Here is a 144,179-nt window from a genome sequence, read left to right as displayed (position 1 = left end):
CTGTGTGATTACTGACTTACCTTTCTAAGATAATTAACTTCAGGAAAAGGTAAATATCAATGTGCAATTTGTCTTGAATTTTTGTTCAACTAACATAATTAACCAGTGAGGTGTTAAAAGTTGCTGGAAGATAGATTTTTAAAACAGAAATTAAGCTATTTTAAAAGCTAATTTGATGCCTTGTAAAAACAATTAATACCTAAGTTTGTGGTAGAAGAAAAAAATGAGATTCTTTATTATGGGAAGTATAAAAACCAAGGAGCCAATTTCTGAAGTTTTATTCAGTGAACTGCGTACATGCAATAGCCGTAAGCAATTATTCCTGTGTGGTAGGGTCACCTGTAATGTTGGCAAACTGATTTTTATTAGCTGACCTCCAGACCTTTAACATAAATTTGATAACTTCATTTTACTGTTAGGAAAAGGATAGTGTGATTACACTAGAATTAGAACATATTTGTTGTTGCTAACATAAAACAGTGAAGAAGTCAGTAGCAGTTACTAAATTTTTATACTTTGTAAGAAACATGAGTTCTGAGCTCGGCCTTGGGTAGTTTTCACAAAGTAAAATTAAACAATGGATACTGTGGTTTTCAGACTGGAAAGCTGTACTGATTGATGAGACACTCCAAGTATTTGGGAGAAAATTGAATGTCCTGATGGTTTTAATCTAAAATATCAGTTCAGAGTCTCTACCTCTGATTCCAAACCCTTTTTATTCCCCCAAAGCCTTCTCCTTTCCACCAATAAATGTTTCTGCTTGGAATTACTAGATTCTCATGTGGCAGTGAAGACTCCGGATGAGAATAAATGGAGAAATCCTATTATGTTTCAGATTTCAGCTGTTGAGTTTCCCGGGAAATTGCGTTCCAGGTGTTTTTGAATTCCCTTCTTTTAGTTTTGATAATTGACTATAGTTTTAGCAATCTACTACAACAAAATATTATTTAAAATGTATGTTAATGTGTGTAAATTTGCATTGTTATGAAATGGCTATATTTTCCTATCTATCCCTTTTCTCTTCCTGGCTTTGTGTTTCTTATGTGACAGGAATGGCTCCCTTCAAGATATAATTGTTTAACCAGACGACGTCATTATTAATTTTGAAAAAGATTGTTATAAGAACCTGAACATTTTAGGCTTTAGTGGCAGGTATACAGGTATAGGAGTTAGTTACATTTTAAAACAATAGATTCTTCTTTCAAAGCTCCGGATGGAAACAAAGACATATATGTATGGTTTTAAATTTTTGTTATACGTTATATCCTAAACAAAAGACACTTCTCTCCTTTTAAAAATGTCATTTTTTTTCTTGAACTTCTAAAAGTTAATATGTGTATTATAGTAAAACTGAGACACATAAGAAACAAAGAACACAAAATCATCCATAAACGTAAGGAGTTTAAAGTTTGACGTGTCTTTGTGAGTCCTTGTGTATGTTCATACACGTAACTGAACATACATTTTTATGTGGTTGAGCTTGTCTAGTGTGTATTATGCTTTTGCACATTATGAATATTTACTAATTAAGCCCCAAACCTATGAGAATTTTGATAACTGAGAATGCACTTCACCAAGTCAGTCAAAAAAAAAAAAAAATGTAATCCTCTCTTTTACAGAAACAAAATTTCGTAAAGACGAAAATGGCAACAGGCCTCTGGATAAAGATGTTGGTAGAATTACATTAAAATACTGCATTCCCTTAATACTCAATTTAAAATGTAATGTAAAACAATAGAGTACAATAGGTATAATCCTTCTGAGAGAATTCATTATCAGATCTAGATTATTAAAATATTAGCAAGAAAGGGTTTCCATCAAATTAGTTAAAAGTGTATTACAACCATAAAAGATACATTCATGCATCAGTGGATGTAATCAAATTATAAATGTGAACACAACTGCATAACCCCTTTCCTTGTACTTCTAGCCCTCTGCTGCCAGCCCGGTTAATAAGCCCTGAAGTATGTACTGAGCTGGTTTAACAATTCTTGGTTCAAGATGCTTCTTTTTCTATATAACAGTATTACAACTATAACAAAAGATATCTAGAAACTGGTTAATCCACAAACTCTGTTTCTTGTTCATTGTCACCTTAAGAAATCTAAAAATCTTAGATGAAAGTAAGGACTGCACATCGTCCACAACAAACATAGGTACTTTAGAAGATACCCGTATAAAGGACTATGGTCTGTACTGTCTTATAGATATGGATATGCTAACAAAGAGCTATTCCCTTCACCTTTCTTCTTCCTCCTTCACTATCCGAATGACTTAGTATAGAAATATGTCCAGCTCCAAGACGTTGATTAACAAAGAGTATTTCCAAAAAACAATCTTTTCTGTCAATGAACAAAATATATTTATAGAAGGGTTATTTCACTACCTTTACTTTTGGTCACTTAGGACTTGTCTATCCTAAAAATACATAACAATATTAACTAAAATACACATGAAGAATATGTTTAGATATCTGATCTTGTCAAACAACTCCTGAGCATGCAACTCTTCCCTCCTCACTTCTTTCTCTTCCTTTGCCCCTGCCATGCAGTGAACAGTCACTGTGCTGTTCTAAGAGATCAAATTCAATGGTCCCTTTCCCAAAAGATAATCATCCTGTCGATCCATAAGGGAAAAAAATGTGTTATTTTATATCCTCGACTTTTAGCATATGTTGTGCACTTCTAAGCAGCTAGAAAGACTAGATATTTAAGTAGGACTTAAGTTTGTCCACTACACATATTGTAGCATTGAATAAGTTGTACACATGCAATAAAGACTATAATACTAAAACATCTGGTAAATAGGAATATTCTGACCTAGATCCCTTCCTCTTCTTGCCCCTATCAATCCACCGCACAAGTGTAACCATCTGTAATACTTAGAGGTGATTTTAATAATTTCACTTCTACAAGTTAATTTCAAAAAAAAAAATGAATTTTAACATGAAATGTATTCATTTACTTTTGTTATTTGGTGGCAAACTCTTAAACATCTAGAAAGACCAGATGTAAAATTAGGTCTCATTTTTCTGTTACATCTGCTATGTATACAGCAAGTACACAGGCATATGGGACAGTGGTTAATCTTTCCTCCTGGGAACATAGTGGCATAGAGCCTTTTGCACTCCGTTCTCCTCCCACTCCCCTGAAACCCATGCACAAACACAGTGTACTTCACACAGGTGGTTGGACCACTCCTTTTCCAAAAGATAGTATTTCACATGGATTTTAAAAGAGTATTTATAAAATGTGCTATGTTACTATCTCAACTTTTAATGTAATCTGTGTACTTCTAAACATCTAGAAAGACTATATGTTTCAAATAATTACTTACAAATGTAGTTATTCAGCACTACAATATGCCTGGTCGTGTTGAAGCAACTACACATATGTGATTATATTTATATCTGAAAGTGTCTTCTAAACAGGAACATTCTAGTCTAGTGCCCTTCACTTCAATTCTTTCATTCACCCACCAACCCAGTGGTAGAGTACAGGCACACATGTCACATAAATGTGGTTTTACAATTTTATTTCTAAAAGTCATTTTCAGAAGACAGCCTTTTTGTGAGTTTTAATACAAAGTTATAGAATGTGTTAGTTTACCAACTCTACTTCTGTCTTACATTGGCCACCTCTTTAATACCTAGAGAATACATACTATAAATTTAAGACTCATTTGTCTAGTGCATACATAATATATACAGTACAGGAAAGTTAAAAAATCATATAATTTATATGACATTGGATCATATACTAGAAAAAGAACTTCTGCAATTTCTTCCCTCCCACCTCTTCGAACCTAATGAACAAGTAGAGACAATATACTGCTCAAAGAGGTAGTTAACAATTCCACTTCCAAAGACAATTACTCATCAATTATAAAAAGCTACTTACAAAGTGTTGTTATTTTACCACCTTTACATTTATTTATTAAAAAATTTTTATTGAAGTATAGTTGATGTACAAGACTGTATAAGTTGCAGGTGTACGACATAGTGATTCACAGTTTTACAGGTTATACTTCATTTATAGTTATTATAAAATATTGGCTATATTCCCCATGTTGTACAGTATATCCTGATAGTATATTTTATATATAATAGTTTTTACTGCTTAATCCCCTATCCCTATATTGCCCCTCCCCCTTCCCTCTCCTCACTGTAACCATTAGTTCTCTACATCTATGAGTCTGTTTTTTTTTTTTTTTGTTATATTCACTAGTTTGTTGAGTTTCTTTGGATTCCACATAAAGTGGTATCATACAGTGTTCTCTATTTGACCTATTTCACTTAATGTAATACCCTCCAAGTCCATCCATGTTGCTGTGAATGGCAAAATTTCAAAATTTCATTCTTTCTTATGACTGAGTAGTATTCCATTGTATGTATGTATGTGTGTATATAAACACACATAAAGATGTGTGTGTGCATATGTATGCATGTGTGCATGTGTGTGTGTATATATATATATGTATATACCATTAATATATATATACCATCAATATATATATACCATCATCTGCTGATGGACACTTAGGTTGCTTCCATGTCTTGGCAATTATAAATAATGCTGCTATGGACATTGGGGTGCATGTATCTTTTCGAATTAGTGTTTTTGTTTCTTTTGGATATATAGCCAGTAGTGGAATTGTTGGGTCATATGGTAGTTCTATTTTCAGTTTTTTGAGAAAGCTCTATACTGTTTTCCACAGTGGCTGTACCAATTTACATTCCCACCAACAGTGTACAAGGGTTCCCTTTTTTCCACACCCTCTCCAGCATTTGTTATTTGTGGTCTTTTTGATGATAGCCATTCTGACAGGTGTGAGGTGGTATCTCATTGTGGTTTTGATTTGCATTTCCCTGATTATTAGCAATGTTGAGGATCTTTTCATGTGTCTGTTGTACCTTGACTTTTAAATACATTTTGCACTTCTAAACATCTGGAAAAATTAGATATTTCAAATAGGAACTTGTTACTATCTAAACAGTACTATTAAATAGAACTACATACATAGCAATGGTTCTAATCTGCCAGGTCTTTTAAATATTCCCTCACTTCCTTCTCTCGACCACCAACACAGTAAACAAGTACAGACATCTGTAATGCTTAGAGGTAATTGAGCAAATTCATTTCCAAAAGTCATTTATAGGAGGTAAGCTTTCCAATAAAGTTCAAAACAAAGTGTACAATATATGTTCATTTTTTACTAAATCTACTTTGTCATACATCAGCAACTTTTTTAACATCTAGTTGCCACATGTTGCAAAACTAGGACTCATTTGTCCATTATACACACTACACAGCAAAACAAGATGCACATAACATACAGAAAAATGGCTTATTTGAAACTGTCTATAAACACACTAGCAAATTATCTTTTGTAATTCTTTTCCTCTCACTCCAAACCATTGAACAATATCAATAGTAGCATATGGCTTGTATAAGTGGTTTAGCAATTCCATTTCCAAAAGACAATATTTTCTATAAATTTTGGCAAAAAAAAAAATTTATAGTGATACTTTACTACGTCTGTTTTTAACATAGACTAGCTATTTCAACTAAGAATTTAGTTTGATATATATATTATAGTTTTGAATAAACTGCACAAATTAATAATCGTTATAATCTGCAAGTGTCCTTTAAATGTGAATGTTCCAGCTTAGAACCCTTCCCTTCTCTCACTCTTCTACCAATCCAATGGATTATATGGCTTAAATTTTCAGAAAACCGTCTTTCCTATGAATTTTAACACAGAATGTACTAGTTTTCCAATTCTCCTTTTGTCATATGCTGGCAAACCCTTAACCATCCAGAAGGACCAGATACTGTACAATTAGGACTCCCCTGTCCATTACACATACTATGTAAGCAGCCGGGTAGAATACAGCACAAAGATACATGGGACGACAGTTCACTCTGAACACACAGGTGTGGAGCCCTTCACGCCTCATTTTCCTTCCTCCTCCCTGGAGAGCTGTGCCCACATACAATGTGTACTGCTCGAAGAGGGGGTTTGGCCATTCAGCTTAACAGCAGTATGTCAAAGAACTTTAACAAAAAACACTTTTAAAGTGTTTATTTCACTACATGCTTCTGATATACATTTTAGAGCATCTAGAAAAACTAGCTATTTCAAAAAAGTACTTTGCACCGCTAACTACATATACAGTAGTGAGGAACAAAATGCACCACGGAAAGATGGTTATAATATAAATATGACTTCTAAATACAAGCAGTCTGGCATAGGAACCTTTTCCTCTTCATAGCAGAATCATCTCTGAAGAGTCTCATTTCATTTATGTCTTTGTGTTAATACCGGGATATATATTTTTCTTTTCTGGTGTTTATAGTTATATAGATTTTTATGAACCTAGGTATTATACTAGCTTTTAGCTCTCTCATATATGAATTGAGTATACTAGGCATTCTTTCTCCTAAGTCAACATATACCAATTATAGATGAAGAATGCCTTCAATTTTCTAATCAGCCTCTTCACGGCCTTCTGCTTTAACCCATTGATCAAATGTGGAAGTGTCACTTATGGAGATGGCCTAACAATTCCATTTCCAAAAGTTATTCCCAGGAGGTATTCTTTTTCTGTGATTAAATTTTTCTTTTCTTTTTTTCCTTTTACAAAAGAGTGTTTACAAGCCAGGTGATTTTTAACTCTGCTTTATTGTGTGTAGTTGACTTTACATCTATAAGGCCTAGATGTAGAGAAATAAGTTGAATTTTAGAAGGTTGGCAGGTAAAGTTGAGAGGAGCTTTTTTCATATGATATACACAAGCCTTCTATAAAGAGCAGTGAATCTTCCGAAGTGGTGGTGTGCACTTTCTGTTGGCCAAACATAGCCCATTATTCTTTCCTGTCTGTCTTCTAATACCAAGGTCTAGCTGACCATTCCCCGACTGCCAATCGTCTTTCAGGGCTCCACACACTTGCTGGGCCACAAAGCCTTTGCCTATCCTTGTCAAGATGCAGTTGCATCTCCCCCAGGTGGGACAAAGGTCCCCAGGTCTGGGAGGATCCTGGCCTGAGGCAGCCAAACTCTCCTTCATGCTAACTGACTTTTTTGGCCCGAGATGCCCCAGGCTTTCAGGGGCTGCTGTTCTTCTTACTTCGCTATCGGGTTGCCATCTGGTCCCAGAAACGGTATCCATGGCTGCTTGGGAGAGGCCACTGATGGCTGTGGAAGGCTTGAGTCTAGCCTCTACTCACCCACTCGGGGTGGGAGGCATGGGTTAGGGCTGCTTCTTACCTCAGTCTCTTACTGAATTTGGCTTCCTTTTTTTGTTGTTGAAGTTTCTTTCTTTTGCCCCCAGCTTTATTGAGGTATAAGTGACAAATAAAAATTGTATACATATATGATGTATAGTGTGATGGTTTGATATATGTATAAACGGTGAAATGATTACTACAATCAAGTTAATTCACACATTCATCACCTCACATAGTTACCTTTTTGAAGGGGGATTGTGGTGAGAACACTTAAGATCTAGTCTCAGCAAATTTCAAGTATACAATAGAGTATTTTTATTTTTTTCAGCTTTATTGAGGTATAACTGACAAAATTGTAAGATATTTAAGTGTGTGATTTGACATTGATATTCATTGTGAAAGGATTCTACCTACTCCTCTGAATTAATTAACACATCTATCACCTCACATATTTCTTTTTTTGTGAGAGCATTTAAGTTCTACTTTCTCAGCAAATTTCAGTTATATAATAGTGTTCTTGACTACAGTCATCACATTATACATTAGGTCCTCAGACCTTATTCATCTTATAACTGAAAGTTTGTACATTTTTATCAACCTCTCTCTATTTTCCCACCACTCAGGCCCTGGCAACCACTTTTCTATTCTCTGTTTCTATGAGTTTGACTTTTTTTTGTTTTTTAAAGATTCCACATAGTATAAATAAATGGTGCAGTATTTGTTTTTCTCTCTCGGGCTTATTTCATTTAGCATAGTGCCCTCCAGGTTCATTAGGTTGTCACAAGTAATAGGATTTCCTTCTTTTTGTGGTTGAATAATATTCCTTGTATGTGTCTGTCTGTATTTGTATGTGTGTATGTGTGTGCATACACACACACACACACACATTTTCTTGATCCATTCATTCGTTGACTTAGGTTGTTGCCATACCTTGACTATGGTCAATAATGCTACAGTTAACATGGGAGTGCAGACATCTCTTCGAAATAATGACTTCTTTTGCTGTGAATACATACTCAGAAGTGCAATTGCTGGATTATGTTATAATTCTCTTTTTAAATTTTTGAGGAACCTCCATACTGTTTTCCATAGTGGCTGCACCAATTTATATTCCCATTAACAACATACAAGGATTCCTTTTCTCCACATCCTCACCAACATTTGTTATCTCTTGTTTTTTTTGATAATAGCCATCATAACAGATGTGAGGTATCTCATTGTGGTTTTGATTTTCATTGCCCTGATGATTAGTGATGTTGAACACCTTTTCCTGTACATGTTGGTCTTTGTATGTCTTCTTTAGAAAAATGTCTTTTCAGGTCCTTTGTTCATTTTTTTAATCAGGTTATTGATTTTTCTGCTACTGAGTTAGATGAGTTCCTCATATATTTTTTGATATTAACCCCCTATGGGATATATGGATTGCAAATAATTTTTCCCATTCCATAGGTTGCCTTTTCATTTGGTTGTTTCGTTTGCTGCGCTATCTTCCCTTTTAAATAAATATGTTAGGCATGCAGATATATATTTAGTAAAGTTCTCCAAATAATAGATACATTAAAATTGATATTGCTTTAAAAAGCCTAAGCCTTTTTATGATTTTCTACTTATTCACAATCTTATGTTAATATTATAAGTCTGAAGAAATTGCTTAAAGCCTTGGAGAATTGCATGAGAACTATTCATTTAGACAATTCATTAATAAAATATGCATCAGAAAAATATGATAAAATATTTTGAGCTTGAACATAATAACCTTTTGGTATTATGTAAAGTAAAACTTAGGGTCTCTAAACATGTGTGATTCAATAATATATCCAGGGGCTTCCCTGGTGGCGCTGGGGTTGAGAATCTGCCTGCTAATGCAGGGGACACGGGTTCGAGCCCTGGTCTGGGAAGATCCCACATGCCACGGAGCAGCTAGGCCCGTGAGCCACAACTACTGAGCCTGCGCGTCTGGAGCCTGTGCTCCGCAACAAGAGAGGCCGCGATAGTGAGAGGCCCGCGCACCGCGATGAGGAGTGGTCCCCGCTCGCTGCAACTAGAGAAAGCCCTCGCACAGAAACGAAGACCCAACACAGCCAAAAATAAAAATAAAAATAAATAAATTTAAAAAAAAAAAGATTACTGCCTAAAATATATAAGGCATTCCACAAATATTCAGTGAATTAAATGAAACGAGTCTTTAATTCAGAGCTGTTCAATTTACAAAAAGCCAGCTTTAATATGTTCAAAATTCAACAGTGTATTAAAAAAAAATATATATATATCCAGATGACTTAATTTCTTTATAGTTCCAGTTTAAGTAAACCAAGTTTGTATGACATCAGTTAAGCTAGATGATCAATGTACCTTAGAGGTTAGACATAAGAGTCTACAGTACAGTGTTTAAAGTTTCATTATTAAGATTTTTGAAAATATTTATATACTAGTGACATTTGAAGTATCTATAAATTTGTCTTCAACAATGGGACAGCATCAATTGTTCTGCCAGCCATCTATCAATTATTCCAAAGAACTTAATCAACAGAAAGTGCAGAGATTCTTCAGTCCTTGAGTAAAATGTAAGTTGCCACCTTAGTAGCAAACTCTTATTTAATGGCAACTTAGAATATTTATTTCATTACAGTGGAATACAATGAAGATAGTATTGGTGTGGGTTGGGGGGATGGGGATAGAGAAAATTAGTTCATTTTGTGCTGAAGATAGTTTGGAAATAATAAAAATAAAAAAATAATAATGATAGATGGAGTAAATATTGGATGCACAGAGAAGCAGCAGCCAAATCTCATAGGGAACAATTTTGTATCCTGCAACTTTACCTAATGTGTTGATGAGCTCTAGTAGTTTTCTGGTAGCATCTTTAGGGTTTTCTATGTATAGTATCATGTCATCTGTAAACAGTGATGGTTTTACTTCTTCTTTTCCAATTTGGATTCCTCTTATTTCTTTTTCTTCTCTGATAGCCATGGCTAGAATTTCCAAAACTATGTTGAATAAAAGTGGCAGGAGTGGACATCCTTGTCTTGTTCCAGATCCTAGAGGAAATGCTTTCAGCTTTTCACCATTGAGTATGATGTTAGCCGTGGGTTTGTCATATATGGCCTTTATCATGTTGAGGTAGATTCCCTCTGTGCCCACTCTCTGGAGAGTTTTTATCATAAATGGGTGCTGAATTTTATTAAAAGCTTTTTTCTGCATCTATTGAGATGATCATATGTTTTTTATTCTTCAGTTTGTTAATGTGGTGTATCACACTGATTGGTTTGTATATACTGAAAAATCCTTGCATCCCTGGGATAAATCCCACTTGGTTATGGTGGATGATCCTTTTAATGGATTGTTGGATTCGGTTTGCTAGTATTTTGTTGAGGATCTTTTGCATCTATATGTTCATCAATGATATTGACCTGTAATTTTCTTTTTTTGTGGTATCTTTGTCTGGTTTTGGTATCAGGGTGATGGTGACCTCAAAAGGACTGCTTTCCAGAATGGGTGCTTCCTGCCACAGCAAGATTTCAAGATGGGTAGGAGATGGCTTGACTAAAAAGAGGATAAATTCCTAAAGAATAGGGCAGTTTGAGAAAGGTTAGAGTGTGGGAAACAATTCCAGGAACAGTAATATGTCTTGAGAGGCTAGAAAGAAGGATTTGTATTGGGATTTACCTAAAAAAAAAGTGTGATTTTTGTGTTAATGAAGTATAAAATAAATTCAGTTTGAAATGATAGAGAAGTATTAATTAAATGAGAATATAAAAGCTTCATTTTTTAAAGCTGTGATTGAAGCTCTAAAGGAAGCATTCCCATTTTGAGGTGCTATAAAATATAAAGCAATTGCAGTCACAAGCCCTGGATGTCAAAAGTTTTAAGGGCAAGAGGTGGACATCAGGACCCTCCTGGCAGCTCTGCACACCACAATTCAGCTTCCACTTAGAATGGGCCCTGTAGTGCTACTCTGGAAATCCCAAGGCACGTCTTTTCATGTTCTGAAAAGATCTCATGGCTGTCTCCTATATAATGGGAGAAAGCTCCCAAGGGATTCAGAGACCTCATTGATATTCTGCACATTACAAGCTAATAATATGAGACTGTAGTTTGCTTTTACTGTTTTAAAACATAAGGGAGTACTGGCTGAAATGAAATTTTTTGCTCATGTGGTCTTAGAGCACAGAGAGACAGGTATTATATTGTTTAAAATTTATGGCTTATATATTATATTTGTAAATTAAAAATACTTCCATATAAATGTTGTTAGCTCTGTGTGAGTGTGTGTGTAAGGTGGAGGTGGTGACTTAGTATTTGAAGTATCATAATCAGGCATTAATACTGTAGAAGTAACAATTTCATAAATACTTCAAATATGTAACCAAAACCTATGCAAAGAGAAGATTAACATATTTTTTATTGGTGAAATAAGCAGTGCTCAGGGTACATGATTGGCTACGACTCCTGCCTTAATAAAATGTAAGTATCACACAAGCTCCATAGCCCAGTGGGACTCATTCTCAAGTTCTAGAACTTCATTTGTTCCTGTATTCTCACATTTAATGGAAAACTCTGTCCTCTCATTCGACTTAGAATGTTGACTGGTCCTGACATCAAAATATCTTTGTTTCCATGGAGGGTGAGGGTGTTAGAGTCACAATATCACATAATCTCATTGGCTAAAATTCTCTCTTAGCACAGTTCATATTGAAAGTTTTATGCTTCTAGGACCTGCTTTTTCATATTTTTGTCCTATTGCTTACTAATGAAATTCTAATTATTTTCCTAAGATTTTACATCATCTTACTTGCTGATGAAAACAAATATCTCAAACCGAAAATTAGGTGGTATACTCTTTTCCTCTATAGCTACATAAAAGCAGATACTTTTTGGTAACCCCAAAGTAATTCTCACAAAATGGTGAAGTGGTAATGTCACAAAAGTATTAATCTTACTCCCCTATTCATTGTGGAAACTTGCATGAAAATGAATCATCAACTTTCTTTTCTGTTTTGTTTTGTTAATAAAATTATCCTTGCAAGTCTAATTTGTAAAAAGAAATATGTGAAGATTTCAGAGTTGTCGCTATGTCCTCTGAAATATAACCGATAACTTCAGAAAGTGTGATCGGTGATTTCATTATTTTTTTTTTAAGAATGTTTAAATTGACATCTTGGTGTTCTAGATGATGTCAGGTATAGGTAATTGTGAGGTTCATTTTTAAATCCAAAATAAATTCTTTGGAATTTATTTTTCATTTATGCAAAAACCGTAATAATTTCCACTCTTGGATTCTTTATTCAAAAAATGAGTTTTAGAATATTTCACTCACTTAACTAACTAGAGCAAATCTTTTATGCAAAGACCTGTTGCAGTACCTGAGGACAGATAGTGAAGACTTCCTTAATCTTACAAAAATAAGTTGTCTGACTATGTATTTGGCAGAATGTGATCTGAGTTTTATATATTTTGAAGCAATGAATGGCAGGTTGTGGAAGGGTCATATGAATAGGGTGGTCACATTTTTTTCCTGGGACAATTCTGGCTTATATTTTTGTGCCAGCATGATTATTAATAATACCCTTTTTTCTGTCTCAGAAATGTCTCCTTCTTTAGATGGTAAATTACATGGTGTATGTATAGTTCTCCTCTCTACTCTCCTTTACCCTCATTCTTCTGATCTCCTGAAGCTTCCCAGTGTTTAAGAAGAAAACCTGATAAGAGTTGAGTAGCCAAATTTGTTTAGGTCTGTTCACAGCAATGGTAGTCCAGACATTTGAGGAATACAATAATCAAGGAAAAAGATGTTTCTTCTTACTTTTAAATGCAGCTTTCAGTTTACCTTGGCCGTCCTTCTGTCAGGGTGGTACCTCAAGTTTGAAAAGTTTTTGTCTTTGCTTCCAATTGGAAATAGTATATTATCCTTTGAAGATTAAATTCCTTAACCATCACCCAGTCTCAGTGTCCAGTCATGCACTCCACACTATACAAAAGGATGACTTTTCTAAGAGGCAGATATAACTGTGCCACTGTCTTGCTTAATAATATTTCAATGTCTCCCCATCACCTTTAGAATTAAGCCTAAACTACTGAATATTATCATTTAAATTATTTAAATCTCTAAGGTTCCATCTCCTTTACCTTCAAATGTTCAAGTGTCTCTTCAATATCTCATTTGTATTCATCCCACAGATACCTCAGTACAGAATGTGCCAAACTGATCTGTCATCTTTTCCCATAGACCTGTTTTTCCATCTGTGTTATTTCAGATGTCGGCACCCTATTAATCCATATTCAAGTATCTGGTTGTTTTCCTTTATGGTCATTTCCCAAGTTAATCCTACCGTGACAACAAGCTTGGAGTGTGTACAGGCATACCTCAGAGATACTGCAGATTTGGTTTCAGACCACCACCGTAAAGCAAATATTGCAATAAAGCGAGTCACACACATTACTGGCTTCCCAGTGCATACAAAAGTTATGTTTATACTATACTGTAGTCTATTAAGTGTGCAAATAGCATTATGTCTATAAAAACAATGTTAGTACGTAATTAAAAAATACTGTATTACTAAAAAATGCTAACCATCACCTGAGATTTCAGTGAGTAGTAATCTTTTTGCAATATTAATATCAAAGATCACTGATCACAGATTACCATAACAAATATAATAATAATGAAAATTTTTGAAATATCATGAGGATGCCCAAAATGTGATACAGAGACATGACGTGAGCAAACGCCATTGGAAAATTGGTGCCAATAGACTTGCTAGATGCAGGTTTGCCACAAAACTTTGATTTGTAAAAAAACACAATTTCTGCGAAGCACAGTAAAGGGAAGCACAATAAAATGAGGTATGCCTGTAGTCACTCAAACATAATAGAAGTTGGTTTCCCATTCAATGTAAAGTCTTAAATGGTGTTACATACAGGCAGGGCCATCCCTTCTAAGAGGCGATTTAGAAACCAGTCATTTTCCATCTCAGCGTTTCATTATCTTCCATTACCGGGGGTGGGGGGGGGGTGGGGGGATGGGGGGGTGGGGGGGAGAACATGGAGGCAGGCATGGTGGGAGTGGCCTGGACTAGGACAGATTTTAGTAACACGTTTACACCAAAGTCGTGCAGTCCAGCTGAGTGCCTAGGACAAAGAGGAAATAGGTTTGGCGAAGAGCTGGCTCATAGTCTTTGCCATATTTCTTTATAATCACCACGCTGCCCATTCAAACTTCTACTGACATCAATTTCATTTCTTAAGTATTTGTTGATTCTGCCTGTCTGTAGTCTTACCACTGCTGCCTATCATCATCTCTCCACAGTACTGGAACAACAGTCTTCTAAATCAAATGTTTTTGTGATGTAATATATATATAGTATTGTATTTAAAATGTTTGTATGGTCATCCTCCTTACTGCACTATGAAATCTTAAAGGAGATGGATTTTTTTTTTTTTAAATTTAGTGTCTTCAGTGCCTTGTATAATTTTTGAATAGATAATATACAGTGCTTATTTTAATGGAGAAGGAATGGGTTGTTCTGCTAACATTACTGCTCCTGGGAAGGATGAAAAAATAAATGGTTTCCGGATGTTAACTTGAATTCTGAGTAAATTCTTCAGTTCTTATCTTTCGTCTTCTGTCTCTGGTCTAACTGGTCTTAGTCCTTTTTCAAACATTCTCTGGCTTTCTCCCTTACCTACCAACCCAAAGAATCTTTTCTCATCTCCAAGAAAGAAACTTTGTCCTTACTTATGATATTTTTCTTCATTGTCTCTACTCAAGTCATTACCAGGCCCTTATTCCTGAGTGATATGATGTCTATGATTTTCTGTGAAATATTTCAACGTGAATGTTCTGTTCTGAGGTATGTGCTAGCCACCTTAAGTTAGTTTTTAAGGGCATTCAGTTGGACTCATCTAAATATACAACCTAGAAGTAATCAGCTAATCTTTAATCAGACCCAGAGACCATCCTATAAGTGCTTCAGCAGTCCTTACCTCCCATCATCATCAGAGATGTATTCATTTTCATAATGAATGTTAGAAATAGGTTTTCACTGGTGTAAGAAATGACTCATTAATTAGCAGAATGGTTACTGGAAATGAGTTTTTATTGATGAAGTTAGTAGATTGGCTACAGTATTGTAAGGGGTAGGTACACTTCTTTTCTTGCATAAGAAGAGTATAAAATCTGTCATCTATTCTGAAGCCTATATCTTTTAGAATGGATCTCTAGGGGTAATCTGTAAATTGTCCTATAATCCTGCTCTTAATGGGAAGGTTTCTTGATCTCCTACTTTGTAATCCACTACATCTGATACTAGAATATTGTCACATTTGTCTCAGATAAAGGTAGTTTTAGAGCACACAGAGGGACACGAAGCTGAGACATCTTCAAGAGTTCAGTGTATGACTTTGTGTGTGTGTGTGTGCGCGCGCGTGCGTGTGTGCGTGCTCCAGGTTGCCGATAGACAGTGGCATATGTGTTAAAATTTAGGCTGAGATTTGCTTCTCTTATGGGAGAGTAGCCAATTCTTAACTATTTCTATTACAAGCCCCCCAAATTGAAGAGTATGTATATTCAAATTGAACTAGACCAGTTTACAACACTAGGCATTTGAAATTCTAAACCCAAGAATTGATCCTTTTTTTGTTTCTTCTTTGTCAACCTTTACTTACGGCAATTAATGAGAATTTCTAGCCCCTTAAGTGGGGAAGAAGTAGAGAATATAAGGAAATACCAAGAACACAAACTATTGCTTAATAATTTAAAGCTATAACCCCAATACAAATGTTTGCTGATTTAAATCTTATAAAGACAACCCCCTATGTTATCTATTTGCCATGTAAAATCATTTTAAATATTTTTTATGAGAATAATTTAAAAGGCACAATAACTTATTCCAATTCTCAAACTCTCCCAATTCTTATTCTTAATGCTTGGATTTCTAAATGTCTCTAATAGGCACTTTTAAAATCAGAAAATATATTTCTGAGGAATTCTCTCATTTATTTCCTCAACATTCTGAGAAATGTATGATATATGGGTGCTCTCACACCTATGGTTCAGGTTATGCCCTGCAAGCATTATGGCAAATACTGTTTTATACTTGGCCTCCTTTACACGTTCACATTGCCTGCTTGGTCCCTGTAGACATTTGAATTAGCATACTTGCTCAGGAAAGTTACCAGGCATTTCAAATATATTGCAATCATTTTAATTGTGAATTATTATTCATTTTTAATTTAAAATAAATGTACTACACAAGAGCTGAGACTGGGAAGTCATTAACTTTAGGTACATATACATCTATTGCAGGGAATTCTTTTAAATACTATTTTCAGAACTGAAGAAATTCTTCCCATATTGAACTTCCCAGCTGGGAATCCCATACACCCCACCAAGCAACACAAACTTTTTTTCATCATTATAGTTTTAATCTTGTGTTCAGTATCCTGGTAGGTAATATTAGTGGTTCTTTCCTAATTTAGCAGAAGGTCATAGTTTGTGTTATTCCCTTAAACATTTAATATATAAACTGAGCAACCTCCTACTACTGTTGGCATCGATTTAGATATTTTCATGCTTATTTCCGGTACGTGTGCTGCTAATGCACAAGGGATGAGAATAGATTCAATTTCCTCATCTGTAAAATGAGGATGATGGTATTAGGTGCTCTCTAAGGTCCCTTCAAACACTAAAATTTTATGGTTCTAATAATGTAAGTTTAAACCACATTAGTAAGAGTAATAGCTTTTCTTAGCTTAGTCTGTGGCACAGTTTTCTTAAATGGCCTACTTTACTTAGAAACAATCCACTAAGCTTCTTTTCTTACCCAGATTAAAGTGTGTTAGTCTAACTCTCCAGCCCTGAGATTCCAATGTTTTGTAGAATATTGAAAATATTATTTATATGTGTAGCCGATACCCGCCCCGACCCCAGTGAATAAGCCCCTTGAAAGATAATTTGTCTAATTTACTTTCAGTTTTTATAGGATATTTTCTTGTCCCTAGGAGATGTTTAATAAAGCCTGTTAATGAATGAATGAACATATAACTTTTGTATCTCACCATATAGTGTACAAAGTGTTCTCATTGTCCATTATCTAATATCATGGAAGTATGAAATGTTAAAGTTGAAGGGACATTGGGGATAGCTCTAATCCATTGGTTTCCAACTGGGATGATTTTGCTTCTAGTGGACATTTGGCAAAATCTGGAGGCATTTTTGGTTGTCTTAACTGAGGGGTGGGTGTTACTGGCATCTAGTAGGTAGAGACTAAACATCCTATACAATTCATAGTATGGTCTCTACAACAAAGAACTATACATCCAATATGCCAATAATGCTGAGTTTGAAAAAGTGTCCTCATTTTATAAGTGAGGTATGAAATCCTGAGAAGTCAAACAAATTCTTCAAGATAATTTCCTCAATTCCAGTGCTTTTGACTAACGTGTTGATTCAAATCTTGCAAAGGAGATGGGGATATTTTCCCACTTCATAAGTGAGAAAACTGGAGATTTGGGACAGTGATAGTCATTGTCACACAAGTAGCAGGATTGAGAGTTGGGACTAGTGCGTGTCAGCTCTGTATTTAGGAATATAGTAGGTAGGTCCAGTGTGACTCATAATACGGAAAGGAAGAAATTTCACATTATTTTACTTTTTTCTAAAGGTCCTGGTCATCACTTACCGAGCTCAGCCAAATTCAGTATCATTTATTATTAATGATTTGCAATCATCAGACTATAGAAGAACTTCAGGATCTATATAATCCTGGGAAAACTGGGTAGGCAGGTTTGCTTTTAGTACAGAGTGCCTGGTATGTAGAAAGTACTCATTCAATAATTCAGTGACTGATGGTTACATGCTGTTGTTCTTCAGCTTCCAGCTACCGCTCTTGAATGACTGTGCTTTACTACCTTAGGCATTGATTCTCTTGGAAGGCTGAGGTGTGGCTTCTTCCCAGAGCTTCACAGCCCAAATAAGCTCAAGAACGTTCACAGAAATCTTTACTAAATGCCCACGCGTGACATTTAGTGACCAGTTCTTTTGTACACCCATATAGGCTTTTCCATCAGAGGTCTTGCCTCTTCCACAAGAATGTGTCCCAGCAGGGACCTAGTAGGGCAGAACCTATAATCCCTGCTCCGTTTCCAGTCTAAAGGAAACATAACTGCTCAATAACACATGTTTCATTCTCTCTTCATTTTATCTATTCTTGCCTTAACCCTCTCAGATAAATGCTTTTGAAAACAAAAGATTTGTTACCTCTCTCATGGCGCAAGGGAAACCCAGATCTCAAAGACACAACCCTGGTTAACCTCTCGGGACAGACACTAGGGAAAGGGAATTTCCATTATTTTGTAGTGAATCCCAGACCTCCACCCCCCTAAAAAATGATGTGGCCATATCTTTGCCAGGTTATTTTGTCACATTCATCTTTTAATAAATCATGGGAGAAATGAGTTTAAAGAAAAATCTTGTCAATTCAGGTTTTTGCTTGTTTGTATGTTTGTTTTTGTCATACTACTTACATGGTCTACAAGCTTAAACTTGTACTTCTATGTGTGTATAGCCTGACTGTATCATACTTATATTAGAGTCAAAAAATATTATCTGCATATGTAGATATGTACTCTCAGACTGCAAAAGAAAGCTATACGGGTTTTCAAACTGCTTTAATGACAGGAAAGAAAATAGTACAGGAAGAGTGATAAAGTGTGTGAAAAAATATAAAGAAAAATTTTGGAGTAGGTGGTAAAGAAAAACAGGCTATTTCACAAATACTTAGCATTTCTATACACATTGATTTATTAAGAAGCTTATTTTTTTTCTATTAGACTTAAGGAAAATACCATTACAAACAACCTTCCTGAAACTACATTAATGGGATTTCCTTGAACTCTAAAGCATCCTCTGGAGCAAATATATTATATGTACATTTATTTGAGGATAACCATATTTATCCTCAAATATTGAGAAAATATGTCTTTGTAGCCAAAGGTTTTCTTGTGGCTTCATGGTTTTTTTTAGTTTCAATATATAATTTTTATACAAGAAATTATGTAAAAGGTCCAATACTTTACATTATACTAATCAGTTTTATAACCAGAAGTTATTTAATTCTCATAAATTTATTTTAAAAATAATAAATATACAATTTCCCTAAATATGTTTTTTTGTAAATCTTTCTAAGTAAAATATTTTTTCTATGCTTTTGTTCCTGTCTGTTTCTGTAACTCAGGTGTTTTTTGTTTTGTTTTGTTTTTTCCTTCCGGCGCTATATACAGAAAATCTTTTTAAAGTGGGCAGTAAAGAAGAAGAAAATAAGAAAACATAGAAAGCACATTAGAAGTGAATAATGCTCCATTCTGTCAGCAATGTGATTCTTCTAATACTTTTCTAGGGCTAAATTGAAGTATTTAATGGAAGCATAATTATATATTATTACCACTAGAAACAAGTTGGCATTTTTCTCTTAAAATTTTACGGTGGATACAAGTGGAGGGATAGTCAACAATATGATAATACATTTTATTTGTTCACAAATCTCTTAGCTGTGCTTTGGTTGATAAATACCTAGCATCAAGTACAAGATGAGCTTCAAGTAACTATAGATTAAATGACAGGCAGGTGAATTTTTTCTTTCTCTGTTTCTCCCAGGACATATTACTGAAGTATTGATTGCTCAGTACCTACCAAGATATCAGATGTATTGTCTCACAGGCAATATGTTAGAATGCTTTATTTCAAAGGCAGTAAAAATTTTTTCATCAATAATATTACTTTTAATAGTCTTTCTCCTTATGTTCATATCATTAAAAAATTCAGTCTTTCACATGAAATTGAAGATTCCTTAAAAATTGTATTTTATATGCATTATCTTTGAAAAGGCAAGGGCAGCAGAGCTATATTTCCACAATTTTTGTAGGTCCTGTGCATGATCCCGTAAGTTGTAGTTATATGTATCCTTCAGCTTAATTATTTATGATCTACTTTTGTGATATCTTTTTGGTAACAAATAATAACACTACTTTTCCTAATTGAAAATTTCAATTTAATATAACTTAAAAATCATTTAGAATTTGCATTTCAAAACAGTGCAATAAAGTCATTAAGATTTCTCTATCTTTTAGCTATCCCAATTTTAACTAGCAGTTATCTCAACATAGATGCTAAACAGAAGCTCAGACATGCATGTATTAGTGATTCAGTAAGGTTTTTAAAAAAAATTGTTGATATATTGCCCAGCTTTTATCTCCCTGCTCACCCTCACTTTCCTATCTATATTTCCATTTTTTTCAGGCAGTCTCATCCACTCAGTCCAAGTCTCCACTATCCAACGGAAACCCCATTCTCCTTGCCATAGTGCAGGAACCCAGGCCCACACCTATCTGAATGGGGAATTTTCCTCATCTCAAGGTGTTAGTTCAGGAATGGGCACATGTTTCTACATGAGTCAATGAGCTTCAAGGGGACGTTGCTGCATGTCAACCTGAGGGAGCTGAACTTGGGAGCCCACACTGGGGTGGATGCAATCGTTTTAAAGATAAGGCAGGGCTGGCTTCATGGGCATGCAGCCTATAGTGTCTAGAAGAACTCCATACTCGGTTTAATGCTTTGCTGTCATCATCTTGAAATTCTTAATTTTATTTTTTAACAAAAGGGTCCCACGTTTTCATTTTACCCTGAGCCCTGCAAATTATGTTGCAGATTCTGCATGGGTTGCTGCCTAAACTCTGTCATTCTAGGTGGAATACAGATATAAGTCTTGATAGATTGAAATAGGAAGATCTCTATTTTTTCAAAAATGTTTTCAGTTGGGGAATAGCAGGAAATGCTTCCTTGGGATCATGGCTTGAGGAGGAGTGAAGCTTGGCTGATTTAACTACTGATCTCAGTGATAAGATTCTTCATGTTCTTACCATTCAGAGCCCATATTGGGCTCAGAGACTGCGATTGTCTGAGATTAAGATTTTTCTCTGAAAGCCAGAGGAATCCAAGAAGAGAGAATCAAGTAGGTCATTAAAGAATCACTTCGAATGTGTAATTTTGCAGTTTAGGACAATCTACACTGCAGCATGAGAAAAGAACCTAAAAATTGAATCTGTTCTTTAGCTAAATTTTGCCTTGCCAAAGACTCAATTTTTCTAATTAAATGTGTGTGCGCATATCTTAAATTTGTAAACTTATAGTTTTAAATGGGCAAGATCTAAGAGTATACTATTTTTCCCATTAAAAATGTAGTTTTTAATGAGTGTGGGTAGCGGGCCAAATGGTAACCCCAAAGATATGTTCATAACCTAATCCCTAGAACTTGTGAATATTACTCTATATGGCAAAAAAGCGAATATTACCTTACATGGCAAAAGATGAGATTAAAGATCTTGAGAGGAGGTGCTTATTCTGGATTATCCAGGTGGGCCCTAGATGCAGCCACATGTGTTTTTATAAGAAGGAGGCAGAGGCAGTTTTGACACAAACACACAGAGAAGAAGGCAGTGTGAAGATGGAGCAGAGAGATGTTGCCACAGCCAAGGAATGAAGGCATCAGAAGCTGGAAGAGGCAAGAAGCAGATTCTCTGCAGAGTGTAGTCCTGCTGACACCTGGATTTCAACTTGGTGAAACTGATTTTGGGCTTTTGGACGTTTGGCCTGTAGAACTGTGAGAATAAGTTTCTGCTGTTCCAAGCCACCAAATTTGTGATAAATTTATAGCAGCCACAGGAAACTAATACAGTATGCTATTCCTAATGATGCACAATGATGAAATTTAATGTTTTATTTAAAAAGGATAAATTGTTGATAAGGTATGAGACAGGTATGGTAGATGAATGAAAGTTACCATTAAAAGGTCAATACTTAATAAGAAGCCTGAGCACTATTAAAAGCATCCACTTTAAAGTCCAGGACTTATCCTTAGCTTTGCTAAAGGTAAAAAGTACCACATTCTCAGTTGAGGGATCCAGTCCAACACTAGAAACTAATCAAGACTCTTTGGCAATGGCAAAGAACTTATTGGTGTAGTAAATGTTTTCAGGATAGCTCTACAGGAAATTGATAGTTATGAATATTTAATGATTCATTTTATGCTTGGCAGGCTACCTACATGGGTATAGATAAGTTCACCCACAGAATAGTTTTATGCTCTTGAAGATATTTTTATGGTTTTGTATGCGGGTAATGGAATCATTTTTAACCAAAACCTTGGAAGCTCTGACTTTGTTTAGACCTAGCTAGTCTCAAATATTTATATCAGTATCCATTCTTACAACCTCAAATAAACAGACATAATTAATTTTATATTTATATTTCACTTTATTGCATGATAAATTTGAAATGACTAGGAGATATCATAAAATCCAATATATTGTTTTAAACTGGGCATAAAAAGAAATAACTCATAATTGGGAAAATGCAGGATTTATTTTCAACACTATGACAGTTTATATAACACAAATGCCCTAGCCGTTTAGTTGATTTTTCATGCTTGCTTGTACACCTTATCAAATTGTTCAGTTAGTCTATTTGCTATGAAACTAAACTTATTTCTACGTATGTTGCTGTAGTTCTATCGGTATTTCTTTTTTTAATTATAAAAATGGGAATTGAAGATATTCCTAAGATATCAGGGGAAATAATATTCAGGTAGCTAAATGCAAAATAAGACAGTAGGTTCAAATGGATATCTGCTTGGTAATACCTTAAAAGAAAAAAATTAGTAAGTATTTATTAAACATCTAAAGAATGTTGGCAACAGAGATAAAGAAATGAAAAGAAATGAACCAGTCACTGCCCCAAGATTCACAGAGCAGTGAGTGGGTGTGGGAAAGGTGGAGAGGATCAAACAAACCAGTATGGATGCTTGGGTTAACTCTCTGATGTTGTTTCTTACCACACTTCTCTCATATGTCAGCCACACTAACCTCCTTTCTTTTCCTCCAGTGTATCAACTATATTCCTTCTTCCTCATTTCTGTATTTGCCATCTCTATGCCTGGAATGCTTTTTTCCCTTGTCTTAGGTCAGGTTCTCTTAGAGGTACACTCAGAGTCAAGGATTCAAGTACAGTAATGCCTTAGTGGGAAGGAAGGCCCTGGGGAAATATTCTTCCCCCCCTAGAGCATGAATTTCATCTGAGCAAAGGTACTGGACTTTTGTATCCTCACACCATTCAGTAATTGGCTTTGGATACCTGAGGGAGAGGAAAGGGTCAGTAAATATAATCTCACTGGCACTTGCCTCTCTACGTGTATAATCCTCTAAAGAAGGTGTGACAGTGTGATTTATAATAAGAAATATATATTTGGTATTTGTCCATAGTCCTTGTTACTGGCACAGAATTGCTAATACCCTTGGAATTTCCTGAATGATAAGAGTGATAAAGTTGTCTTGATATTCATAACAAACCTCTTTCAACTACATCTGTGTTCACGTTAATGAGGTGACTTTCAGGAAGTAAGACTCGGGGCTGGTCACCAGAGGAACCAACCATATAATTAGAGGGTTATAACTTTCAGTCCTACCAACCTCCAGGGAGGGGAAAGAGGCTGGAGATTGAGTTCAGTCACCAATGGCCAGTGGTTTAATCAATCATGCTTATGTGATGAAGCCTCCCCAAATCCCTGAAAGGTGAATGCGTGGAGATTCAGGGAGAGTGGCTGCCCAGAGACCATGGAAATTCTGAGCCCCTTCCCGCATGCATTTCCTTCTGTACCTCTTCCATCTGGCTGTTCCTGAAATATGTCCTTTAATAATAAACTGGCAATCTAGTAAGTAAAATGTTTCTCTGAGTTCTGTGAGCCACTCCAGCAAATTAATAGAACACAAAGAGGGAGTCATTGGAACACCAATCTATATCCAGTTGGTCAGAAGCACAGGTGACAACCTAGACTACTGACTGGCAGCTAAAGTGACAGTGGGGTGGGGTGGGGAGCAGTAGATAGTATCAGAATTGAGTTAATTGCTTGGTGGTGGGGAAAAAACCATACATTGAAATTGGTGTCAGTCTTGGAGAAAGTCTCTGCTATAAGCCACATATGGTAAAGTGCTAAGAAGCTGGGATCTGGGCCCTGATCCAAGGACACCACACAGGTCTGCAGGGCACACACTCTCACTGCCTCTGGTCTCTTCTCCGCATCTCATAGAGAATTTCTTTTACTCCCCTCCTAAAAGTACCCATTCATACCTTATATTGATCGACCTTGCTTTATGTTTTTACCATAGCACTTGTTGGGGAGGAAGACATTTTCCACTGTCTTTTTAAGGTTCTTCTTCTTTTTTTTAAATATTTATTTATTTGGCTGCACCAGGTCTTAGTTGTGGCACGCGGGATCTTTGTTGCAGCGTGCAGGATATTTTGTTGCGGCATGAGTGATCTTTTAGTTGTGGCATGCGGGATCTTTTAGTTGCGGCATGCAAGATCTAGTTCCCCGACTAGGGATCGAACCAGGGCCCCCTGCACTGGGAGCATGGAGTCTTAACGACTGCCTACGAGGGAAGTCCCTTAAGGTTCTTCTTACTGGTCTAAGATTAAATTGACGTGAGACAGATTAACAGGAGAAAAATCAAACAGAAGTTGAATAACATGTATACATGGGAGAGATGAAGGAAAATTGAGTAACTTGCCAAAATGGCTGAAACCCTCATTATACTATCTTCAGCAGCTAAAGTCAAAGGATGTTGAGGGTAGTGGTTTGGAACTTCGAAGTGGAGGAAGGCAAGTCATATGGAGATAGAAAAGCAAAAGTTTGGCAAACGAATGTTTAGCTAGGCTATGAAGAGACAATAGGACATGGAGAGGAACTGTAACAGATTTTGCTAGGTTTTTCCCTCTCTACCACCCCTAGTTCATACTATAATTATCTATGGTGATAGCTCCCTTCCCGGAATAGGTCCTCTATTTACATTATTTCAAGCAGTTAAGGGGAAGGTCGAAGGTTCTTCTTGAGTCTTTTGGGCCTGAAAAATAACCTAAATTAACCCTCATGCCAAAGAGACATATTTTGGGGTGGCAAATTTTGTTCCCCTACACACTCATATAGTATATAGCATTATATTAAATATTTATTTATTTTCTGTGTCTTCTCTCTCCCCACCCTGTCCCCCCCGAAGTTCCTGACACACACACACTGTAATGTAAGCTCCATGAGGGTGAGGATTTGTTTTGTTGACTGTTGTTTATGTAGTGCCTAGATCAGTCTGTCTAAAAATTGTTCAAAAATAATTGTTGGATGAATAAATAAATGGACTGTTGTGGCACATAGCAGTTTTGAGGGTAGATTCAGTGTTGTTAGAGAAGATTTCCAAGCTTCTTCTGAGTTTAAGAAATCAGAGATGAATAATAAATACAGTAGCATATTTCACTTTAGAGAGAAATAAGAGACCCCACAGAACTACAAGTAGTTTGACATGGGTGGAGTCATCGACTAATCATCCATCAACTAATCATCCATCTTATCAGTAAGTGTATATTGAGTATTCATTCTGTGCCAGATGCTCCTGTACTCAAAGCCAGACATGGTCAGTCCCGGTTCTCTTGAAACTTAACCTATAGCGGAGCAGATATTTTCCACTGATCATTACATCAGTGTAATTTGTAAGACAGTGAGTACTGCATAGGAGGGCTTTTGATGATAATTCAACAGAGAGAACTAAACAGAGACTGGATATGGTGGTGTTTAAGAAAGACTTTCATGAAGAAATGTCATTTAAAATGAGTATTTTCACAAGTGCTGGCAATAAAACAGTAAATAAAAAAGACAAAGGCCCTCTTCTTTTAGGGCTTGCATTCTAGTGTGATGAAGGACATGACACATATATAAGAAAGTATAGCTCTGTAGCATAACAGCTGGTAATAATTACCATGGAAGTATACAAAGCAGAGGAAGTGGGATAGGGAATCCCAGAGGGTGGGTCTTAGCTTGCTTTATCACTTAGTCTTGTAAGAGAATACTCATTGATGAGGTGACATTTGAAGAGAAAATAAAGACATACCCCATGATGGAGGGAACATGATAAAAAACCCAGAGTTGGGATATGCTTAATGTGTTTGAGGGAGCAGCAAGAAGTCCAGTATGGCTGAACTGAGGGAGAAGAGAAAAATCGCAAGAAAATAATTGAGTCAGAGAAGAAGTAGAGGTTTGTGAGCTATTGTCAGGGCTTTAGCTTGTAATCTGAGTGAAATGAAACATTTTGAGTGGAGGAGAGACATGATCTGACTTATTTAAAAACATTTTCAATCTGCTGTATTGAGAATGTTGGGGAAAAGGGTAAGAACAGAGGACTGCTTAGAAGGCTATTGAGACAGTGCAAGAAAATTGATGGACAGGGTCTGGGTAGTGGCAGTTTAAGTGGTGAGTAGAAAATAAATTCTAGAGCCAACAGAAGTTGCTTGCTGATAGATGGTTGCAGAATATGAGAATAAGAGAGGAATCAAGGTTATCTGCAAGTTTTCGGCCTGAGCAACCAGAGGACGAAGTGGCCATTTACTGAGATGAAGAAGGTTAAGGTTTTCAGGGGGAGATCAAGAGTTCCTTTTAGACGTGGTTTAAGTCCAATATTAAGTCTCAAAATTAAGACTAAAAGAATTAATTCTAATCCTTAAACAGAGGTCAGGACTACTAATAACGAAGCTTTGGGAAGAAATCCCAGCTGGGAGCACAATGTATCTCAAGGGCCAATGGGAGAAAGTAATGTAAGTACATTATGTAATTGCTGCTTGTCCTTGTCCCCCAGGAATTAAATGCCCTGAGACAGCCTAGACCTCTAGCAGGGTTCAGTGACTGGCCTAAATGTCATATGTGTAGGGGGTGGGTCATGGTAGGGATTGCCCTTCCTGCATTCCTCCGGCTCTAAGACAGAACTGGTATGGAAATTGGATTGATATTCTTCAGTTTTATCAGAAATACAGAAAATCTAAAGCAGACCAAAAAGAAGCGGATCTAGTTTTAACACATAAACCAGGATTTTTGAAGGCAGTGCAATGGGAGATTTGGTAAAGTGTGAGTGATAGGCATGGAGATATTCATTCTATTATCCTACATAGTTAAAAGTTTTGTAAAAATTATTTTCTAAAAAATACAAAATCCTTTGACTTGAGATGTTTTCAGATACACACACACACACACACACACACACACACACACATCTTTCGTCCTTTGAAAAATAGAGATAAGCAAAATTTCTATAACTGTGCTTTTTCAAATCATAGAATACTGATGAATTATTTTCTTGTCAGTTCTCCACTTTTATTCCTTTTTATTTTAATATGTCTTGGTTGGGTCACTAAAAAATGTACCATGTTTTCTTTTTCTAATATAAAAAAGTCATGTGTTCATGTATAAGCAACAGTCTTCACCCAAGTTTTTCTTTCCAGTGCCAACCATATCTAATTCTCTCAGCTGTTTGCATCTTACAGTTGCCAAAATATCTACATACTAGGACTCTGGCTCATTTATTTATTTGGTCATTAGCTACGTAGAATGAGAATTTGGCTTATTTATATAATACTCCCACTTTCCCTTCCTCTCATTTCCAATATATTTTTATCACTATTTCAGTTTCTCAATTTGTCTATCTTCAAAAAAATATCTGAGTACCTTTATTTTGTGTTGCACTAACTCAAGACAGTGTCTCTTATCTCTTACTCTGCAGTAAGAGGCCATTGACACAGTTATCTTCCGTAAGGACAAATACAGATTAAAAATAAGAAGCTTAATTCACCCTGTTGAAAATAAGGGAAGAGATTTCCTCATTCCCTCCTATTACTCAGATCATTTACTTTAGATCACTGTCAACTGTAGGAACTTTGTCCTCTCTTTGAAATGTATATAAACTCTTTTGAAGACTAGTTAGAATATTACTCAGCCATAAAAAAGGAATGAAATTGGGTCATTTGTAGAGATGTGGGTGGACCTAGAGAGTGTCACACAGAGTGAAGTAAGTCAGAAAGAGAAAAACAAATATCATATATTAACGCATATAAGTGAAATCTAGAAAAATGGTATAGATGATCTTATTTGCAAAGCAGAAATAGAGACACAGATGTTGAGAACAAACATATGGATACCAAGCAGGAGAGAGGGGTGGTGTAAGGAATTGGGAGATTGGGATTGACACATATACACTATTGATATTATGTATAAAATAGATAACTAATGAGAACATAATGTATAGCACAGGGAACTCTACTTAATGCACTGTGGTAGCCTAAATGGGAAGGAAATCCAAAAAAGAGGGGATATATGTCTGTGTATAGCTGATTCATTTTGCTGTACAGTAGAAACTAACACAACATTGTAAAGCAACTACGCTCCAATAAAAATTAATTTAAAAAAAATTGTTAGGTCTTTTGTAAACTTGGGACCTAGGAATGTCTTTCTCAAGGACCTGGAAGCCATCTTTTTGAAATGCAATGATCAGTACCTCTCAGCTTTGTGTCAAGGTAGTAGCCTAACTTCAGTTAGCACCTTGCTCCAAACTGCAAAATGATCTACTACCATCAAGATCTGAGCAGTTTGGTTCCCCCCCGCCTTAAAGCCAATTAGCTAACACAGATGGTCACCAGGTAAAGTCAGGATGAATTATGTGTTACAAGTGGTGTTGTCACATCCTCTCACTTGAGGACAAGTTAATTTTTATCTTGAAAACGTGTATGTAATGGATTGTATCTCCTCAGCTATACAGACGCGTGAGATTTCTTTCTGTTTTTGCAGTCTGTTCATGGATTGCCTGTGGTGTGTGTTACATTCTGGTTTAATACTTAATAACAAAAGTGTGTGTGTTTTTTTTTCCGACTACCTTTGTGGAGAGGTTTCTGGTTTGGGAGAGTATTTTGTTTTTAATTATATTTTTCAAAACTTCCTATTGAGGTTCTCTTCTTTCTCTACTTAATTTCTGTTATGTATGAACTTACCAGCTGCCAGCTGACTGCCAGCTCCACTGCATGGCCCTCAAGCTGGATCATGTCTTTCCTGTTTCCATTTTTCCTCTTTTTGGTTTTCTCTTTCATTTTCACTGGATTTCACCCTTAATATATTCTAAGGAAGCATGTCTGGAAGGCTAATCTCCTGAGTCCTTTCACGTATGAAAATACCTTTATTCTGACCTAATATTTAATTTACATTTTGGTTGCAGGATTCTAGATTAAACACAATTTCTCTTAGATTTTTGGAAGCATTGTCCCATCTTCTTGGAGCATTTCATGTTTCTGCTGGGAGAACCATGCTCCTTTGTAGTTGATCTTTTCTTTTAATTCTTGGGGAAATTTTTAATGTTTCTTTGGGTTTTGAACTCTCCCTTTTGACTGATGAGAAAATGGGCCACATTTCCCCCCATTATTTGCTAGTTTCAGTACAGATTCTTTAATTTTGGAGACTAGTCTATGCTTTTGCTTTGGAAAACATTGTGTGTATGTGTGTATATTTCTATGTGTGTGTTTGACAATTTCCTCCTCTTAATATACTCTCTTATCTCTTTTTAGAACTCATATTATGATGTTACTGAATCTCCTGGGTTGATCTTTTATCTTCATTGTCTCTCATATTGTCCAACATTTTGATGTTTTTTTGTGCTTTCTGGGAGAGGTATTGATTTCCAACCCTTCTGTAGAATTTTTAATTTTGGAAAGTACACTTTTCATTTTTAAGAGCTCAGTCTTAGTCACTGAGTTTCTGTTTTATAGCATCCTTTTCTTGTTATATGACTTTTCTAAATCATCTCTGAGAATACCAGTGTGAAGTTCTAGAAGTCCTATCTTCTCCCTTTGTTTTTGTTTTTGTTTTGTTTTTTCTATCTATCTTGCCTCTTCCATTTTAGAGAATTGCATGAAATTCTGACAGTTCTGATGTCCACTCACAGTTAAGGGTAAGACATTTAAAAATTGTTGAAGTTATCTGGTACAAAGGTGAGACTTGTCAAATAGCAGGTTGCACTTTAGATGGTAGAGTGAAGACCAGCTATTAATATAGACACATCTAAGTTTTTGTGTAGAGAAGGGTCTTTCCTCTGGAGTCTTCAGTTCCCCTAGAGAAGAGCTAGCCTACCCTAGAATTAGGATCTTGTCTGCTCAGTATTATGAATGGTACTGGGGTGTGGGAGTGATTTTTCCATATACAGACTTTCAATTAACACCATTGTTTTTCAGTTCCACATCTGTCTGACATGATATTTATAAAGTGAAAGACTTTGAAACTTGTTCTGGGACCATCTCAATCCACAGCTCAATTATCCTCTTCATGTACAGCATTTGAGTTTGTGGTGTTCTCTGCTCTGCTTTCACTGAGACTTCTCTCTTACCTTTCTGTCTTCTAGATATATATACTGATATATCTTATCAGACTAGGAATAGCCAGTCACCAGTTTTTTTTTCATTATTGTGAGTTTATATCAGTTTTAATTCCTTTATTCTCATTTTAATAGAGTTACAGAAGAAAATAATATAATTTATGTGATCAGAGCTCCATTTTAAACCTGCAGTCCTCCAAATTTCTTGTTTAAATCTTTGACAAAAGCAAAGGTAACAATTTCAATCATCTGTCCATTCAACAAGACAATAATTTATACTTTAAAAACAAACGTAACAGTAAAATAATAAAAATACTTGCTACAAAAACAAAATTGTCAATTTTGTCTATCAAATAAATAGAGTTATGGTTCTGATAGATGACTCAATGGATTTTCAAGGACTTGACAAATAGACCCTCTTTGTACTCACTGCTACAAGATCAATGTAGTTTCCTGCATTTCAAACTTATAATTATTCCCTCCCTTCTAAAAATCAGTACTACTTTGTTTCTTAGGCCACTTTATCCCTTGAGCTACTTGACGAATGGGGCCATGTCATTTCTTTTTCTATCATTAATATCTACCACAGATTCTAGTTCATAGACACATTCAATAAAGTCTGCGTTTCAGTTGCCTACCCCACCACCCTTTGTTTAGTGAAATTAGATCATGGGGAAAAAATGATCCCAATCTGCTGCACCATCATGGCACTTCTCCCTCATTTTAAAGGCATATTGTCTTAGCAGATTTAATTCTAAATTCCTATAAAGGATAATAATCTGATTTATTACATTTAATATATAAAACATGGCAGCACCAAATGTCACTCTTTTTCCCAGTCTCCCTCTGCATATCTATAACTAGATGAGACATTAGGCTCTTTTTAGGTTCAGTATGTAGAATATCTGTAAAACATGGTAGTTCTGGGCAAAGGCAAATAATCCTGCTGGCTCTCAGTGTGTCATCAGAGTAAGCAGGTTATGCACCACATCAATCCCACCAGAAGAAAAGTTTATTTTTCTTATAGCATTTAGGAAGAGAGAGGTTAAAAGTTATAGCATGGCACAGATGAAAAAGGAGTCAATAGAGATGGAGTGTGGAGCTGTGGAAGACAAGACATTGAATTAGTTTGCTAGGGCTGCTGTAACAAAGTACCACCAACCTAGTGACTTAAACAACAGAAATTTATTGTCTCATAGTTCTGGAGGCTAGAAGTCCAGGATCAAGACATTGGCAAGACCACACTGAAGGCACTAAGGAAGGTTGTGTTCCATGCCTGTCTCCTCATTTCTGGTGATTTGTTGACAATCTTTGGCTTATATATACATTGTTCCAATCTCTGCCTTCGTATTCACATGGCATTCCCTCTCTGTGTGTCTGTCTCTAAATTTCACCATCTTATAATGACACCAGTCAGACTGGATTAAGGGCCCACCCTATTCCAATATTACCTCATCTTAACTAATTACATAGACAAAGACCTATTTTCAAATAAGGTAATATTTTGAGGTACTGGGGTTAGGATTTCAATACATGAATTTTGGGAGCTCACAATACAACCTATAACAAGCCTATACAATGAAGAATAAGTTCTAGGAGGATACTGGAGGGGCTATAATCATAAGAACATTTGGAAACTTGGGCCACAACAGGAAGAGGGATACCTTGTTTTAACTCTGCAGGGCCAGGAACAAAAGAATGTTGCAATGTGAAGAATTTTTTTTTTTTTTTTTTGGATTAAAGGAAGTGAGAAATTGAGAGTTCATGCCTGGAATTGTGCAGTGTGAGGATGGAATCTGTTAGGTAGAAGACCATGAAAATAATGGTTAATTCATATCAGAACTTTGGTGCTTCACCTACTTTGAAGAGTTATTAATATAGCAGGTAAACAACAACAAAGTAGATGAAACGGGATACGTTGTCTTCTGTTGCAACAAGTGAGTTTGATTTCAGATTAGACACCAACCCCACCCCCACACCCCCATGGAGGACAGCCATTATGAGGCTATAATTTTTACCACTGGTTTATCAAAATAACTGGCCTGAGGTGTTTTTTTTGTTTGTTTTTTAACATTTTTATTGGAGTATAATTGCTTTACAATGGTGTGTTAGTTTCTGCTTTGTAACAAAGTGAATCAGTTATACATATACATATATCCCCATATCTCTTCCCTCTTGCGTCTCCCTCCCTCCCACCCTCCCTATCCCACCCTTTTAGCTGGTAACAAAGCACCAAGCTGATCTCCCTGTGCTATTCGACTGCTTCCCACTAGCTATCTATTTTACATTTAGTAGTGTATATATGTCCATATATACACTACCACTCTCTCACTTTGTCCCAGCTTACACTTCCCCCTCCCCGTGTCCTTAAGTCCGTTCTCTAGTAGGTCTGCGTCTTTATTCCCATCTTTCCCCTAGGTTCTTCATGACTATTTTTTAGTTTTTTGATTCCATATATATGCATTAGCATAAGGTATTTGTTTTTCTCTTTCTGACTTACTTCACTCTGTATGACAGACTCTAGGTCCATCCACCTCACTACAAATAACTCAATTTCATTTCTTTTTATGGCTGAGTAATATTCCATTGTATATATGTGCCACATCTTCTTTATCCATTCATCTGTCAAAGCAACTGACAAAGGATTAATCTCCAAAATTTACAAGCAGCTCATGTAGCTCAATATCAAAAAAACAAAAAACCCAATCCAAAAATGGGCAGAAGACCTAAATAGACATTTCTCCAAAGAAGATATACAGATTGCCAACAAACACATGAAAGAATGCTCAACATCATTAATCATTAGAGAAATGCAAATCAAAACTACAGTGCGATATCATCTCACACCGATCAGAATGGCCATTATCAAAAAATCTACAAACAATAAATGCTGGAGAGGGTGTGGAGAAAAGAGAGCCCTCTTGCACTGTTGGTGGGAATGTAAATTGATACAGCCACTATGGAGAACAGTATGGAGGTTCCTTAAAAAACTAAAAATAGAACTACCATATGACCCAGCAATCCCACTACTGGGCATATACCCTGAGAAAACCATAATTCAAAAAGAGTCATGTACCACAATGTTCATTGCAGCTGTATTTACAATATCCAGGACATGGAAGCAACCTAAGTGGCCTGAGGTTTTTGTTTGATGACTGGCAGCCTTTTGAGAAAAAGGTACGGATAAATGGCAAGTTAAATGGGGTTAAGCTGACATGCTTTCTGATTGGAACAAAATGCTCCTTCTGTGTGAATGTTTATGTAAATAAACTATAAAAGTCATTGTAACCCATGTGTTGTCCAAGTCTGCAGCTGCAAACAGGGGAGGATACTCTATTTGATTTGCAATTAGTTCTTACCCTTCTTTCTCCTGCAACTGCACATATAACAACCAGTTTATATAATTTTATTTTTTATTTGAATTCTTACTCTGTTTTCTGATTGCTATAGGAGAACCTTGAAGTTTCTAAATTTTTGCTTAAGAAACAGAAAAATCTCTCTTTAAATGGAGTTATATACATGTCCTATTTTTAGTGACACTGTGTGTGTACTATTGGACCAAATCTATTTATAATTGAAAGGAAATAACCCATTGACAACCAAACGGTAATTGGTTGAGAATTTTTTACCTTGCCTTATCAAAGGTGCTCACCAAAATGTCATCTTCCTGCAACTTCCTGCAGCCAAAGGCTTCACTGTCTCAGAAGCCGGACTCTGCACCTGATTTTATTGACTTTTACTTCCTTCCATAATCACACTTCCCTTTGTTCAGTCCACCACCATTTGGTCTTTTCCTTTTGTCATCCTTATTAACAAGAATTGTTCAAAAGCATGTCAATAAACACTAAGTTTACTCTTAACATTCATAATTCTGTTCTTTGAATTTTCTCCAGTGGATCCACCATTTACATTGCCTTTAATCTCCTTCTTTGTTCTTTTCTCTGGTCTACTATATTTGATTTTCAGTCAGTAAGAAGTTATTTATACTCAGGAATTATGGCTTAAGGGAATTAAAGCTAAAACCTTCCTAGTCCTCAAGTCTGGCTATAAGGGTAATAGAGCTATATCTTTTCAAAATATTAAAATCAGATTCATTCTTTTTTTTATCACTTATTTTGAGGTAGTCTAGAAATCAACCCTTAGTGTCAAGATTCAGTGCTTCTAGTAAGAATAGCAGAGTACATGCACTTAATTTCCCTTCCCTGAATCATTTGAAATGGAAAAAAAAAAAACAAAAAATTAGGAAACAGCAGCCTCACTATCCCGTAGATTACAAAGAATATGAAATTTAGACTAAATCACTGCAATGTGGCAAGCACCTCCCACATCCTGCTATACTATGACATTTCTCTGTCTCAAAAAAAAAAAGCAAAACTGTATCCATAAGCATGTAAGTATGCTTGTGTGTACACAGACACTCACACACCACACACACACACACACACACACACACACACACACACACACACAGAGGAAAGAAGAAAAAGCAAGAAAATGAAAAAAGAAATGTAAGGTTCTGGGGGCAGACCACCAGAAAAAAGACAAATAGCTTGAAGTTAACGTAGTGTGGCAGAAGAAGGGACACAGGAATGTGAAGCAGCCATGTGCTGCTGACCACAAGTACCTAAGCAGAAATTTCTTGGAAATTATTAAAAACTAACAAAATCAAAACACATATAGCCACTGAGATCCACACTGGCCTCAAGGGTGTAAGTGCTAAATTCTGAGGTGAGAGCCTTTTGGGACTGCATTCTTCTGAGTACCAAGGAAAATTTAGTGACAAAAGATAAAAAAATAATAAACCTGAATCGGAGCTGCTCAGTTCACTTAGTACATCAACCATTCTGCTGCCCCAAGCAAATAAAAAACCCAAAAATGATCATAAACCAACAATCTCCTCTCCTATGACACAAATTCCAAGGATACAGTTAAAATAGTGCCCAGTCATGAAGTGAGGGATACCAAAGCCTCACTTTTCATGGGAAATAGCCATGCAAATATAAGTAGTAGAAAGTATCCAAATCAAATCTATCTATAAATAATTTTAAGAAAGTGAAGAAAATTTATATAATAAATGAAAGGTAGATCTCAGAAACAGGCATTTGGAAATATATTACTCCAGAAAAATCAAAGAATCCTTTAAATAATAAGAACAATGTTAAGGAAATTAAAAGGATTGTGAACTTTCAGAAACAGGAGATATATTAAGAGATGAAAAAAATAATCAAGGAAGAGATAAGACGGGGAGGTGGAAAAAATTGGCAGAAAAAGAGCAAAGGATTAGAAAAAAGGATATAATTACAGGAATAAAAACTTTTTTAGAAGCCATGAAAAGCAGGATTGTTATAAAAGACAATATTTGGAAAATAAAAGAATTTGGTGGAAAAGAACAAAGATACAAGTTACTCTAGAGAAGTTGACAGATCTAAGAGCCAGAAAAGGACTGATCACCGTAAACATATTTGGCATTTGTGAAGAAGAGTATAGATCAATTGGAACAAGCAAAATAAACACAATTTAGAAGAGAGCTTATTCAAAAGAATTAAATCAGTGCATAGAAAGAAAAGTTGAGGTTATAATATATCCTGAAAAATGACTAAGCTTTAAGGATAAAGAATCCTAAAAGCATTCAGGAAAGATCATTATATCACCTGCAGTGGAAGAAAAATACCATGTTAGTTTACCAACATCATGTTGGTAAAAATATATGGAAGAATCAAATTATTAGGTAAAACATGATTTATACAATAAATCATATAATCATTTATATGATAAATCATGTTTTGCCAAAGGTTAAATATTTAAAGAAAAATGTTGAGTTCCTAATTTACTTTCCTTACCAAAAGATGCATTACAAGTGAATGAAGATTACTTTAAAAAATGAAATTATAAAAGACCTAGAATAAAAAAAATGTTGAGCAATTTTGTAAAATTATTTTTAGAAATTAAATTCTAGAAGACTTAGCATTAAAAAAAATTGAGCGATTTTGTATGTTTTGTGGGGCAATTAAGTGGGGTTCTTTAAAGCATGATGAAATAACCAGAATCTAAAAGTGAAGAAATAGATTAATTTGATGACAGATGAAATATTTAAAAATATTAAAATGATCAAAAGTTCTGTAAACAAATTCAGTAGACCTATAGAAATACTATCTACCTCACAAATGACACAAAGGTATTTTTACTAATAGAAATCTTACAAATAATAATGAAATAGATGAACAGAACAACAGAAAAGCAATATAAATGAGCAAGTCATGGAAGAAGAAATACGCATGACTGGACAACATGAAATTATTTAGTGTCCTGCATCTGGCCAGGAGACTAAAGGATAGAAAACAAGTGAAGAATCTTATGGGAAATTTAGGGACCAGACATGGATGGAACCTATACTGTTTCTGCCAACATGTCCTTTTCCAGAATTGGTCACATGACCCCAACCAGATGCAGTGGAGCTGCAAAGTGTAATCTTTCTGTATGGCCGGAATGAAAATACGTGTTTTACTGGTAATATAACTTTTTTACATGCCCTTTCATTCTAGGGGTTTATTTTTCTAGGGGAAATTCTCCACATGTGAATAAGGAGGTACATAAAGAATGCTAGATACAGAATTTTTCATTTTATCGATTAGAGTAGTTTTTATTAATTAAATAATAAACCTTAATATTCTTAAATCTTGGTACACTATGTGTATAGCAGTTTAAAGGAAGGCAATAGATCTATATTGAATATAGCCAAGATGTATTGTTGAGAAAAAGAACTGCAAAACAATATATGCCACATGATCCCATTAAACTAAGATTATATATAGAGAGATGACTTTCACAAATGTAGAACTTTGTCTTCTTTTTTTCCTTTGCTAACACCTCCTCAATGAAAGCCCTAGTGATTACTTTGTATACAGTATATATGAAAACTAGTCTAATTCATTCTCCTCATTGTTATCATCATCACCATCATGAGTATGATAAGGATAATCTCTTAGCATTTGTAGAGCTATGATTTTGATTATGTAAAGCACCTTTTTTCAGTTCATATAAAATTTGCTGGGAAGAAACAGAAAATATTTTTATAATATATTAAAGGGACACTTTTACATTTGAGAGAAATAAAATGACCTTCCCAAAGTCACGTGGTTGCCAAACGGTGATAATTACCCGGCTTTCTTAGCTGCTAATTTAGGGAGTCTTTGAACAAAGGATAATCGTCAGTCATCTGTTAAGAAGCAGCTCCAAATATCTATTGATTAAAATCTTCAAGTTTTTAGACATTTTTGTAATCAGAAAGTGTAATCCTAAAAAAATGTTAAAACAAGATGAAGACTAAATTCCAAAGTTATGTTCTGATATCTGTATTAATTGTATCTCCAACCCAACCCAACTTCTGGGGAATAGATATATGACATTTTAACTTTTCCAAGAATTGAGTCTTGCTGGCCTTATTTCTTAATTTAAAGTTGTTAGTGTTAGGAATAACATACTAATTATTTTTATGTATTTTCAACTCTACTAACTATACATCTTTTAGGCAAATCAATCACCATTTAGAAATAAAAATCTTGTTATGCCAAGCTCATAGTTTTCTGCTACATTTTAACAACTTCATTTCTGTGCTGGGACCATATGTCAACATCATCATTCTATCACTCAGAGCCTTTTAAGCACCTGTTTGCAAATAGCATTATACTTGGTGCTATTTAGAGTAAGTTAAAACTTAATGGATCTTGCATTTGAGTAAGTTAAAACTTAATGGATCTTGCATTACCCAGACAGAAAGTAAGAATTAGAAACTTAAGAGGGTGACAAATTGTGTTCAAACAAACAAACAAACAAAAAAACTCTTTGCTGTTTACAAAATACAGGTTTTCAGAATATTAGGCTACAGGTCTAATGCTTCAAAGTGGGGGGAAAAGTTTTGAAAACTTCTGTTTCTGAATGTAAGCCAAACTGAACTTGCATGGGATATTTTTTCCTTATGTAACTGTGTCCTAAACTATTTCAATCAGTGGCAGACCTAGACAACTATTCACTAGCTATTCTAAAAACTAGAAAGATTTCTAGAGATATGATTAGTAGGTAGAATGTGCCTATTATGGTCACTGAGAATGTAGATGTAACTCTGGGGAGCCTCACAGCTCCTGAGCTGTGTTTACTTCTTTCAGCTCTGCCAAATTCATCCCTCTCCATGTGATCAGCAAATTGCCACTTGTGCCCTGCTCTGTACTATACTAAATTTGATAATAAGACTATTTCACTTCCAGCTGGGATTTTTATCGATTACTTAAAAATACTATTTCTTCAGAAAATCTCACTATTTTTAACCACACAACTTTTCATACTTGCATAATTAAGAAAAAATATTCAGAGACAATTCTCTTGTATTTTTGCTGCATTTAAAAATGCATTTTGGGCAATTGAATTTTCCCAAGATTGAGTAGAAAAGGCAGAGCTAGTGATTGTTAACTACTTGCCTTTTTTTCCAAATTGTACATTGTACATAGAATATCTTTCTCTAAATAGTAATTCTATTTAGATGTTCATTTCCCAGCAAGATTTTTGGATTATGTTGAATTTAGCCTAGTTTTGTGAAATGATTCGCAGGCTTTCAGACAACTCTGGACCAGGTTATCCATGGATCACCAGTTGCTGTAAAGAAAATGCTGATATGTTGAAGAATGAGGTCAAGGTATCCTGAAATAGAAAAGAATACAAGCACACGTTTTATAATTTGCCAGTCATTAAATATTTTTCCCAAATCACCATTTATATTTTTAGATATCTTTTATTGGCATCTCTGTGAAAGTCAGTGTAGAATTAGAATGAAATGTTTTAGAGGTTTATTATTATTATTACTATATTTTTTCCAATTATATACCAGAGTTTCTGGAATTAATTTTAAGTAAGATTTGAATTTATGACTCAATTATTCATTTTTACATATATTTATTATGTATGTTATTTAATACTAAAAGGATGACTAAGTCTTGAAAAGCCAGATGTTTGGGATATCATCTCCTGGAAATCTGCCTATACAAGGGGTCAGTCTACAGCAGTAGAGCTGATAATGAGGTATTGTTATAGTCTTTTGGACCTGGTGTAATATAAGACATAGATTCCCAATGAGAACAATATCATCCCCAAAGGAATGAAAATTGGTTCTTGGTTGGGAGAGGGGTAAAAAAGAAAGTGTTCTTATTACAACGGTATGTGGCCCTCCAAAGCTCAACTGTACCTACAAAGTTTTATTTCTTAGTATTTAATTTCTCTCATGGGATTTTCTTGGGTATCACAGCAGTGGCACTGATATTGAGTTCTTGGAAGATACATAAAATCTTTGCAAGAATATGCTACAAATTATAGTGAATGGATAGCTGCAATTGGAGGGCTTTCTCCCAATTTTTTGCTCAATCTAGAAGTCCTATCATGAGGGGTGGCCTGCAGGTGCCTATTGGTTGCCACTGTCCTCTGCCTTGTGGAAATGGTGGTTTATTTTTGATTCTCAGTGCTTTTGTGTGTGGTTCGCTCTGGGAATTAAATAAAAATAGGTAAAATAAATAAATAAAAATAGTTTATATGTTATAGTTTATTTCTACAATATTAGTCAATCCAGAATTAGTCATGTAAAGTCCTAAAAACAACAACAAAAAAACCCCAACTCTATAATATCCGAATGACTACCTGACTATCTAGTAGCTAATTGAAAGTTATTTTCTCTTATAAAGCAAAAGTTAAAAGTTAAATTCACTAAAAGTAATTTTAAGCAATTATTCTAGTTTTTATGTTGTTGCTTACTTTTGCTGGAAAAATAAGTTTTGAATTATCAATTTAAAAATCTTTGTTACATTGCTATTATTATTTTGTACCTATATATTCATAATTTCACATATAATTTCATACAATTTCTTTAAGTAAAAGAATTATATTAAAAGTTACTCAGCAAAAACAGTATTAAATTACCAGGCTTTACATTTTAAAATTTTTGCTTGAAAATATTTAGTCATTCTTGACCCTGCATTGAATACAAAGCGGAAGCCTTGTATATTTATTCTTTTTTATGTTTACAACTCAGACAGTGATACATTACATTATCAACAGATAAATGATATATCTATGGTAATAAAATATCGTGGGGGAAAACTAGGAAAAAATGTCCATAAAGGCTCCTAAGAAAGGTGATAACGAAAAAAAAGGCTGGAAAACACAGATGTGGAATCACAGGCATTTGGCATTGGTTCCAGGCACAGAGGTCTTAGGTAACAAGTAGTATGTTAGGTCAAAATAAAAACTGTAACCAAATTCCGTCCTGTGGAAGAGACGAGGTAGGAATTAAGAGTTGAACAAACAAACAAACAAACAAAAACCACTGAATTCCAAGTGAAATAGAAAACAGCAACCTCAAGATAAGGCCAGTAATGGTGAGTAAAACCACATAAAAACAGACAGGGATTTCTGTGTCTGGCTTTAATTTTTCTCTCTATGTTGATGACTCCCAAATATATAGATCTCAGGTTTCTTTCCTAAGCTCCAGACTAATCATAGAGACTTTGATGCCTTAAAGACATTTCAGACTTTGGTACCTCAGGGACGTTTCAGACTTTAAGACTGAACTCTTATGGTCTTTCCTCTAACGCCTTCCTCCCTTGTTTTTCCCTTGACTTTCCCATCTCAGAATTTTGCAGAAATATTCAACCAGTTGCTTAAGCCAAAAGCTGGGTTGTTGAGTCATCTTTGATTCTGTTACTTCATTCCCATATCACAGTCAGCAGCAAATATTTGTGTTGTCATAATACTTAAACAATTTCACCTCTTTTGTGGGTCCCTAAAAGAACCAGATTAGTTTCTCTTTCATTCTCATTCTCTTGCAATCATTTCTTCATTAACAATCAGAATTATCTGAATACAATTTAGGAAAAATTCACTGCTTAAAACTCTTCAATGGTTTCCCATTGCAATGAAAACAAATCCTAATTCCTTACTATGTGTTATAAATTCTTTCATAACCTGGTCCTTGGTATCTCCAAGCTCTTATCTTACCACCTTTTCTTCTTACCTCCAAGTTGCAAACTGTCATTCTTTCAGCTTCTTGCATAAGTCCAGTTCTTTGTTCTTCTATAAGACCTTTTGCTCAGGTTGTTTCCATTGCCTGGAATGTCTTTTCCTGCCACCCTTTCCATGGAAGTATCCAATTTTGTCCTTGAAGTCCCAGCCAGAAAGTCAATTCTTGAATGATACCCTTCCAGACTATCCTCTTGACAAAGATTTCTACCTTCACCCTACTTCCCTCTTATTTTCTGTAGACTAGCATCCAATTTGTTCTTTATATCACTTACCATCATTTGTCATTTTTTCTTTATCGCTGTACTTGTTTTAGTATATCTCCTCCACTAAACTGTGAGCTTTATGAGAGCAGGTTTCTTTTCTTTGGTTCACTTTGCATCACCAGAGCTTAGCTCCCAATATGTTCTATAGTAAGAAACCAATAAGTGTTTATTGAAAAATATCCCTTCCAGACAGCACTGAAGCATTCATATAATGCTACCTCAGGAAATCTTACAGAAAAGGGTTTGTAGGTATGAGGCATCATTGACTTATCAGTTTCTAGAAATTGATGTATTTAAATCAAGCAGTCCTTGAAATTCTACTTAGAATTTATGAAGATATCATGCATGATTGAGACAAAAAAAATATAATGAATATCTCTAGTTTTTTTCTTTTTGGCAAAGTGTATCCACGTAACAGAGGTATTAGTTTACCTGTCACCAAGTTATGTGAATTATGGTTAAATTAATTTTATAAAATTTCAAATCTTAAATTTCAAATTTCTGAAATTGAAGTGATATAAATTAAAATACAGGATGTCTATCATACATAATTAATTTGTTTCCTTGTTGTACCTTAATTATATGAACTGTTGTCCTTAGAACAGCTAAAACCAAGGTATTAAGAGAGGCCCACGTAGCAGCTGGTAGGAGAGATGCAACTGACCAATGAACATACAGTGTGAACAGAGGGGAAAGATGGCTCCAATATGAATGTTACATCAAGAATAATAAAGACAACCAACAGACAAATGAAAAGATGCACAACATCACTAATTATCAGGGAAATGCAAATCAAAACCACAATGAGAAACCCCCTCACATCTGTCAGAATGGCTAGCATCACAAAGACAAGAAATACAGATGACGGGGAGGGTGTGGAGAAAAGGGAATTCTTGTGTGCTGTTGGTGAGACTGTAAACTGGTACAGCCACTATGGAAAACAGTATGATAGAGCCTCTGAAAAGAAAAGATAGAACTACCATATAATCCAGCAATTCCACTTATGGGTATTTATGCAAAGAAAATGAAAATACTAATTTGAAAAGGTATATGCACCCCTATGTTCATTGCAGCATTATTTACAATAACCAAGATATGGAAGCAACCTAAATGCTCATCAATACATTAATGGATAAAAAAGATGTAGTATATATTAATACATACAATGGAATCTTAGCCATAAAAAAGAATGAAATCTTGTCATTTGTGACAACATGGCTCGAACTGTAGGGTATTATATTAAGTGAGATAAGTCAGACAGAGAAAGGCAAATATCATATGATTTCACTTATATGTGGAATCTAAAAAACAAAAACAAAGCAGAAACAGACTCATAGATACAAAGTGGTAGTTACCAGAGGGACTCTCTCCTGGAAGGGGGTTTGGGGTAAAATAGGTAAAGAGGATCAAGATGTACAAGCTTCCAATTGTAAAATAAATAAGTCATGGGGATGTACTGTACAGCATAGGGAATAATATAGTCAAAAATATTGTAATAACTTTGTATGGTAAACAGATGTTTACTAGTCTTGTTATGGTGATCAACTTCTAACACATATAAACATCAAATTACTATGTTGGACACCTGAAACTACTATAATATAGTATATCAACTATATTTCAATTTAAAAGAAAGGAAAAAGGTAGGAATAACAAGGGCAAATGCTCTTAACAGCAGATTTTGATTTGAAATCAAGCTTCTCCTCACATAGACAGGGGTAGCACCACTAGGGTTATTTATTTAATCGTGATTCTGTAGATCACTTCCAGGAGGCCAATTTACTCATAATAAATACTGGAAAAATGTCCAAGTTGATTAGGTGTTTGGGCTTTTATTGTTCTTGTTATTCGCTTTTATGATGGCTATCATTAAAGAGGAACTTTGAGATAATTATATTTATTCTAAAGAAACATGTTTTGCATAGACCCTTGAGAGAATGTTTAACCATATTTAAGTAATATAATCATTTAATTAAGAGAAATAAATATTAGAAATTTTCTTTAAGCTTGAACATTTATGTACTAATTGACTGAATATGTCAGTCCAAAGAAGCGAGCAATCTTTTCTCATAAATACTTTTTTTTTTTTTTAAGATTGATTGATTGATTGATTGCTACGTTGGTTCTTCGTTTCTGTGCGAGGGCTTTCTCTAGTTGCGGCGAGCGGGGGCCACTCTTCATCGCGGTGCGCTGGCCTCTCACTATCGTGGCCTCTCTTGTTGCGGAGCGCAGGCTCAGTAGTTGTGGCTCACGGGCCTAGTTGCTCCGCGGCATGTGGGATCTTCCCAGACCAGGGCTCGAACCCGTGTTCCCTGCATTGGCAGGCAGACTCACAACCACTGTGCCACCAGGGAAGCCCTCTCATAAATACTTTTTAAGAGCCTCTATTGCCTCTATATTTTACAGTACATCCAACAGTTTGTGGTTTAAGCCATGTAATTTGACCTTTGTTTTGTTTTTAAAATATGTAAGATATCTGTAAGTGACAGACAAAGATCTAAGGATAAAATAAAACTATTTTGTTGGATTATTATTACTTAAAAAGTAAAAGGAGGGGGCTTCCCTGGTGGCGCAGTGGTTGAGAATCTGCCTGCCAATGCAGGGGACACGGGTTCGAGCCCTGGCCTGGGAGGATCCCACATGCCGCGGAGCAACTGGGCCCGTGAGCCACAATTACTGAGCCTGCGCTCGGCAACAAGAGAGGCCGCGACGGTGAGAGGCCCGCGCACCGCGATGAAGAGTGGCCCCCACTTGCCGCAACTGGAGAAAGCCCTCGCACAGAAACGGAGACCCAACACAGCCATAAATAAATAAATAAATAAATTAAAAAAAAAAAAAAAAAAGTAAAAGGAAAAATTGTATTGTGGGCTTTTCATAAAAGTTATTTTTTAAAGGCCAGAATTTGAAGGTGGGTTTTATTTAAAGATGTTTTTCCACAATATAAAATTATCAGAGTTTAAATCTCTAAAAAGAAAGTATTTTAACTCTATGATGAATTATTTTATATGTGATCACTATTTTATAAAGCACCTGCACTTACCATTTATAATATAGGTAAGCGTATATATAGATATGAGATTATAGAATTCCCCTAGGATATATTGCATGTAACTGGACATTTCTTAAATCTGCTGGAAACTGAAGAGTCTGCCAGTAAACTGAGAAATTCCGTGGCATAAGAAAGTTGAGCAGATATCTAGTAATTAAATTTACTGGTACGCAGTGGTATAATGTGCATACTATTTCAGCTATTAAAATCCATTTTGTTTTCATTAATGACCTTCTCATTTATATTTGGCTGTAAGCTCATGCCCTTCAACTCATTTTTTTCTAATTCCTGGACCACTACCCTTTCTTAATCTCCCTATTTTATCTTCTAATCTCTTAAAAATCGTATTTTGATTATTTTGCCTTTTGTCTATTTTTATTTTTTTGGTAACTTCTAACAATTTCATGAGTATATTATACTAAATCTTCCAAGAGACTCAATTTATTATTGGATTTTTGATCCAATAATTCTTTAACATCTAATACAATCGTTTATGCAAAATTAAGATGCCATCAGGACTATAAATGACTATTTATTGATACAACCTTGTCATTATAGATATTCCCACTTTAGGGAGGCATTCATTTGTTCATTTCTAACTACTACAAGCATTTTAGTTTTCCATAGGCTCTAACATGACAACTTTTTCCACAACACTAGTTGTTCTAAGCATCAAATACAGACTCATCCCTTTTGCCATTAGAAGTGATTTTTGTTCCTTTCGTAAGGTAAAAAAGATTTTACTCCTCTGTCATCTTCTTGCGTCATCAGCAAAAATGACCTCTAGAAAGGCATCTAGGGTGGAAGGAGATAAAGTGGTTTCCCTGTGATCCATTCCTGTGCCCCTAAATAAGGACCCAGTCCTGAGGAAATAATGCAGGCAGATGTCATGGTCTATGATAATTGAATCTCTGGGCAAATTTTGCCCAAATTTGCCCAGAAATTTGCTAGAAGAGTCTCTTTCAAGGAATTATCTTAGCAGTGTTGTGGCTGATTTAGGGTTGCTTATAGTAAACAAACCTATGGTTCATGGGCATATGAATAAGAACTCCAAGAAGAATATCATACAACTCCATAGAGTTTTAAATGGACATGTTTTATAATCTGAACACTCACAACTCTATTAACATGCCAACCTCATTAAAAATATCTTTAATTCTGGGCCAGAAATTGAGGAACTGTTGCAGGAAGGAAGGACTTGGGGATACACATGGGATATCACGGACCTTTTTATGCTTTGCTTGAACTTCTTAATTGCGGATATGCATAAAATCATTAGTAAAGCTTGATATTTTATAAGACCTCGCATTTGTATGAGTCTGATTGAACAATCAAATCATTTGTATTAGCTCAGTTGGTGTGACGAGGCAGGTTGTCTTTCAGACTCATGAAAAAGAATGGCTAAACCTGTTTTTGGCAAGAAAAAGGAGAAGAGAGAAAATGTGAAAATCTGATGCTTGGATAACTGCTACTCATTCATATTATGAAGTGGAGAAAAAATTGAAGCAAATTACAAGAGAAAAATCTCACCAATAAAATTAGGAGGAAACAGATTTAGAACTGGAGGGACTGGCTAGGTGGATTGACAGAAAGTGACATAGAGTGAAAAGACAGCAAAATTTTTTTTTTTATTTTTGGCTTTTGCTGGCAGCATTGTTGAAAATAAGACCCTTCAATGAACAGAAGCTGATAACTATAGGAAAAGCTTTGAGACTGCATTTTCTTGATATTAGAAGATTCCTTTATGGCTCTCTGGCTACGCCCTTAGATGTCCTATTCATTTACACAACAACACTAGTAAGGCCATTGTTTAACTATAAAACCAAACAGACAGCAGCAGGCTAAGGTCATGTGACTAAAAATTCCAGGGGTAATCTGTTAACTCAGACATTTTACACAGAAATACTAGCCAAAATCTGGTGAATTATTATTGGTACGGATTCTTACAATTAATGATCAAGGAGTATACTGTGTTTGAATACTGTCCCCCAATAACTCATGTCCATCCAAAATCTGTGAATGTGATCTTATTTGAAAATAGAGTCTCCGCGTATGCGATCAAATTAAAATGAGGACAAACTGGATTCATGTGGGCTGTAATCCGATGACTAGTATTCTTATAAGGAGGGGGAGATTTGAACACAGGCACATAGAATAGGCCATGTGAAGATGAAGACAGAGATTGGCATGACACATCAATAAACCAAGAAATGCCAAGGATTGCTGACAAACACCAGAAGCTAGGAAGAAGCAAGGAAGGATCTTCCTTAGAGTCTTAGAGAGAACATGACCTTACCAACACCTTAATTTCAGACTTCTAGCCTCCAGAACTGTGAGGGAGTAAATTTTTGTTGTTTTAAGCCACATAGTTTGAGAAATTTGTTATGTCAGTCCCAGGAAACTAATGCAAGAGCTATGTTAATAATTTTAGATTTTACTAAAGGGAAGGGATTTTTGACAATTGATCTCCAAGTGGTTGTAAACTTCTATAAGCAGATGCTTCTGGATGTTATGGTTAATTTGCTGCAATGTTTTACGGCATGGAGGTGACAGAACTACCCTGAGAGGAGCTTCTGTCCTACCCACTCCCTCATCCATAAATGGAATAATTTTTCCAAAGTAATTGGAATACTACAAGTACATGTGACTTTAACTGCCTTTATCATGACCAGAAAGAGACACCTATTTAAATGACACTCATGCAGATGATGTTAGATACATGATTTGAAGTGCTTTCTAATCTTGGGTGATTTATGTAATCCAGTTGTTGGGAAGTCAAGAGAATATTCAGGGGGAAGTATATGACTGTCAGGTTCAGTGACCACGTATGGGGTGTGTGTGATGGATAAGAGATCCAAGGCACATAAAAGAGCACGAGGAGGAGACGTGAAAATGTGGAGGAGGAAATGACAACTGACTCAACTGGAGGAAACTGTTCAGGTGACTTTAGAAAAACAGTGTACCCACTCTTATGACTTAAAACACCATGGCAATTTTATTCTAGTCTAGAGAAATTATAATCCAGTTATGAGAATTGTGATTGAGAATGAAATATACTTGGATAAGGGGCTGAATTTATACTCAGGCTCTGGACAGGTTGTCTAAGAGGCCAAGATCGGCTTGCAAAACCTGCAGTGAGAGACCCTGGGCCTTTTGCAGTGCTCTGGGGTCTGGTATATAAAATTTCTTAGGATTGCCAAATAAGAGTGCTCAATAAATAGCAGTGGTTCTCAACCTAGAGCAATTTGGCTGTTCAGAACCATTCATTTGGCACTGTCTGGAGACATATCACAGCAGAGTGGTTCCTACTGACAGCTGTTGAGTAGAGGCCAGCGTCGCTGCTAAACATCCTACAATGTACAGAACAGTCCCCCACAACAAAGAATTATCCAGCTGAAAATGCTTCTAGTGCTGAAGTTGAGAAACTTTGATGTTTAGTAATCTCTGTGGGGGATAGAGATGGTGCTCTGAAAGACCTGGATGTGAAAGCAGGAGAGTAGGAAACACCATGGTGGAGGCGTTCAAGATAAGGGTGACATTATGAATTAGAAAGTTTGACCAGACAGATCATCTGATGGTTACGTCACTTTTTTCTAAGTGCATAATTTGGACGGTTATTATACATGAAGGAAGCATGTTGCCTTTTTCTTTATCATGGGGGTTATGCATTAAATTCACTCTTCACTCAGTTTTACCCCAGCCTCACCTATTAATCTGGACTAGAGAGTGCATGTCCCATGTGAGGAGGAAAAACCTAGGGAACCACATGAGGCGTCCAAGTTTCTCTATGCTTTTTCTGCCTCTTCCTTCACTGTATCTTCAAATTACTAGCAAAGCTTGATATGGGTGAGAATTCTGATTTGTGTGAGTCTTATTTGATGATATGATCCTGTGTATTAGCTCAGCAATGAGGATTGTTCATTCTGTAGTGGTACCAACAGTCATCAATATGAGGTTGGTTCTTCATCACTGACATATTAAGATAAAAATAAGTTACTATTAAAGATTGGGATAGTAATGCATGCTTACCCTTCTGAGAGAAGTTAAACATTTAAAAACAGATATTTCATTGTATGTTAATGTATAGGATCCACTGGGGAAAAATACATGCTTCTAAATAGAAAATAGCTTGCATCTAATACCTATACAATGCCTTCACTACTTTGGATACATGGATTTTTTTTTAACAAAAAAACAAGATCAAAAATTACCATTTTAAGATAGTAGCTCTGTCCTGCAATTGTTGATGTTACTTTATGTGAGCATTCACTATGAGACTTTTTGTTTCCATTCTTGTTACTAGATGTTGGGGGGAATAGGGGTGTGAGGACAACATCCTTATGAATGTCTTACTCTCCATGCTTTGCCTTCAACACACCCTGTGAATGAATTGAATAGAAGGGTTTTTTTTGTTATTGTTGTATTGAGAGAAAAAGAAATTTATTTTGTAAGATGGTAGACAGTTACCAAATTCACCCATTTCAGACACACTATGTAAAGTGAAACAATGGAGTCTGATATAAAAGTTATGTTTTCATGGGATTTTTGCAAAACTAGATTTTTTTTTCCAGTGATTACTTCTGGAATATAATTTTAATGATATTTAAAATTTCTATTATGAATAACTGAGATTTAATTAGACTTAATCTAATTAGTACTTATAAGCATAACTTTGATTTACACATTCAGAAGATAGTTTTAAAGTATTGAATTCCCTTTACAGATAGTTGATTAGAATTTAGATTAGGATGATCACATTTTTAATCTGTTCTTATTTTGCAAGTTTTAAAAAGGCATATTTAAGTAATTAGTGATAATCATTTAGGCTTTCTAAAAAGCTCTATTTTATGATTATGCCAATGATCAGAGATTTTAAGGACATAAAAATGATGAATTAAAAAGTGTAAAAATGTCTCATGAGGTGATAAACTCTAGTCGTGTATACATACTGAGCTTTACTTATTTATATCCATGTCGAAAACAAATTTCAGGATTTTTTTTTTTACTCATTATATAAACACAGTAATCTTCTGGTTGTATACTATTCTTTTTAGCTGATGGGGAAAATAAAAACCCTGTTAATTCTTGCTTAATTACAAAATGCTCTTCTTTGGGGGAGGGAAATTACATGTAAAGTACACATTCACCAAAGGCAACCTAAAATGCAAACTGAGTTTTGGGTATAAGACTGGGTTTATTTAAAGTCAAAGAATAAATGATTTCAAGTGAATATTCAGTTATCTTTTATTTTACCCTTATTCTAACCAGTGACGGGTTTAAACTAAGTATTTGCTTGTAAGTTGTCTAGATTATGGGTTGAAAATCAAAATGCCTAGATGGACAAGTTTTGTGACACTAATTAAACAGGGAAAGATATTCTTGAGATCCACAAAAATACATATTTTCTGCCATTTTGGGAAGAAACATTCTGCCCCCCTGACTCATCTTACTATTTTATTTTGACCAAGAACTAAAAACAAAGCGACATTTATCTTTTAAAAAATGAAACAGTGAAAATATAACAATGAATTCAGATGGCAATTAGTCCAGAGTAAGGAAGATGAAAATAAATGAAGGAGATTGTGGCAAAATGGAAAGCACATGTTTTCTTACTAAAGGAGGCAGATATTACCCAGTTCATAGAAATAAGTCCATTGTAAATATTTACTTTATAAACTCTAAAACTGCCAATTTTTCTTCGTTTAACCCTGCAGATCCTTTCTCTACCGTTTTCTGCTCTGCTCTGCCCTGCACTCTGGGAAACTGCCTTCCATAAATTGCACCTGCTGAAATCCCTTTTCCACTGGTTCTGGTTGGGTTAGGCAACAGGAGAGCTGATTGTGGGAGGGAAGAGAGAGCAAAGTAATTTCTTTCCTCTTCCCTTTCCTTGCCAGACTGAGGTTTGTGCAGTGGTTGCTCCTTTTGAGGTGCGCATCAGCTACAGCTACAGTCTTTGCTGGTGTCTGGTCACTCCTTGCCTTTTCCCACCTAGGCCGAGGGATGGTAAGAACTTGCCACTCTTGCTAGTTCCCAGATGCATCACCATCACATACTGGTTCAGTTAACTCTGCTTAGACCTCTGTAAATTGTTTCTTCCTAAAACTTCTTTCACTTAAGCTTTCCAGTGTGCTATCTGTTTCATGGTAGTACTCTGAATGGTACAGTAACTCTACTCAACGTACTTCTATTGAATACAATCTTTAATGTGCAGGATTGAGAGCTCAATTTTCCCATGCCTTCTACACTTTTAAAAAAGCAAGTACATTCAAAATTTTTAACAAACTGAAGAAAGTGCACATATACACATATTCAGCTTTGTGAATTTCTGCAGGCTTTATATACTTGTGTAGTCAGCACCCAGATCAGGGAGCAGAAGATTACCAGATCCCCAAACCCCCCTTTGTGCTTCTTCTAGGTACTACTCTCTCAAGTGTAACCAATATCCTGACTTTGAACAGCATGAATTTTTCTCAACTCTTTCTGAACTTTATATAAAGGGATTTTATTCAGCATGTAGACCACTTTAGTGTCTGGTTTCTTGGCTCAACATTGTTTCTGAGATCAATACATATTGTTAATTATAATTGTAATTCGTTCATTCTCATTGCTGAGTAGTATTTCATTCAAGTACTTTATCTTTTTATTGGAGGGGTGGGGTGATAGACTTTTGGCTTGTTTCCAGTTTGGTGTATGATGAATAAAGCAGCTATGAACATTCCATGCTTATCTTTTTGTGGATATGTATTCTCTTATTCCTTGGATATAAACCTAGGATGGAACTGTTGGGGCACAGGACAGGTATAGACTTAGCTTAAGTAGATACAGACAAAGAATTTTCCAAAGTGGTTGTATCAGCTTACAGTCATGTTAACAAGCTGTGAAAGAGCCATTTACTCTACAGTCTAACCAATATTTGGAATAGTCAGTATTTCTAAATAAGCCCTCCTGTTTTGTGTGAGTTTGATAAAGTCTAATGTCTAAAGATTACCAGGAACACACCTAGAGTCAAAGTAGATGTACTAACTTGTTGTCATAAGGTGACTGCACAAAGGGGAGTAGTAGGTTGTCTCAGTAAATGATAACATGGGTTTATCTTATCCTAGGTGATTTTTTAGAAGGGGTAAGGAAAGAAGAATCTGTTCTGGATTTGGATTTGTCAAGAAATGATGTCAACTTAGTAACGCATACTTTAATAATTTCTAGTCTAGGAGGTAAAATGAAAAAATAGGGTTAGGATTGTCATAATAAAAGAAGCAGTGGTCAGTTATTTGACCAGGAGACAGGGATATTTAGTAATTTCTGTGATTGTGTGGTGTCTTTGTGTTCTGTTTTGTTTCATTACAGTCAGGGAGTAATGGCATCCGATGTTGATATTTTATTAAATTATTTATATTCAGAAGCGAGCACCATGGACTGCTGTTATTTACCAGGCCAGCTACCAGTTGTCAGCTAACAGGGCTATTTTGTTATTTCTCAGCTCACCATCTTGGCCAAAGGTAGTTAAAGTCAGGCTCCATGATATTAATCTGTGGTGTTCAGAACTGCACCATTGCTAAAATTCTATCGACTAGGAGATTGTTTAGAAAATATTATTTGTGATTGGACTAGAGTTACTATCGCCTGCTCTTTTTTGTTTCATTGTGAATTGTTGAATTATCTGATGTGACAATAACTATGAAGATTCATTTAAACTCTGACTAGGATGTATCAGCAAAGTATAATACAGGCAAATATCAGAAATAAGATGATTATTGGTCTTTATAATAGGTCATGAACACAGGGGCCTAGATGATCAAACCCACATTGTAAAAAACATTGTAAGAAACATTGTAAAAGCTAGCTTGTATGTTCTAGAGATTCGTTTTGTATGTTGTAGGAGTCCTTTATCCTTTGAACTTGCAGTAGAGAGGAGTCTAGGAATAGGGATGAAATTCCTAAACACACAGGAAGTTTGAAGAAAATTGATGGTCAATAAAGTATTGGGTAAAAAGGCAAGGCTTTTCAAAATTGAAAAATAATAGTTCCAAGGAAATGCGTATCTCCTCAATCCATCTCTTACTCATTTTTAGCTTATGCTTGACTGAAGACAATTAGTTCAGCTATTTGGGAAGAGAGTGTGAATTTAAACACATGATAGCACAATAAGGTTGGAATTTTTAGTGTCTGTTGCTAAGTGTGAACCATTAGCAGAAAATTATCAAATCAGAATTATCCAAGGTAGTCTTCAAGAGTGTTGTATGAGGCATATATTATTTCCTAAAGGAAGTTATAGTTTTTCCTTTCTGAGAAATGGAAAGGAGAATTGCTGTGTTCAGGATGTTGCAGAAATGGATAGTGATATTTGACGGGGAGTAAAATAATGAGGGCATTGGCAGATCTCCAGAGTATTTATTTATCCCATAAAGTGTATTAATATTGATCCCAACAGAAAAACAATGAGTTAAACCTAAAAACTTAGAGACAAAGTCAGCCTTTGTGCTTAGATATTTCATTAACATGAAACGTATACACTCCTTGAAACGTATTTGTATTAGCATATTTTAGTTACACATAGTTCACTTAAGATGACTGAATTTCCTTTTTGATTTATTTATAACTTTTTATTCTGAGATAATTACAGATACACATGCAATTGTAAGAAAGATTACAGAGAGATCCTGAATATGCTTCAGTTTTCCCCAGTGGTAACATATAACCATAGTACAACATCAAAACCAGGAAATTGACATTGATACAATCCACCGACTTTATTCAGGTTTCACCAGTTTCCCACCCACTCATTCGTGCATGTGTGTATATTTATTTCTATGTAATTTTATCAAACGTGTAGATTTGTATTACCACCACCACAGCTGAAACACAGAAAAGTACTCTTAAAAAAAAAATCTCTTGTGCTACCATTTTATAGTCACAGTCACCTTCTTTCCTACCTTCCCCCATAACCCCTGGCAACTATATAATTATGTAGTATGTAACACTTTTTTCCCCACTCAGCATGATTCCCTTGATATCCATCCTAGTTATTGCATATATCAATAGTTTGTTCCTTTCTATTACTGGGAAGTTTCCATGCTGTGTATATACTAAAAATTGTTTTACCATTCATCCATTGAAGATATTTGGGTTTTTCCCAGGTTTTCGCTATCACTATAAAGGTACAATGATAATTCATGTGTTTGTATAAACATTCACGTGTTTGTATGAACATAAATTTTCATTTTTTTTTCTAGGATAAACACCCAAGAGTACAATGGCTGAGTAATATAGTAAGCACAAGTTTTGGAAGAAACTGTTAATTTGTTTTCCAGAGTATCTGTATGACTTTACATTTACCAGTTACATTTAGCAATTTTTCCAAATCCATACCAACATTTGTTTCTAGCACTATTTTTTTTTTAATTTTAGCAATTCTGATAGGTTTGTATAATATCTTATTATTCATCTGTATTTCCCTAAAGACTAATGATGTTGAACATCTTTACACATAATTATCTTATTTGGCAAGAATTTTGCACATACTTCTTTCTAATATAACTTGTCAATGTCTTTATTGATATACCATAATTTAAAGACTTTTAAAATCATTTCAAAACCTCTGAGTGTCCTGCTTTTCTTCTCATCTTGAAATTTAGTAAACAAGGCAATTATTGAAATTACAGTTTAATTATTCTATTGTTTTCTTTGAATTTTGGCTTTTAGCAGATGGAATTTATAGATAATTAATTTTCCAGTGACCCTTCTTTTTAAACTGTCAACAAATATCAACTTAAAGTCTTCTTAACCTTTGAATTCTTTTAAGGAACATATCAATTGACCATTTAACCTAGTTCTGTTTTTTAATTTCTTGGTCCCACAGAAAGATGGACATATTGGTAGATATCAGGAAAGTCAAAAGGGTATGCACCCAAAAATGATCTGAAATTTTCACTAAAATTTTTCTCTGCATTTCACTTTGAATGTCTTCAAGTTTACCAACCATTTTTTTCTGCAATGCCTAATATGTTGTCAATCCCATCTAGTTTATTTTCCTTCTCATATGTATTTTTTTATCTCTAGAAGTTTAAGTTTAGTTTATAGCTTCTATTTTATCATTATTCATGTTTTCCTCTATCTTCATGACATATAGTTGATATTTGTAACAGCCGATTTTACTTCCTTGCCTGCTAATTCTATAATGTGTCATCTCTCAGTTAGAATCTATTGACTGATTTTTTCCTTAGTATGGGGCACATTTTCTTGTTTCTATGAATGCTTGTTAGATTGTTATGATTTATTAATTATTCGTTTTACCTTGTTAGCTTTTAGCTTTTATCTTTTTCCTATAAAATATTGCGATCAATGTGATCTTTTCAAGATTTGTTTTCAATCTTTGTTAGAATGAGTCCATATTAGTCTTTAGTCTAGTGCTACTTCTTTTTTCACTATTAAGGGAAAACTATTCTGAGCACTTACCCAATGACATCTTCTCTATTAGGTGGGTATTTTACTCTAGCTGGGAGGATCATGAACTGTTCTCAAACGTGCACAGTTCCAGTATTTATACTGCTCACTGTTTATGGTTGTTCTTTGTCTGGCTTTGGGTCATTTTTTTTCACATACATGCACCAAATAGTACTCAGTCAAAGTGCTTGAGGGAACCCTTCTGTAGATCCTGGAGTTAGTCTGTCTGTCTGTCTGTCTCTCTCTCTCTCTCTCTGTAGCTCCCTCCTCTTGAATATTTTGTCTCTCAAGTTCTAGCCAACTTGCCCTCTCAGAACTCCAAACTTTGCCTTTATGATTTACAAAGTCTACTTCCTCTTCTCTGTGCTGTGCCTGGAAGTTCTCTCCAGGCAGTAAGCTGAGTTAATTGTAGATCTCACCTCATTTTTTTTCTCTTCTCTCAGAGATTGCTTTGCTGCCATTGTCCAATGTCTAGAAAATGATTGCTTCAAATATTTTGTCTGGTTTTCTAGTTGTTTAAAGTGAGAGACCTACACTCATACCTACACTCTTACCTACATAAGACTGTTGCTTATTCCATCATGGACCAGAGTGGAATTTCTAATGGTGTAGATTAATGGATAAAAATTTCTAAATTAAATAAATTCCAGGTATTTTTTTTCTTTTACATTCATGTCTTTGTGTCCTGTTTTTTAAAACTTTGTCTAATCCAAGATCATAGAGATATATATTTATTTCTACAAACTGTATTTTTCATATTTAGACTTATGATCTATTTCAAATTAATTTTTGTCTGTGTTAGTCTCTATAGTGATTCCATCTTGGATGATCTTCTTTCAGCCTGAAGAGTTACCTTAAATTAGTAGTTTTACCATTTTATAAACGATGAAAGAACTTGATAACAATTTATTTCCATTTACTTCTCCATGCTGTCCATCAGTAGAAGCCATTAGAAACTTCCACTCTTGGCTATAAAGGAATAAAACAGACTGAATTTGCCCTCCTACTTTAAACATCTAGAAAACTGAGCAAAATGTAAGTCAATCAATTAAATGAAAAAAAAAAAAAGATGGTGTTTATTATCTTGATTCTATTGACTGAAAAAAAAGCACAACATGAGAGTAAAATGAGGACTATATTTGCCGTAAAATGAGGACTATAGCCCGGGAGAGAGCCTCTCAGAGAGCTTTGAGGAACTGCTCCAAAGAGGGAAGAGGGGAACTCAGTATATATGTGATTCTGGTGAAGGGGGCTATGTACAATCAAGCACGCATTTTGGCAGAAGGTCACTGCTAGTTACAGGAATGTTGCTGCTAGTCATGAGGAGCGGATGTCTCCATTAATGATTTTAGTGCTTTCTAGATATGAGAAGGTGCAAGAAATTGGGCTCATAAAATCTTCTCCTACAAATATCTATCTGGAGGCCTGCTCTGCCAGTTTTTCCCAGAGCACAGAGTGCCTCATTCCTGATCTCCACCCTGAACTCCTTTCAGGGTGTGTTGAAGGTCAGGGACTGCAGTGGCTGGTAACCTAATCATTGTAAAGGCAGATGGCAAGTGACAATTTTTAGTTGGCAATTGCATTTCTCTTATACTCTATGTAGGTCTAACAGTCATCTTGATTTAAGTAACTTCCTTACCTTTATTTTACTTTAAGCCAAATCATTTTTTTCCTAAGATATTTAACCAGAATTTTGTTTCACAGTATATTTTGGTAAATCGATCTTCCTAAAGCATTAATTGCTCAAGCAAATCCTATTTATTTTTTTGTCTCTATTAATTTTTGGCATTGCACTTATTGATTTGTAATAACCATATTTCAAAGAAAGTAGTCTCTTGACTCGGATATTAGTTGTAGATAATTTAAAATTTATTATTTATATTTTGACATTGAGGATTTCTAAAATTATTGTAGGAGAAAATTGGAAGTAAATAAAACGATTTGAAAGCAAATGTTAAAACTTCTGAGAAGCGAACACTAGAGCATGAGAAAATGTTTTAAGATAAATTCAAGGGCTTTAGTGTAAGACTTTTCAATCTGGACTCTATCTCTTCTTACTTTTGTGATTTTAGGGAAGTAATAAACTTTTCTTGCTCCAGTTTCCTTTCTATAAAATGGGAAAATAATTATAGGTATCTCATGGGACACCACTTAGAACTGTACCTGGTTCACTGCAAGTGCTGTCTTAACTAGTTATGAATCTTAGAGCAAAAACCTTCTTGCATACAAAAGTTTCACATAGGGGAAAATGTCAGAGAAATAAAGCCTTAGGTTTTAATATTCTTAGAACATCTTTCAGGAGATATTTTTCAGAAGCAAACTATTGACTTCAAATTGAGTCAAGGCTGCAAAAATACTTATTACAAAGGGTATTTTAAAATCTCCCTCAACTGGATCATTGTACAGTCTAATTTAAACGTCTGACTCTTTTACCTGAGGGTTTTATTAGCATAAGAGAGATCTTGATTATCATCACTATCATTATTATTGGCATTGGCCTTATCTGAATAGTCATTCTAGGCTAGTAGAGAGATAAAGAAATACCACTGAGGACTTCATTCTAATTGTAGGCTATTTATAGCTTACTATTAAAAACTGTTTTTCTTGATTTATAATACCCTTTCATACTCAAAATTTTGGAAATTTGAAAATTTAATAATAATATGATATAAACATTTAGTAGCATATAATACCTTTTACTTTACTTTGTATAGTTTTTTGTTTACAACTGTGAATTGCAAAGTATGCTATTTACCAAGCTAAGTGTCAGATGAATCACAAAGACTGGCCTCAGATGCTGATTTATTAATTCATGAATCATTCAATTCTTTCTGTAGTGAATTATTTTATGTTTTTACATGCAGCATTCAAAAACATATTAAAGCAAGAATAACTAAAGAATCATTCTCAGTAATTTCTGCATTAACTTTTGAAATGTTATGAACTAGTTACCATTAATTCAGCCATACTCCTTTCTATTGTGAAAAATACTTGTAATTTTATATTTGGAAGCCTATTATCTTCTTGTTGTCTGCATTTAGTTATTCATTTAAAATCATTTATTATGCATATGCTATATCTCTCATATATATGTTTATGCTGTGAATATATGCATATGTATGTGTATGTCATATGTATATATTTGTATATATATGTACACATGTGTATTATATATATTTGTGTGTATACATATGCACACATATATAATCTCTTGCATATACATAATGAGAGGTTAAAAAGACTAAGCTAAGTGTAACTCATGTCTCCCATTTCTGCTTAAATGTAATTTTTTCAGAGACACCTGTCACTTCACCATTGTGTAGCCTGGAAAACATGGGCTGCATGAATGGCAACAAGGCACGTGAGGTAGGTGTAGCTGTTTACTTTGGTGAAGAAATAACTTTCCTTTTGGTTACAACCATCACTTTATGCCACAAAACCTCCATATAATAAAGTTATTTTCTGTAGGTTTGAGGAAAAAAAACAAATGAGATTATAACACATAAAATGTATTAATCTTAAATTACTGACAAAATATAGAATAGCTTAGAGATCAAAGGGTTGAACACTTCATAGGATTGTCCCCTCAAAGGTATAACCTATTCCAAACCCTACAGCCGCTCTCTCCTGTCTAATGTCTAATGGTTGTATCTTCTAATCTGAGCTGTGAAAATCTCCACTTACCTTCTTGAAAGCCCTACAACCTACTTATGTGAATTGAATTTCCTTCAGGCTCCTTAGTCCACTTCCAACAAAAATACTGCCTTTGGTAAGATAGCAAATGGGCCTCAAGTATCTCTAGATGTAATTTTAGGACTCTGCTGAAATCCACCCCTACACTGACAGACTTATAATAAGGGCTCAGAGCACTCGATCCATGGGCACTTCTATCAGCAGGAAAGAAATGGTACCTGGGAAAAAGAAGATCTTTTACTAATGATAAATGGATACATTCATCCAGAGGACTTAGCAATCCTAAATGTTTATAAATATAATAACAAAGTTTCAAAATATATAAAGCAAAAACTGTTAGAAGTTCAAAGAGAAATAGACAAATCTATAATTACAGTGAGACATTTCACTACTACTCTTCGAATTGAAATAACATGTAGTAGATAGAAAAGCAGTAAGAATAAATTAACCAACAACCTAAAGACATATTTAGAACATCATGTAATAACAGAAAAACATAAATTATTTTCAAAAATAATTATACTACATAAATAATATTTCTCATAAGAGACAATATTCTGGACCATAAGAAAGGCTTCAATGCATTTCAGAAGTATTCAAGTCATGCAAAGTATCATTCATCAATAATACAATGACCATAATGGAATTAAATTAGAAATCAATAATAGCAAGATATCTGAAAATCTCCAAATATTTGTAAGCTAAAAAACAAAACAAAACCACACATATGTCTAAATAACATATGGATCAAAAAACTCACAAAGGAAATACAAAAATATTTTTTATTAAAAATGTTTAAAACAACATATTAAAACTTGTGAGATGATTTATATTTGGATTACCCAGTGATAAAAAAAGAACAATGAATATATGAAAAACATGAATGAATCTTGAAATAATTATAAATGAAAGAAGCCAGAAAAGGAAAGTTTATACAGTATGATTCTAATTGTATAAAATTCTAAAAAGTGCATACTGATTTATAGTGTCAAAAAGCAGACCAGCATTTTGCTTGCAAGGAGAGGGACTGAGAAGAAATAAATTACAAAGGGGCATGAGAAAACTTTCGAGTGTGATGGAAATGTTTGTCATCATGATTGTGGTGCTGATTTCATCGATATGTAATACATCTCTCAAATATAAAATTGAATACTTTAAATATATGCAGTTTTCACATGTCAGGTATATCTCACTAATGCTATTAAATTTTTGTTAGTAGTTTGGAGTTAAAATGTATTTATAAACTCTACAGAAAGTGGACATAAAGGGAACCTACCTCAACATAATAAAAGCCATATATGACAAACCCACAGGAAACATTATTCTCAATGGTGAAAAAACTGAAAGCATTTCCTCTAAGATCAGGAACAAGACAAGGGTGCCCACTCTCACCACTATTATTCAACATAGTTTTGGAAGTTTTAGCCATGGCAATCAGAGAAGAAAAAGAAATAAAAGGAATCCAAATTGGAAAAGAAGAGGTAAAACTGTCATTTTTTGCAGATGACATAATAGTATATGTAGAAAATCCTAAAGATGCCACCAGAAAACTACTAGAGCTAATCAATGAATTTGGTAAAGTAGCAGGATACAAAATTAATGCACAGAAATCTCTTGCATTCCTATACACTAACAATGAAAAATCAGAAAGAGAAATTAAGGAAACACTCCCACTTATTATTGCAACAAAAAGAATAAAATACCTAAGAATAAACCTACCTAAAGAGGCAAAAGACCTGTATGCAGAAAACTATATGACATTGATGAAAGAAATTAAAGATGATACAAACAGATGGAGAGATATACCATGTTCTTGGAGGAATCAACATTGTGAAAATGAGTATACTACCCAAAGCAATCTACAGATTCAATGCAATCCCTATCAAACTACCAATGGCATTTTCCACAGAACTAGAACAAAAAATTTCACAATTTGTATGGAAACACAAAAGACCCCGAATAGCCAAAGCAAACTTGAGAAAGAAAAATGGAGCTGGAGAAATCAGTCTCCCTGACTTCAGACTATATTACAGAACTACAGTAATCAAGACAGTTTGGTACTGGCACCAAAACAGAAATATAGATCAATGGAACAGGATAGAAAGCCCAGAGATAAACCCACACACGTATGGTCACCTTATTTTTGACAAAGGAGGCAAGAATATACAATGGAGAAAAGACAGCCTCTTCAATAAGTGGTGCTGGGAAAACTGGACAGTTACATGTAAAAGAATGAAATTAGAACACTCCCTAACACCATACACAAAAAATAAACTCAAAATGGATTAAAGACCTAAATGTAAGGCCAGACACTATCAAACTCTTAGAGGAAAACATAGGCAGAACACTCTATGACATAAATCACACCAAGATCCTTTTTGATCCACCTCCTAGAGAAATGAGAATAAAAACAAAAATAAACAAATGGGACCTAATGAAACTTAAAAGCTTTTGCACAGCCAAGCAAACCATAAACAAGACAAAAAGACAACCCTGAGAATGGGAGAAAATATTTGCAAACGAAGCAACTGACAAAGGATTAATCTCCAAAATATACAAGCAGTTCATGCAGCTCAATATCAGAAAAACCAACAACCCAATCCAAAAATGGGCAGAAGACCTAAATAGACATTTCTCCAAAGTAGACATAGAGATTGTCAACAAACACATGAAAAGATGCTCAACATCATTAATCATTAGAGAAATGCAAATCAAAACCACAAAGAGGTATCACCTAACACTGGTTAGAATGTCCAACATCAAAAAAATCTAGAAATAAATGCTGGAGAGGGTGTGGAGGAAAAAGGAACCCTCCTGCACTGTTGGTGGGAATGTAAATTGATACAGCCAGTATGGAGGACAATATGGAGGTTCCTTAAGAAAACTAAAAATAGAACTACCATATGACCCAGCAATCCCACTACTGGACATATACCCTGGAAAACCATAATTCAAAAAGACACGTGTACCACAATGTTCATTGTAGCACTATTTACAATAGCCAGGACTTGGAAGCAATCTAAATGTCCATTGATAGATGAATGGATACAGAAGATGTGGCACGTATATACAATGGAATATTACTCAGCCATAAAAAGGAACGAAATTGGGTTATTTGTAATGAGGTGGATGGGACCTAGAGTCTGTCATACAGAGTGAAGTCAGAAAGAGAAAAACAAATACCGTATGCTAACATATATATATGGAATCTAAAAAACTGTACTGATGAACCTAGTGCAGTGCAGGAATAAAGACACAGATGTAGAGAACAGACTTGAGGACGCAGAGGTGGGAGGGGGAAGCTGGGGCCAAGTGAGAGAGTAGCACTGACATATATACACTACTCATGTAAAATGGATGGCTAGTGGGAAGCAGCTGCACAGCACAGGGAGATCAGCTCTATGCTTTGTGACGACCTAGAGGGTTGGGATAGTGAGGGAGGGAGGGAGCCTCAAGAGGGAGGAAATATGGGGATATATGTTTATGTATAGCTGATTCACTTTACTGTACAGCAGGAACTAACAACATTGTAAAACAATTATACTCCAATATAGATATTTAAAAAAATAATAAAATGTATTTATGGATCAATTTGAAGAAAAATGACATCTTTATCATATTAATCTTTCTACAAATAAACATGAGACATTTCATGATTTATTTAGCTTTCCTTAATATCTTGCTGTAAGCTCTAATTTTATTTCATATGGAACACTTTCATAGATTTATTTTTAGAATTCTATTATTTAGAATGAAAGTTAAGCTGCCGCACTAAAGAGACCAACACAACAATGACATAAGGTACAATTACATTTATTTTTCTTACACAGTGTATGTCTGAGTCAGTCATCATGAAAGGTTATTGGAAAGTATAACTTCTATGGGGACTAGTTTAGTGATCAGAAAATTATGTGTGTTTTGCCAAATAGGCTTGCTCCTTCCTCCCTCCCTCCCTCCTTTCCTTCCTTCCTACCCTTCTTCCTTCCTTCCTTTTGTTTCTTTCTTTATCGAAGCAATTCCCTCAAATATTTCATAGTTTTCTAGACTGTTGACCTTTGCTCAGTACCGATTTCTATACCCCTAGTTCTTTTCATGGGTCTTTAGCCTGCTTTGTTTTTTGGCTTTTGTGCTAGACCCATGTCAATGGGCCTTATTTTATTGTTGACTACTGTGCTGGAAAGGGCTAACTCAGCAGGCCTGGTTTGCTCCACCCCTGTGTATTCCCAAGAAAAGCTTATCCTCAGAGCTGGCCCTTGGCCAGACCTTGGGAGATGAGCTCTGTCTGTGACCTGGGAATATTCTGCCTGAGAAGTGTGTTTTTGTAGACCTGAGATTTGAGGCCATGTGGTTCCAGTTTAATCAGATAATTTATACTAACAATGCAATTAATGGTAATTAAAGTTTTTGCTTTGGGGAACTGAAGTCTGAGTAATTAAAGTCACTGGCACAGGTGCTACATGCCTACATGTCTCATCCCAATAAAAATCCTGGACACCTGGGCTTGGGTGCTCTTCCCTGGTTGACAATACTTTGCATGTGTTGTCATTCATCATTACTGGGGAAATTAAATGCATAAGTGCATCTGTGTGACTCTGCTGGGAGGGAACACCTGGAAGCTCACATCTGGTTTCTCCTGGGCTTTGCCCCATGCACCTTTTCCCTTTGCTGATTTGTATCTTTATCTGTAATAAGCAGTAACCACGAGCATAACAGCTTTTCTGAGTCCTATGAGTCCTTCTAGCAAATCATTGAGCCTGAGAGTGGCCTCAAATTATACCAGAAAGCTGCTGACCACTTCTAAGTCCTCTCCTTATATACTACTCTGCACTACCATCATGTCTCTCAACTCAGTAACTCATGATAACTTTCTAACTTGTCTCCTTGCTATTTTTTATTTTGCTACAGTATTCCAACGTGATTCTTAAAAAAAAAAAAAAAGACTTGTTTTCTTCCTTTGTTTACCACATTCAGAAAAAAAAATCTAAATGTGTTATATACACAGTTTATCAGTTCTTTATGATCTGCCCCCACCCCCCAGCTATCTCTCCTTTTCCTTCTCCCCCCTCTCATTCAGGTTCTTGCTGGTCCTCACACTTACCAAGCATTCAACAGCCCCAGGGTCTATGCATTCACTGTTCCCTATGCCTGTTTGACTCATGCCCCAGATATTCACAGGGATCACTCTCCCATTATTTAAGCTATTTTTTATATAGAGATGGAATTCAGTGAGTTATTACCAGTAAAGCCTGCTTAGTAGCATGCAGCAATCTTATCTCCATGAGTAATCAGGGATCTTTCTAACTGGGAAATGATCTTGTCTTAGAGGTTGTTAAATATTTGAATATTGTTACTGCTTACTTGTTACCTTACCTGGGAGGTTCAAGACATGCTACCCCAAAATATGGGGCCTTGGCATAATGAATAATTTAAGCTGAAGGAGTTTCAGAAAAATAGCAGAAGCAGGAAGATCTGACCTTCCCCCTCCCATTTCCCCTGAAACAGATCATAAAACCCTCATGTGAGAGTTGCCCTCCCTATACCAGGAGGAAAGGAGCATCCTTATCTCTGAAAACAAAGGGACACTGAGAAGACTCTGAAGGGGTCTTGCTAAGTTTTCCCAGTTGACTTCACCTATCTCATACTCTAACTTATCATATATCTCCATGACTGTCCATTCTTCATCAAACCTAGCATAAATATACTCATGTCCAACCACTTTTTTGTGTCTTCATTTCCTCTTGAAGGCTCCCGTGTCACGTAAAACTTAAAAAAATTTGTGTGCCTTTCTCCTGTTGATCTCTCTTTGTCAGTTTACTTTTCAGACCCATCCAGGGACCATAAGAGCATTAAGAAAAACACTTTCCTCTTCTCCAGAGGCCTTCTCCATCCATCCTATATAAAATAGCATCTACCCTTACTCTGAAAATATCCTTTTCCATATCCTTTCTCCCTCTCCTTTTTTCTTGATAGCGTAGATATGAAGATATATCTCTCCAAGTAGAATGTAACCTTATGAGTGTAGTGATCTCTACTTTAGTTTTATTTTGAACATAATAGGTCCTCAGTACATATTTGTTGATCAAATGGATGAAGCTCTATCTCCTCCAACCCCAAAGCAAATTTTCCTCAAAATAACTTAGTCACTTTAGAATGATAAACTCCATAGTCACTCCATGGTATTCTTTGGCAGTCTGAGTCCAGTGGAACTATCCAGGGGTGGTCATGAGCTCTACTAGTGTCACCCATCCTTCAACATTTTACCACCTATGGGAGTGATAGATAAGTCTCTATTTTCCCCTTATCCAACACGTGACTGTTATATCAGACATGTTCACATCACATACACTCCTACCCCACAAAGCGATAATTTTCAACAGTAGCACATATAAACTGATAAGGAGGAAGAGAAATCTAGTATTAACAATGGAATTATAACGTTATTTATGAATGTGGAGGAGTTTTAGTTCTCTTTTTCCTTTCCCTCTTCCCACTCTCAAATGATAACTGAAGAGCCTTTCCTCAGTTCTTATGATATACCCCTTATAGGCTGTTGCTATTGGGATCATTTTGCCTTCACATATAGATCCCTTGGGCCTGTTCTTCTAAAGTTGTTTCAAGCTCAACTACTTTCCTTGGTACTCACAGAACTTGCTGGACTAAGTCACTTGAGCGAGGGCTTCTTCCAACATAGGTGTCTCTCTTGGTTTTGAGAATCTGGTCAGCCTCGTGCTTCTATTATAATTTTCAGGAAAAAGTTGGGTGTTAGATTCTGTGTCCTTCAAATTCCAGGTGGCACAGATCAAGTTGTTCTCTGCTCCCCTTGCTTCACTTCTCTAGGATTCATAAATCGGGGGCCACCTACTCAGTAAGCTCTGCATAGAGTATGTAGTGTCTGATGTGGCTAAAGTTAACTATTATTCTAAGTTCACTACTTGAGAGGACAGGAAACTTAAATTTTACATCTCATTTAGATGACAGTAAAGAGCATTTTTAATTTGTAAGCCCCTGGGTAATGACTTAGAAACAAGTTGTCATTTTGTTATAGCACAAAGATGTAGAATTGATTACAACACTCTGGATCTCAGTAATTGAGGGAGCACCAGTTTGTGAAAGATTAATTTCTTTACATTACTCTTTTTAACACATTGTCAATGCCATTAGCTTTTTCGCTTTTAATTTCATCCTGCTTTTCACTAAAGACTGTTGTACCATTTTGATTAATATGATTAGAATATTTTGAAAAGATGGGGATTTCCCTGTTTTCTGGGATATGACTTACATGACTATCCCTTTAAGATGTAGATTCTGTCTGGCAATTTATTACATTGACAAATATTAATAAAAAATTCATCTATCAGTCTTACTATTAATTATTATGCACACTGTTGATGAAAAGTATATTATGAATGTTTGCTGCATAATAGACACTGTATGAGGTACTCAAAAATAGGTAGTAGAAAATCAAAGATATGGTCCAAATAAGCCATATATGAAGGCATCTTACACAAGAGTAAGAGTGGAGCAAAAACAAAGTGTTTTAGTTTTGCAGGGGAGAGTTGAAAGCAGGTAATTTCACTCAGGAAAACATTCGTATCCTAGATATGAGCTTCTATGTGAGTCATGTATAAGGAGAAGGGAAGAAGAGAAGCCAAAAATGTTGTTTACAATTTATCTGCAAGGAATAGACAATAGCTTTGATTCTTTGATGTTGGAGAATGATAAGTGATACGTATTTCTGAGTTGGCTTTATAAAAGATTGATTGTTACAAAACTGTTCTGAATCAAATTTAAATTTTAATGTTCTCTCCTCGGATTGAAGATTAAATTTGTGACAAATGCACACATAGCATATACCTGTCTGATTTCCTCAGCTGTAAAATAGAAGTAATAACACCATCATTAACACTGTGCATTATAATATAGTATTTTCTGCTGCCTAATTTATGATATGGACATTTAAGCATAGTGTCAAAGAGTAAAGTATTATGTTGGTATTTATATTCTTTCTCAAATATTTAGAAAAGGTAAACATAATTTTGCAGCTGGTTTCCATTGACTATTTCCAGCTGAAATTCCATTACTTTCACTTAACTTGCAATGTAATTAATATACCATCGGGGAGTGTTTTCAGACACTATACATTTTAAATACTTCTTAATTCCATAGCTCAGAGAAATTTTAGCATTTTTCTTGCTTTAATTTTTTATGCTAATAAATTCAATTGCATGTCATATTTGAACAATTTGAATGTTTTTCTGATTCTTCTCTGTAGTTGGGATATTAACCTCTGAATCATGATAAAGAAGTAACTATCATTAATTATTCTTAACTAACACTTTTTAAAAGAAATATTTCACCTATGTATTCTAAAATATCCTTAAAGATGAGTTTATATTTTATCTTCAGGGACTCTCCTTTAATTTTAGGACCTTTATTTATTGTTGTGATATATACTAGAACTTTGCTTTTTAAATAGCCATATTTTATTTATTTTTTTATTGAAGTATAGTTGATTTACAATGTTGTGTTACTTTCTGCTGTACAGCAAAGTGATTCATTTATACATACATATACATTCTTTCTTATGTTTTTTCCATTATGGTTTATCAAGGATATTGAAAATAGTTCCCTGTGCTCTACAGTAGGATCTTGTTGTTTATCCATTCTACATGTAATAGTTTGCATCTGCTAACCCCGAACGCCCAATCAATTCCTCCCCCACCCCTCCTCCTCCTTGGCAACCACAGTCTGTTCTCTATGTCTGTGAGTCTGTTTCTGTTTCGTAGATAAGTTCATTTATGTCATATTTTAGATTCCATATATAAGTGATATCATATGGTATTTGTCTTTCTCTTTCTGACTTATTTCACTTAGTATGATAATCTCTAGTTGCATCCATGTTGCTACAAATGACATTATTTCATTCTTTTTATGGTGAATAGCCATATTTTAAATGTAATCTTCATTTCATTGCTTTAAAAGGTCAGGTGATTTAAAGCAGAGAATCATTTTATGAAAATTGATGGATTTCTTTGATTGGTTTCTAATCTATATTCCCATTAGAATCCAACCAGATAAGTTCTTTTTTTAAACATCTTTATTGGAGTATAATTGCTTTACAGTGGTGTGTTAGTCTCTGCTTTATAACAAAGTGAATCAGCTAAACATATACATATAGCAACCAGATAAGTTCTTTAGTAGAAATTAATGAGTAATTCTTTGTCACCAAAACCAAAATTTCTCAAGATTGAAAATAGAGAACCAAATATCAAATCTCTTATTTTGTTTAGAGATTCATATTATTACAGATAACAATTTTTAAGTTTAATAATAATATATAAACATCACATAATGTGTTGTCTAAACACCATCATTGTTATCATTGTTATGTCTTTTTTACTTTGAGTCCTCTGAGCAGCAGATACCAAGACAGTGTAAGGAAGGAAAGATTTTCCCTGTACCATCCTAGGTTCCATACCTGAGTCTGTGAACAGCTGTGAAGAAGTAGATTAACAAGGGAGAATTTATATAAATTTATTTATTTTTAATATTACAAGATGGGGCAGCACAGGAAAAAAAATGAATATTCAGAAAAGCAGTGAGATTTGAGATCTTATATACCATCTGAATAGGGGAAAGGGACTTAAAAGAAAGTAAATGATTTTTAGGAAAGATAAATGGGCCTTATAAGAATAGATGGGAGATATGATAGTTTGTGACAAAGTTTGTCTGAGTATGGTGTTGACTTCTAGTCTCCTCTCCTGTGATAAGAGACAATCTGCCCTGATGGATGAAACTCCTGGGTAGGGGACTTATGACAAATGAGTTCCTTTTGGAAGATATCTTTAGGCAGATAAGGGGAATTTAGAGAAAGCCTTTGCATATTTTAGAGTGGCATATTCTACCATCCTTCAACAGGATTCAGTGTTCAAGAGATGCATTGCAGAAAATTTCTTGGAAGAAAAATGAGGAGAGTTAGAGGAGGAGAAACATATAGATGGCAATGTAGGACAGACACCTGTGAAGGAAATAGGTTAGGAAGGAGGGTTGGGAAGAAGAATCTTTGATTGTAGTGCAATTCTAAGAAAGGTTTTGTGAGGCTGCTGGGGAGTACTCAAAGCCAAAGTTGCTCACAGGAATGGACTTGCCTTAGTACCCCTGCCATACTCAGTTACTGGCTGGGATCATCTCATGAGAAGCATGGCTTCGGCACAAAGATGGGATACATTCATTGGTAGTAGTCAGTCATGCTCCCTGAAGTAAAAACGTGCTCTCTGCAGCACTTTTGCATGGCTAGCACATGACATTTTGTTTGTTAGAGATAATCTTTTTAATCTCTTAGGACATTTCTAGAATTTCTCAAGTATTTTTCCACTCCTGTGGAATAGAATTCAAAACATGGCAAAGCTTCCTGTATCTAAAGACATAACTTGGAAGATATAGTATGAAAACCTATCATCAAACTCATATATTTACTGAAGAAAATAATTGCCAACTTTATAGAAGATAATTCAGCTTGGCATGATATTCTAAGGGCATAAAAATACCTAAGCGGTGGTTATCTTCATAAATAGACCATGCCAGCAATCCACAAGTCAGACAGACCACAGAAATGGGGGATTCAGGAGTAGGAAGTATGTATGGGTTAAGGGAAACATCAGGTAGTAGACTCTCTTCTGCTGGACTAAGATTCAAGGACAGGGTCCAGTCTCTGGGAAGTTAACAGGTTGAGTAAAGGTAGGACAGGGCTTCAATCCTAGAGTATGGAAAATCATTTTCAATGCAAAGATGCAGAGTTTTAGGTACAAGGAACAAAGTTAGATTTCAGTGATTAGAATTGGGGTCAGGATAGACAAAATCCATTAACAAATCAGAAGCCCAGTTATCCAAACAGACCAGTGAGTAAGATTAGCAGCAAGAGTAAGTGGATCATGTGTCCCATCACTTTGGGCTAGAATTTCTTAATGTCTTTGTGCTTAAAGTTATCAGTAGTCTTAGAGACTGGGTCAGAGGTGAACTACATTGGATTTAGAGTTTTCCTAGTCACTATAGAGACTGAAGCTTAGGAATGAGGCAGGAGCAGAGGCCCACTTTTTCTAGTTCAGGCTATTACAACCTTATCATTGCTCTTCCTGCTTCCATCTTGGAGTCTATCACATTGTTGATGAGAAACTTATATAAATTTAAGATAAAGATCTTAAATCTCCTACTCTTCGTATGACCTCATTGAATTGTCTGGATTATTTCCACTAATGTTAATGTTGTAGCATTAATTTTTTTAATTTGTTATTTAATTTTTAAAATTTTAATTACATTTTTATTCTTTTTTAAAAATATTTTTGTTCAGCACTATTGCAATTGTAGCTAATCTGTTCTGCTGAGTGTTACAGAGTGCTATTTATGTTTCATACTTCAGCAGCATTTCATAGGAGGTTTTTTTTTTTTATAAATTTATTTTATTTTATTTATTTTATTTTTGGTTGCATTGGGTCTTCGTTGCTGTGCGCAGGCTTTTCTCTGGTTGTGGCGAGCAGGGGCTACTCTTCGTTGCGGTGCGCCGGCTTCCCATTGTGGTGGCTTCTCTTGTTGCGGAGCATGGGTTCTAGGTGCGTGGGCTTCAGGAGTTGTGGCACGCAGGCTCAGTAGTTGTGGCTCACGGGATTTAGAGCGCAGGCTCAGTAGTTGTGGTGCACGGGCTTAGTTGCTTCGTGGCATGTGGGATCTTCCCAGACCAGGGCTCGAACCCATGTCCCCTGCATTGGCAGGCGGATTCTTAACCACTGAGCCACCAGGGAAGCCCTTCATAGGAGTTTTGTCCAAGCTAATCTCGGAAATTTTCAATTAAGAAGGTCTCACATTTTCCTCATTAGTTATTTAATATCTGTAACTATGAAGCTCAGTGGTTGTACTATGTACTCAGAGCTTTCTAGAAATATTCAGTTTATGTAGCATAATTAGAAAACATTATTTTATTAATCATTTTTGTTGGAGCTTGAACGAAGAAATTCAGCAACTGTAACACTGGAAAGTCATTAGAGAACTGGTTAGCATATGCAATTTTTAATATATTTTCATCATTTCCATTCTAAAAAAATACTAATTTGTTATTACAATAATGAGAAATACATTCTAAGAATCAAACTATTTTATTACTTATAAATATAATTTTTTAAATTTTAGATAATGTGTATATCATGTTTATTATGCCTAAATGTGGCACTGATTTAAATTATCCTCAAAGAACTACATTAATCCTGAAAGTTTCCTCTGATATATTAATTTATTGATGTAAACACATTCAAAAATTTTAATATCAAACACTTGTTTTTTAGTAACTATAATAACATATTTCTTAATTTTTAATATATGAAATATTACTATTATTTCTGAATCAGCTAATAACTACCTTCAGACTTTTAAAAGTGGTGTCTGCTCAAGTGAATAAAACCTGTTTGTTTTATTTTTCAGAATTCTCCTCATTCTATAGGTAGCATAAAGCGTTTTCATCTCTAGAGTAACTTTTTAAGTTTAATACAACCTTCATTCCTGTAAGTAAGTAGAAAATGATTTATATTTTTTCATTTCTAGCTTTACATAAATCACAGAATTCCCCTCAATGAAAACGGATCATTCTGGAAATCTCTCTACTGGAAAATTTCCAGACCAATATCTTTCCCAAAGGGAAAGGTTGTTTAATAATGAGCCCCAATGCCATTATCATACAATCTGTGTTAAGTATTTGCTATCTGAAGATTATCCCATTGGGTGCAATTGATTAGGAGAACGTACTTAGATTGATTTCTGGGCTCTCCATATGGAAGCCTCTGTCTAATGAATATAGTAGATGGACTAAGAGGGAGCTAAAACATAATTTATTAAAGATGATTACTTGAGTTTGAAACTTTTTGGAGAGTGCATTTATTATCTTTTGCCAAATCCCCAGGAAATAAGAATGTCTGACAAGATCTTTTATTATAATGTGTAAAAACCTACTTAAGACTTGCAAGCAGAAAATGAGAAATTAAATAGCTAACTTGTGAATTATTTTCTTTCATAGAGCATTAAACATTAATAAGATAATATTTCTATTTAGAACCAAGAAGCAGTATCTAATTAATATACTAACATATTTATTCATGTGATTCATATAAATGTATTAATAACATTTTTCTTGAGCTCTAAAGAGAACGCTCTATTAGCCATTATTTTCTACAGAAAGTGAAGCATTTCAATTTGTGTAAGCTTATAGTATTTTTTTAAGAAATGTTTTATAAAATATTTTAGTACTGCCACCTTAAGGTCAAGGTGTATATTCTGTTGAGGCCACATTGCAACACCCCCTCATGGTGATGTAAAGATCAGGGAGAGTCACTTGTATACAGCAGGTACTTAGATTGCTGGGAACCAGCCAGTCCTCAGGGCACAAGCCTAGGGGACTTCTGTCTCATTCTGGTCTTAGTGACTCCTATGCATCAATGCTGAGGAGAACAGGTGAGACAACAGAGATAAGTAACTACACGATTTATTGCCTGTGCTGAATTGACCAGTATCAGCAGCCATTAGTCAGCAGTTCAGATGCTCTCTAGAGCAGTGTTTCTCAGACTTTAATGTACATACAAATCCCCTTGAAATCATGTTAAATTGTAGATTCTGATTCAGTAGGTCTGGGATTGGGGGTGGGGCTGAAATTCTGCAGGTCTAACAATCTCTTGAGTGATGACCATACTGTTGATGTATGAGTTGAGTCTACTCCACACTTGGGAGTAGACTGTTCTGGAGCACTGCAGACTCAAAGTTCCTTTACCTGAGGCACAATCACTTCCCTTAACACCTTTCCAAATTTCCCATAATGTGGAGCTAACCAGACCCATTTGATGTGTATTTCCTCATTATAACTCTAATACTGTAGGTGGAAATCTTTTGCAAGAGCAACACAGACACATTTAACTCTGATCAGAGAACCATTTGTTTCTTGGTCAACCCCTACTATTCTACATTTCTTTTTGTTTTTTTGACATCATCTTTATTAGAGATATTTTTCTTTATATTGGTTCTCTTTCTCTGTCTTTTTCTGCCCAAGTTTGTCCAAAGCTCTGATGCTTTTTATTTCTACCTAGCTAATTCTGATGACCTTCCCTTAAGATTCTTCTGCTGATCAATACTCCAAACTCAACTTAATCCATTAAGGATTTGGGAAAAGATGATGTTCATTTTTAATGTAAACCCTAAATGTTTATCTGAATAGAATTTTTTTAAAAATGATAGAAGGGAATAAAACTCCCCCAAACACTTCTAATCTAATATACAGACACAAAACAAGCTTGAGCTGAATATAAAATATAAGTCGTTTTCTTTTTTTATTTTATTTTATTTTATTTATTTATTTTTAAACATCTTTATTGGAGTATAATTGCATTACAATGGTGTGTTAGTTTCTGCTTTATAACAAAGTGAATCAGTTATACATATACATATGTTCCCATATTTCTTTCCTCTTTGTCTCCCTCCTTCCCACCCTCCCTAACCCACCCCTTTAGGTGGTCACAAAGCACTGAGCTGATCTCCCTGTGCTATGCGGCTGCTTCCCACTAGCTATCTATTTTACGTTTGGTAGTGTATGTATGTCCATGCCACTCTCTCACTTTGTCACAGCTTACCCTTCCCCCTCCCCATATCCTCAAGTCCATTCTCTAGTAGGTCTGTGTCTTTATTCATTTTCTAACCCTCTGTACACCTCCAAAGGGACTTCAAGTTTGTTTTGCTATGTATCCCTTTCTAGATGCAGAGATGATAACTTAAATTTGTAGAATGATTTTCATGCCACAAAGAACCTTCCTATAGATTATCTTTTTTATTTGAAGCACTTGATGAGGAAAGTGGGATCTATCATTGCCCAGATAATGTACACTGAATGATGTTGAAAGTTACTCCTTCCTCCATATATTTGTCTTTTCTATTAGACTTGCAATAGTGCCCAAAACGACACTATTGTGTTCTTTTCTGTGAATAAGGCATGTAAGTCTTGAAAGTTATTTAAAGATAAATGTATACTGAAATGGTATCTTGAGAATTTATACAGTTTATTCTAGTTACATTCTCCAGCCAGCGTCTTCTGTATCCCTTCCTTCCTGTTTATATATTCTAGCTCATACATCCTCTAAATGCTGAAATACACCAGGATTCTTTTCTTGATTTTCTCTTTTTCTTTTATTATTCTAGCTATTATTAACACAGTCTCATTTTCTTTGGCTGAAATTTTTTTCAGTTATGAACAGCACACTTGAGACTCTGAATTCTTACTTAGGCTCAGTTAGCTTTCTTGAGCTCCAGAAATATATTTCTACTACCTATTTGCATATATTTACAAAATATTTAAAAAGCTAGATGAGAAATGGGACTTGAGAGTAACTACATTAAAGATGTTAATAGCATGTACATATAACATGTTTAGGTTAATATACTTACTATTTTATATTCTGTATTAAAGTCAGTGATAAGAAACATATTCATTACTAACAACCCCCCTTTGAAGTAGCCTGATAAACTTTTATTATTAATTTCTTCAGAATATTCTTCTCACTAAGAATGGAAAATATGACTCTGAGAAGTTTCTAAAGTATATATACTTCCAAAAAGATAAGTAATTCGTTTTCACATTTATAATCCCTGAACGTCTGAATCCTTAGTTTCTCATACATAAATTATCCTTTTAAAGCAAAAATCTGATGTATGTTTTAAAAGCTATCAGTAAATTAAATTAAAATTCAAAATTGAATAAGTAAATATTCATTTAATCAATAAAACTCTTGCCTGTGTTATGTTATTGTGACATAGCCTGTTTGTAAATATTAATGTCTGTTGTTAAACATAAAACATATTTCTTTGATAGTCTTCAGAAGCTCAGTGAAAATTTTTTTTTATTCTTAGAAAGAATTGGTTTTATTTTGCAGTTGTTAAATGATTACTGCATCTCTCTTAGCAACTTGTTTCCTTTGATATTACAAATACATTTTTTTGGTTTAGCATGATATATACTTATACCCTCACTGTTTAATTATTTACTTTTATATTAATATGTCTAAATTACAGAGCAGGGCTTCTGGAAGCATTGAATTCTTATCCTATAAACCATATCATAATTTAAATAAATAAATTTAATTAAGTAAGTGATTAAAGAAATGTAAGAGCAAAATATTAAATCCCTTTATTGTTTTAACTACTTCAGAAGTTTGGAGTTAATTATGATCTATGAAATCAATACATGCAATAATGTATAGGATGGTAATGAATTAAACATTTCTGAAGTACATGCTGTAAAGCATCAAGGTTATTGGCCCAGCAAATCATGAGAAAATAAGGAATAGTAATTTTATTGACCGCAAAGGTAAAATAGATTTATAGAAATAAAAGAGCACAATTTTTTAAATGTCATATATTAATTAGAAAATTTTACGAATATAATAATAAGAAAATAAGGTTGTTGAGTTTTTAGAAGCTTTGTAGCTTCATGTCAAATTTCCATTTTATATTATAAGATAGGTCCTTCCAATCTGAAACTCAAAATATCCTCTTAATATTTAGTCCAGAAACTAGAAGATGGTTAAAGTTTGGAGGTCAGCTCTATCAGATGTAGCATCTAATATACATCATCATCTAATAGCTGTGAAGCTGTCCTGGCACCTTTCCTAAAAAGTAAACTGAGGTTCCTTAAGGGGATTCTTTTCTAACAGCAACCATAATGTAGGTAATTCTTGCTAATTTAATGACCATCTACAAGCTGCATATGAATATAATAATGAGGATGTGGTGAAGATACCATTGTCATAAAAATAGAGATGTCTGGCTGTGAGACCTTTAATCAAATCTTTATTTTCTGGGAATGGCTTACCAGTTTTCAAATTAGCTATACTAAAAAATAATAATAGTAGATATTAGATTATTGAAAAATAGTAAATTGCTACAAATCAATGAAACTGTTTACATATTAGAAGGTCTTTGTTGTGTGGAACATAGAATAGCTAATGTAATGTCACTTAGTGTTTGTTGCACACCTCCCAACCTCACCTTCACAAGTCTGCTTCATGGTTGGCTTTCCCTTTATTAAGAGCCTTCTCATGGTTAGCTGGACTGTGAAAGCTAAGGTGAGCCCTTGACTACAGAGTTCATTAGTCACAGTCAGCTCTCTGACGGTAGGGGAATCATGTGAAGAACAGAGCTAATAATTTGAAATTTTCCTGATTTATGTCCCAGTCAAATACTTGAAAAACAGAGCTTGGTTCAGTAGTTGCTATTTTAACAGATACTAATCATTTTAAAAAATTTATTTTACTGAAGCATAGTTGATTTACAATCTTGTATTAATTTCTGCTGTACAGCAAAGTGATTCAGATATATATATATATATATATATATATATATATACATATATATATACATTTTTTTTCATATTTTTTTCCATTATGGTTTATCACAGGATACTGAATATAGTTCCCTGTGCTATACAGTAGGACCTTGTTGTTTATCCATTCTATACATAACAGTTTGCATCTGCTAAACCCAAACTCCATCCCTCCCCTACCCCTCATCCCCCTTGGCAACCACAAGTCTGTTCTCTGTCTGTGAATCTGTTTCTGTTTCATAGATAAGTTCATTTATGTCATATTTTAGATTCCACATATAAGTGATATCGTGACATTTGTCTTTCTGTTTCTGACTTATCTTAGTATGGTAATCTCTAGGTCCATTCGTGATGCTACAAATGGCATTATTTCATTCTTTTTTATGGCTGAATAGTGTTCCATTGCATATATGTACCACATCTTCTTTACCCATTCATCTGTTATGAACATTTAGGTTGTTTCCATGTCTTGGCTATTGTGAATAGTGCTGCTATGAACATAGGGGGGTGCATGCACCTTTTTGAATTATAGTTTTATCTGGATATATGCCCAGAAACAGGATTATTGGATCATATGGCAACTCTATTTTTAGTTTTTTGGCGAACCTCCATACTGTTTTCCATCGTGGCTGCACCAATTTACATTCCCACAACAGTGTAGGAGGGTTCCCTCCTCTCCACACCCTCTCCAGCATTCGATATTGGAGACTTTTTAATGACGGCCAGTCTGGCCAGTGTGAGGTGGTCCTCATTGTAGTTTTGATTTGCATTTCTCTAATAATTAGCAATGTTGAACATCTTTTCATGTGCCAATTGGACATCTGCAGATACTAATCATTTGTTTATTTTTCGTTGTAAACTTTATGGGATATTTAGTGTTCTTTCGTACATTGGAAAATAGTGACTTAAATCCACCATCCTGACGCTTTTCATTCTGGTTTTATTGTGTGATATTTTGCCAGAACTCCAAATTATATGGGATATAAACTCTGACTCTGGACATAGCCAGGATCTTGTCTGGGCTTATGCTTATACAATTTGCCTGACATTATATTCTAAATTTAGATTTGATTTGATTTGATCAAACCTATATGCGTTTACTCAGTATTCAGCTGAGAAGAGATAAAAGGAAAAACATGCTACGTAATTCTAATGTGGTTATGAGGGTGTGCCAAAAAACTGTAAAGGGTCTGAGATTTTACCATACTTGTAAACTAACTTGTTAGACTGCCACAGTATTCATGGATGTTGGCAGGAAACATGAGAACCCTGTATCAGAGATGAAGGGTTTATTATTCATGGCTCAATAAGCAGCATGAGCATCAGTATACTTGTGTCCATTCCCCTTTTGCCCAATCCCATGGAGGTGATATAACTGGACTTAGATGGATATCTACACATACAGTGGGTTACACTATAGGGAACCCTGAGATTGGGAGCCGAAATCTTTTATATTATAATAGTCAGTGAGCATTCCTGCATTTGTTCTGGAGGGAGACACTATTTCTATCTTCCAGTACAGAAACTGCACAGAAAAAAAAGACAATTAGTGCCTCACTTACAAAACATGTAGAAATGCAACTCATGGAAAGTTATCTCCCAAAAGGATGAAGAATATGTCATCATTTGCAAGTTACTGAATCTTTGTCCCCCACCTTGTTTATATCACCTTATCTACCTCCTATTCTTCCGTGAACCTCAATTAATAGATTGAAGAAAAATGCACTTTGCAGTATGGATGTTAAAAAGATATATCTAAGATTTTTTAGGAATTTGGAAAAAAAGATAGCAAATTTTATAAAGAGGTGCAAGAAAAATACGGCTATTAGGATGTGAGGAAGTCAAAATATTTTACCTACTCTTGTGATAAAAACTGCTGGCCAGGGATTCTAAAAGATAAACACTTTCAGAGACTTGAATACTTAAAATAGACTACTGCCCAATTGCAAAAATTTATTTTTTAAATTATATTTAATATGAATAGAACTAAATTTATACATTAATGTATATTTAAACAAATATCTTTTAGTAATTTATAATTGTTCTTATATGTTTGATGCCCCGAAACTTTAGTTATGTCAAAATTAGAAATAATGATATGCTCACTTTTTAAGTTTTCATTTGTTTTGTTATGAAAATTACAGAAAGTTAATGAATTGTCTATATTATATAAATAAATAAATAAGCCATTAAGAAAAAATTAAAAGTTGAGTGATTCAGAACTTAACCGAATAATTATTACAAAGTTCTAATTCTAAATCGTTACAAGAAAAAGACTTTTGAATAAGTTACATAGTTCTTAGTAATTTGACCTTTATACTATCATCTTCCTTTTTTTTTCTGGAAAGTGAGGGTTCCTGCTCTTATTGAATAAGAAAAATGATAGTACACCAAATACTCTCATTTTTCTTATTAGATTTCTTTTAAGATTTGAACACTGTAGTGTTAAAATTGGGCGATTATGGATAATCCTGATAAAAATCACAGGAAGATATTATTATACATAATAGTGAATAAATGTTTTGGGTTTCTGCACCTTCTGAACCAATATCAATGAAAGTAATTAGAAATTAAAGGTGTTAGTTGAAGTTGTTAAATAAGTTGGTGTGAAAACACAAGCTGTTAGGAGCTCTAAAATTTGACAGAATATTTTTATACGTTTGAAAGAAAGCAATTGATGTGAAAGTTGGGGCCAAAATGGAATCAAGCATAATATTGATATTATTAGGTTGCCTCTAAAGTATTCCTCATTAACATAAGAAGAAATTACAAAATAATTTTACTTTGTTTCAATCAATGTTCTGCCATTAATAGATATTTTCATTAGTTTGATGTCATTTTTTCTTTCTTTTATCACTTTGGGTTGATATATGAGAAAGAATAGAAGCATGGATATTGAAAGACAGTTCTGCCGTATTTTGGCTCTTAGGTCACTCAGATGCTCATGAACAACCTTCATTCCATGAAAGAGATAAATTAATCCCTTTCTTTAGGGGGACAAACCCAAAGTTCCATCAGAGTATGAAATCTAACTGAAAGATTAAAATTTCTGTGTTTATTGTCCTATCCTTTGGACATGGATTTGGCTATTTTTGGTTTACCAAACTGTAAACTCAAAAGCACATTTCTTCCTTAACACAGTCAGTGCATGAGAGTGAAGTAATAGGTTCACCACCGTAAAAAATCCCATTTGGGAAAGAACATTAAGAAACACATGGGTTTACTGGCACATAACAATTGTCATATCCTATTACCAGAAATAATATAGATCACCTGCTCTGAGAGTGAAGTAAGTTTCTTAATTAGTCTATCTAGCCAATCTTTATTTTGCTTTCTGAAAGAACCCCTTTCTCATTGCCCTCACAATTCTTGGTTCTGAACTTTAAGAGATTCAATATTAGTTATTTTTTTCAATGTCCAAACTGAGGCCACTCCCTATTCAAGATTACCTCATGATCTAAGAAAGCTCTTGGAACTACAGCTATTCACACATTTCACATAAGAAGGAAGAAGGTTGGGAAAGGCAGCAGGAAGTTTTACTTCCTAGTTGCATTAGTCCTGTTTAAGGAGCCATCTAGGTAGCCCAACAAAATGATGGCCACTTCCCTCTCTTGGTCATCCCTAGCTGCCAAATAAGCTGGAAAATAATGTCTTCTAGCCAAGCACATTGCTCATCTGCACACAATTACGATGCTATAAAAGTAAAGCGATGCATGGGTATTGGAAGAGTAAGTAATAATCTGTGCAACAAAGCATAACAGTAAATTCATCCTTTTTCTCTTCCAGTTGAGTTCTTTTCCACTGTTTCCTGTGAGCTGTTTGTAGCGCCATCTGGCCAATGCACAACAGAAATCTGACAGTCATTCTTGACAGCTATTTTTCCCTCTCACTCCATCTCCAAACATGCAAATATTCCCAAGATTCTTAACTCCCTTCAGACACGGGTACTTTATAACTACATGACAATTTAGCTCCAGTTATACTTTTTTCCTTGCATTTTCAATCCAAATCTATTCAAAGTGTATTACATATATCTAATGTTACTTTTTCATTAGTTCCTTGATCCACTGCAGTCTGTTTTCTACTGCTTCCCCTACCTCAAACGCTTCCTAGAAACTTTTCCTTAAGAGGTATTCAAGGAAATCTACTTACCAAATTAAGTAAAACTTCTTGTTTTTTTGTTTTATTCATTCTCATTAAAGCTTTAGGCTCTGTGACCCACTTTCTCCATCTTGAACTTCTCTTATCCCTTAATTTCTTTGGATACACTTTTACCAGCCAATCTTTCCCTCCTCTAACTTTATAGAAACTATTCATTCTCCATTCTAATATCAATCAAATAATCTATAATTAGGATACTATTCATTCTTATTATTTTTGAAACCATAATCACCTTTCTTCTTTATACTTAGCCACTCTATATAGAATGGATTTCTCCCAACAGTATTTAAATATGCCATGTTAGGCAAGATGGCCCTCCAAGACATCCATGCCCTGATCCCTAGACTTTGTGACTGTGTTACGTGACATGAAAGAATTGATTTTTCAGATGTAAGTAAGGTTATGAACCTTAAAATCAGGGGGTTATTATGGTTTATCTGATGGGTTCAATGTAATCACATGAATCCTTAAAAGCAGTGAACTTTCAAAGAGATATTGCAGGAGAGAATGATGGAGAGTTTAGAGGCATGAGAGAGACTTGACCTACCAGACCTGGAGGGACCAAATGGAAAACATGAGAAGGAATATGGGCAGCCTCTAGGAGCAAAGCTGGTTCCCAGCTGACAGTCATAGGGAAATGAGACCCTCAATCCTACAATTGCAGGGAACAAAATTCAGCCAACACCCTGAACTGCTAGGAAGCAGATATTTCTCTCGAGCCTCCAGCAGGGAATGCAACCCTGCCAAAGCCTTGATTTCTGCAGCTCACACTTTTGACCTACAGACACTGTGAGTAAAAAAACTTATGTTGTTTTGAACTGTTTGGTTTGTGGTAATTTGTTAGGGCAACAATAGAAAATTAACACATGTGCTAAATCTTTCCCTGTGAACACAGTAAAGGGAATTCTGGGAATGTGGAGCCTGAACATGGCTCTCCTCCCCTACCCTCCCCAGACAAATCTAGGTTCTTTGCCTCCCCCGAGCCAAGTGGTTGATGACACTTACAGGCTGTTGGGAGGGTCTGAGGACTCAAGATTATGGGCATCCTTTTAAAGACTGATGTAGGGGATGGGAAATTGTCTTAAATGTGGCCAGAAAGTCCAAAGATTTAGTGGAATAAAGAGGTTCCTAGGAGAAGCTTTTTGTGGGGGGGGGCGGATTACTAAGATCTGGGAGGAATGCCACAGCCTTCAGTGAGAGTGTCAAAATGCCAGAAAGGATCGAAAAGAACAAGCTGGATCTTCCCAAAATACTGAGAGAAAAGGGTGAGATTGGGGGTCGGGGTGGGGAGGGAAAGCAGGTTGGGTCTCCTCTATACAGAAATTGGGAAAGACCCATAAGGGGAAATTTTTACTTCAAGGGCCTTAAGCAGGGGCTAGCACTTTGCCCTTATCCACAGACTCACAGTATATGTAATACCTTTGCTGTTTACATCTTAATGATGTCCCACATTTAGACATGATCCCAAATAAAACCAATAACTAAATAACTTCTCTTCTGATAGCCTCCATACACAGCAAAGAATCAGGTTGAATAATCAAATGTGTACCTGGTAATGCAGAATTACTAGGGAAAAAATGACGAAATCTTGAATTACAGAGACAAAAGGCAACAACAAAAAAATCATAGCCCTTAAAGTTCTAATGGCAACATTATAAAGTCCTCCTGGAGCATAAAAATACACTAGTCAAAGCCAGAAAACTGAGTTTATGAACTAAAGGAGAGCATAATCAGGATAGAAAACTGAATTAATACCTTAGAAGATCAGATGCAAGAAATATCTCAAAGCACAGACAAGTAAAATAAGTAAAAACGGAAAGACTTATAGAACAGATCTGAGAGACTGAATGTGAATAATAGGTTCTACTGACGGAGAAGAAGGAACAGGAGGGAGAGCAAGCAAACAATACCAGAAAATTTTCTTCAGCTGAAGAAGGGCCTGAATTTGCAGTTATAAAATGTTCACCTAAGTTATAGGCTGTATTGAAGAAAAGACAAACAATAATACAGGCATATCCTGGTAAACGAGCAAGAGAAGATATCTTACAAGTGTTCAGAAAATTAAAACAAGGAAAAGCCTATGTATAAACAGGGAAAAAAAATCAGACCATTATTGAACTTTGCACCCACAGCAGTAGAAGGTAGAAGGCTGTTATTGTTATAAACTGGTGAAAGAAAATGACTGCAACTTGAGAATTATTTAACTAGGGGAGAAGTCATTCACCAGTTAAAGGGAAATAGAGCTGTGTAAGAAATCAAAGACATCTCTTGAAAATTAAGGAAAAAAAGATTTTCAGGTAATCTGCATAGCACAGAAAAATGAGAAGAGAGAATAGAAATTCTTTAGAAAACAGTGCAATGATATCAGTTCCTACCAAAACATATGAGACACAGCAATATTTATTCTTAGAGGAAAATGTATATGGATTAATTACCTATTGCTATATATAAAATTATCCCACCAACTTACCTTCTTAAAAAATTCTCTCTCCTAATTTCTGTGAGTAAGACAGGGCTTGGGTACAAGGTTTGGCTTAGTGTCTCCCATGAGGTTGCTCTTACATGTCAGCCAGGGTTGAAGTTATCTGAAGGCTTGACTGGAACTAGAGGATTTGCTTCCAAGGTGGCTCTCTCACAATGGCCAACAAGTTGCTATTGACTTTTGTCATGAAGTCTCAGTTTCTCTTCATTAGCATCTTTACACTGGGCTGCTTGAGGCCTCCTGCCAAAAAGACATCAAAGGAAACTGGTATCACTAGGTGAAAGAAGCCAATCTGAAAAGGCTTCCAACTCTATGACATTCTGAAAAAGGTAAAACTATGAAGACAGTAAAAAGATCAGGGGTTGTTAGGAGTTAAGGGGAAGGAGGAAAGTATGAATAGGTGGAGCATAGGGAATTTTTAGGGCAGTGAAACTATTCTGTATGATACTCTAATGGTGATTAAATGTTGTTATACATTTGTCTAAACCTATAGACTGTACAACACAAAGCATGAACCCTAAGGTAAACTTTGGATTTTAGTTAATAATAATGTATCAATATTGGCTCATCAATTTTAACAAACATACTATACTGATTCAAGATATCAATAATAAGGGAACCTGTGGGGCAGTGTTGGGAAGGAAAGAGCGGATATATGGGAACTCTGTACTTTCAAGTCAGTTTTTCTGTAAACCAAAAACTGTCCTAAAAGTAATCTATTAATTTAAAAACTTGCAAACCTAGAGAGGAAGGGCACATTTTTTGGCCAACTAACCTGAGTTGACAAAATGGTCAATATGAATGTCTAAAGTTGACAGTAGAATAAGTGGAACATTCAAATACACCAACTACCATAGATAGCTACATTTATTAATGTTATTTAACCTTTGAATTGGTAATGTAAATGCTATTTAAAATAGGTAAAGACATAGAAAAATATGAAAATTCCTCTACTTGACAAAGAATTTATAATTCTATAAAAATTGATATTGGTAGTAAAAAAGGGACTGTAAATCAATATCACATAAGTATAGATCAAGCTTATCACATTAACCATTAGCAAATAGAATGTAACAGTTTATTCGAAGAATAATATACTATGACTGAGCAAGATTTACATCATGAATAAAAGAATAATATGAGAAATTCTGTCAACATGTGGTAAAGTTTTTTACTCCACAAGGGACCACACAAATATTTCCAGGGAGTATTTCACAAATAAAATTAATGCTTTTGCAGAAGGATGTAATTTTATGGTTTATCTTTTTATTCTGAGGAAATTCTTAAATAGATGTTTGGAGGAGAACTAAGTCTGTCATAACTGAGCTCATACCTCTTATCCAGTAAAGAATTTCCTAATTCTGCCTCTCTTCTCCTTCCCTCCCCACTTTCTAGCTTCATGCCTTTGTTCCCCGTCTCACTCCAAAGGCATACATGAAGGACTTTTAGGCAGTTGCAAAGACATCTTGTTATAATTAAGATTTCATTTGGCCATAAGTGATATAAACTTAACAATTAGACACATACAGTGTTTATTTTTCTCGCACTACAAGGAGTCTGGAGGTTGCATTCTAGGCCTGGAGTGGTAAATCAACAGTGCCAGGGGGTGTCCAGATTCCTTCTCTTTTTTCCTTCTATCCTTAATATTTTGTTTTTGTCCTCATGCTCCCAAGGTGCACTCCTAGGCATCAGAATTACTTACCAATAGCAAATACTGAATGCAAAAAGCAGCATTCCCCACTTGAAGTTTTGTCTTTATAATAGAAAAGCATAACATTCTAATAAGGCTACATTTATTTCATTCCTGTTAGAGTGATAACATTCTGTTCATCAATATTCACAGTACTTCTTTTACTTATCAGCTGTTTGCAATAACATGTAGCACCAGTTCTCAAGGGTTTACACCAACAAACATTTATTTCTCCTTGACATTAAATGTCGGTGGCTGTTGGCTGTTTATCTGCTGCACATATCTTTTTCATTCTGGGAATTAGGCAAGAGGAGAAAACTGTATTTGTCACATGCTGTTCTCAAAGCAGAGAGAAAGAGAAAGTGGTAGAAACGTTCAGTGTCTCTTAAAGCTTTTGCTCAGACATAACATATATCACACATGTTCATGGTCCATGGGTCGAGGTGAGTAACATGCATAAGCCTGACACTTAGGAGGGAATATATTTTGTCTCCAGGGAGCTGTGTAAGTCACATGGCAATGGATAGAGCCATCCAATCCTCTTAGAGGAAATGAAAAAAATAGTTGAGAACAATTATTTTCCCCATCAGTGTAAGTCTGTAATTAGGAGACAGTTTACTATAGTAAATACAGTAGAATTGGCTTTGGAGTTGAACCTGTTTGATTTCTGTCTGGCTCTGTTGACGTAGACTGTCTCCAAGCCTTAGATTTCATGTTGATAAAATATGTTAATATCTGTGATAAATGCTCTATTATAAAGCATTTATGTTTTAAATTGCCTTAAAAATGACTGGCAAATAGTAGCTGCCCAACAATTTGTTACCATTTCTTATGAAAGAAACCATATGAAAATATCAACCTTATTTTTTTCAATGGAAATCTTAAACTTGCTAAGACTGTGATAGATATATCCATAGACACTCTAAAAATTATCTGGATTTTCATTGTACACTTTGTTTAGACAGGAAAGGGTGAAGCTTTGGCATTTCTGTGTGAGACTGGAAACTAAATAAACCAAATAGCAGTATAAGCACGTCATGTTAAATTTAAAAAGCTTAATATTTTATGCACTCATATTTGGCCTAACACAAGTATATATAGCTTATGAATTTTCATGAAATGAGTTTATTTCAGGAATTTAAAGATTGATTACTTTTTCTTCAGGTTGTGAATAATCAGTTAAATATGTTATCATATCTCATTATTCTCTGATCTTACAGAATATATCCAAAACATATTTATAAATCTAAGAAAAAAAGATGCTATTGATTTTTCTGGATTTTAGCCCATTTATTCACCTCTATGATAACAGTCCTCTATAGTTTTTCAAAGTACTCTTAAACAACTATTGACAAAAATGAGATGAAATTCAGTTTCGTGGCTTCAGGTTTTAGAAAGGAACTAGACTGTTGATTTGTGTTCTTTTAAGTTTCTTTATCAATTAGTCCATTTTGCCTTAACTCATTTTTGGACATAGTTTCTTTAAGTGACAAAGAAGTTTTAAGAAAATATATTGAGATTGAATTAAATCTTTGGTCAGAATTCTTTTTATCATTGTTAATTTTTCACTCCCTGGTACAGATATCTTTTATTCTCCTATTTTTGCAATTCATTAGACCCCCAAAGCTTGCCCTTTCCTTTCCCAGTACAATGCTTTAAAATTCCAGATGTGTGGAGTCCCAATTATCTATCTAAACATATCTATCTCATCATATTAGCGTTGAAAGTGAAATGTAGAATTTTAAAAGAAAACGATTTTTTTCTAAGAATGCAAACCTCTGGACTATTTAGGGACTGATTTGTGGATGTGTTCATAATACACATTATAGAGAATTACAAAAAAAGCATTTGGTATAACAAAGCTGATTTCATATCCTAATGAATGTCCCAAGGGCCACAAAGTAGCTATGTATTTGACTGTCAAGTGTATTTTTTCTCTCATTTTCTTTCTTCTGAGAAGATATCCAGCCCTCGGATTATAGGTATAGATGTGTGTTCTAGGTTTGGCCAATTGCAGTAACAAATTTTCTAGGGAATAATAAATATCTTAGAGGTAAGCCTCAGACACAAGGTTCTGAGATTACTATGAAGGCATTGGAAAAGGAAGCTTTATTTCTCCTTGGATTGCCTTGCTGAGGGAAGTGTGTCCCAAAACTTTGGCAGCTGACTAGATCCTGGTTCAAATCTTTGAGGTCCTGGAACTTGCAGCACTTCTTTATTTATTTATTTTCTAGTGCCAGATATATATAGCTAGCTAGCTAGCTAGCTAGATAGATAGATACGCACACTTTGGAAGATTTCTCTCAGTTGTCTAAGGTTAATTCCTATACATTGTTTCAGATGAGACCTATTATTTTTCCTACTTGTCTTTTTTTAGATTTCTGTTTAGATTAACTGTTAAAATATTATGGCACCCTGATAGTGTAAAAATAGTAAGATATCATTACAATTTTTAAAAAAAAATTTTGTAGACACAAAAACTTTTCTCTTACCTGAGCTTCAGTTTCTTCAGGGGTACATGAGATATTTTATTTTATTTTATTTTATTTTTAATTTTTATTGGACTATAGTTGCTTTGCAATGTTGTGTTAGTTTCTACTGTACACCAAAGTGAATCAACTACATGTATACATACATCCCCTCTTTTTTGGATTTCCTTCCCATTTATGTCACCACAGAGCACTGAGTAGAGTTCCCTGTGCTATACAGTAGGTTCTCATTAGTTACCTATTTTATACATAGTATCAATAGTATGTATATGTCAATCCCCATCTCCCAATTCATCCCACCCCCCCCCCTTGGAGTCCATACATTTGTTCTCTACTTCTGTGTCTCTATTTCTCCTTTGCAAATAAGATCATCTATACCATTTTTTTAGATTCCACATATATGCGTTAACATATGATATTTGTTTTTTTTCTTTCTGACTTACTTCATTCTGTATGACAGTCTCTAGGTCTATCCACATCTCTACAAATGACCCAATTTCGTTCCTTTTTATGACTGAGTAATATCACATTGTATATATGTACCGCATCTTCTTTATCCATTCTTCTGTCGGTGGACATTTAGGTTGCTTCCATGTCCTGGTTATTGTAAATAGTGCTGCAATGAACATTGGGGTGCATGTATCTTTTTGAACTATGGTGTTCTCTGGTTATATGCCCAGGAGTGGGATTCCTGGGTCATATGGTAATTCTATTTTTAGTTTTTTAAGGACCCTCCATATTGTTCTCCATAGTGGTTGTATCAGTTTACATTCCCACCAACAGTGCAAGAAGGTTTCCTTTTCTCCACCCCTCTCCAGCATTTATTGTTTGTAGATTTTTTGATGATGGCCTTTCTAACAGGTGTGAGGTGGTACCTCATTGTAGTTTTGATTTGCATTGCTCTAATTATTAGTGATGTTGAGCATCTTTTCATGTGCCTCTTGGCCATCTGTATGTCTTCTTTAGAGAAATGTCTATTTAGGCCTTCTGCCCATTTTTTGATTGGATTGTTTGTTTTTTTGATATGGAGCTGCATGAGCTGTTTATATATTTTGGAAATTAATCCTTTGTACATTGCTTCATTTGCAAATATTTTCTCCCATTCTGTGGGTTGTCTTTTCATCTCGTTTATGGTTTCCTTTGCTGTGCAAAAGCTTTGAAGTTTCATTAGGTCCCATTTGTTTATTTTTGTTTTTATTTTCATTACTCTAGGAGGTGGGTCAAAAAAGATCTTGCTGTGATTTATGTCATAGAGTGTTCTGCCTATGTTTTCCTCTAAGAGTTTTATAGTGTCTGGCCTTACATTTAGGTCTTTGATCCATTTTGAATTTATTTTTGTGTATGGTGTTAAGGAATGTTCTAATTTCACTCTTTTACATGCAGCTGTCCAGTTTTCCCAGCACTACTTATTGAAGAGACTGTCTTTTCTCCATTGTATATTCTTGCCTCCTTTGTCATAGATTAGGTGACCATAGGTGCATGGGTTTATCTCTGGGCTTTCTATCCTTTTCCATTGATCTATATTTCTGTTTTTGTGGCAGTACCATACTGTCTTGATTACTGTAGCTTTGTAGTATAGTTTGAAGATGGGGAGCCTGATTCCTCCAGCTCTGTTTTTCTTTCTCAAGATTGCTTTGGCTATTCGGGGTCTTTTGTGTTTCCATAAAAATTATAAAATTTTTTGTTCTAGGGATTTTGTAAGTTACTGTGAGTTCCTTCCCGATGAAGAGAACCAATATATTTCTCCGTATTGCTTAAGCTGATTAAGCCTCTGTCATTTGTAACCAACGTATTCATTTTCCAAGTATAGAGTTAGGAGTGCTTACTTTGATAAATTAAAATTTTTAAAAAATCTAGAACATTAAGAGTCTCTCCTACCTTTGAGAAATTAAGAATGATCGTGTCATAGACCTGGTCAGGGCAAGCACTGATGAGTTCATGATTCGTGACCCCGGTGTGCTTTGCATTGTGACAGGAGAGGAGGATGCATAGTCTCTGAACTTCTTAAAAGATATTTTATTGTTCAACTAAAAGGAATAAAAATAACGTAGTAAGGCTGTGTCATAGACTAACTTACACTGATTCAAGTATTCCCGTCTCTCCACTCCTTCTTTCCTTCTTCATGCACACCAATAATGAAGGAAGGAAGGAGAAAAGAAGGGAAGAAGAGAGGTAGAAGATGAGAGACAGAGAAAGAGAGGAGCTTTGTTAGTTGTGTGTGTGTGTGTGTGAGACTAAAAAAGTTAAACTAGAGGGAAACAAGGGTATGGTTAATCCAGGCAATACTACAGATCCCGAGCATTTTGTCTTACTGTTCTTCTATCTTTTCCACTCCCTCTCTTTCTCTTTTATGTGATAAAATATACTGTAATGTTTAGTTGGCATATTTAAAGACAGTACTAAGCAGGGTTGCATTCTCAGTTAAACTGAAGGTGAGATGTTAAGAAATTAACAAGGGTAATTTTGACTCTACCTTATGAATTACTTGTAAAACCTAAGTCCTATGTGAAATATGACTCCACTATTTCTAAAGTTATTTAAGTTTTCTGAGTTCCTGTTAAAGGAAAGCATGGAGAAGGAAAGGAGTGGAAGTAAAAGTATGGGGAAAAAACATTAGATTTTGCTTTACTGAATTTAGACACATTTTTATTAAGCATTGCTAACTCACAGCAGAGAGGCTTGGCATGAGCTTTCTTTTATCATGTTCCAGAGTGGTAGGAAGACATCTAACAATGAATTCATCAAGAAATACTTAAGTCATGATAGTCCAATTAAAAAGTTCACTATTGCTTAATAAGAGTTCACGTTTAAGAGACTATTATTATTATTTTTTTTTTGCCTTATGATCCTTTTCATCCAATGTTTGTTTTCTAGCCAACGGAGAAGGGGGTGAATAGACAGATTAGTTGAAATGTTGTACTGCTTAAAAACTTCCTGTATTGATAAGTTGTCAAAAATCTTTAAAGGTTTTTAGCAGGAACATGTTTAAATAAAGCTTCTGGTAAAGTATAAAGATGAGTAATAATCTCTTTAGTATTTTTTTACCTTATTATGGAAAATTTCCAACCTTCACTAGAGAAGTAATAAAATGAACTATCATGAGGACATGACCCAGCTTCAACGATTATGAGCATTGCGTCAGGAGGAGGAGAGAGCAGAGAAGTGGGGCACCTGGCAGCTGTTTTTAGCAGAAAGAGTAACATCAGGCCTTGGCCTCTTGATCGGTTCTAATTGGCCTAATGAGAGTCACAGGCACTAGAGAAAATTTGACCCATTTTCAGGACTGGTCTTGAGCACAGGTAAAGAGTTAAGATCAAGAAAAGACTAGAGACTGACTAGGATTTTAAGCATGGTGCTGTATATTGTGGAAAAAATTGTCAATTATTCTTTTAGAATTTAGTAGCCTAATTCAGAGTAGTATTTTTTGCCTCTGACCTTAGATACAAATCATTGTGAAACTTAACAGCAGGGAAGAGAGTAAAGCAGTAATTTCAATGGGAACTCAGAGAACAACAGTCATTAATTGCAGAATATCCTATGAAAGAGAGAAGAAGAGTAAAAGAATGTCATTTCCATACATTTTTCCCTCTCTAGCTTATCCCAGAGGTGGGTTTTTTTTTTTCCAAGCTTGAATTGCAATTTTGAATTGTATTAGAGAATCTGAGTTATAAAAAGATTTTGCTTAAGCTCATTAAACTGTAAGACTGCTTGTATGCTGATATCTTCTCCAATTTTCAATCTGAAGGTCTAAAAGGCAGATCTTGCACTAAGAAAAATGAGTAAGATTACTGAGTGAAATTTGAGCACTTGGTTCCCAGACCTAGAAAGAGTCTGTGGATGGCATTAAAATGTACACTAAATGCCTGCACTAAGGCTTTTTATCATCTCTGCTTCTTGATCTATGCAGTGCTTCTTGCACATGACAGTTCTGTTCAAGTGATAGCCTAAAAATATTAGAGAATGTTCTGCTCTGAGAAAGTTATGATTCTGTAACCATTTTCAGTTACGTTGGTGCAAAGACATTACAAGGAATTATAATTTATTTGGGCCTCTTGATAGTCTTTTGACAAATTTAGATCTTTATGTCATCTCTACATTTTATATTATGATTTTTAAGATAATTTATTAAGGTCCTATATTAATATGCCAGACACTATTCCAAGTACTTTATATTTAATAATTTATTCAATACTCATATCATTCCTATAAGTACAATACTATTATTTTACCCCCTTTGAACCAATAATAAAATATTCTGAAGCCACAGAAATGTTAACAGTTTCCCAAGAGCACAGAATAAGTAAGTGGCTGAGCAGAGATTAAAATTCAGGAAGTCTGGCTGTGGTCCCTGTGCCATAACCATTTGCCTATAAAAGCAAACTCAAAGAAGCAGCCCCAAATGGGATAGACAACCAAAAGTTTAAAACATTTTTAATTGGTAGTTATTTATATATATGACCATTGGCTTTTAATTGTACTTTTTTTGGCATTTTTCAAAATTTCTGTGGTAGTTAAATGCTGTTTTAATTTTAATTTTTAACATTTTTTAAAATTTATTTTTTATTGAAATATAGTTGAAGTACAATATTGTGTTAATTACTGTGGTACAGCAAAGTGACTCAGTTATACACACACACACACACACACACACACACACACACACACATATATATATATACACATTCTTTTTCATATTCTTTTCCATTATGGTTTATCACAGGATATTGAATATTGTTCCCTGTGCTATTCAGTAGGACCTTGTTGTTTATCTATTCTATACATACCAGTTTGCATCTGCTAATCCCAAACTCCCAATCCAACCCTCTGCCACCTCCCACCCCCTTGGCAACCACCAGTCTATTCTGTGTCCCTGATTCTATTTCTGCTTCATAGACAGGTTCATTTGGCTTTTAATTGTTCTTAAATTCAAGGCAGTAAGACTGGGAATTAAAATTTGTAAATGCAAAAATTTATAGCTTCTTCTGGCTCGGTGCGGATAGTAGTATTTTGTTTTAGGATTTATCAAAGCTGATTTTTAAAAAACCTATTAGAACAATACTAGAAAGACATAAAAAAGGAAGAATGGATTTAAATAAATAAAAATTCAGAAATTTCTTCCTTTGGGTTCTTCAAAAAATAAAAAAGTAAATACCAAGGAAGGCTTCATCGAAAAAAAAAATACTAGAATCAGGATCAGGCAAAGTAGAATTTTGATATCAGTAAGAAAGCAAAGGAAACCTGCTAAAACACTTCACATTTTATAGGAGAGTGGAAGATGCTGTCAGCTGTGCCTGTATCTCTTGGGACTCACCACTTTAGGATGTGCTACTGTAGATTTCACGGGTAGCCAGAGAGAATTGGCATTCAACCAACAGTGGATGTATAACTACTCCAGCTCTCTCATCCTTCCAGTGGGATAACTCTAAGATGTGTTTGACACTGTTTCCTAGAATTTTCCTAGATTAAGCTTCATTTGCTCACAGTGGTAGCAGGCTTGATGACGTGCTCGTTTTGGCTATTTGGAGTATTTACTGCTGTCTAACAAACTACTCTAAGTATTAGTGGCTTAAAACAACAAACATTTTACTGTTTCACAAGTTTATGAATCATGAATTTGGGTAGTGCCCAGCTACACATTTCTGATTCGTACAGCATTAAGTGGGGACTCTCAGTGGTGTTCAGCTAGTTGCTGCACTGGCATGAAGGATCCAGAATGATTTTGCTCACATGCCTAGTGCCTCAACAGGGATAGCTGAAAAACTGAGCCTAGCTGGGTCTCTCCCTCCTTCCATGAATTATCAGCCTTTCTACCTGATCTCTCTAGCTGATAGTTAGCCTTCATACATAGCAGCTTAGCATCCTAAAACCAAGTATTTCAAGAGACAGAAATTGGAAGCCGCGGGTCTCTTAAGGCTTCATCTTGGATATTGGCACCAGCATTCCTCTGCCATACTCAGTCAAGGAAGTCATGACCCTTTCTCCTCCCACCAGAATGAAGGAGCAGGGAGATAGATCCTTTCTTTCAATAATAAGGATCTTAAAATATGTGTCCATCTTTAATCTATCACTCTATCTTCTCCCCTTCTCTCCCTCACTTCTCTTATCTCCTAGCATTTGCTGTTGTTTTTGTTTTCATTTGCATCACCCCAAAATGACCCTCTTAAGAATCTTTATCTCAGTGTTTGTTTTGGGGGGGACCAAACTAAGAGAAGGACTTTTATATTTGGCCAAAAGAAGGATTCTTATAGACAATATTTTTTTGATTCTTGAAATACCATGATGAGGTAGCTCTTATTATTACCTCTTATTAAAAAGTTCATGGGTAAGAGATGTTAGCTGATTAGTCTAAAAAACAGTTGGGTCTTGAATGAAATTTTTCAAACTCTAATTCCGATGTTTTTGCCACTGTACCTAAGAATGAAATAAGGAGAATAAACCTGAAAGGAGTCATTTAGGTAAAAGTAAGATTAAAATGTAAGTGCTAAACAGTACTTTTTTTTTTCCCTCAGTGGACAAATTCAACTCAAGAAACTCTTTCATGTCTGGTATTTTATCAAATGATTCTGTCAATTGACATGAAGTCAAAGGATTACTAATTGGCTTACTCAACTACATAGCAATATGTACAAAGCATCCCTGATGCTTAATTTGATCTGTACAGGCAATAGGAAAAGAAGGAGAATTAACTTTTGGTACACATTTCCTCTGTTCCAGAGACTGTGCCATTAACTTTCACTGCTCTTTTATTTAATCCTCACAGTGTAGATAATACCTACATTTTTTAGATGAAGAAAGTGAGGCTTTGTAGAAAGCAGGCATTCTAATGCAGTCCGTCTGGCCACAGAGCCAGACAGATTCAACTACACTTCACTTTTTCTAAGGAGCAGAAAATGTTCAGTGGCAGGTTCCCTATGGGGGAAGTGGATTGTGGGCTCAGGATGCCTTGAGATTCTTCTGCCCTGCAACTAGTAGTTATAGTGCCCTGCTGGGGAAGTTGAAGCAATTTTCTTCTGCATGATAGGTCCCTACATTTTATTATTATTTTTAAACAGCTGCTGTTGAGGTCAAGTTTGACCTACTCCTGATATGATTGTTTCTCAGCTTCTCCATCTTTTCTGCGGCTGCCTTTATTGTTGACTGTCCAGGCTTGTGAATCACTGGCTTTTGTTTTCCAAGTGCTCATAATCTAGCTCTTCCTGCTCTTGCTCCCAAGTTTATTTTGCTTCAAATACCATTTTAGAACTTTAACTTTCCAGATAGATATGGTTGATGAAAGAAATCTAATTATGCTAACATGATTGTATCAATTTTTAAAATTTGTTGCCGATATTTTGGACCAAAAAAAGATACATCACTGTTTTAAATGGCATTTACTTGATTACCAGTAAAGCCAAACAACTTGCTTATTTATTTTCCAATATCACTTCTTTTTTGAATTGCATTATTTTATTCATATTCTAAAATTAATTTGTAAACTCTGTCTATATATCAAAGAAATCTGGTATTCTCTCTGAGATATGCTGCATACCTTTTCTCATAACCTATTTCTACATTGTTTATGATATATTTTGTCAATGAATAATTTAAAATGTATGGGATCTATAATATCAATATTTTGCTTTATGGGTTCTGATTTTTCTATTTTCTTTAAGAATAAATAACAATGTAATACAAATATTCTTTTAAATTATTTATTATTATTAAATTTAAATATTTACTCATATGATAGTAACATATTATTCCTAATCTCTAGCTAATTTTAGCTATTTATATAAACTATCCCTTCCCAATAAAATAAAAATTTATTTTAAAATTATGACCCTACTTTCCCTATATGAAACGATATATTCGCTTATCCTTCCCACTATTTCTGGTCGCTAGTCTGTGCCAGCTATTTGTGTTTTCTTATGGTCATAAGCTCTGTGTGTGTGTGTGTGTGTGTGTGTGTGTGAGTACATTTGTGTGTGCACTTGTAATGGTGTAGTATGGTGAAGACACAGATCTTATAATAATCTTCATTTTTATTAGGGGGATTTGCAGCTATAAATCCCTCAGAAACCCTGCTTTATCTGATCCCATGAATTTTGTTATTTTGTATTTTCATTATAATTTTGTTTCAGACATTTAAAAATTTCCATTGTGATTTCTAATTTGGTCCAGGAGTTATTTATAAATGTGCTTTAATTTCCAAATCTATTTGAACTATTTGGTGAGAGAAATTATTCTGTATGATTTTAATTCTGTTAAATATATTGGAGCCTGGTTTATGGCTTAGCATATGGTCTGTCTAGATGAACTTTATGTATACTTATAAGCATGTGCATTCTGCAATTGCTATCTATAATATTTTGTAAATTTTAATTAGTCCAAGGTGGTTGATAGTGTTCATTTTATCCGTCTTTCCTGATTTATATATTTGTCTAGTCATTCTATCAATTGCTGAGAGAGGGATGTTAACATCTACTATTTTATGGAATTATCTAGTTCTCTCATTTAGTCTGTCAACTTTTGTTTTTGGAATTTCAAAGATTTGTTATTAGATACATAAACATGTATGATTTTCATGTCTTTGATGAATTAACCTTTTACTACAATATATTTTAACTCTTATATAGTCTTTGTCTGGAAATCCATTTTATCTGATATTAATATAACCACTCCAGTGGTCTTATGCATTCTATTTGCATGTATATTTTTTCTATCAATTTCTTTCTACCTTTGTCTTTATATTTAAAGTTGGTCTCTTACAGACAACATAGAGTTGAATCCTGCTATTTTTTCATTCTGATAATCATTGCTTTTCAGTTGGAGTGATTAGACCATGTAAAATTTAATGTAACTGTTGTTATGACGTGACTTCAGTCTGCCATTTTACTGTTTGTTATCATTTGTCCCTCTATTTTTTGTTTCTCTGTTCCTTATTTCTGCCAAAGATTTTGAGTTAATCAAATATTTTAGGAATTTTCTTTAATCTATTGACTTTTTAGGTATATTTCTTTGAATTATTTTCTTAGGTTTGCTTTAGGGATTATAATATACATCCTTAAATTTTTCCCTGCCCTACTTGAAATTAATATTGTATCACTTTTCATAAAATATAAGAAGCTTGCAACCATATTTCTCCACCTCTGTTATTTATATTATTTTTGTCATGTATGTTGTATCTACAGACATTATAAACCCCATGCTATGATGTTATAATTTTGGCTTTAAATAGTTGTATGCATTTTAAATATATTGAGTAAAATATTTTTTAATATTTGTTTTCAGAATTACAATATCTGGTTGTATTTATTTCTTCCTTCTAATGCATAGTCCCATCTGATATAATTTCACTTCACTCTGAAGAATTCGTTTTGCATTTCTTGTACAGCATGTTTGCTGGTGACAAGTATCTTCATTTTCTGTTATCTTTATTTCATGTTTTCCTTTATTTCACCATCATTCTTGAAGGACATTTTCTTCCAATACTTTAAATGTGTCATTCCACTACCTGTCATCTTCCCCCATAGGTAATGTGTTGCTTTTCTCTAGCTGCTTTCAAGATTTCTCTCTTTATGTTTGGTTTTCATCAATTTGACTATAATATGTCTAGGTGTCCTTTTCTTTGTATTTGCATTTGTCATAATTGAGGTTTATTGAACTTCCTGAGTCTGTATATTTATGTCTCTCACCAAAATTCAGGTTTTATCAAACATTGTTTCTTCAAAAGAAATTTTTTTCTCTACTCCTTTCTGTCTTCTCTTTCTGGAACTCTAATTACATTTTTGTTAGACTTAAAAAAAATAAAATCTTTTTAAGACAATATATTTTTACTCTATTTTCCCTACTGTGTAGTTCCTATTGATCTATGTGCAAGTTTGCATGCCTTTAAAAAAAAATCTCCGCTCTGTTATCATGATCATTCTCTGATTTTTAAAAATCATTATTGTGTATTTGTTTCATAATTTCATGTGGCTCATTTTTTTTTTTTTTTTTTTTTTTGTCTGCATTGGGTCTTCACTGCTGCGTGCGGGCTTTCTCTAGTTGTGGTGAGTGGGGGCTACTCTTTGTTGCAGTGCGCGGGCTTCTCACTGCAGTGGCTTCCCTTGTTGCGGAGCACGGGCTCTAGGCACACAGGCTTCAGTAGTTGTGGCATGAGGGCTCTAGAGCGCAGGCTCAGTAGTTGTGGCGCACGGGCTTAGTTGCTCCATGGCATGAGGGATCTTCCCGGAACAGGGGTGGAACCCATGTCCCCTGAATTGGCAGGCAGATTCTTAACCACTGTGCCACCAGGGAAGTCCTATGTGGCTCATTTTTATAATTTCTATTTCTCAGCTGAGATTTCCCATGTGTTCATTATGAGCATATATTGCTTTAGTCTTTGAACATAGTTAACGGTGTGTGCCTATTTCAAAATCTTGGTCATCTCAGGGTCAGTCCTTTTTCTAAATTTCTTCTTTTTCTTCATAAGCCTAGTGATTTTGAACTGTCTCCTGAATATTGTGATATATTTTAGAGACTCAGGGTTCTGTTTCTGAAGAGTACTGATATTTTGCTTTATTAAGTGATTAACATAACTGAACCTGTGCCTCTCCTGAACTTGGCCACAGAAGAAATCTGTTTAGTTCATTTAGTTTTACCTGGGCTGCCTGGTTTCTGCCTCGTTTCTGCCTCATACATGTGAGATCAGGGGTTACTCAGAAATTTGGGTAGAGTTACACATAGAATTTTGGACTTCCACTCCAAATCTCTTTTCTAAGATGTCCTTCCTCATTTTCCTGTTGCTGTAGTTGCTTGAACTCTATCCATTGTTCTAAATCATTTTGCTTGGCATGGATGTGGATCTAATCCTAGTTGAAAAGCTATAACAACTTCAATCCCCCAGTGCCTTGTAATAACTTTTAATAGCTGGTAAGGTGTTGTAGCTATCTTTTCTTATTTCCAAAAATTTGACAGTTTTTCCACATTTATTATTTTACAACTTTTCAATCATTTTGTCCAATTTAAACATATTAGGTTCAGATAAAAATTGCTTTAAATGAGTATTATTTGAAGAAAAAGTGATATATATATATGTGTTCCATATAAGAACATGGTCTCTCTTTTCATTTATTTAGCTTTTATGTGTTCAACATATTTATGTTAATTTCTTTTTCTTTTTTCTTCATATAAGTTTTATATCTTACGTGTTAAATTTATTCTTAGATATTTTCATATTTTTAAGTTTTATTGCAAATGGGTTATTTTTCAATACCATTTTCAACTGACTTTTGCTGAAAAACAGCTTACCTTTGCATATTTACTTTATATACAAACACATTACCAATTCAATTATTAATTCTAATGTTTTTAATAGAATCTCTTGGGGTTACTAGATATACAAAATGATACGATAATATCATTAAATATTGAAGAGTAGTTTTAAATATTTTTACGCTTCTTTTTTTTTTTTTTTAATTTTATTTATTTATTTATGGCTGTGTTAGGTCTTCGTTTCTGTGCGAGGGCTTTCTCTATTTGCGGCAAGTGGGGGCCACTCTTCATCGCGGTGCGCGGGCCTCTCACTATCGCGGCCTCTCTTGTTGCGGAGCACAGGCTCCAGACGTGCAGTCTCAGTAGTTGTGGCTCACGGGCCCAGTTGCTCCATGGCATGTGGGATCTTCCCAGACCAGGGCTCGAACCCGTGTCCCCTGCATTGGCAGGCAGATTCTCAACCACTGCGCCACGAGGGAAGCCCCTTACCCTTCTTTTTATACATTTTTACTGTTTTGTTGCCCTATCTTGTTATAATATTAGCTGAAGTCTACCTAATATGTTGAATAATATTTGAATTACAAATATTATTATTATTATTGGTAAAATATGAATTTTTACAAACTTTTGGAAAATATTTGACAATATTTAACAATAATTTTTTAAACATGCATATCTTTGACCCAGTCATTTCACCTTTGAAAATCTTTCTTAGAGATTTAAATAAGTATACTAGCACTTAGGGTCATATATTCAGGTGTGTTTATTTCTGTATTATATTTAATGCCAAAAGACCACTGAGAATAATTTAAATGTCCATAAATATGGGAACAGTTGAATAAACTGTGATGTAGCCATAATATGAAATAATATACAGTCATTAAAACTGATTAGATCTGTGCTTGTTCATTTCAAGTGATGTGCATTTTATATGATAAAGCAACAAGTGGCAGAACTTTGTGTATATTTTTACCCGTGTTTGTAGGCAAATAAAAATATAAGCGTATATTTTCAAGTGTTTACATGTATAGAAAGAAATATGTGGAATAATATATACCAAATTAAGTGTTAAATGTTACATTTGAGAGGATATGGAGTTGAAGCAGAGGGGAGGGAAATTATTTTTTTCTTTATGTGCCACTGCATTATTTGATCTAAATGCATTATTTTGGTAGCTCAAGTGTCAATAAAACAAGTATAAACCTAAGAACCTCATTATAAACATAAAAATTCTATAAGTAAAATCAAATTATGAGATGACATTCCTTCTTTTATTTTCATAGTTCCCTTTCTTTGGCTTTTATAAATATGAGTTTCTAAGTTAATTTCTTATAAATGGCAAATTAGCCAATTTATATATCAATTTATATGAATTATATGAATTGTTAAGAATAACAATGAATCTGCAGAAGACCATGTTACTGAACAATAGAGTGTGCTGGGAAATATTGAAAATTCACATACTCATACTTAAAAGTAAACTGCATTTTTTTTATTTTTAGCTTTTGAGTGATTAGCTTCTGGTAACTTCCCAATATCATTTTAATATTTGTCCACAGTTTTTGTGCAAAACATTTACAATAGCTTTTGATTCAATGCAAGATTGATTTTGAAACCTTTTTTGCAAATGCACAAATGTTCATTACACTTGACTGTTAATTTTGAATATTGTCCAGAGAACACTGGCCTTCTGGTTGCCTTTGCAATTAACCTTTAGTCTACTGACAATAGCACTTTTAATTATTATGCTCCATATTTATGAAATAGACTATCTCCTCTGAAATAATAGGTTATTAATTTGAATAGTCATTTTAAATGCAATTGAAAATCCAATCATTTTTTGTAAAGCTACTGAATATTCATTTATTATACTTTTGTGTTCCATCAATACAGACATTGCTTCACTCTAGAAGAGTTTGACAGTGTTCAGTATCCATTAGACAACAAACACTTGAGCCTACTATATTGTTATTTCAACAGGAGTTAAGAATACCTTCCTGGAATATTTTATGCAAACAGTTTATGTGCCTCTTGGTGTAATTCATCGAATTATATTTGAGAATGACATTTAGTGGCAGGATATATGTCTACTTAATGACCTGAACTCTCCATACTCAGTTTGATTCAGTAGTTAGAGGACGAGATATTGGGTTATTAGAATTATTTCATGTGCTGTATTAAAGATATTATATTTGGGTAATTTAGGGAGTGGCTACTTGAAGATAAATGCTTTCTTTTATATTTCCTCTGTTTGCTTTAGAATTTTTAAAGTAAGTCCTATGTTCACATTTTACTTAAAAAGATATATGCTTGAAATCAGTTACTGCTTTAAGAAATTAAAGTTTCCAATGTATCCTTTTAGGTAATTGATATCACTTGATTACATTTTTTTGAGAGCTTACTATGTGCTAGAATATGTGTTAAATTTATGTAGATTGCTTAATTTAATTATAATTTAAATATGTTAATTTTATTTAAATGAAAATATCCAGTGTTTTTTCACCTCAAAATTTAAGGAACATACAGTAAAACTAAAAGAAAACTCTTGTTATTAAAGGCAAGTATTATTTTACTTTAAAGAGTAGGAAACAAAATACATTTATAGTGTTTTATGACAGGGGAGCTGACACAGATTCAATTTCTTCCTGCCTGTATATTGAAGTCCAGAACATATGACACTTCTCATTCATCTAGTCATCCATTTCTTTATTTATTCAATAAATATTTATTGTGTACTTATTATGGCATTCACAGGCACTGCTTAAATGAAGATGAATTTCAGTCCATGATCTGAAGGAACTTATATCCAGTAATGTAAACAAAAACATCATTACAATTTATTTTGAGAAACAACATGACCATAATATATGTAATGGTCACAAAGGAAGAAATAACAATATAGAATGACCGTGTGTGATTATGGCTACTTGAATGAATGATTCCTAGGTGAAGGAAAGGGCAGAAAGGACTCTAGATATGTGCAATGGTGGGTGCAAGGACATTGAAATATGAGAAAGCATAGCGACTTTCAAGCAGTCAAATGTGACAGAAGAATCAGGTTCAAGGCCAGAGTGGCAGGCAAGGGATTACTCTAAATAATAATGAGTGAGGTCCAGAAATGTTCTGTTTGTCAAACCTAGAAATTTATATTTATCTTGTAGTAATTAAGGAGATTACGTGTTTTATAGTAGTTAAATGGCTAAGATTTGGGGGGGCGGGGCCTGTCATGGCGGCCTCGAGAGTCAATTCCAGGAACCCTGAGAAATTTAGAGGCGGAGGAGAGAAGATGGCGGAAGAGTAAGACGCGGAGATCACCTTCCTTCCCACAGATACAGTAGAAATACATCTACACGTGGAACTGCTCCTACAGAACACCCACTGAACGCTGGCAGAAAACGTCCGACCTCCAAAAAGGCAAGAAACTCCCCCCGTACTTGGGTAGGGCAAAAGAAAAAAGAAATAACAGAGACAAAAGAATAGGGACGGCACCTGCACCAGTGGGAGGGAGCTGTGAAGGAGGAAAGATTTCCACGCACTAGGAAGCCCCTTTGCGGGCAGAGATTGCGGGTGGCAGAGGGGGGAAGCTTCAGAGCCATGGAGGAGAGCGCAGCCACAGGGGTGCGGAGGGCAAAGCGGAGAGGCTCCCGCACGGAGGAGCGGTGCCGACCAGCACTCACCAGCCCAAGAGGCTTGTCTGCTCCCCCGCCGGGGCGGGCGGGGGCTGGGAGCTGAGGCTCGGGCTTTGGTCGGATCGCAGGGAGAGGGCTGGGATTGGCAGCGTGAACACAGCCTGAAGGGGTTAGCGCACCACAGCTAGCTGGGAGGGAGTCCGAGAAAAAGTCTGCAGCTGCCGAAGAGGCAAGAGACTATTTCTTCCCTCTTTGTTTCCTGGTGCGCGAGGAGAGGGGATTCAGAGCGCCGCCTAAACGAACTTCAGAGACGGGCGCGAGCCGCAGCTAACAGCGCGGATCCCACAGCAACAGGGGCGCAGAGGAAAAAGCGGAGAGACTCCCGCACAGAGGCTCGGCGCCGAGCAGTGCTCACCAGCCCGAGAGGCTTGTCTGCTCCCCCGCCGGGGCAGGCGGGGCTGGGAGCTGAGGCTCGGGCTTCGGTTGGACCACAGGGAGAGGACTGGGATTGGCGGCGTGAACACAGCCTGAAGGGGTTAGCGCACCACAGCTGGCTGGGAGGGAGACCGGAAAAAAGTCTGCAGCTGCCGAAGAGGCAAGAGACTTTTTCTTCCCTCTTTGTTTCGCTGCGCGCAAGGAGAGGGGATTCAGAGCGCCGCCTAAACGAACTCCAGAGAAGGGCGCGAGCCGCGGCGATCAGCGCGGACCCCAGAGACGGGCGTGAGACGCTGGGGCTGCTGCTGCCGCCTCCAAAAAGCCTGTGTGTGAGCACAGGTCACTCTCCACACCGCCCCTCCCGGGAGCCGGTGCAGCCCGCCACTGCCAGGGTCCCGTGATCCCCGGACAAATTCCCCGGGAGAACGCACTGCGCGCCTCAGGCTGGTGCAACGTCACGCCGGCCTCTGCTGCCGCAGGCTCGCCCCGCCTCCTCCATACCCCTCCCTCCCCGCGGCCTGAGTGAGCCAGCGCCCCCGAAGCAGCTGCTCCTTCAACCCCGTTCTGTCTGGGCGGGGAATAGACGCCCTCAGGTGACCTACACGCAGAGGCGGGTCCAAATCCAAAGCTAAACCCCAGGAGCTGTGTGAACAGGGAAGAGAAGGGGAAATCTCTCCCAGCAGCCTCAGAAGCAGCGGATTAAAACTCCACAAACAACTTGATGTGCCTGCATCTGTTGAATACCTGAATAGACAACGAATCATCCCAAATACAGGAGGGGGACTTTGGGAACAGGATATATTAATTTTTCCTCTGTGCCTTTTTTTTTGTGAGTGTATATGTATATGCTTCTGGGTGAGATTTTGTCTGTATAGCTTTGCTTTACAATAGCTTTATTTTGCTTCACTATATTATAGCCTCTTTCTTTCTTTCTTTCTTTCTTTCTATTTTTTCTCCCTTTTACTCTGAGCCGTGTGGACGAAAGTCTCTTGGTGCTCCAGCCAGGCATCAGGGCCGTGCCTCTGAGGTGGGAGAGCCAACTTCAGGACACTGGTCCACAAGAGACCTCCCAGCTCCACGTAATACCAAACGGTAAAAATCTCTCAGAGATCTCCATCTCAACATCAAGACCCAGCATCACTTAATGACCAGCAAGCTACAGTGCTGAACACCCTATGCCAAACAACTAGCAAGACAGGAACACAGCCCCATCCATTAGCAGAGAGGCTGCCTAAAATCATAATAAGGCCACAGACACCCCAAAATACACCACCAGACGTGGATGTGCCCACCAGAAAGACAAGATCCAGCCTCATCCACCAGAACTCAGGCACTAGTTCCCTACACCAGGAAGCCTACACAACCCACTGAACCAACCTTAGCCACTGGGGACAGACACCAAAAACAACGGGAACTACAAACCTGCAGTCTGTGAAAAGGAGACCCCAAACTCAGTAAGATAAGCAAAATGAGACGACAGAAAAACACACAGCAGATGAAAGAGCAGGGTCAAAGCACACTAGACTTAACAAATGAAGAGGAAATAGGTAGTCTACCTGAAAAAGAATTCAGAATAATGATAGTAAGGATGATCCAAAATCTTGGAAATAGAATAGACAAAATGCAAGAAACATTTAACAAGGACGTAGAAGAACTAAAGAGGAACCAAGCAATGATGAAAAACACAATAAATGAAATTAAAAATACTCTAGATGGGATCAATAGCAGAATAACTGAGGCAGAAGAAAGGATAAGTGACCTGGAAGATAAAATGGTGGAAATAACTACTACAGAGCAGGATAAAGAAAAAAGAATGAAAAGAACTGAGGACAGTCTCAGAGACCTCTGGGACAATATTAAACGCACCAACATTCGAATTATAGGGGTCCCAGAAGAAGAAGAGAAAAAGAAAGGGACGGAGAAAATGTTTGAAGAGATTATAGTTGAAAACTTCCCTAATATGGGAAAGGAAATAGTTAATCAAGTCCTGGAAGCACAGAGAGTCCCATACAGGATAAACCCAAGGAGAAACACGCCAAGACACATATTAATCAAACTGTCAAAAATTAAATATAAGGAAAACATATTAAAGGCAGCAAGGAAAAAACAACAAATAACACACAAGGGAATCCCCATAAGGTTAACATCTGATCTTTCAGCAGAAACTCTGCAAGCCAGAAGGGAGTGGCAGGATATACTTAAAGTCATGAAGGAGAAAAACCTACAACCAAGATTACTCTACCCAGCAAGGATCTCATTCAGATGTGATGGAGAAATTAAAACCTTTACAGACAAGCAAAAGCTGAGAGAGTTCAGCACCACCAAACCAGCTTTACAACAAATGCTAAAGGAACTTCTCTAGGCAAGAAACACAAGAGAAGGAAAACACCTACAATAACAAACCCAAAACATTTAAGAAAATGGGAATAGGAACATACATATCGATAATTACCTTGAATGTAAATGGATTAAATGCTCCCACCAAAAGACACAGACCGGCTGAATGGATACAAAAACAAGACCGATATATATGCTGTCTACAAGAGACCCACTTCAGACCTAGAGACACATACAGACTGAAAGTGAGGGGATGGAAAAAGATATTCCATGCAAATGGAAATCAAAAGAAAGCTGGAGTAGCAATTCTCATATCAGACAAAATAGACTTTAAAATAAAGACTATTACAAGAGACAAAGAAGGACACTATATAATGATCAAGGGATCGATCCAAGAGGAAGCTATAACAATTGTAAATATTTATGCACCCAACATAGGAGCACCTCAATACATAAGGCAAATGCTAACAGCCATAAAAGGGGAAATCGACAGCAACACAATCATAGTAGGGGACTTTAACACCCCACTTTCACCAATGGACAGATCATCCAAAATGAAAATAAATAAGGAAACACAAGCTTTAAATGATACATTAAACAAGATGGACTTAATTGATATTTATAGGACATTCTACCCAAAAACAACAGAATACACAGTTTTCTCAAGTGCTCATGGAACATTCTCCAGGATAGATCATATCTTGGGTCATAAATCAAGCCTTGGTAAATTTAAGAAAATTGAAATCGTATCAAGTATCTTTTCCGACCACAACGCTATGAGACTAGATATCAATTACAGGAAAAGATCTGTAAAAAATACAAACACATGGAGGCTACACAATACACTACTTAATAACGAAGTGATTACTGAAGAAATCAAAGGGGAAATCAAAAAATACCTAGAAACAAATGACAATGGAGACACGACGACCCAAAACCTATGGGACGCAGCAAAAGCAGTGCTAAGAGGGAAGTTTATAGCAATACAAGCCTACCTCAAGAAACAGGAAACATCTCGAATAAAAAACCTAACCTTGCACCTGAAGCAATTAGAGAAAGAAGAACAAAAAAACCCCCAAAGCCAGCAGAAGGAAAGAAATTATAAAGATCAGGTCAGAAATAAATGAAAAAGAAATGAAGGAAACAATAGCAAAAATCAATGAAACTAAAAGCTGGTTCTTTGAGAAGATAAACAAAATTGATAAACCATTAGCCAGACTCATCAAGAGAAAAAGGGAGAAGACTCAGATCAATAGAATTAGAAATGAAAAAGGAGAAGTAACCACTGACACTGCAGAAATACAAAAGATCATGAGAGATTACTACAAGCAACTCTATGCCAATAAAATGGACAACCTGGAAGAAATGGACAGATTCTTAGAAATGCACAAAGTGCCGAGACTGAACCAGGAAGAAATAGAAAATATGAACAGACCAATCACAAGCACTGAAATTGAAACTGTGATTAAAAACCTTCCAACAAACAAAAGCCCAGGACCAGATGGCTTCACAGGTGAATTCTATCAAACATTTAGAGACGAGCAAACACCTATCCTTCTCAAACTCTTCCAAAATATTGCAGAGGGAGGAACACTCTCAAACTCATTCTACGAGGCCACCATCACCCTGATACCAAAACCAGACAAAGATGTCACAAAGAAAGAAAACTACAGGCCAATATCACTGATGAACATAGATGCAAAAATCCTCAACAAAATACTAGCAAACAGAATCCAACAGCACATTAAAAGGCTCATACACCATGATCAAGTGGGGTTTATCCCAGGAATGCAAGGATTCTTCAATATACGCAAATCAATCAATGTGATACACCATATTAACAAATTGAAGGAGAAAAACCATATGATCATCTCAATAGATGCAGAGAAAGCTTTCGACAAAATTCAACACCCATTTATGATAAAAGCCCTGCAGAAAGTAGGCATAGAGGGAACTTTCCTCAACATAATAAAGGCCATATATGACAAACCCACAGCCAGCCTTGTCCTCAATGGTGAAAAACTGAAACCATTTCCACTAAGATCAGGAACAAGACAAGGTTGCCCACTCTCACCACTATTATTCAACATAGTTTTGGAAGTGTTAGCCACAGCAATCAGAGAAGACAAAGAAATAAAAGGAATCCAAATCGGAAAAGAAGAAGTAAAGCTGTCACTATTTGCAGATGACATGATACTATACATAGAGAATCCTAAAGATGCTACCAGAAAACTCCTAGAGCTAATCAATGAATTTGGTAAAGTAGCAGGATACAAAATAAATGCACAGAAATCTCTTGCATTTCTATACACTAATGACGAAAAATCTGAAAGTGAAATTAAGAAAACACTCCCATTTACCATTGCAACAAAAAGAATAAAATATCTAGGAATAAACCTACCTAAGGAGACAAAAGACCTGTATGCAGAGAATTATAAGACACTGATGAAAGAAATTAAAGATGATACAAATAGATGGAGAGATATACCATGTTCCTGGATTGGAAGAATCAACATTGTGAAAATGACTCTACTACCCAAAGCAATCTACAGATTCAATGCAGTCCCTATCAAACTACCACTGGCATTTTTCACAGAACTAGAACAAAAAATTTCACAATTTGTATGGAAACACATAAGACCCGGAATAGCCAAAGCAATCTTGAGAACGAAAAATGGAGCTGGGGGAATCAGGCTCCCTGACTTTAGACTATATTACAAAGCTTCAGTAATCAAGACAGTTTGGTACTGGCACAAAAACAGCAATATAGATCAATGGAACAGGATAGAAAGCCCGGAGATAAACCCACACACATATGGTCACCTTATCTTTGAAAAAGGAGGCAAGCATGTACAGTGGAGAAAAGACAGCCTCTTCAATAAGTGTTGCTGGGAAAATTGGACAGGTACATGTAAAAGTATGAAATTAGAACACTCCCTGACACCATGCACAAAAATAAACTCAAAATGGATTAAAGACCTAAGTGTAAGGGCAGACACTATCAAACTCTTAGAGGAAAACATAGGCAGAACACTCTATGACATACATCAGAGCAAGATTCTTTTTGACCCAGCTCCCAGAGAAATGGAAATAAGAACACAAATAAACAAATGGGACCTAATGAAACTTAAAAGCTTTTGCACAGCAAAGGAAACCATGAACAAGACCAAAAGACAACCCTCAGAATGGGAGAAAATATTTGCAAATGAAGCAACTGACAAAGGATTAATCTCCAAGATTTACAAGCAGCTCATGCAGCTCAATAACAAAAAAACCAACAACCCAATCCAAAAATGGGCAGAAGACCTAAATAGACATTTCTCCAAAGAAGATATACAGATGGCCAACAGACACATGAAAGAATGCTCAACATCATTAATCATTAGAGAAATGCAAATCAAAACTACAATGAGATATCATCTCACACCAGTCAGAATGGCCATCATCAAAAAATCTAGAAACAATAAATGCTGGAGAGGGTGTGGAGGAAAGGGAACACTCTTGCACTGTTGGTGGGAATGTAAATTGATACAGCCACTATGGAGAACAGTATGGAGGTTCCTGAAAAAACTACAAATAGAACTACCATACGACCCAGCAATCCCAATACTGGGCATATACCCTGAGAAAACCATAGGTCAAAAAGAGTCATGTACCAAAATGTTCATTGCAGCTCTATTTACAATAGCCAGGACATGGAAGCAACCTAAATGTCCATCGACAGATGAATGGATAAAGAAGATGTGGCACATATATACAATGGAATATTACTCAGCCATAAAAAAGAAATGAAATGGAGGTATTTGTAATGAGGTGGATGGAGTTAGAGTCTGTCATACAGAGTGAAGTAAGTCAGAAAGAGAAAAACAAATACAGTATGCTAACAGATATATACGGAATCTAAGGAAAAAAAAAAAAGGCCATGAAGAACCTAGTGGCAAGACGGGAATAAAGACACAGACCTACTAGAGAATGGACTTGAGGATATGGGGAGGGGGTGGGGTGAGATGTGACAGGGTAAGAGAGTGTCATGGACATATAGACACTACCAAATGTAAAATAGATAACTAGTGGGAAGCAGCCGCATAGCACAGGGAGATCAGCTCGGTGCTTTGTGACCACCTAGAGGGGTGGGATGGGGAGGGTGGGAGGGAGGGAGATGCAAGAGGGAAGAGAAATGGGAACATATTGTATATGTATAACTGATTCACTTTGTTATAAAGCAGAAGCTAACACACCATTGTAAGGCAATTATACTTCAATAAAGATGTTTAAAAAAAAATGGCTAAGATTTGAGTTTGAGATAACTCTGAAAGTTTAATATGTATTAAAGAGGACAGAAAAGAGAAACAAAGGAAAAAATAGGACAAACTTTTAGACACCCAAGTGAGACATAATGAGGACTTCTATGAAAGCAGTCTTAATTCACAGAAATAGATGGGATAAAGAGATTTGGGGAGGTAGTATTAACAGAGTTTGGTCATGAAATGGATAGAAAAAAAAGTGGAGTACAAGTGTGAACTAGAGGGCAAAGTCTAAGTAAGATGATTCTAGGTTTCTAGACGGATGTAATTGCGCCATGCTATAGAATGGCGGGTGTTAGTATCCCATAAAAGATGTAAGAAATCCAAGAAACAGTGGGCGGGCGTGAAATAAGTTCAGATTTGGATAGTCTTAATTTGGCAGGTCGATATGAAATAAAACAGATACATAGGAAGACAGGGATTTTATCTTGTAATTGAAGGTACATGTGAGGGTGGTGTCTAGATTTGGAAGTCAATGAAATATAGATGATTATTGGTAGATGTATGTGTGATCAATTAGAATATAGAGCAGAGAAATAATAAAAAGTGTAATTGTAGCTTTTAATAGACAGGTACACAAAGTGGAACCAGTGGTTGGGAATTTGCTTCATAAAGGGATGGTGAGATCCATGAGCAAGCTTTGTCCTGGGAATCAGTGGAAAAGAGAGTTTTAGATGAGAGTCAGGGAAGCAGAGTTGATGAGAACATGAGCCCTAGTGACAAACTGCCTGGATTCAAGACCTGGCTCCAATTACAATCCTCTAACAGTGTTAGCTTGGGCACAATGTCATGGAAAGTGATTTTATCTGAGTCTCATTTCCCTCAGCTGTAAAACTGGAATAATAAGAGGTTGGTACCCCTTATAGTTACTTTAAGAACTGATAAAGCACAATCCCTGATACATGGTAAGCAGTCAACAAATCTTTTTCAATATTATGATAAGAATAGCTGATCATTTATTCCAGTATTTGGTGCAAGTGAGAGAAGCCTTCATCTGATTTTGCATGAAAATGGAGATAGGTGGTTATTTTACTATACTTTTATCTCACTGACAAAACTAATAATATAAACTGAAATTTAAAATGTACAACATAAAAATATACTTTTATTTATTTATTTATTCATTTATTTAATTTAGGGCAGTAGAGGCTAGTTTGGCTCACTCTAGCTAGTCAAAGAGATATAAAAAGTCCCTTGCTTACGTGAAGATGTAGGCACTTAGAGAGAAATCACTAGTGTCAGAATAGAGAAAATTGTCCATTTGAATAAGTGTCTCAAACCATTTAAGGGTCAGCATAAATATGTTGCTATAGTTTCATGTGATATCAGTTGACAGTGCATTTCATTATGCTCTGAAGAGAATATAAGGCAATGTCCAGATAATTCTGATAATTCTGCTGTAGCTCCCTATTACTTCTTTTGCTACTTTCCTCTGGAATTTAAGTTGTACAAGGCATATAGAAAAACCTTGTTTTATTACTTGACTGCCTTGTAAAGGTGATTGCTACTATAAGCACTGTCCAGGGCTTATTTTCTTCTGTCCAGGTTTAAAGGAAAAGGGGAAGTAGAGGGGGCAGTTGCATTGCTAAGACCATCCCAGATGGAATTATGTCTAGACAGCATTTAATATCTTTGAGGAAGTTTCAGTGCACATAGATTATCCTCAAGAAGTTAAAACTTAATAAAATTCAAAAAATAGAAAATACATACTCTGTACTGGTAATTATTACATAAGCATCTTTTGTAATGGTAATTATAAGCATGTTTTACAAACCTGATAAGACAGCATTCAGAAACCACTGGTACTTATTTGTCTACTCTGTGTATCAGAATTTTGAAGGTTAGAGTAAACTGGTGGTCTTCAGGTCAGATAGCTCCAAAAAATCACACGTTTAATTCACGACATTTCAAGTTAACAAAAGGATTAATGACATGACTAAATCAACTGTATGGGATGAGAATAGTATGCCATTCATATAACATAATTATTTGTCTGACAAATTATAAATGGTATACATGACATTCTTATGTTGATTTCCAATTTCTTCTTACTTTACACATGCTGAAATACCTAATAAACATGGTAATACATGATAAAAACATGGTCTTTCTTCTCCTCTTGTCAATCTGCATTTCCCTCATCGTGCAGGTTTTGGGTGATAAAATTTTTTGTAGCCTATCATACTCTGTGGTAAAACAGTGCCTTTGTCGTTTAGTAATTTAAGAGCACTGGCTTTGGTGTTCATTTTCCTAGCACTGACTCTACCACTTACAGGTTTGGTGATCTTGGACAAGTTACCCACCCATTGTATGCCTTGGTTTCTGCAAGAATGGACAATAGAATTGGCTTAAATGTTTGAGGACTGAATGAAATAATGTCTGTGAATTGCCTACCACATCTGATGTATTATAAATGTTTTATCATTAGTATTATCATCAGCAACTTGATCATTTTCTCAATTGCACAGCACTCTTAATCTCTGTATCAGTGCATGCTCAATGTTCAGATTTTTATATGACAAAGTCTTAATTCTATTAAGGCTTAGGGTTACTTCTAATAATGCTTTCTCAAAATGCCTAATGCCTACTGTTACTTATCAATGAATTCTTTCCGAATTACAGCCCAGCCATTTAGCTACTTATCTCTTTTTTCTGATCATTCTTTGAATGTTTCCTCTTTGCCAGTTTCCTCAGTGCTATGTTCCCTCTGCAGTGGTTCCCTGTTAGACTTTTCTTTTGGACAGAAAGGGTAACTTGTAGCCAGTACCTGTTCTTAAAGTTAATTCTCTCATGTTGGAGAACCCTGGCTGTCTTTGTACTCCCTGTGTTTCAGCAACACAAAGTTTTACTGTTTAATCATTTCATATTTATAATAAAATAGTCTGCATATGCATATCATGTAAAATATTTTTTCAACTATGTTTTCTTCATTTTAAGATTTTAATGCTTTTTATTTTTCAGAAACAAAGTAGGAGAAGGAAGATGCAGAGACCAAGGGAGGAGCTCACAGTGAGTAAAAAGCATTATTTTCTCTCTTTGTCATCAGTATTACTTTAGTGGAACAGTGGACATTTTTTTTTTTTTGATTCTGGATTTTTCTGGCAATAATACTGCTTTAGACTCCCTAGAGGGAGAGGGCCATTTTATAAGGATGATGCTTTAACTATAGCAAAGGAATAACTAGAGACTCACTCTAGACATGATTGATGATGGTCTTTCAAGGAGGAACCCAAATTATCAGCGAGAAAGACAAAAGGTATGACTTTTCTATTGCTGCTCTAGCTGGATCAGCAAATTACTTGACAGGATGTGTCATTATAAGTTGTTGATTCTCGTGCAGAAAGAAGACTAGTTCTGGCTGTTACACATAAAGTAAGTAAAATGGACATGTGAAAATTTGTAAAGCTAAACAGGATTTTCTTTTAATTGGGAAATGGAGGTTAAATTGAAGGTTGAATGGTCAACTTGTTCAGTATTAATAAATTAAGCGCATTTGCTTGAGTGGCTATAGGTTGGGTTTCACTTGATACTAGTCTGTGCTAACACCACTTCTTTAATAACATCATGACATTTCTTATATTTCCCTTGGACAGTATGAGCACTGAAAAAAATTGTAATCAAATATAAGTTTTTATAGATGCTTCTAAAAATACACTTTCCTTCAGAAATGTTCTCATTTAGTGATTCTTAAGTATGAAAATGGGTTATTGCAGTCAGAAAGAATATACCTCAAAAATTTATACAGACAATATACCTCATTCAATTGCTTATATATTTAATGCGAATTTTTTTCTATTGACACTGTAGTACTATATACCAGCAATCCAAGGCCTGCTAGTAATAAATTCATTTTCATGTTTATGAAACAGTAGTCACTTGGACCTGTCTTCTATTAGTTGTTAATTAATATAAGTACACCTTCATTCTTTGCCCTTTTCATAGTCAGTGTGTAACATTTTGCAAAGGAGATAATGTTTTGAGCAAATTACGTTGTCTCAACAGAAGCTACCTGGAAAAAATTGTCAGTAAGATTAACCAATAAAAGCAATGCTGTATGTAAAAGTTTTATATCTAACTCATGTCTTAATTGTATGTATAGTTTTATTTTTAACTGTAAGAATTTTCTCACACACATATTGCCTTGAACCTGTAATAGAATATCAACAGGGTATTTGTTAATGAACATTTTCATAATTCCTACGATTTTCTAGATACTAGCCTTTATAAATCTTTTAAAATATTTGTTAAAATACAAACATTAACTCTTTTAATCAAAATAGCAACCGTAAGAGGCAGTAAGTCTTAATTTACAGTTGAGGAAACTGAGGGACACAGAGGGGAAATAATTACCTAAGATCATACACCTAGTGAGTAGTAGGTCCAGGAATCAAAGCCTGTCAGCTTGGCTACAGACTCTGTTCTTAACCACTATGCTGCATTGCTACTATATCACACTAGGCTGACACCAATTTTTGGAAAACAGACTAGAAATTTGGTGTATCAATCTTGCATTCAGGTGTTTCTTTGTTGAGATACTTGTTGCCAGTTCTCTGAATTGATGGGGAAAGCAGGGTGTAATTCTCTCAAAATTATCATCAAACATTGGAGGTTTATGTTCCACAGAAAAAGAGAGGCTGAATTTGTGACTTCTGTATTCCTGTATTAACCAGCAGGGCACTTTCATCAATTTCAGTCATGCGTGACTCTCAATTTCTGAAATGAAATGGTTTTTCCTGTGTTCTGTTTGTTCATTCTGAACTCATGTTAGGGCCTTGGATTATTATGAGAAAAACACCCTGAATCTGAAGCTGTGTTTTACACACTGATTGACTGTGCACTTGAAATCTCCTGACTAAGGATTTATAACTTTTTATTGTTGGATTCAGTGATATCCACTAATGGTCTTCTTTGCTTCAGAAACTACACAGCACCCTTCCAGACTCTCCAGTGACCTCCTTCTCAGGACTTGTTCTGTACAGACCAAATCTAATCTTCCCAATGACCTTGTGTCCAGACTTTTGCTGAGTGATTGAAAAATGTCTTTAGATACAGATTATTAATTGAGGGTAATGGCTCTTTTTTAACATATATATGTGACAATTTCTTAAACTAAAAGGGCAAATGATGCAGCAGGGTCAGGGAGAGAGATAACTGCAAAAATTTAGAACAGTGATAATCAAAATTTTCAGTAAATCAGAATCACTAGGAGGATTTTTTTTTTTAATTTTATTTATTTATTTATTTATGGCTGTGTTGGGTCTTCGTTTCTGTGTGAGGGCTTTCTCTAGTTGCGGCAAGTGGGGGCCACTCTTCATCGCGGTGCGTGGGCCTCTTCACTATCGTGGCCTCTCTGGTTGCGGAGCACAGGCTCCAGACGCGCAGGCTCAGTAGTTGTGGCTCACAGGCCTAGCTGCTCCGCGGCATGTGGGATCTTCCCAGACCAGGGCTCGAACCCGTGTCTCCTGCATTGGCAGGCAGATTCTCAACCACTGCGCCACCAGGGAAGCCCCTAGGAGGATTTGTTAAAATACAGATTGCTTGTTCCCCCAAATTGATTTCTATCAAGTTGCCAGGTCATGCTTATATTAATGGTTTGGGGAACTGCACGTTGAGAGCCCCTGATCTAGAGCTTCATACATTAACAGGACAAAAAACAAGGCCTGCACCTCCCTCTTACTGTTTTCTTGTAATTCAAAAGGATTAAAAGTTGTATAGCATCTCACTTCTATTTTGTGTAGCAAAGGCAAAATTCAAACTTCTCCAAGTGAGTTCTTGTCTGCTACTTATCTATCATTTTTATCCACAGATGTTTATTAAAATGAGAAGAAAATTAAGCTTTTGGGTGTGGGCAGAAGTGAGTCAGAGGTGAAACAGTGGATAATGATATGTCTTAGAGGTCTTTAGAAGTTCACTGAATTAAAATGTACTCAATAAGTAAGAGGTTTGCAAGAAGTGGAAAACATGACTTCTTAAGACTGTTTTGTCAGTATAATTTTCTGTAAGATATGGTATAGTAAAAGCTAGGAAATATGTATATGGATCCAAAATGAAATTTTGAGAAAAATAAAATAGGGATGATGATAATATTTGGATTAAAGAATTTAAAATGCTTTTTCTTCTTGTATAAGGATTTTGCCATATTTTCTATATTGAACAGCAGCACGGGAAGTAAAGGATCAGTTTGCCCTCTATTGTCTGCAAGAGCCTTTTGTTATCAAATTTTGTCAAATTTTAATTTGAATTCATATCATTCGTTCAATTAATACTTTTGAACATCTGCTCTGTCAGACACCATGGTAGAATCTGGGCCAATATTCTCACTATTTGTAATCAAACTCTTGTATATCCAGCACCTGGAACAGTGTCTGAACCGTGATAGATACTCAATAAATATTTTTGAATGAAGTTAAAAATAAATGAATGGAACCAACCATTTAAAGGAATACCTGGTCAATTTCTTAAAGGTAGCATATTAAAAAGAAATAATCCTAAAACTATTATTTTTTTCCTGGGTGCAAACATATTGGAGCAGCATGCTGCTGTACTGTCTGGCAGGATAAAGAGCCCTCATCACTGGCACATTTTACAGTTAGGCCATTCCAAAGAGATGTCACTTAGATACCTCACTCCCAATGTCTATGTGAATCCACAAAGTTCTGATGGCAGATTCCTAAGCCGGAACTACATTCCTGCTTCTGTGTCAAGGCAGTTGCTTATGTACCATTTCAAATTGGAAGCTAATCTTTTCAAAATGTCAACACACTTATTTTACCATCTTTATAATCAACAGCAATTTACATTTATTCAATAGCTTCACAGTTTGAGGACTGTGTAAAATTCTGTTATTCTCTGAGAACCTATGTTCCAAGGAAGATCCACCTACCTCATATTTAAGGTAGTTATAGACAACTGGCAAATATACCTGCACAAACATTACAGTCTGTCTTTCAGCATGCTTCTTACCTGGGGATAGAAGAATTCTGTTATTTTTGTTGATAAGTGAGTCTTTCAAAACGACTGCCTACCCATAAGTTAATTACAAGCATATGGAGAATTGACATTGATTGGAACTGGTGTGTATGTCTTCCTAAATCCATATTCTTAACATGGAAGGCCCCCTGCCAAGATTATTGCAAGAAAGTTAGAGGAAAATTTCTAGACAACTTTACAGAACATGGTCATGTAATTCAATTAATGTCTCCTGAATTATGCTAGCTTGGACATTTCACTCATAATTGTATAAATGTTGGAAAGTTAAATTACATCAGGTTGCTCAGGCAACAAGTCATTAAGTAAGACATTAGTGGCTTAAAACAAATAAATATCTCAGTTTCCTAAAGTGTTCAGTTTTATAGAAGTTAGGCACCACAAGTCTTTGTATCACTAAAAGCCATAAAATAAATAATAATATATGAAGATCATCCTCAACACATATGTTCAGAAATTTTAAGACATGTTCTAAGAACGGAATTTCAATTATATTCTTGTTTTTTATGTCCATGGAAAGGAAACCTGGAATTTTATGTTACCTTGATTTGAGGATAAGGTTCATTGAGCAATGTGGGAAGGGCCATGTAATTTTGCCTCAAGACCCTAAGGCAAAATTAGATTAGATTCATAATAGGCAGATCTCATAGCCAAGTTGGTTTATTATTACACTGTATATTTGCTCACCCCAAACACCTTTTTTGGTCCTAAGGGAAGTGCAAATTGTAAATAAAAAGCAAAGCAATATGTTTGCCAGTGTTGGGTGTCCTCTGATTTCTAAAGTCCATGATAGCACAGCCTTTGGCTTTATCAGACTGGTTACTCCACCTCCAGCAGAGGAAAAATAGCCATGGTACCAAAATTACCATACCATGAGGGAGTCTTTTCTACAACCTGCCATACTGTCTCACACATTTAAGGAAGTCAATGACATCAATTTTACAGACCTTTTAGAAAACTGACATAGTTATTTAGCAGAGATAGCTTATTTTTTTTATCTCCTTTTCCCTTAGATTTTGATATGCCAATTAAAAAAAAAAAACTACTTAGGTTATCACACATTCTATAAGTCAGTCTACAAAATATATAATCACTTTCACTTTTCCAGAAAGAATAATATACAAGAGGTGTCCTTTAACCATTTTGAAAGCTAATTAACAAAAAAAAGAATAATTTGGTTATTTGCACATTTTGCATAAACTGAAAAAAGGGAATTGAAATTATGAAATAATATCCAGCCTAGGAGAATACCAGTCTGGTTCCTAAGAGCAGATGTTGCTATAGATTTAACCACACCCTCATATTTCCAAGGGATCTGCAATTAATAATCTCTAAGACTTTATTTGATTGTTTTACAATCATCGATTGTGTATGGTAAAATTTATTGTAATTAGTTAGGGATTTTTAACTGGAAATATTGTTCCCATTTCAAGTTTAGCTCCAATGGCTTCTATATTTTAAAAATCAACTTCCCTAATCTCCCAGATCTTTTGCCTTTAGTTGATTTAATTATTTAAGGTTTAGTGTCGATACCTAGGGAGTGTTCTAAGTTATTCTTACTTGATTCTTATATAGACTGATGATTCTAATTGCTTATTCTTATATATATACTTATTATCTAGTCATTACAATGTTATAAAAATATAAAAGAATGGTTGATCTGTCTATTTACCCATACACATCTGCCTCATCTGTTTTTCTACCTATTTAATTAAAACACATGGGACTAGACTGTTAGACTGTATTAAAGTTAGGCTCCCCCTTGTATTTACTATGATCAGTTCTTAGAATGACTATTTTGACTCCATAGAAAGTAATTGGTTTTCCTTCCTCCCAATGCATGGCATAAATGTTACAGATGCTCTAGAGTCCCATTGACCTTATGGGTTGAGATAGAAGGAAATATGTTAAAAATATGTTTATTATTATTCTCTGAGAAGCTGCCTTGAGGAAGGTTGACAGAGACAGATAGACACACATGCACAGATTATGTGTGTGTGTGTGTGTGTGTGTGTGTGTGATGGGGGAGGGAAGAGAGAGAGAAGGAGAGAGAGAGAGACTAGAAGACTATAGGAAACTGAAAGGATCTCCTCCTCCCCATTTTAGATAAAACTGTCCCTAAGCTTTTTATTTAAAACACTGTGGTCTCATATACTTTAAAACTGACACCAGATTAAAACCTACTTTTGGTGTTAGATCTATTCAGTTTATAAATTGAGAAAGTGGCATACAAGAAAAACTGTTTCAGGCTCACAGAGGAAATTGCAACATGTATCAGTTTTTATCTGATTGTCAGAAGGTATCAGGATTCCCTGCCCCTTGAGTTAAACACAGAGGAATTTTAGAATGTTGGGTGACGGCTCTTTTCCAGTCACAACTCCTTAAAAAGGTACAGAACAAGACTTTGATTTTACTCGATTTGTTTTTGCTGTTTCAAAAGTGAATACATGAATAGAAATACTTCTCTGTAAAAGTAATATAAGGTTGCATAAAAGCAGTGCATTTGAGCTAGAGAGCCCTGTGGGCAATTTCTTGTATCTGTATATCTATCTGTGAAATACATGGCATTTCCTAGCAACTACTAACTTCAGGACAATACTGCCATCAGTTTGGGCTCACCATGAAAATCTGAAACTTGAAGAAAAACACAAGGTCACTTTTCAGTTGATCTTTACTAAAATATTCCCTTTCCTTTTTAACCTACATCAAGAGATATCATATGGATGATTTTTAAGATAAGAATTCCTCCTTTAGAAAAGACATAAAAAACAAGTTGGAAAGTTGCTGTTCTTGTGCTCACCTCATTGCCAGAAGTCTTACTGAGACGGTGTTTGAGGACATGATGTATTCCTTTTGCGTGCACTAAAAATGCTCTGGCAGCCTAGCTTTCACCTGAGTGCGGACTATGGGGGCCATGCCCTTTAACATTAATATATCGTTAATGCTCAATGATAATGGCATGCACAGTGCTGAAAAATGATTGGAAAATGAAACTATCCAAAACATTTTCCCTATAATTAAACAGGACATTGTGCCCCAAATAATACATGCTGGTAAACATTAATATCATGCTCTTGTTAGGCTTAAAGACTATGTTATGACTAGATTCATTGTCTCATAAAGGACATTGTTGGCTAATAGTCAAATAAAATGCTTGAAAACTTTAAGACAATCAGAAAAACACCCAACATTTATATGGTAATTGACCATTATATGGTTATAAGAACAGTGACAAAAAAAGAGCAGAGACTATTTTTCAATCGGGAAATTATTCTAATCTCCAGTTTGAACTTCAGGCTTAAATTTTAAAATGATTCTTCTTGTTATATATGTACCCCAAACATCCCCAGCTGAGTACTGAATGTAAATACCCAAAACAAAACACCCTATAACATAGAGAATTTCTCAGGCACAAAGGAATGAATGATTTCAGGTACATTGTGCTACCAAACTCTGTCAACTGTATTTCCTCACACAGGGAATTAAATTTGAAAGAGGTGAAGAATAATAGTGAAAGCTGGAGAAAGCTATGAAAAAGTGTTCTATGTTTTCAATTTCATCTTGTTCTTCACTCTTGGACTTTAAAGTGATTTTTCCGTTAAAAAAACCTTCAGGTTCACATTTCCTGATGCCCAGTTGAATTTTAGGGGCTGCTTTTCCAAATTCCAACCACCAAAAGCAGATCAGAACGTTAGACTTTATCAAAATCAAATAAATATTTGATATTAAAAGTGATTTACATGGAAAATTACATATTTTTCATAATCTTAGAATCTATAGATTATAAAAATATAGTATTTTATTGTTTTTAAAATGAAACTCCACATTGTTTTTACCTGGAGACACTTTTTTAAGCAACTTTCAAATATGCAGTACAGTATTATTAATTAGTCACTACTCTAGTTAAATAGCTCAATAGTGAGGAAACTTTTAAAAGATGTTCTGTGTTCCCTGATGTTGTGGTAGGGGCACATCATTTATATGCTCCTGATATGGTCCTCTTGCTTTGCTTCTGCTGTAGTTATGCAACAAGAAATCAGAGAGGAGGGTTCAGATTGTCACCACAATTTGCATTAATGAAACAGATGTGTTGAATGACATTGCTTGACATTGGTGTTTAAGTCACTGTTTATCAGTGGAGACACAAGGTGTAGCCCGGTATGGTAAACAGTGATTGCTCTCAAGGGAAAAAATAATTGTCAATGAAGTTGAATGGAACAGTGGGAACACAGAAAGGACCAAGATTCTATGGCAACAATGCTGAATAAAATAGAGAATAACCAAAGCAAAGCCAAAATAAGCGGCCGTTATATCTATGTGTATACATAAACATTTATAATTGTATATGGTACCCGATTAGGGGAATAGTTTTATTTACATCTATGAAATCTAGCTATAAAATGACATTGATTAGAAAGCATTTCATAAGAGAATGCAAAAGTCTTTTTTTCTGATCTTATCCACTGCAATCTTTTTGAACAGCATTCCAAATATCAAATACCACTGTGATGTTTCAATAATGGCATGCAATTATATTTAAGCCTCAAGGCACAATGGAAGTGCTAGATGGTTTAATCAAGTAGACAGTATTAGAGCATGTTTCCAAGCAATGTCTCCCTTTGAAATCTCTTATGCTTGCACAGATACCTACTGTGGTGTTGATCTGACTGTTGTCCATCTCTGAAAAGCCCAGTGATTTTCCCAGAATGATCTTATTTAGGTTGACACTCTTTGGAGGCTGATTCTGTCCTCAGCAGGATGTTGTCAGGAATGTCTACACAAGCAAGCCTATTATGTGACCTTCTCTGGCAAGTTTTTTTACATTAACTTTACTTGCTTGATTAAAATAAAAATTAATTTATGCTTTTAATTCCTAAGCCTCTGCTAATTAGCAGCCTACCTAGCTGTAGAAATGGTAGACATGCACTCTCATCTCAAGGTCTCATGTAAGCCTAGGGAACTGCAAAAGAAGAAACCATTACTGTTTGATGATAATCATTTTTTATCTAAGTGGTATATTTGTGATATTCTTCTCATTAATGGAGAATTGTTTTTGAAGGTTTAAACACTTTTAGGATTGATATAGGAAGTCAGAATATATCAGTATACTCCTAAAATATATGAAAATTTTATGAAAAACATATATTGGAACTAAATTAATGGAACTATATTGGAACTAAAACAACTTCAATAGTCATATACTGGCTGAATGGTAATTCTAATTTGAGCATTACTCAGCATTTGATTGACTATGTCTATAGATATGACAAGATTACAATACAATATTTTCTATTTACTAAATTTTCAATGATATTTATAAGTTTTTACAACATACATCATCATAATAAAATTAATGAAGAGGATGAAAAATAGAAGAGTTTTTAAAGAAGGAAACATTTGAAATTATATGGTTATTCTAACACTTTATCCCATGCACTTTTATGGGAATCAGCATGCAGCCTGTAATTGCATACCCTTAAAATCAAGTATAACAAGAAATAATTGCCACACAAGGTCATTTCTTGTCATAAATAAGGCTGAGAAAGAAGTAAGAACATATTACCCTTGAAGTTTATAGAGAGTAGTCAAAAAACAGGATTCAAATACATATAAAGAGCACAATGAATTCATTAGTAGTTGCCAAAAAGTGGTGTGAGTTTTATTCAAATTCATTTTTCTTTGTTTTGTTACGAAGTATTATGAAGCAACTAATCAAGAATCAAACCGCTTTTAGTAATTGCCATCTTGATAATTTCTGTGTAATGCTGGTGGGTCAGCTAATTCTAAGTCATAGTAATCTTAGCAATCGATAATAGTACATTACTATTACTTCATTTACTCAAGACTATAAGTGGTTGATTTAGTATAATAAAAAGTCTGTGCACTAAGAATCAAGGTAAAGGCATTGGGTTGTACTGTTGTTACCTGGAAGATTCCCTGATACCCAACATAGTAAAAATATCCATATCTTCTTGGTCTTCAAAACATATGACTTTTGCAGAAAAGTGATATTAGAAGACTAAGACAATCTCTAGAACTCAGTTGCAACCTCTACTTTGGTCAGAATTATATTTTATTTTACAAACAGGAAAAATAAAGTTATTACAGGAAGGTGTGTAAATACAAATTGATTAATATGAGAATAGCTTTTCAAACTTCTGCTTCATTTTGGCTCGGAGATCAGTGCTGTGCTGGCTTGACTGTGGTTTCCAGTTTTTCCTCTGACTTGTATTAGGTGAACTGTATTTGTTGAATAAATAATATGCAAATAAAGAATATTTTAAAAGTTGAATAAATTATTAAAGCTTCCACTCCCTTTACATGTTAACTCTGTGCTAATTCTTTGGTGAACCTTAACATTTTTGAACACCATATTATGATACAATTCTTTTTATTTTCTGACCTCACTATCTAAAATGTAGGATTTTTTGACCTTTACAAATAACTGAATTGATGTAGCTATTGCCTTCATTATATCACCCTGATCTAGCCATTGTCTCCTGTCTCTGCAGCCACAAGTTTTGTCCTAACCCTTGTAATCTGTTACTACAAATGTAACAATGACATTACAGATCTTTGTTTTTGGTCATCCTATTATATACATTATATATTTTTGTCCCAGATTGCTATAATAACTTCCTCTGCAGCTTTGTTCCCTCTCTTCAAAACTATGAGCTGATTCCTAAAATAGTTCTACCTAATAAAAAACTTTGATTCCTTTCACGTTGGCCTTTAGTCTCAAGGATTATATTTATGCTGCTCTTGCAAACAACTTCATTAGGATCAGATTGTATATGAATACTTGGCTAGGCCTAAGTGGTCTTTCAAGTCATTAGGAACAAAACAATTTGCAAAATAGAACTCTTTCATTATCCAAAGCATTATTTATCTACTGGACCCATTCTACAACCTGTAGGTCATTACTCATTATTTTTCTAAATACAAATCCATTACAGTCTGCCCAACCTTCATCTGCAACCTTATATTTTCTTTCATATAAACCTTTACTTACAGTCTTTCGTTCTTTAAGTAGTATTCAAACACTTTCCCCCTTTGAAGCATAATGAAACCAGCCATCTTCTCTAAATGATCTTAAGTTCCCTTTCAGCTCTAGGTCTCTTAATTTTACTTGTTATGTTTCCTAGTTTTCACTCATACATATCTGCATATTAATTGATATTTTATTTTAAATGTCCCTGAAAGCAGAAAGAGGGAAATGAGCCAATGAAAAGGGACTTACATATTTATAATACTGTAAGCATATTGTGATTTATTTATTGTATTATTTGGTCTTAGTTCCAGTTTCTGGTACAGAGCTCCTAAAACCATTGAAATGTCCAGTGAGGAGAGTGATAAAGGTGTCTTTTGTTATGTTAATTAGGTGAATTTTGGAACCAATCTAAGCATGGGGGCTGGTTGCCAGTAGAGCCAACCATGTGATCAGAGAGTATGAACTTTCAGTCTCACCCCCATATCTGCAGGGAGAGGAGAGGGGCTGGGTTGAGTTCAGTTACCAATGGGCATGATTTACTCAATCATTCCTACGTAATGAAGCCCCTGTAAAAACTCCAAGAAGACAGGGTTCGGAGAGCTTCTTGCTTGGTGCACACATGGAGATTCTGGGAGAGTGGCCTGTGCTTGAAGAGGGCATGGAAGCTCCTCCTTCTTTCCCCATATTGCCCTATGCATCTCTTCCATCTGGCTGATCCTGAGTTGTAACCTTTTATGATAAACTAGTAATCTGGTAAGTAAAATGTTTCTGAGTTCTCTGAGTCACTCTAGCAAAGTAATCAAACCCAATTTGGAAACTCTGATCTATAGCTAATTGGTCAGAAGTAGAGGGGACAACCTGGACTTGTGATTGACATCTGAAGTGAGAGTGTGAGGGCAGTTTTGTGGGACTGAGCCTTAACCTGTGGAATCTGGTGGTATTTCCAGGTAGATAGTGTCAGAATTGGTGTGAGAAACCACCTCCCACCCCCCCACCCACTCACACACACTCTGAAGTTGGGTGTCAGAATCATTAGTTGGTGATCAGAAGTGGAATCAGAGTCAGAATCAGCAATATTTATTTCCTAACTCCCTAGATCTTGAAGATGAGTGTCTACTTTCATTCCTTTGGTTTAACAGTAAGCCAGTGGTTCTTAAACATTTGTTCTTCATAGAAATCCAGTCCTCCAAATAAGAGGCCTTATTTAAAATGTAGACTCTGTTCGGTCTTCAGAGATTACTGTCTGGGAATCTCCATATTTAATGTCACTGCAAGTACTCTAAGTTGAGAGATACACTCAAGACTGCTTGGTATCTGTTGGAAGAAATGAGACTCAAAAACAAAAGAAACAACTTGAAGTTTAATGTACATGAAGTGTTCAAAGGAACATGAACATATTATTTATTATGTATCAATATATGTCTGCGTGTATACATTTTGACTGCTCGTTTTGGTGCATGCTGAGTCAGTTTACTTGCCCCATTTCCCCTTATAAATTATATTTTCCTTAGAAATCGAGGATATTACTTAAACTCTGAAAAAATATCTCATAATGTCATGACATGTGTTATATACACAGTGGGCTTTAAGTGCTGTGATTATACTACTGACTTCTGTGTTTTGCTGAACAACTCTTATGCGCCAGACCTATTCAATGTACTTAAAAATATTTTCTCTAATTGACAAAAAACCCATGTTAGGTAAGTATAAATTCACTCCATTTTATAGATAAAGACATCAGAGCCCTTAGAAGTTTGTGAAGATATCTCAAGTAAACATATTTAGTAAGTGACTGAGCCAGAATTCAAATTTGGCTCCTCCTTTCATGGTTTTCTCCATAATGTCATGTAGTTGGTAGTATTTGATTGACTGCTATGTTACATAAATTATGAGTTTGCCTTACGACTTTTTTAGTGATTGAGTTAAGTATTATGAAATCATTAAAGCAATTTATTTTATTTTTTAAAATATTTATTTATTTATTTATTTATTTATTTATTTATTGGCTGCTTCGGGTCTTAGTTGCAGTGCGCAGGATGTTTCGTTGCAGTGCGGAGGCTTCTTCTAGTTGTGGCGTGTGGGCTCTGTAGTTGCAGCACGCAGGCTTAGTTGCCCCACAGCATGTGGGACCTTAGTTCCCCTACCAGGGATCGAACTGGCGTCCCCTGCATCACAAGATGGATTCTTTACCACTGCATCACCTGGGAAATCCCCATTAAAGCAATTTATTTTTGCTTTTAGAAAAATATAGACTTAAAAAAATAAACATTGCAAATCATACCCAAGAGAGTTTCAAATACCATGAATTTTGTTTTTGTGGTGATTAAACTTTAAGGTGGCCCCCATAATCCCAGCCCCTAGTGTTCATACTTTTGTTCATTACCTCCTCTCGAGTGTGAGTGGCACCTGTGATTGTAACCAACAGCATGCACTGATTATGGATAGATGATTACATAAGATTGTGGTGCCTATATTGCTGGAGTTTCTCTCTGTTGCTGGTTTTGAAAAAGCAACTTTCTGTACAACTGCAAGGAAATGAATTCTGCCAATAATCTGAGGAAGTTTGAGAGCAGATTCCTCCCCAGTCAAGCCTCTGATGAGAATCCAGCCATGAAAGGAACCTTAATTGCAGCCTTGTAAACCTTAAGCGGAAGACCCATTTAAGCTATACCTGGTCTCTTGACCCACAGAAACTGTGAGGTAATAAGTGTGTGTTGTTTAAATCCATTAAGTTTGTGGTAGTTTGTTATGCAGCAATGGAAAACTAATACAGTTTTGATTTGTTTTCATCCTTTGAATCTAATGATGAATTATCTAATCAGATATGGAGGTTTTCTGTTGCAAGCATATATACTGAGAAAGAAGTTTTTTCCTAAGTCTTAAAATCATTTTCTGAATGAATATTTCTATGTCTTATTTGGCTACCACTGGGTATTGTAAGCAATTAATTCTTTTGTAATTTTGTTTTTTTTACTCCCTATAAATCCCTCATTAATTGAATAGCCAAATATAGCTGTATGCCTCAGTGAGCCTATTTTACATTAGCATTTTATTATAAGTTTCCCTGCAGTGATTTTTTTTAATGATTTTTTAATATCTAGTAAAGGTGTTCATATTACATTTTTTTCTGTTATTTAAGCTGTCAAACATTTCCTCATGATCATTAAACTAAAGCTCAGGAGAGCTCTTGTTTATATGGCATTCAGTTTTATGATTACATTTTTCGAATGACTGAGAGAGAAGAGGCTACCACCAATGATGCTCCTGACCTTTTCTAACCTTTCTCACATCCTCAAACATTTCTCCCAGTTCTCCCCAGTGGAATATGATATTTAATATCCAAATAAATTGTAGGTGGAACATGCATGTATCTGCTATACATAAATGCTACAAATTCTCACATAGGCAAGTTTTAGGCCTGGAAAGACTGCTGACTAAATTTAAGAAAAAAATTAAACTGCCTAGCACAGTAAGATAAGCACAATAATCCTTCAGTGTGGTTTTTCCCCCGCCATCAATCGTTTTATGTTTTTGCTTTTGTTTTATATGCCCTCTTTACATAACCTCTAAGTCCTAGACTTCTCAGTTGTAAGGTGACTGCAACATTTATCCCCTACCCACATCGTGGGCAAAAATGGAAAACTGAGGTATTAAGGATTTTGATGTAAAGACTACAAATAAAATAGTCAAAGAAAAGTAATGAGAGAGTTTTGGCACTCTAAGAGTGGGAAGATCTTCTTAAGAATGTACACTCAGAAGACATACAAGAGATGTACTTATTTGATTACTTATTAAAAAAAAAAAACAGCAAAGACTCGAAAGTCTGTAGACAAAGGAAAGCCAAATGGCAAAAGGTTAATGTCTTCAATAAACAAAGAAGTTATATAAATTTATTGTTAAAGGTGCATATGCTTCAATAAAAACATAGAAAAGAAATATAAATAAATAATTCACAGAAGAGAAAAAGCATGTGAGCAATAAATATATAAAAACATGATCAACCTCAGTAGTGCTTGGGGAAATGCAAATTAAAACAAAAATGAGATAACATTATTTTATTTGTAAGATTAGAAAATTTAAAATATTTTAAAACATAAGTACTGAGGGACATAAGAAAAAGTAGTCTATTGTCAGTCAGAATAAAATGCTGTAATCTTTTGGGAAGACAATTTGGTGATATTTATTACTTTTTAAATTTCATATTCTTTGACCAAAATTTGAGAAATTGCATCTACAGATTTATCAGCATATATAATTGTGTACATGGCTGTATTTGCTATTTTCTTGACGTCTGCTGATTCTTTCCAGCTAAAAATAGTTATCAGACGTTGTAGTGATGATCTGTTCGTAGTGTGAGAAAAGGGTTGGGTCTACGGATGCAGATGGAGATTCTAGGCAGGGATTTATTTGGCCCTAAAGTTTTTTTTTCTTTTACATTTTTAACATCTTTATTGGAGTATAATTGCTTTACAATAGTGTGTTAGTTTCTGCTTTATAACAAAGTGAATCAGCTATACATATACATATATCCCCATATCCCCTCCCTCTTGTGTCTCCCTCCTACCCTCCCTATCCCACCCCTCTACGTTGTCACAAACCACTGAGCTGATCTCCCTGTGCTATGTGGCTGCTTCCCACTAGTTATCTATTTTACATTTGGTAGTGTATATATGTCCATGCCAATCTCTCACTTCATCCCAACTTACCGTTCCCTCTCCCCGTGTCCTCAAGTCCTTCCTCTACATCTGCAACTTTATTCCTGTCCTGCCTCAGGTTCTCCAGAACCATTTTTTTTTCTTTTTTAGATTCCATATATATATATGTGTTAGCATACGGTGTTTGTTTTTCTCTTTCTGACTTACTTCACTCTGTATGACAGACTCTAGGTCCATCCACCTCACTACAAATAACTCAGTTTTGTTTCACTTTATGGCTGAGTAATATTCCATTGTATATATGTGCCACATGTTCTATATCCATTCATCTGTCGATGGACACTTAGGTTGCTTCCATGTCCTGGCTATTGTAAATAGAGCTGCAATGAACATTGTGGTACATGACTCTTTTTGAATTATGGTTTTCTCAGGGTATATGCCCAGTAGTGGGATTGCCAGCTCGTATGTTAGTTCTATTTTTAGTTTTTTAAGAAAACTCCATACTGTTCTCCATAGTGGATACATCAATTTACATTCCCACCAGCAGTGCAGGAGGGTTCCCTTTTCTCCACACCCTCTCCAGCATTTATTGTTTGTAGACTTTTTGATGATGGCCATTCTGACCAGTGTGAGGTGATACCTCATTGTAGTTTTGATTTGCATTTCTCTAATGATTAGAGATGTTGAGCATCCTTTCATGTGTTTGTTGGCAATCTGTATATCTTCTTTGGAGAAATGTCTATTTAGGTCTTCTGCCCATTATTGGATTGGGTTGTTTGGTTTTTTTTTGATATTGAGCTGCATGAGCTGCTTGTAAATTTTGGAGATTAATCCTTTGTCAGTTGCTTCATTTGCAAATATTTTCTCCCATTCTGAGGGTTGTCTTTTCGTCTTGTTTATGGTTTCCTTTGCTGTGCAAAAGCTTTTAAGTCTCATTAGGTCCCATTTGTTTATTTTTGTTTTTATTTCCATTTCTCTAGGACGTGGGTCAAAAAGGATCTTACTGTGATTTATGTCAGAGTGTTCTGCCAATGTTTTCCTCTAAGAGTTTTAAAGTGTCTGTCCTTACATTTAGGTCTTTAATCCATTTTGAGTTTATTTTTCTGTATGGTGTTAGGGAGTGTTCTAATTTCATTCTTTTACATGTAGCATCCAGTTGTCCCAGCAGCACTCATTGAAGAGGCTGTCTTTTCTCCCTTGTGTATTCTCACCTCCTTTATCAAAAATAAGGTGACCATAGGTGGGTGGGTTTATCTCTGGGATTTCTATCCTGTTCCATTGATCTATATTTCTGTTTTTGTGCCAGTACCATACTGTCTTGATTACTGTAGCTTTGTAGTATAGTCTGAAGTCAAGGAGCCTGATTCCGCCAGCTCCAATTTTCTTTCTCAAGATTGCTTTGGCTATTCGGGGTCTTTTATGTTTCCATACAAATTGTGAAAATTTTTGTTATAGTTCTGTGAAAAATGCCATTGGTAGTTTGATAGGGATTGCATTGAATCTGTAGATTGCTTTGGGTAGTATAGTCATTTTCACAATGTTGATTCTTCCAATCCAAGAACATGGTATATCTCTCCATCTGTTTGTATTATCTTTAATTTCTTTCATCAGTGTCTTATAGTTTTCTGCATACAGGTCTTTTTTCTCCTTAGGTAGGTTTATTCCTAGGTATTTTATTCTTTTTGCTGCAGTGGTAAATGGGAGTGTTTCCTTAATTTCTCTTTCAGATTTTTCATCATTAGTGTATAGGAATGCAAGAGATTTCTGTGCATTAGTTTTGTATCCTGCTACTTTACCAAATTCATTGATGAGCTCTAGTAGTTTTCTGGTAGCATCTTTTGGATTCTCTATGTGTAGTATCATGTCATCTGCAAACAGTGACAGATTTACTTCTTCCTTTCTGATTTGATTCCTTTTGTTTCTTTTTCTTCTCTGATTGCTGTGGCTAAAACTTCCAAAACTATGTTGAATAATAGTGGTGAGAGTGCTCATCCTTCTACTGTTCCTGATTTTAGAGGAAATGGTTTCAGGTTTTCACCATTGAGAACGATGCTTGCTGTGTGTTTGTCATATATGGACTTTATTATGGTGCGGTAAGTTCCCTCTATGCCTACTTTCTGGAGGGTTTTTATCATAAATGGGTGTTGAATTTTGTTGAAAGCTTTTTCTGCATCTATTGAGATGATCATATGGTTTTTCTCGTTCAGTTTGTTAATACAGTTTATCACATTGACTGATTTGCGTATATTGAAGAATCCTTGCATTCCTGGGGTAAACCCCAATTGATCATCATGTATGATCCTTTTAATGTGCTGTTGGATTCTGTTTGCAAGTATTTTGTTGAGGAATTTTGCATCTATGTTCATCAGTGACATTGGCCTGTAGTTTTCTTTCTTTGTGACATCTTTGTCTGGTTTTGCTTATCAGGGTGATGGTGGCCTCGTAGAATGAGTTTGGGAGTGTTCCTCCCTCTGCTATATTTTGGAAGTGTTTGAGAAGGATAGGTGTTAGCTCTTCTCTAAATGTTTGATAGAATTCGCCTGTGAAGCCATCTGGTCCTCGGCTTTTATTTGTTGGAAGATTTTTAATCCCACTCTCAATTTCAGTGCTGTGATTGGTCTGTTTATATTTTCTATTTCTTCCTGGTTCAGTCTCAGAAGGTTGTGCTTTTCTAAGAATTTGTCCATTTCTTCCAGATTGTCCATTTTATTGGCATTTAGCTGCTTGTAGTAATCTCTCATGATCCTTTGTATTTCTGCAGTGTCAGTTGTTACTTCTCCATTTTCATTTCTAAATCTATTGATTTGAGTCTTCTCCCTTTTTTTCTTGATGAGTCTGGCTAATGGTTTATCAATTTTTTTTTTATTTTCTCAAAGAACCAGCTTTTAGTTTTATTTATTTTTGCCACTGTTTCCTTCTTTTTCATTTATTTCTGATCTGATCTTTATGATTTCTTTCATTCTGCTAACTTTGGGGTTTTTTTGTTCTTCTTATTCTAAATGCTTTAGGTGTAAGTTTAGGTTGCTTATTTGAGATGTTTCTTGATTCTTGAGGTAGGATTGTATTGCTGCATACTTCCCTCTTAGAACTGCTTTTGCTGCGTCCCATAGGTCTTGGGTTGTGGTGTTTTCATTGTCATTTCTTTCTAGGTATTTTTTGATTTCCTCTTTGATTTCTTCAGTGGTCTCTTGGTTATTAAGTAGTGTATTGTTTAGCCTCCATGTGTTTGTATTTTTTACAAATTTTTTTTCCAGTAATTGATATCTAATCTCATAGTGTTGTGGTCAGAAAAGATATTTGATGTGATTTCACTTGTCTTGAATTTACCAAGCCTTGAATTGTGACCCAAGATATGATGTATCCTGGAGAACGTTCCATGAGCACTTGAGAAGAAAGTGTATTCTGTTGTTTTTGGATGGTATGTCCTATAAATATCAATTAAGTCCCTCTTGTTTAATGTATCATTTAAAGCTTGTGTTTCCATATTTATTTTCATTTGGATGATCTGTCCATTGGTGAAAGTGGGGTATTAAGTCCCCTATTATGATTGTGTTAATATCGATTTCCCCTTTTATGGCTGTTAGCATTTGCCTTATATATTGAGGTGCTCCTATGTTGGGTGCATAAATATTTACAATTGTTATATCTTTTTCTTGGATTGATCCCTTGATCATTATGTAGCGTCCTTCTTTGTCTCTTGTAGTAGTCTTTATTTTTAAGTCCATTTTGTCTCATATGAGAATTGCTATTCCAGCTTTCTTTTAATTTCCATTTGCATGGAATATGTTTTTCCATCCCCTCACTTTCAGTCTGTATGTGTCCCTAGGTCTGAAGTGGATCTCTTGTAGACAGCATATATACGGATCTTGTTTTTGTATCCATTCAGCCAGTCTATGTCTTTTGGTTGGAGCATTTAATCCATTTACATTTAAGGTAGTTATCGATATATATCTTCCTATTATCATTTTCTTAAGTGCTTTGGGTTTGTTGTTGTAGGTCTTTTCCTTGTCTTGTGTTTCCTGCTTAGAGAAATTCCTTTAGCCTTTGTTGTAAAGTTGGTTTGGTGGTGCTGAATTCTCTTAGATTTGCTTTTCTGTAAAGATTTTAATTTCTCCGTTGAATCTGAATGAAATCTTTGCTGGGTAGACTAATCTTGGTTGTAGGTTTTTCCCTTTCATCACTTTAAATATGTCCTGCCACTCCCTTCTGGCTTGCACAGTTTCTGCTGAAAGATCAGCTGTAAACCTTATGGGAATTCCTTTGTATGTTATTTGTTGGTTTTCCCTTGGTGCTTTTAATATTTTTTCTTTGTATTTAATTTTTGATAGTTTGATTAATATATATCTTGGCATGTTTCTCCTTGGAATTATCCTGTATGGGACTCTCTGTGCTTCCTGAAGTTGATTGACTCTTTCCTTTCTCATATTAGGGAAGTTATCAACTCTAATCTTTTCAAATGTATTCTCAGTCCCTTTCTTTTTCTCTTCTTCTTCTGGGACCCCTATAATGTGAACGTTTATGCATTTAATGTTGTCCTAGAAGTCTGTAAGACTGTCCTCAATTCTTTTCATTCTTTTTTCTTTATTCTGTTCTGCTGCTGTGAATTCCACCATTCTGTCTTCCAGGTCACTTATCTGTTCTTCTGCCTCAGTTATTCTGTCATTGATGACTTCTAGAGAATTTTTAATTTCATTTATTGTGTTGTTCATCATTGTTTGTTTGCTCTTTAGTTCTTCTAGGTCCTTGTTAAACATTTCTTGTATTTCTTCATTCTATTTCCAAGATTTTGGATCATCTTTACTATTATTACTCTGAATTCTTTTTCATGTAAACTGCCTATTTCCTCTTCATTTGTTTGGTTTGGTGGGTTTTTACCTTGCTCCTTCATCTGCTGTGTATTTTTCTGTCTTCTCATTTTGCTTAACTTACTGTGTTTGGAGTCTCTTTTTCACAGGCTGCAGGTTCATAGTTCCCATTGTTTTTGGTGTCTTCCCCCTGTGGCTACAGTTGATTCAGTGGGTTGTGTAGGCTTCCTGGTGGAGGGGACTCATGCCTGTTTTCTGGTCGATGAGGCTGGATCTTGTCTTTCTGGTGGGCAGGACCACATCCAGTGGTGTGTTTTGGGGTGTCTGTGACCTTATTATGTTTTTAGGCAGCCTCTCTGCTAATGGGTGGTGTTGTGTTCCTGTCTTGCTAGTTGTTTGGCCTAAGGTGTCCAGCACTGTATGTTGCTGGTTGTTGAGTGGAGCTGGGTCTTAGCATTGAGATGGAGATCTCTGGGAGAGCTTTTACCATTTGATGTTACGTGGAGCTGGGAGGTCTCCAGTGGATCAATGTCCTGAACTCAGCTCTCCCACCTCAGAGGCACAGGCCTGACACCCGGCTGGAGCACCAAGACCCTGTCAGCCACACAGCTCAGAAGAAAAGGGAGAAAAAAGAAAGAAAGAAGATAAAATAGAATAAAATAATGTTATTAAAATGAACAATAATTATTAAACATAAAAATTAAAAAGTAATAAAAAAAGAAAAAAAGGAAAGCAAGAAAGAAGAGAGCAACCAAACCAGAAAACAAATCCACCAATGATAAGAATTGCTAAAAACTATACTAAAAAAAAACAAAAACGGACAGACATAACCCTAGGACAAATGGTAAAAACAAAGCTATAGAGAGAAAATCACACAAAGAAGCATACACATACACACTCACAAAAAGAGAAAAAGCAAAAAATATATGTATATATCATTGCTCCCAAAGTCCACCTCCTCAGTTTTGGGATGATTCTTTGTCTATTCAGGTATTCCACAGATGCAGGTACATCAAGTTGACTGTGGAGGTTTAATCTGCTGCTCCTGAGGCTGCTGGGAGAGATTTCCCTTTCTCTTCTTTGTTCGCACAGCTCCTGGGGTTCAGCTTTGGATTTGGCCCCGCCTCTGCGTGTAGGTCTCCTGAGGACGTCTGTTCCCGCCAAGACAGGACAGGGTTAAAGGAGCGGCTGATTAAGGCTCTCTGGCTCACTCAGGCCGGGGGGAGGGAGGGGTACAGAATATGCGCCAAGCCTGCGGTGGCAGAGGCTGGTGTGACGTTGCAACAGCCTGAGGTGCACCGTGTGTTCTCTCAGGGAAGTTGTCCCTGGATCACGGGACCCTGGCAGTGGCGGGCTGCACAGGCTCCCGGGAGGGGTGGTGTGGATAGTGACCTGTGCTCGCACACAGGCTTTTTGGTGGCGGCTGCAGCAGCCTTAGCGTCTCATGCCCGTCTCTGGGGTCCACGCCGATAGCCGCAGCTCGTGCCCGTCTCTGGAGCTCGTTTAGGCGGTGCTCTGAATCCCCTCTCCTTGCACACCCTGAAACAATGCTCTCTTGCCTCTTAGGCAGTTCCAGCCTTTTTCCCGGACTCCCTCCTGGTTAGCTGTGGCGCACTAGCCCCCTTCAGGCTATGTTCACGCAGCCAACTCCAGTCTCTCCCTGGGATCTGACCTCCGAAGCCGGAGCCTCAGCTCCCAGCCCCCACCCGCCCCGGTGGGTGAGCAGACAAGCCTCTCGGGCTGATGAGTGCTGGTCGGCACTGATCCTCTGTGCGGGAATCTCTCCGCTTTGCCCTCTGCACCCCTGTTGCTGCGCTCTCCTCTGTGGCTCTGAAGGTTTCGCCCCATCACCCCCCATCGTCTCTCCCAGTGAAGGGGCTTCCTAGTGTGTGGAAACCTTTCCTCCTTCACAGCTCCCTTCCAGAGGTGTAGGTCCCATCCCTATTCTTTTGTCTGTTTTTTCTTTTTTCTTTTGCCCTACCCAGGTCCATGGGTAGTTTCTTGCCTTTTGGGAAGTCTGAGGTATTCTGCCAGCGTTCAGTAGGTGTTCTGTAGGAGTTGTTCCACATGCAGATGTATTTCTGATGTATTTGTTGGGAGAAAGGTGATCTCCATGTCTTACTCCTCCACCATCTTGAAGCTCTCCTTGGCCCTAAATTTTTATAGTTTAATAAGACGTCTCTTTCAAGCCACACACGTAGCTCTTTAGTTAGTTTGTTTGTTTGTTTTGTTTTCAGGGGATGGTGATATCTTCTAGTATGACCTTTCTGCTTTACCTAGCACAGCTCTAAGATTTTTAGGACTTGTTACCCAGCCCAAGTAATGAATCCCAGTGATTTCCCTTGTAAATAGCAGACTTACTTTCAGATGACTTGTTCTTTCTTTCTGTAGTCTTTTGTCCATTATCTACATTACATGTTTAGTCTTACAGAAGAGATCTTATAGGCCATAATATCTGATTATGATTCCAGTAAAACCAGAAATTTATATTAAAACTATGAATAAAAATGTATTTCTTTAAATTAAGAAAAAATCTTGAAACAATGCTATCTATTATCATTTCTTCCATTAAATATTGTCCTAGAATTTCCGTTCAGTAAAATGAGACATGACAGAAGAAAAAAAACATTATAATTTGGGGAAAATGAAGTAAAACTGTCATTGTCTACATGTGACATGATTGTATACAGAAAAATTTCAGAAGACTCTACAGCAAAACTATTGGAATTATTAAGTTAATGAATCAAGTTGCTGGATACAGAGATATATAAAAATCAATTGTATTCTTACATAGAAGCAATAAAGTATAGAAAGTGAGAAAATAAGGTATCCTTTGCCATAGCATAAAAATATGTAAAATACCTAAAAATAAAACCAATTAAACATGTATAATACCCCTAAACTGAAAACTACAAAACATTTTTGAGAGGTAAACATAAGAAAGTATCTTTATGATCTTGGGATAAAAAGAGATTTCTTAAATGGGACAGAAAATCAGTAACCATGGAGGAGGAAAAAATCATAAATTAAACTACATGACAGTTCAAAACTTATGCTTATTAAAAGATACCATTTAGATAGTGGAAAAGCAAGCCAGAGAGTAAAAGAAGGTATTTGCAATACATAGATTCAATGAACAAAGTATTTTTATCCAATGAAGAAAATATAAATTGCTCATACAAATCATTAAAAAAAGATAGACAACCAAATAGAAAAGGGTTTTAATAGTGTATAAGATGAAATAGGAAGTATGCATGAAGCACTTCTGCTGTACGTTGAAGTATGCTGGTTATCTCAAGGAAAAGCCCTGGTGTGATTGGGTTCTGAGCTGAACTAGCTAATTTTTTTTTTTCATGAAACATCATTTTCATTTTGAGAAATGGCTGACAGACAAACTATAGTTATTCTAATTTAGATATTTGGTATACATTTTCTTGAAACAAATGAAAGTATTTGTTATTAATCATAAAATGTAAACTTTCAAAGAAAAATTAATATTTTGGAAAATTTGCATCTGCCACTGTAAGCTTGAAAACTTAACAATACTTAAGAGATTTCTGATGAGATATTGACAAATGTGTGGTTTTTTTATATTGTATAATATATGTGCCCAAATTTGTAAAATCTGCATAACTCAGTGAACAAATACTTTACAAATGGTCAATGCATGTGGTAACAAAATCTTGCAAGGGTAAAAAAGTCATTAAAATGAAAGGTAAATCAAGAGTCCAAAAATTGTAATGATATTGTTTCAGATTGCACATTGCAACAAAGTTTGTGAAACTACCACTTAATGAATTTGGGCATATTATTATGGAAGAATATTCACAATTATCTGAAAAGGGTTTTTCATTTCCTAGTTACATATCTGTGTGAGGACAGATTATCTTCATGAACTTCAACCAAAACAATATATTGCAACTGATTGAATGCAGATGCAGTTGAGAATCTGCTCTTTAAGAAAGACATTAAGGGGCTTCCTTGGTGGCGCAGTGGTTGAGAGTCTGCCTGCCAATGCAGGGGACGCGGGTTTGAGCCCTGGTCTGGGAGGATACCACATGCCGCGGAGCAGCTGGGCCCGTGAGCCACAACTACTGAGCCTGCGCGTCTGGAGCCTGTGCTCCGCAACAAGAGAGGCCGTGATAATGAGAGGCCCGCGCACCGCGATGAAGAGTGGCCCCCACTTGCCGCAACTGGAGAAAGCCCTCGCACAGAAACGAAGACCCAACACAGCCAGAAAGAAAGAAAGAAAGAAAGGAAAGAAAGAAAGAAAGAAAGAAAGAAAGAAAGAAAGAAAGAAAGAAAGAAAGAAAGAAAGAAAGAAAGAAAGAAAAAAGGTGATGATTTAAAAAAAAAAAAGAAAGAAAGAAATTGTAAGAGGCTATAAATACTTGATTTAAAAAATAATTTAAAAAAAATTAAAAAAAAAAAAAAGACATTAAGGAAACTTGCAAAAATATAAAACCACCCCTGGGAATTCCCTAGTGGTCCAGTGGTTAGAACTCCACGTTCTCACTGCTGAGGGGCCAGGTTCAATCCCTGGTCAGGGAACTAAGAATACACTAAAAAATACATAAATCAAATAAAACCACCCCTTCTAACTAGTTGTAATGTCATTATTATTGATATTTTAAATAGATTAATAAACAAATACTAAAATTTTTCTTTTTTTAATAATTTTATTTATTTATTTTTTTGTCTGTGTTGGGTCTTCGTTGCTGCATGTGGGCTTTCTCTAGTTGCGGCGAGCAGGGGCTACTCTTCGTTGCGGTGCAAGGGCTTCTTTTTGCGGTGGCTTCTCTTGCTGTAGAGCATGGGCTCTAGGCATGCGGGTTTCAGTAGTTGTGGTGCACAGGCTCAGTAGTTGTGGCACACGGGCTTAGTTGCTCCGTGGCATATGGGATCTTCCCAGACCAGGGCTCGAACCGATGTCCTCCACATTGGCAGGTGGATTCTTAAGCACTGCACCACCGGGGAAGCCCCTGTTTTATTTTCAAATATAGTAAATATCGATAAATATAACCCATACAAACAAAAGTTCTTCGGAGTCTTCGGTGACTTTTTTTTTTTTGGCCCTGCTGTGTGGCTTGTGAGGTCTTAGTTCCCCGACCAGGGATAGAATCCAAGCCCTCAGCAGTGAAAGCACAGAGTCCTAACAACTGGACTGCCAGGGAATTCCCTCTTGCTGGCTTTTAAGATCATAAAATCCTGAGACCAAAATGTTCAAGAACAATTGCTGTAGAGCTGTGAAATTAAGATAAAGACTCTGAGAGGTGTGCCATGAAATCCTGAAAGAGTGGAAGGCAACAGAGAAAAACCTGAGTTCTGAAATTGCAAAGACCAGAGTGCTGATGGGCCTCTAGATCTGGTTTGATATTTGAATGGCATCACAGATTTCCATGACTGACTCTTCACTGCAAAGATGCTTTCCTGTGTTTCACAAACAGTAATAGGAAAAAAATAATGATCATTTATTTAAAGCAATCAATAACTGTCATGAACATGAAATCATGTTACTTTCTTCCTTGAATCTCTTCAATAGCTCCCTGGTTAGTGTTTAATCTTGACACAAGGGCTTGTTTGTGATCTCATCTCTTTTTATCTGTTCAGTTGCATCTTCCTGCAGTGCCCTTTTACATATTGTTTTTCATCCATTTGTTTCTGTTACTCAGATATTGTTTTTGCTTTATCACGTCTTTTTATATGCTTTTCCTTCTGCTTGAAATTCCTTTTACTGCATTAAAAAAAAAATAAAATCCACCCCGCCTGTCTTCACACAGACTTAACCAAAGCATCTCTTCTTTTTGAAGCCTGCTTATGTGGAGTTTGACTTTCCTTTCTCTGTTATCTTTACACATCACATATTCCTCCAAAATAGCATTTACCTCAATAAACCCAGTTTATCTTTATCCCTTGAATATAAGAACCTCATGCACAAAAGTAGTTCTTTGTATGTTAGTATCCATATTATCTAGCATGTTTTCTGGTACATGTTAGGAATAAGCAGAAATGAAATAAACCAATTGTGGTAGAAAAAATAAAGGACATAATTACATTAAACTTCGGGATTCACTATTGTCCTGAAGAGTCTACAAAGGAAAGATGTAGGAGTAGGAATAGGAAATATAAATTGAATTTTGTCACCTTTCTACACCTACTCAACAACAAATAGTGGAATCAGGGATAATGAAATACTTGATTTAACAGAGTGATCCTGCTGTCAAGTTAAGATAACAGATCAAATTGAATAAAGGAGGCAAAATTGGCATGCTATTAGCAAAACTGTTCCTTCTGAATTACAAGGTCAGATAAATCTACAAAAAGCAATGCGTAGGTCATCACATTCTCTTCACTAGAAATAAGTTTATTTGGAATCTTTCCTGGAGAATTTTAGCTATAAATACTCATGAAAATATACAAATTAGGTATTTTAAATGTTTAGATGTAATAAGTTAATATTTATATTATTTCTATGATTTGTGATTTTTTTTTTTTTTTTTTTTACCAGTTTTTACTGAGTTTCCTCCATACCTCTCTTGATCTTATGTTTTTCCTGTTACAGGCCTCTGTGCCTCTTTTCTTTGATTCTTGTATGAACCTCTAGTCTTTGCCACATCTCCAGATCCTTTCTATTCAATACCCTTGGATATCTCAAGATTCCATTGTTTGAGATGTAACCAAGATAGAACTAGTCCTTTTCATCTCTCACCTAAAGCATTATAATAACCTTCTAGATAATCTTCCTTTTTTTCTCTCCCCTGCTTTGGAGAATTGTATTGTTATTCAAAATACTTGCATGACTTTCTTGAGGTTTTTCTTCTCCCGGTGGGAAGATTATAGATTTCTGGTCTTTTGATATCAGGCTTGACCCCATGACTTGGAGTGGTCAATGAGATGTGATTGGATGTAATCCAGAGAGAGCACTTTTGAGCAGGAGCTTTGAGAGCCACCTCTTGGTCTAGCCTGTCTCTTTTTTCCCTTTGCCATGAGACTGGAATTGTCCCAGATAGCAACTGTTCTATCAGTCTGATCCCAGAGAGAAGGCAATGGTGGAGCAGAGCCACAGCTGACTCACAATGGCTATGTGATGTAAGAAAGAAATTTTTCATTTTTCTTTGCTTTCTAAGCCTCTGAAGTTTTAGTGTTGGATGCTACCACAGTATAATTTAGTCTACACTGATTCATGATCCCTCTCTATACCCAGTCTTTTCTCAACACAGTAGGCAGGGTGCACTATTTAAAATTGTAAATCAGATCATGCAGTTTATCTCATTTAAACTCTGAAATGCTCCCCCATTTCACATGAGTAAAATGTCAAAGTCTTCCAATGACTGAAGAGACTCTGCCTGATGTGACACCTCACTCCCACCCTAGCGTTATGAACACAGAAGTTCATACTCCCCTCTCAGTCACTAAGCATCAAGCCATCAGGCACTCTTGCTCTTCCTTGAATGAGCTCCAGATTTAGGAATTTTGCATTGACTGTTGCCTCTTCCTTCTGGCTCCCTCCCTCACCTGCTTCCAGTCTTTGCTTAGATATTACTTTCTCAATGAGGCTACCTTGACCAACCTGTTTAAAACTGCCACATGCTAACCAAACCCACCCCCACCACCTGCACATTCCATATCCCTTTGGCGTGATTTTTGTTTTCCTTTTTCTCTATTACATCTCACAACTTTGAACATACTCTGCAATATGTAACAATTTACATTCAGTATTTATTGTCTGTTACGACTCAGCAGAACATAAGTTTTGTGAGGTCAGGAGTCTTGGTCTGTCTTGTTCACATAATAGTGAACTAGATTTGAGCCTGATACATAGTAGGCACTATTTGGTGGCAGAAACAAAAGTTCTACCTATTCATGACTTCTTTCACATTTATCTCAGCTGACCTGTAAAGTCCTAATATATGCATCTTTATTAAAATCAGTTTGCTGAACAGGAGACTGTATGTAAGGCCAGAATATATGGCACACATGTGGCATTCAGTGGTTTGAAGGCTGCTGTCATGACAAGAGCCCTAGAAAAAATGCCAGATAAGTGAAATTGGCATTTGGCTTTTCACTTTCTTTTCTGTACTCATTTTTATTTGAATAAGTGAGGGGAAAATGAGAATTTATTCAGGTGTTCAAATATAGGTAACCTATTTGATTTCTTTTATTTCACACATAACAAAATGAAGGGACCAGAAATATTAGTAACTTTACTATTGCTTTTTTTTTTCCCGACTCTAACCCAAAAGTCAGCAAAATGAATCAGGGAGAAGGGGGAGAAGAACAAAGTGGGGAAACAGTGAAAATCCAATCATGGCCTCTCTCAGATTAAAGAGTTCTCAGCCTAAGACAGGCCCAAGCAGAGAGAGCAAAGGAGCTTAGAAGTATAAATGAGAAACTAAAGCCTTGATATTAGATCAGAATGGATTTTTACTACCAGAAAAATAATTTGGTGGAATTAGTTTAAAGGATGGTGATAAAAAAAGGATCAAGTTGTTGTTTTTGAATATTATTGATTTCAGTTCATTCAATAATATAGTTATTATTTTTTAAAATTATTTTAAAATCTGCCCTATTCTATTTAATGATGATTTCCTAATTAGTCTTTGCAAGATAATCAATCATTGAACCTCCCTTTTACAGGCTCTGTTTTAATGCCAGATATACCCCATTTTAATGAATACCTTGTATAATTATAGTGTTATATGTTCTTAACTTTGATAATCCTACATGAACTATTAGAGAGTATCTTTTTAATTTTCCCTTTTTAGTTGTGTTTTATTCATTTTATTTTACTTTTGGAGAGTAATCTTTCAGTCAGGTTATATAAAATCTTGGAGCAAGTCAAATGTTAGACTTTCCCTCTGTTGATAGATTTCACAGCATTGGTTGCCACAGTAGTGCCCTATGTCTTTAAGAGATCATTTCTTATGATTAAGGAAATGTCTCTGAAAAAATAAAGTTCAATTCAGAAAGACAAGTGTGCAATTATAACGGTTTCTGCCTGGATATGGAAGGAAAGTGTTATTTAGTTAGTTCTGCTTAGGTCTTTCTGCAATGGCATTTCCAGGCCCTGGGGAACTGGTCATAGAGAAAACAAAAATCCATAAAGCTAATATTTTTGCTTAAGATACGCTAAGGAGTTAGTTCTCCAAGGATTTTTTTTTTTTTTTTTTTTTTTTTGCGTAGAATCAAGGTCTCTTCACATTTAAAAACTTTTTATTTGATTAAAAAAATGGAATGTTCTTAAGATGGTTAGTGATAGCCTCTTATATTTATCAAGTACGTTATGATGGAAAGAATGATTTTACATTCATTACTGGGATCTGTTTCATAACCACCAGATAGAGAATGGTTGCTGTGAAATTTACCTAAAGTCTAACAGGAACTCAGATGTTCTGCTTTTCACTACACTTCACTACTTTCTTACTCTTGGAAAGGAAAGTGGTGATCCCCAGAGTCCTGCATCTGGGAAAAAAAACTCACAAAATTTGGCTCTGCCAACCATGAAATTTGAATGCATCTGAAAGATCAAAATGTGCTTTATTTTGGTTTATTCTGCCATCTATTATCAGGTGGAAGGATAAAACCCAGTTTGAATATTTCAATTACCTTAGGCCCTTGACTGACACAACATATTCAACTGTATTTGATTTCCAAAATATTTTTGACACAAAATCATCTCTTTAGTTCTTCCTTTCTATAAAATGTTAATTTAGATGAATTTGCCTTAATCTTCCTTGATGCATTTTTTTAGATTTTAGTTAGTTTAATGTATATTTTAAGATTCTCTTTAACTCATTTGCTTTTTCTACATAAAAACTTACTCTCATGCGGGACTTGACAAAAGTATTAAAATGTAATACGTAAAATTCTGATGAGAGAGTGTGTTAGCTCTCTCAGTGATATTTACAATTACTTTAAGACAAAGAAATGTCAGCAAGCAATTTAAGAGGGATGTGAGGTGATAATAGAGTCTTTCTAAATTCCATGAATTCATAACACAAAGTAGTTGCCTATTCTGCTCAGTATTTCTGGCCTGTGTACGGCATGCATTCATTTTGTCTCAGTGATTTGTTGGGTAATCAGGAAATTCAGAAACAATAGAGGAAAAGAATCAAAGATCAAAGATCACAACAGAAACACACACACACACGCAAACATTATAAAAGACCATATGGCAGAATGGGAGCTTCAAAATGGCAGAAGAGTAAGACGCAGAGATCACCTTCCTCTCCACAAATACATCAGAAATACATCTACGTGTGGAACAACACCTACTGAACGCTGGCAGGAGACCTCAGACCTCCAGAAAGGCAAGAAACTCCCCACATACCTGGGTAAGGCAAAAGAAAAAAAAAAAACAAAGACAAAAGAATAGGGACAGGACCTGCACCAGTAGGAGGGAGCTGTGAAGGAGGAAAGGTTTCCACACACTAGGAAGCCCCTTCGCAGGCAGAGACCGCAGGTGGCGGAGGGGGGAAGCTTTGGAGCCACGGAGGAGAGCTCAGCAAAACCCAAAACCTATGGGATGAAGCAAAAGCAGTTCTAAGAGGGAAGTTTATAGCAATACTATCCTACCTTAAGAAGCAAGAAACATCTCAAATAAACAACCTAACCTTACACCTAAAGCAATTAGAGAAAGAAGAACAAAAAACCCCAAAGTTAGCAGAAGGAAAGGAATCATAAAGATCAGATCAGAAATAAATGAAAAAGAAATGAAGGAAACAATAGCAAAGATCAATAATACTAAAAGTTGGTTCTTTGAGAAGATAAACAAAATTGATAAACCATTAGCCAGACTCATCAAGAGAAAAAGGGAGAAGACTCAAATCAATAGAATTAGAAATGATAAAGGAGAAGTAACAACTGACACTGCAGAAATACAAAAGATCATGAGAGATTACTACAAGCAACTGTATGCCAGTAAAATGGACAACCTGGAAGAAATGGACAAATTCTTAGAAAGGCACAACCTTCTGAGACTGAACCAGGAATAGAAAATATGAACACACCAATCACAAGTACTGAAATTGAAACGGTGATTAAAAATCTTCCAACAAAAAAATGCCTAGGACCAGATGGCTTCACAGGCGAATTCTATCAAACTTTTAGAGAAGAGCTAACACCTATCCTTCTTAAACTCTTCCAAAATATAGCAGAGGGAGGAACACTCCCAAACTCATTCTATGAGGCCAATATCACCCTGATAGCAAAACCAGACAAAGATGTCACAAAGAAAGAAAACTACAGGCCAATATCCCTGATGAACATAGATGCAAAATTCCTCAACAAAATACTAGCAAACAGAATCCAACAGCACATTGAAAGGATCATACACCATGATCAAGTGGGGTTTATCCCAGAAATACAAGGATTCTTCAATATACACAATTCAATCAATGTGATAAACCATATTAACAAATTGAAGGAGAAAAACCATATGATCATCTCAATAGATGCAGAGAAAGCTTTCAACAAAATTCAACACCCATTTATGATAAAAACCCTCCAGAAAGTAAGCATAGAGGGAACTTTCCTCAAAATAATAAAGGCCATATATGACAAACCCACAGCCAACA

Source organism: Eschrichtius robustus, chromosome 5 (genome assembly GCF_028021215.1).
Source record: "Eschrichtius robustus isolate mEscRob2 chromosome 5, mEscRob2.pri, whole genome shotgun sequence".
NCBI classification, from domain to species: Eukaryota; Metazoa; Chordata; class Mammalia; order Artiodactyla; family Eschrichtiidae; genus Eschrichtius; species Eschrichtius robustus.
The sequence above is the reverse complement of the archived record's forward strand: the minus strand, read 5'-3'. Positions refer to the sequence as shown.